This window comes from Carcharhinus amblyrhynchos, chromosome 10, assembly GCF_965287045.1.
Source record: "Carcharhinus amblyrhynchos chromosome 10, sCarAmb.v2.hapA, whole genome shotgun sequence".
Taxonomy (NCBI): domain Eukaryota; kingdom Metazoa; phylum Chordata; class Chondrichthyes; order Carcharhiniformes; family Carcharhinidae; genus Carcharhinus; species Carcharhinus amblyrhynchos.
This window is the reverse complement of record NC_137333.1, coordinates 46,528,427-46,672,605: the sequence shown is the minus strand read 5'-3', so window position 1 is coordinate 46,672,605 and position 144,179 is coordinate 46,528,427. Positions and strand designations below refer to the sequence as shown.

Sequence of the window (144,179 nt, the reverse complement as noted above, 5' to 3'; positions counted from 1 at the left end):
CCATTTTTAACTGCATTGTTGGCTCAGTCTGACCCCCACAGATTCAATAATCTCTACTCCAGTTTGCCGATCGAGACCAACCGACCAACTCACCAGATGAGATCCTGCCTGACTACACCAATTTGTTGTGGGAAAATCACCATTCGGAGTCAGATCTAAGATTCAACACTTGGTTTTATCGGACAAAGCTTTGAAAGAAGTGCTGGGCTCTCCGCAGTGCACGCAGTCACCTTCTCAACTATACAATTGCAATTGAGCATCTTTTATACTTTTACAAATAGTAGACAAGTACAGACATCGACAGCACATCGTTATGCATAGAGTAGACGGACATTGGCAGTTATCACATCATTGTACATAGAGTAGATACATTTATGCATTTATGTCCCTCATCAATGGCTGATCTTGTAACCGAAACTCATTGTTTTGGCCCTGCTTTATCTCAAGCTAAGGTGCCTCAAGGTCTGATCAATTTCCTGCAGTAATTTAGACATTGACAGGCTTTAACTCTTTGTGCAATGTCTGTGCCCAAGTCAGCACATCTTAATGTCTTTTCCCAGAGTCCATTTTGTGCCAGGTACCCATCTTATATCCTTTATCAAGGGTAGGGCTCTTAGCAGTGTACAGGATCAGAAGGACCTTGGGGTCCGGGTCCATAGAACTCTTAAATCAGCCTCGCAGATGGAGAATGTGGTCAAGAAGGAGTATGGTGTACTAGCCTTCATTAATCGAAGGATTGAGTTTAGGAGTTGGGAGATAATGCTGCAACTTTATAAGACCCTTGTCAGACCCAACTTGGAGTACAGTGCACAGTTCTGGTCACCTCCCTTCAAGAAGGATGTGGAAGCTATTGAGAGAGTGCAGAGGAGATTTACAAGGATGTTGCCTGGAGTGGGTGGCATGCCTTATGAGGATAGGTTGAGGGAGGTAGGTCTTTTCTCCCTGGAGAGACGAAGGATGAGAAGCGACCTGATAGAGGTTTATAAGATGTTGAGAAGTATAGATAGGGTGGATTCTCAGATGCTATTTCCCAGGGCTGAAATGGTCGCTACGAGAGGACACAGGTTTAAGGTGCTGGGAAGTAGGTACAGAGGAGATGTCAGGGGTAAGTTTTTCACTCAGAGGGTGGTGAGTGAGTGGAATCGGCTGCCATTGGTGGTGGTGGAGGCGAACTCGTTGGGGTCTTCTAAGAGACTTCTGGATGAGTACATGGGATTTAATGGGATTGAGGGTTATAAATAGGCCTGGTAGGTAGGGATATGATCGGCGCAACTTGTGGGCCGAAGGGCCTGTTTGTGCTGTAGTGTTCTATGTTCTATGTTTAATTTTGATTTTACTCCAACAAGGACCCACCATAACAATGGTGACAGTTCTGATAGTTTCCATGGCAGCTTACAATGGCGTCAACTTGATTCCAGATCCACCATTTATAAGAACTTCCAGAGCATTAGATCACTGAAAAACATTTTTCCCACATTGAACTGACATGTTGAGGTTGAGCTCCCAGAGATTGGCAATGGCTTTTTGGGAGAGGACTCTTCTATGCTATCTCAAAATCACTTTGTGCCTGCTGTCCCAGCATCCACTTCAAAAGTATTATTGTATGTGCTACATAGACCTGACTATTGAATATTGACTATCTATAACTGAACCCTGAAGCCTCAGAGCTTCTCAAGGCTGCCAATTATCTGAAATGTCGTCGTGGAAGTTAAGTAGTCGTCAGTCTACTAACCTGTAGCCACTGGCATAAACCTTGCAAGATCACTAGGATAGGAAACAGGGACATTGTAATTATGGGCTTGTACAATAATGATTTGAAATTCAGTAGGTTAACTGTCATAAAAAAATTTCTTTCTGCATTTATGTTGGTGTTAATATTTGTAGTCAAGTAAAGGCAAGATCCTGAGACTTGGCTGGAAGAAAGTCATAAACAAGCTGACTGTGAGAGAGTAATATCTCTTCCTGCTGATGAAATTGCTATGCTGGTTATGGGTTTGTAAATGCATCTAAGACCCCTTTGACCCTGAGAAAACCTACAACACATGCAATAGTTAAATCATTTGATTCTTTCCTTTTGAAGTCTATTTTAGCAACATTGTTAAAGTGGAAAATGGTAGCATTTAGTGGCACCAGCTGAATGTATAAGTGGCTTCAATAAACTGAAGATATCTTATGCAATTACTCTCCTATCTGTAAATGTGTAATGCATTTTGTGGATAACCAATGTAGCACAGAAAATCAATACACACCCATTTCACTAAAGCAAGAAACTCATCCGTTATGGATCTATTTGGTTTAAATGCCCAACTTCTCCAGAAATTTAAGCCCACATCTTTGCTTTGGGATTTATTGGAGCTGAATTATTATTGTTGTTTTGCATATAAAGCCATGGGCCTGAATTCTTTCCTGAAGCACCTGTACAGCTTCAATACTGAATGTTCAAATTATTCAAGGACAGCTTCTAATTGTTTGGATAATAGAATCGAACTTCAAGAGAACAAAATGTCATTTACTGACTGACTTTATGACTCATTGGCACACTACATGGCAAGGCATATTATTTCATCGTGCTTTCTTACAGTCACCATAAAGATATTTGAGGAATTAATCATCTTCCTTCAGCAATTTTGGTTAATTGATTAAAATTGTGCCACTAAAACTAAATTATGTAATTACCCAAAATCACTTGCTGACCTTGAAAATTTTCATCAATATTCTAGAAAAGGAATTTGAACATTAAAAACCATGATATGCCCATATAATCCCTGTCTTCGGCCTGTAAAGATCCCATCGTTCGACATTTGCGCCTGCAGTGACCTTCACATCTGTCAGGAGTTTCCAAGTCAGTATGCAACTGATGACATCTATCAACGCTACACCTGTACTGAAGTGAGAACAATGCAGGCACTGCAGTTAAGTCAATAGGACTACACTATGTATTGGACAGGGAACTCTCTGAAAAGTATAATGTATTATCCTTTGGAGTTGTCTTCATTGATCTCCTCTCTTTAGCTATCTGTTACTGCCATGCCAATGCCAAATACCCCAATGAAATGCAGCTTTCAGTGCATTGTTAATTTAGTCTGGGGTTTAAACCTATTTGAACTGTGCATACATGAAGTACAGCTGTTTATTGAGGAAAATAACCAGATTAGTTGCTTTCAGCATGCAGCAATAATTTAACTAGTTCTTTAATTATTTGGATGTTACAATTGAGTTTAGTTCTCTATGAAAGTGACAGTGATACTAATTATGTTTGAAGTGGCACCGCTACTTCACATGTAGTAACAATGGGACATGAACAGCCAGAAAATTCTGGCCAAAATGCCCCATTCCGTCATCTTTTCATCATTGCCTGCAAATTTTCTCTCCTAAAATAATTATCCAATTCTCTTTTGAAATCATCAACTGAATATGTCTCCACCACCTTCTCAGGGAATGCATCCCAGATCCTGACCCATCACTGCATAAATAAGTTTTTCTTTCGATAGCTGTTTCATCTTTTGCTCATCACCTTAAATCAGTGTCCTCTGGTTCATGACGCTAGTCATAATGTGGGTATGCCGGCGTTGGACTGGCGTAAACACAGTAAAAAGCCTGACAACACCAGGTTTTAGTCCAACCGATTTATTTGATAATAGACTCACAAGCTTTCAGGTTAGTCCCTTCTTCAGGTGAATGGAGAGTTCTGGCCTCAGGCAGAGCATATAAAGCACAGACAGTTTAGAGATTACTGATTAGAATGCGAATCCTTACACCTAACCTGCTGTTCAAGACCTGAAGTGGCTGACAATGTGAGTGGAAGGAGCACTGATCACAGGTTACAGAGATGTGTATTGTCTCCAGACAGTACAGTAAGTGAGGTTTTGCAAACCCAGGCAAGTCACGGGGGTTACAGATAGTGCGACATGCATGTCGCACTATCTGTAACCCCCGTGACTTGCCTGGGTTTGCAAAACCTCACTTACTGTACTGTCTGGAGACAATACACATCTCTGTAACCTGTGATCAGTGCTCCTTCCACTCACATTGTCAGCCACTTCAGGTCTTGAACAGCAGGTTAGGTGTAAGGATTCGCATTCTAATCAGTAATCTCTAAACTGTCTGTGCTTTATATGCTCTGTCTGAGGCCAGAACTCTCCATTCACCTGACGAAGGGACTAACCTGAAAGCTTGTGAGTCTATTATCAAATAAATCAGTTGGACTAAAACCTGGTGTTGTCAGACTTTTTACTGTCATGACGCTAGCCCAGTGGAAGTAGTTTCTTCCTATCTATTCTGTTTAAATCCCTTCAACACCTTCCAGATGCCTCGTGATTTTGAATAGCTTGTGTAATTGCCTTAGGGAATGTAGCAGTGAGCTGCAGTCCCTGTGTTATACGTATACTGATTGTGCTGTGAGGTGGGATGTTAGGGACCAGATCAGAAACTCCAAGGTATATTGTGAAGTTAGCATGGACCAAAGCTTTTTGTGATTTTGACATTAGTGTGAGCATGAGGTATTTTGTTCCAGCTGTGATTCTATTGACCTGTTGGGAAGCTTTAATTAAAACAAAATTTATTTAAAACACAGATAAAATATAACATAAAAGTATAACTTTTGTCAATTGATATACTTAAACATGACAAGGTTAAATATTAGCTATCTCTATAGTGCCAATCTAAGTAAAATCCCCATAGACATAAATCCCTCTTCAAAATCAATTCATGCAAAACATATGGGCTTACATAAGTGCTAGACTTTCAAACTTTTAACACCTCAGGATAAAGGTACAGAAAAACACCTACCTCTCTGGCCCCCATACAGTAGCCATCAGAGAAAGACCTATCGCCAAACAGCAGAACATCAGAGGGAAAGACATATTTTCTGGTAGATTCCAGACTCCAATTTCCAAAGAGAGAAAAGGAGAAACAGAGAGCTGCTTCTGTCTAAAGATCCCAAGCAGCAACCGTGCTTGTTTCTCCCTGGCTCTCTAGCCCCACCCAGTCACATATTTTTTCCTGTCAATCAACCTAATCAAACCCCACTCCAAAAAAAACCCAGGGGAAAGCACTAAAATAGCTAAACTATATTCGCCTATATTAAAACAAACACTCCAATTGATCCATTAGGATCAATTATACATTTGTAATATCAATGTGCGGGCTGTCAGTTATAGACATAGATCCACCAGGGAAATAAAAATGACTTCTAAAAAAATCCAAATACATTTTTTAAAGACACAGTATCATCACAGGAGTTCCAATTATTGTTTTTGACCAAACAACAATGAAGGAATGATTTATTTTCTAATCAAGATGTTAAATTAGTATCTGAATCAGGGTGGCAAGTTGGCACGGTCATTAGGATTGCTGCCTTACAGTGCCAGGTTTGATTCCAGATTTGGGTGACAGTCTGTGTAGAATTTGCACTTTCTCCCCATGTCTGCGTGCGTTTCCAATAGATGTTCCAATTTTCTCCCATAGTTCAAAGATGTGCAGGGTAGGTGGATTGTTCATGGTAAATTGCCTGTTAATGTCCAAAAATGTGGTTTGGCCATGATCAATGCACAGGGTTACAGGGATAGGGTGGGAGGAATGGACTTAGGTAGAATGTTCTTTCAAAGAGGTTGGGGCAAACGATGGGCCAAATGTCCTCCTTCTGCAGTGTATGGATTCTATGAATCAAATGCTACCATGAGCAAGATGTTTAAGACCTATGTTTTCAGAACCTTTCTCAGGTTAAAAGTTAAATAATTAGTCAGGGAAGTAACAGTTCACACCATTTTAAAGAAAGTTTGCATTTTGGATTGCCATATTTTTGGGATATATAACATATATTTCAGCATTTATACCAAATGTTCCATGAACATCAGGGATGCAAAAGTCTTCAGTGTGCTCAATGCTAGAAGCCACTTCTGATATGGTCCACATAGCACACCATCTGAAGAAGAGCTCCTATATACAGATGCTTTACAGTCAATAGAACTGGTGCTGTCCTTAGGCCACAAAGCCTTTTTTAATAATATAATAGTGATGTTGATCATCCAACTTTGGTCACAAAGATCTATTATATGAACTTGCATGTCCCTCAATGGGGGTCAACCATAGGAGGGCCCACCATTTATGTTTCTTAAAGGATTCAGCATCCAACAAAACAGGTGATTTTTATGAACCTTTACCTATAGTGAAATGTTTTGGAGTACTCTGGAATGTTGGTGAAGGTGTTGTGAGGTATTCCCAGATTTGTCACAGCGTGTTGCTGCATTACCAAAGGGAGGCAGAGGATTTGATTTTGTGTCCATAAAAAGCCAGCAGCTGTTATGAAAGAAGTAATTGCAGTGACTCTGGGCTTGTACAATGACTAAGAGGATGGAGCAGAGGCTGCAGAGTGCTTGACAATGATGGAAGGTTGTCTGGGAAGCCAGTTGGTGCATCCAGCATCTCATTTTGCATGCCAATCACTTTTCTCTGTATGCCACCCTATTGATGTGGAGATGCCGGCATTGGACTAAGTTGGGCACAGTAAGAAGTCTCACAACACCTGATTAAAGTCCAATAGGTTTATTTTGTATCACAAGCTTTTGGAGCACTGCTCCTTCACTCATCTGATGAAAGAGCAGTACTCCAAAAGCTCATGATATCAAATAAACCTGTTGGACTTTAACCTGGTGTTGTGAGACTTCTTACTGCGCCACCCTATTCAGTTACCTTAGTAACCAGTAGCAAGATCTGCAACCTCATCCACCAATGAGCTGGGACAAACACCATCCTTAACCGCTGGCCTGACTGCTGATCACATATGCATGGTGACTCACCGTGCGCTGAATCCAACTCCATACCAATTTCCAAGAATTGTGCAATGCCAGTTTCTGAGTTTATGGCCACAAGTGTCAGATTAAGTGATAGATTTCATCAATGTTGCACTATTGTTTTCTGTCCACCTCTTGGGACTACTGTGGTTCTAAACAGTGACAGTTTATCATTGTCTGAAAGTAGAAAATCAGAAGACGAATGTTAAAGTGTGGGGAAGGAAGTGGTAGTTGTGAAGTGAAATATCAATGGTTATATCATTTGCAGCTTGCTGCTCCTGCTAGATATAAACCTCGGAACAGGAGTCGGCCATTTAGCCCCTAGCACCTGTGCCACTCAATGAGATCACGGTTAATCTGTGTCTTAACTCATGTCCATTAATACCTTTGGCTAAATAAAATCTATCAATCTCAGTTTTAAAAATAACACTTGATCTAACATCAAGTTGCCATTTGTGGTGAAGGGTTCCAAATTTCTACCTCACTATGGATGAAGAAGTGTTTCCTGATTTCACTCCTGAAAGCTCTGAATCTAATGTTTTTACTATACCCCCAGAACTTAACTTCCCAAACAGTAGAAATTGTTTCTTTCAATCTACTCCACCTGTTTAATATCCTTAAATTTTAGTCAAATTACTCCTCAATCTTCTAACTTCCAGGAGATATAATATTAGTTTGTGTAATTTCTCCTCATAATTTAAACTTAGAGCCACACACTGGAGCTCTACCACCTCACCTGCCTTGGCATTGGAGCGGGCAAGGGATGACAACAGAAATGTCTGTGGACCTCAGGCAGGAATTTCTGGTCTTGCTCGAGCAAGGCCATAAAATCCCATCCATGGTATCATTCCAGTAAACGATTGCTGCACTCACTTCAATTCAGTACATCCTTCTTAATGTGTGGTGCCCAGAAGTATTCATAGTAATCCAGGTGTGATGTGATTAGCCAGGGCTTTGCAAGCCTAAGCATGATTTTTATCATACTTGGACACCAGGTTCCTAAGTACCGCCACTGTTTCCAGCTGTTCACAAGTAAGAAAATACCCTCTTCTGTTTCTTTTTAGATCCAAAGGGGATGGCTTCACATTTACCAACATTGAAATGCAAGTGCCACAGTTTTGCCCTTTCACTTGATGTATCAAAATATTCTTGTGATTTAATACTTTCATCCATACAACTCACATCCTATCAATTGGAGTACCTGCCAATTATCTCTACCCTTTGCCTTCTACCACAGAGCCAATTTCCTAGCCATGTCAATAATTTGCTTTCCATTCTATAAGCTTCAACTTTCACAAACAACTTTTCGTAAGGGATTTTGTCTAATGTTGTCTTGAAGTCCAGATAAATAATATTCATAGACATTCCTCTCTAAAATCCTCAAAAGTATCCAAGCTGATTCACCCGGTATGACCTACCTTTGATAAATCTATGTTGGTTCTCACTGACAGGCAGGATGTGAATGAATTGGGAGTTCAGAGGGGAAATAAGACTGAAACATATATCACCCTTAATTTTCTCAGTAGCTGCAGATGCCACAGACTCTTTTGCTGCTGACCCGTGATGCAAAGAGCCTGTAGGGCTTAGAAGATGCAAGCATCTTTGTCACCCTTTGGTTTCACCCTGCTTCCGTCTACTGTGTGCCACTTTGTTCTGCATGGGAAAAATATCAGCAACTGGGTTGCACAAATTTTGGATGATATGTCTGCCATAACTGAGTAGCTGGGTGCAGAAAGAGGTGGATGTGAAGCTGGCAGCATTGGTAGGTGTGTGAGGGTGAGTGTGAGTATCAGGATGTTAAGGCAGGAACTGTTGCTAGGTCAGTGATGGAGGTGTACATGGAGCACCTGAAATGCTGATGAAGCAGTGGATATGCAATGTCTTGTGAAGATGTATTCACTGATCTTGACCATCTGCATGAGGTCATTAGACATTTTATGGGATTGCTGCTAGGTCCTTGGCTCCAAGGAATTTTGGGGAAAGCCATTCTACATTTAGTAATGACTAATGATCCAGATATTTAACAGCTTAAAAATGTGTGAATATTTATCAAATAGCAATCATAGTATGATGGAGGTCAATGTAGTTCTTGAAAGGAAGAAATTAAACAGCTATTCAGATTCTAAATTTAAAAAAACTAGTAAGGCAAATTCAACTTCAATGAGGCTATCTGCAGTAAACTTAGCAAATCTGCTAAACGGTAATGACAAATCAGTGAGGAGATGTTTTCCAGAAAGAAATTTAGTGTATACAGAACAAAGTTATATGCTTAAAGAGCAAATACTTGATACACAATAAAATTCAAAAAAGGAAAAAATAGTACAGATTCTATTAAATGGGAGAAATACAAAGAACAGCAAAATAGACAATAAGAGCTACAAAAAGGAGAGTATGAAAGTTGACAGAGTGGCAGGACACAGTAAGGATAATGGGCAGATACTCTAATTATCTAATGAGGTCCTGCAAAGATCTGTGTTCGGCCCTCAACTATTCGCTGTATTTATTAACTACTAGGGTGATGAGGTAAAAACCACATGTTTTCAATGATGCACAGATAGTCTTATAAGCAGTGTACATAGAAGAGTAAAATTGCAGAGTAATATTGATAGATCAAATTATTGGGCAATGCTATGATAAGTGGATTTCAATATTCAGTGTGAGGTCATCCACTTTGGATCTAAAGAAGGATAGAACAGCTCGCTTTTGTAAACTTTTTTATTCATTCAAGGAATGTGGGCATCACTAGCTAAGCCAGCATTTGTTGCTCATCCGTAATGGCCTTTGAAAAGATTGTGGTGAGTTGCTTTCTTGAACTGCTGTAGTCCATGTAGTGTCGGTAAACTCAGAACGCTGTTAGGAAGAGAGTTCCAGGATTTGACCCAGCAAAGGTGAAGGAATGATGATATACTTCCAAGTTGGGGTGGTGAATGGTTTGAAAGCAAACATCCGGCCCACATCCAGCTCCCTCTTGAACATATCTAATGAACTGGCCCCAATAGCTTTCTGTGGTAGGGAATGCCACAGGCACACAACTGTCGGAGTGAAGAAGTTCTTCCTCATCTCAGTCCCGAATGGCATCATTCCTTAGGCAGGATATTTGGCTTTGAAAAGAATGCAGTGTAAATTCGCCATTATGATATCTGGATTCCAAAGGGTACAATACAGCAAGGGATTATATAAACTGGCATTGTATTTCCTCAAATTTAAAAGGCTGAAAGGTAATTTGATTGAAGCTGTAAGATATTAAGGGAAATAGATAGGGTGGACAAAGGAAATCTATTTCGGGGTTGGGGAATAAGAGAATCTAGTCTAAAAATTAGAGATAGATCTTTCTGGAGTAAAGCTGGACATCACTTCTATATACAAAAATGGCAGTAGTTTAGAATGTTCCACATGTCCATTGATGTTAGATCAATTGTTAAATTTAATTCTGACATTGATATATTTTTGTTAACCAAAGGTATTAACGGGGTATATGGAGTTATGTTGCAGCTCAACCAGGATTTCATTGAATGGTAGAACAGACTTGAAGGGCTAAATCCTTATGTTCCTTCACATTATAACAGAAATTTGAGTCAATCAACAAAGCATGGTGTAGAATCAGTAGGATGCTATCCGATATTAGGAAATACAAACAAGAGACTAGAGAAACATCCCTTCATAATTTTAAACTTCAATTAAATCCTGGGATGGAATAGAATAAATAATAATGAACTGTTTCTAGTCTTGTAGGAATCTACAATCTGGAGCAATAACTGTAAGAGATTAAGAACAATAATAGAAGAAAAGTTTTGCACAGATGGTTGGGAGATTGTGGAATGTACCCTCCTAGTTGGTGTTTGAAGGAGCAACCACAGCAAATTTTTTGAATAAGTTTGCCATATTGTTAAAGAGAAAAGATTGAAAGGATAACATAACAATATAACAATGTTCAAAACGCATCTGAATAGATGCATGAATGGACAGGAAATGGAGAGATATGGACCACGTTGAGGCAGGAAAATATTAGATTGGAAAGAGATATCTGTGTTGGCACAGACATAGTGGGCCGAAAGGCCTGTTCCTGTGCTGTGATGTTCTTTGTTCCCTTTGTTCTTTGGATATGGGAACAGGTCTGGCATGTTGTATTAGTACTAGTTTACTCTTATTTTCTGTGGTTGTCTAAACATTCTGCTGTTAACTGGAATACTCTTTTGGAATTGCAAACTAGAGCATGCTTGATATACAGAATATATTTAACAACAACATCTTGCATTTACGTTGCATCTTAAACACAGTAAAACATTTCAAGGGGTTTGCAGGAGCATTAGCAAACAAAGTATCACACTGACCCACACAAGTGACAGCCTTCCTGCCTCACTGCCAATTAAGGTTATTAATGCATACTTAAGAGCCTCATCTCATTGCCTCTGATATTCACCCGGCAGCAGGTGAGGGACTCATAATGTGACTCCTATCCCCATCTCTCTCCTGCAACCTTCACCCCATGACACCACCCCCATTCCCCCCCACACCATCACTCACCTGTGTCTGGGTCCACGGTCATCCTAGGCCTCAGGTGAATGTAGGACTGGCAGCAGCCAGTAGTATTGCTAATCAATGAAGAGTTGCCAGCCTCTGATTGATCAGCATCCCTTGACTGTGGGACGCCTGTCCCTTGGGTCCCTGATCATGGGAAAGACCCATTTAAGTGCTTGCTTGATGTTTAATTCGGTGGGCTGTCCTGACAATAGGCAACGCAGAGCTTTCAGCCGCTCTCCAGCTAGCAGGCAAGAACCTGTTGCCTCTATTAAATACCGTCCAAGGAGATATTAAAGCAAATATGTTTTAAGAATATTCTTAAAGGTGAAGAGTTAAATGAAAAGGTTGAGAGGGTGGGAATTTCAGAGTTTACATCCTTCAGAGCTGCACACACATTAAATGATAGTGGAATAATTTACTTTATAAAATTATTCATTAATAGCATGTGGGTATCTCTGACAACACCAGTATTTATTACATACTCCTAATAGCCCTTGAGAAGGTGGCACGCTGTTGTATTTGAACCACTGCAGACTATGTGCTGTATTTGCAATGTGCTGATAGGTAGAAAGTTCCAGGAATTCGACCCAACAATGATGAAGAAATGGCAATATATTTCCAAGCCTGGATTGTATGTTTCCATACGCATAATGCCCTTGTCATTCTAAACAGTAGATGTGATGTGTTTGAGAAGTTCTGTTGAAGTGTATTTGGTAGATTGTACACACTGCAGGCAATGTGTTCTGGTAGATGGTACATACTTGCAGCCAAGATGCACTGGTTGATGGTGTGCCCTGGTAGATGGTACAAGCTGCAGTCAATGTGTTCTGGTAACTGGCACACACTTGCAGCCAATGTGCACTGGTAGATGATGTGCATTGATCGATGGTGTGCCCTGATAGATGGTATACACTGCAGCCAATATGCACTTGGTGGTAAAGGATGTGAATGTTTAAGATGCTGCATGGGGTGCAGTTCAAGTGGGTTGCTTTATCTTGACTGATGTCAAACTTTGAGTTTTACTGGAGCTGTTCATCCAGCAATTGGAGAGTATTCCATCACACTTCTGACTTGAGCAGAGTAAATGATGGAACGTCGGAAAGAAATTGGAGATGTGCAAGAGAATTAGAGAAATACAGATATTATGGACAGCTGGAAGGCTGGGGAAGGTTAAAGCAGTAGGGAGGGGCGAGGCCATGGAGGGATTTGAAAACAAGGAAGAGAATTTTAAAATTTAAATGTTCCTTAACTGGAAGCCAGTGTTGATGAATAAGCATAAGGATTTGCTGCAAGTTCAAACTCATATGGCATAGTCTTGTATTGACTTTAGGTGTATGGTGGCTGGAAGATTGGAAGCCAGCTGGGAGTGCATTGACATAGTCAAATCTAGAGATGACAAAGGCATTAATGAGGATTTTAGTAGCTGTTTCTACAGCCAAAGGTGTAGAGACCAAAAAAGGACCACTATTCAATATTACTTAAAAATAAATCAATATATAGTGATATTTATGTTCAATATTAACTTTAGCAGCTGGAAAATTAGAAACCTCTTAAACAGGAGACATTGTTTAATTTTTTTTATTATTTTGTAGTACTGAAAGAGGCATAGTGCAAAACAAGGAGAAAACCTAGACAATGAATTAATACATTAAAACTTGGGACAATGTTTTAAGCTATAGACAACAATTTTGAAGATTGTTCACATTGTCTAGGGGTACAGGCAATATCATATTAAGCAGCACATCTTCCAGACTGGCTGATAATTGGCCTTTGGACGTGTGCCCACTGTCATCAGCAGTGAATAAAAAACAACACCCCAGTAGTTAATTAATAGCTTTTACCCTTCTCCACTGCATGCGTGAGATCAGAACATATTTTTCAAAATGTGTAGGCAGAACAATAGACATTTAAAGTTTTATAAATTAATAAAATAGCTATGGAAAAAGATTCCACACAGAATTTTGCATTATACATTAATAATAAATTTTAAAACTGAGTAAGTCTCTTGGAGTTTGGTTTCAAGTACGAGACAAATATAATTGCTGAAGCTTCTGTGGGTGGATTCTACAAATTCGTAATTCCAGCATCAAACTTGGTGCACCAGAGTACAAATCAGGAATCCAAGCATGGAGGTGAATCAGCCTCATTGGATTTTCAAACCATTTAAATAAATCGATGGAAAATCCAGTGTGGCCGTTGACATCTGTGCCTGAATTCCTGATACATGCTCCTGACAGTTGAGAATTTACAATGAAAGCACAACTTTGTAACATCTATCCTATAATATTAAATGACCTATTCAAAACTTCAGTAAATTGTCTGCACAATCTCTTGCTTATCAGTAATAACAATTTAAATGCTTTACTATTACTACCTTTTACCCTTGCAAGGCTCTATTAGAAGCCAATATTAACTATGATCCCTTTTGGCTTCTTATTTTTAATCATTTATCATCCACATCTGTCAATTAATTGCTTAATTCTTCCTAATATTCATATACTGAATTTTTAAGATGCTGACTATTCCACAAGTTTTAACAACCTTACCATTCTTTACTAAATGAGCATGCTTCATGTGCGTCAGTAGCCTGTTCAGCCATTAAAGGCATCACAGCAATTTATGCCTTCACCTGGGATATACCATTTCCAATGAAAGTAACTGTCCTCACAGCAATGAAACCAATTAATTTTCATATTATTAATTATGAATGTTTGGAGTAATGTATTCAATTTGTCAAGTGTGTGGTGATCTTTGTAGAGTTTTAAAAATTCTGTACAATGGCACTGAGCTGAAACAGCTTTGTAGAACCAGAAGCAATGGCCCTGATTTTGTGGTCAATGGTATGCTGCATGGTTTTGGTGAACTCTTTTGCTGATGTTAATTTCACTCTGTCAGCTTCAGGGGAACTGGCGTTCAGTAGCAGTAATGTCACCAAGCAGGCTACACAGCCAATCACATTGAAGAATTTTCACTGACAGCAAACCAGGGAATAAGTAGGTTTCATCATTCACATTGTATAATTTTACAAAAAGCAACATAAAGAGGCATTTGCAAGGGACAAAGATAGAAACTAAATGTCATGAACTTTAAAAAATTGTAAAATTTTTACCATTGAATGGATAAACTTTATATTCTGCAAATATAAAAGTAGATTTCAGGGCTAGAGAAGCTATTCAACATAACAATGAGTGAGATTTACTGCACAACCCTCTGTGTGTTTCATAGCAGTGGGTGGTAGCCCACCTTTGGCCAGTTGTGGAGTCTTCTGGTACAGATGTTGTTAACATGGTTTCCCATTGAATGCATCACTCGGCGTCATGAAACCCACAGCAGGGGTGCACCGCTGGTGGGAATGGCTGGAAAGTTCTGGCCTATGAGTCATTGCGCTGTTAAAAACCTAGTTACATTTCATTCAATAAGGTGTAACTTTTTCAAGAGTTTTTACAGCGAGAACAAAAGTTTAAAAAGTGGAACTTCATGCCAATTTAGTGAATTCCAGCTGCCAAGACATCATGAGTGCATCCTGTGAAGGGGCAGAGAATCAGTAAAAGAAACAGCTGGACCTCCATGTTCAACTGCACACCAGAAATTGCCATCAGTTGCACAAAAGGATTATGTCAAATATTGACAGTTTTGCAGTTGTGATAACAGTAAAATCCAAAGCTTTACTATTTGCTGGTACATGATGTTAGAAAATGGCAGAACTTCAATTCTAGCTCACAGCAACAATTGGTTCAACTGATGAAATATCTGTCTTTCCTGACTGGATATTGCTGTTGGAGCGCAGACTTTGAGGATCTTGTCCCCTCTTGAATTTACCCTGTTCAGGCCAGGCCAGCCTGTAAGAAGGGGCCGTGGAGGGGAGGACATGTTCCTGCACTCCATGTTCTCTTCTGAATATATTTAAGAGAGATTTAAGTTCTAAACGAAAACTCTCATTCAACCAGCAGTAGATAAAGGGGTTATAGCAAGTACTGCTCATGGCAAACCAGTGGAAAGCAAAATAGAGAGCATTGTTGGTATGGATGATATGACTAGAAATAAGGACAACATAACAGTTTAGAGGAAACCAACAGACAGCAAATACTACCACAACTAGCATCAGCATTTTAATTGTCTTTTTCTTTTTCCGTCGGTGTGCAAAATACTGTTCTGTTGTCACATCCCCAATAGCATTGCGAAGCCACAACTTCTTGGCAACTGTGGTATATGTGACAGTGATGATTAAAAGGGGAAGTACATACAACATGATAAATGTGGCCAAGTCCAAATATTTCCAGAAGAGGTCTGCTGGCTCTGGGAAGTTTGGAACACACAAACTCCGAATCCTTTCTTTGCTGCAATATAAAATAAAAAAAATAATTTCATCAATGGGATCAATGGTTTATAATACCTAATATAAGTCAATATTACAGAACTTTTTGTGCTGTTTTGGATGTTCTGTTGCATGGTTCTTTCCATTTTTCATGCTAGCCAGAAATGAATGATTTTGTTATTAGCACTTAGTCTGATTTTGTGGACAAATTCTTGTGAGCAGAACTTATGGTGATGATAATTTTTACATTTAGTTCTAACAGTCTTTGGTGGACAAAGATCATTTAATTGACTGGATGAATTAATTTGACTGTAAGTATATATTCAAAAGAGAATAATTAACCATATTATCTAAATTACTAATGTTTCATGTTGTGTATGTTTAGTAATAATATTAAAAAGGACAGTTGTCATTGGATATTGTACATAAATTTTCTTGAAGACTTTAAAGTTAACCATTCATTGAATTAAATAAAAATGGAGAGGACTAGCATTTCATGTAACCATCTGGCAATTCTTCAAACCTTTATAACCAATGAAGTGTCATTGGGGAAACACAGCAATCAATTTGTGGCCAGCAGGATTTCACCAGTAACAGCACATGAACAGAAAATCCAAATTTATATTCTGCTGGTTGATGTGTAAGTATTGCTAGGACACTGGGTGAACTATTCCACTAGTACTGTGGGATATTTTATGATTATCAGAGAAAGGCCTTGGTTTAATGTCTTATTTAAAATGAGAACAATGAAAGTGCCAACTTTAATGCACTTAAATCTTTGATTCATAGGAACCTAATAATTGCTAGATGAAGGACAGCAATGTTATCAAGTTTTCCTTCTCTAGTCTAGACAGTGGCAAGATACAACAATAATGGCATTGTTGATTAATCATGACAATTCATCCCCAATACCAAAGCTAGGCTTGGGAACCTTTGCCACTTGAATGGGGAAGAGGGTGCTCGAGTTAGTGATCCATTTGGAGCCATCTAATCAACTGCCTAAGGCAGAGAAGCTGTCCATTCGGACATTGCAGGAGGCATGAGAACCTCTCCTGGAAGGGCTGGCATTATATTTGAAAGGTTTCTAATAGTTCATCTATTCGACCTGCTCACAAAGACATCCCTTGATCCTAGCAGCAGTGCTTGAGTGGATAAATGACCTTAGGCAATCTGCCAAGATGATGCCAAAATAGCCTTACATGCTATTTTTTCAAAAGCGCTTTCATGGGATGCGAATGTCATTGACATTTATTGGCCATTTCTAATTGCTGTTAAACTGAGTAGCTTGGTAGGCCATTTCAGACCCACAAAGGGGCATCAGTGAACTAGGTGGGTTCTTACAACAAGTGATGATAGTTTCATGGTCACCGTTACTGAGACTAGCTTTATATTCCAGATTTATTAATTCAATTTCCATTCCACCAGCTACCATGACAGATGACCACCAAGCTAGTTGAAAACCATAGGACACCAAAGTCAATAGCTTTCTCCACATCAACTGATTGCACATGTGGAGGATCACATAGGAACATGTAAAAGAGATTTAAGGAGGCTGCACTGGGAATAGAGGGGTTTATTTTTTGTTGATGAACACTAACTTACAAACTTTTCTTTCCCAATAAATGTAGAATATTGCAAGGCAAGAGGAAGCCTTCCATTTGTGGGCTGTTGAGCCTTTAAAAGTACTCTAGCTCCCTCGAGAGCTGGTATGTGAAGGACTAATCTGCATAAAGTCAATGCATTCCCCATGCTGCTATCTAATGTCCTAATGGACACAGAAAAGTGTTAAGGCTGTCGAGAAAACAAAAACAGGGCTCCAGAACTGTAGCTTTATTGGATTGCATGGACCTATCAGTAAGTATCATGTGAAAATGTTTGTATTATTGAATCGCAAGCCTCCCTTTATTCTCATTGTGCCCTGCGTGTAGTCTTAGGGGTCCTCCATCATTCAACACCCACATACTATCTTCCTCCCTATACTCACTCTTAGAAGAGGCATCAAACTCCAGGATATCCTTACTATCCCTTCTGTAGTGCCAGGTTTCACAGAGCACTGTACATCACTATGACACAAGAGACCCTTGCTGGACCATACTGAAAGACTCCACTAGATTGATCCAGGCATCTGAACCGTATCTTCAGAAGGCCAAAGTTCTGCTTAATGGTCATTTGAGCTGTCCCAAAGTTGTACCTCTTTTCCGCATCAGTGCTTGTGTGTCTACAGGCATCAGTAACCAATTGCTTCAGTGGGTAGCCCTTATCACTCAGTATCACTTTGGGTTATGAAAAGACCTGGTGCCTGGAACTGCTTGTGTCACTGCTTCCCGAGAACTATGCATACACTTGCAGGAAGTGTTTGCAGTGATTGAATATCAGTTGTACACTGTCTGGGTAGAAGTCCTTCCTGTTGTTGAAGTCTGTTGTCTGGTCAAAGGAACCTTGATGATCATGTGAATGCAGTCAATGAAACCCTGCAAGAAGAGGAATCCAGGTATGGCTCCAGACCCAATGGTCTCTCAGCTTGAATTTCCTGGGTCAGTATGAAAGCCTAGGTATTGGCTGGCCCTCTTGAAAATGACAATGATAACCATCTTGCTGCAAACTGAGAAATCAGAGACATTTCCCAGATGATCTCTAGAATGATCCAGAACCATAGAAATTTGGTGCCATGGACATCTTCAGTGTCTCAGGTATCGAGTGGCTACACTTTCCTTAGGGCTCAGCTCTCTCCATCATGGCCTCCCCTGAGGGATACTATCTTTGGGCACACTGCCATTCAGTTATTTGCAGGAAGCTGAGCCTCTGATAATAGACCCTCTCTAGTGGGTAAAACTGACCCTCTCTAGTGGTTAAAATTTTCTGAATATACCAATGATAAGGAAACACTGTAGAAAAGGGGATAATTAGCCATGGATACCGAAGGAAATAAAGAAAGGTATCAAACTGAAAGAAAATGCAAACAAAGTGGCAAAGATTAGTGGGAAACTAGAGGATTGGGAAATCCCTAAAGGTCAACAGAAAGCCAGAAAAAAGCTACAAAGAAAAGTAAGATAGATTATGAGAGTAAACTGGGTCAGAATATAAAAAGATAGCAAAAGATTCTACAAATACACAACAAGAAAAAGAGTGTCGTGGAAAACATTGGTATTTAAAGGATGAGAAGAGGAATTGCGTAACAGGAAATGAGAAATTCCTGGTTCAGGTATTGAACAGGTATTTTGTATCAGTCTTCACAGTGGAAGACACAAATAACATGCCAAAAATTGATGACAAGAAGGCAATGGCAGGTGAGGAATTAGAAACAATCATTATCACTAACGAAGCAGTGTTGGGCAAGCTAATGGGGCTAAAGGTAGACAAATCTCCTAGCCCTGATGAACTGCATCCCAGAGTACAAAAAGAGATGGCAAGGGAAATAGCAAATGCACTTGTGCTAATTTACCTGCTGGACTCTGGGGCAGTTCCAGCAGATTGAAAAACAGCAAATGTAACGCCACTGTTTAAAAAAGGCTGTAGACAAAAGGCAAGTAACTAACAACTGGTTAGCTTAACTTCTGTAGCAGGGAAAATGCTTGAATCTATCATCAAGAAAAAAATAACAGGGCATCTGGATAGAAATTGTTCCATTGGGAAGACACATTCATGAAAGGTAGATCATACTTAACTAATTATATAGTTAAATATAATTATATAGTTATATAGTTTAACTAGAAAGCAAAGATTTGGGATACATGGGTGTTTTCTGGTTGGCTATCAGTGACTAGTGGTGTGCTTCAGGGGTCAGTCTTGGGACTGCAATTGCTTACAATTTACATAGATGATTTGGAGTTGAGGACCAAGTGTAGTGTAACAAAGTTTGCAGATGACACTAAGGTGATTAGTAGAGCAACATGTGCAGGGACACTGAAAGTCTGCAAAGAGATGTAGGTAGTTTAAGTGAATGGCAAGGGTGTAGCAGATGGAATACAATGTTGGTAAAAGTGAGGTCATTCATTTGGTAGGAATAACAGCAAAATGGACAACTAATTAAATGGTAAAAAATTGCAGCATGCTGCTGTGCAGGGGATCTGGGTGTCCTTGTGAATAAATCACAAAAAGTTGGTTTGCATGTGCAGCAGGTAATTAAGAAGGCAAATGGAATTTCATCTTTCATTGCTAGAGAGATGGAGTTTAAAAACAGGGAGGTTATTTTGCAGCTATATAAAGTGCTGGTGAGGCCACACCTGGAGTACTGTGTACAATTTTGGTCTTCTTATTAGAGAAACAATATACTGGCACTGTAAGGGGTGCAGAGGAAATTCAGAAGGTTGATTTTGGAATTGAGAGGGTTAGCTTATGAGGAAAGACTAAGTAGACTGGGACTATACTCACTGAAATTTAGAAGAATGAGGGGAGATTTTGTAGAAACATATAAGATTATGAAGGAAATAGATAAGATAGAAGCAGAGAGGTTGTTTCCACTGGTGGGTGAAACTAGAACTAGGGGACATAGCTTCAAAATAAAGGGGAGCAGATTTAGGATTGAGTTGTGGAGGAACTTTTTCACCCGAAGTGTTGTGAATCTGTGGAATTCCCTGCCCAATGAAGCAGTTGAGGCTACCTCATTGAATGTTTTTAAGGCAAAGGTATATAGATTTTTGAACAGTGAAAGAATTAAGGGTTATGGTGAGTAGATGGGTAAGTGGAGTTGAGTCCACGAAAAGATCAGCCATGATCTTATTGAATGGCTGAGCAGACTCGAGAGGCCAAATGGCCCACTCCTGCTCCTAGCTCTTACGTTTTTATGACTGGTTGCGTGCTCCGCTGCGCCCTCTACCTCTATATCTCTGGAGCCTCATGCATGACCCCCTAGTTGCTGCTGCCCCATTGCCTGTAGATGTTGTACTCTTTAGCTCTCTGAATTTCCTCCACACCAGTGATCTTGACAACTGAGTTAAAGAGGCCCATGACAGATAATTGCACTCAGTTTTTTTGGTCTCTTACATTCCTCCCATTTTATTGCCTCCTTTTGCCTGGCAAGAATCTGAAACTCTCTTGTTCCTATGCACATGTTGTAAAATTTGAAATCTCTGATAAAATAGTAATTAATTGCCTATTAAATAGGCTGAATTAACCTGCCATCACATTTCAGCACAAGGTCCTCTAACCATTCTGGCTGTCCTTTTGAATATCCAACTTAAAGACATCAGGCTTCCTTCATGACAGCCCATTGCGAGACTTGGAATCCTTCCAACTTGCAGCCCATCTCCAGAGGCCTGGTAAAATTCAGTCCCACAAACCTAAAGTCAACTGTTCCTCCCCAGCATGCTATACTTGTCATCACTTATATATTCTAATAGAAGTGTGAAAGCTGCTATTGAGGCAAGGGTGATATCAAACAGAACAACCTATTCAAATTACACATTTATAGAAGGTAAAGCTTAAGACCATAAGAAATAGGAACAGGAGTAGGCCATTCAGCCCCTCAAGCCTGTTCCATCATTCAATGAGGAACTCTATCAACATAATCAATCTCTGAACATTTACCTGTATTCAAATTTGAAGAGTTTCTGATAGATAGCATGTGGGAGAGAGAAACAAGTGGCCATAATCCAGATGATGATGATGTAAAGCACACCCTTGGACGGTGGCACACGTGGCTTCAAAGGGTGCATGATAACCTACACAAGACAGAATCATTCATTTCTAGTATAAATATAAGATTTGTGCAATATATGATCACTTCCAAAAAAAACTCTTACAACCTGTTTTTAATCTCACATTGACAGCAAATGATGATTTACAAACGTTTAACATTTTTGCCTGTATTTTCTCTTTCCTGTATTTTTCTGGAGATTCCTGCACTGTTTAAATTAGTACCTCCACTGGAGTAGTGTAAGTGGGTTTTCCGGATGGATATTGTAAGCATTGGTGCATGTTGGAGTACCTACCATTTCCTTTTCAAAGTGAAATTATTTATAGGTTAAAGCCTGACTCGGAGACAGAGAGAGAAAAAAACACCCTGGAACTTCCAATGGATTTGTCATCATCTGGACTTTCTGATGTACTGAGTGGATTTAAATATCGAGTGTTATTGTGACTACGCGTGCGCAGGGCTCTGCAGAGGTCTACTTGAAGCTGTTGTGTCTGATATTACAGCGGTCTGAAATCATTCCTTGCTGTATCGCTATGTTTGCAGTCTTAAAACAAAACAAATCAAACATCTGCTGACTTCAATCAAAAGAACCCGCCACAAAAAGTCGCCTCTTACCGCTGAACTACTGTCAAATGATTTGTTGTGATATAGTATGTCTTTATTTAACATTAAATGGGTTAGGATCCAAAGTAATGTCCAAATTATATCGAGGGAAAAGAACAGAACGACCAAAAACAAAAGGGGAGCATGCGGAGAAATTGAATTCAGGACCGGATGAATGAATGGACAATTTAATACGATGAGCCTTACGGTAAATAATGTTGTCAATGAGTGTCGGTTTGTGTTGTAGAACAGATTACAGTTAATAACTACAACTGATCCAACTGAATCCAGAAATATCCCGAGCGTCTGCTTCTATTTAAAAAGAGAGACATTAATCAGTGCTAAATATTCAGCACCGAGGAGATGAACAGCGCCGGAAATGGATTGGTGGGCACTGGGTGCTGTTTGAGGTCTCGGTGCTGCAAGTATAAAATGTTGCAGATACTGACTGCTTCCCTTTGCCTTTAGCTTGACAATTAAGTGTAGACTGTTCAATGAATAGTTCACACACCGCACTTTGGTTCGTAAATATTAAAGAGGGGATTGAGCTGCAGTGGGAATAAGTGATTGTTGTACAGCTGCCGGGGGTTTAAATCACGATATAACCCTTTCCCAACAGTGTTGCACTATGCCTAAGAAATTCTACACAATTATCTGTTTTCTTTTAGGAGACTCCTTGGAATGTTAAAATGGAATCAAAATCTCTGGTTAGAGTTGTAGCGAGGCTACTCATCTCAGGTTATTATGATAAAGTGCGCCGGAGTTATACTGCAAGTGATGTCAACCGTAGGCGATGTGGAATGCCATTCCCAAAGGGAGTGGGCATCTTTTTGCTTTGTTTGGACCTGATTCCGGGTTTATGCAAATACCTTAAATTGGACATAAGTTTGCAATGACAGAAAGATTGTTCTACTATAATATCTACAGTTCTTGGGAATCGGCTGGAAGTATGGATTTTACAGGTTTATCCAATTGCGGGTTTACGTCATGCCATGGTCAATGCAAAACCAACTTCCCCGATTGCCGGAGTCAACTATTCCCAGTATATGTACAGATTCACTGTAAACTATCCAAAAAAAATGTTTGTTTTGCAACTTGATCAAGCTTTGTTACACTTTAATGACCTCAACAAACACGTAAATATTTCTCCCTTGGGTCGGGGCGGGTGGAGGTATGACTGACTTAAGGAATATTATTATAGGACAGCATTAATTCTATACCAAAAGATAATGTGTGAAAAGTCTTACTCGAGTTAACATTTGGCCCTTTTTGGTGTTTGTTAAGGAAAATAGGCTTTAAGATAGGCAAAATAGCCGTAAAAACTACACTATTTCTCAAAGATCAATTGACTTTACGCTTTTATTGGTGGCTAGGAACAACAAAACGCTTCCAAAGGAATTATAATTCATTGTAATTTGTCCTCGTGCACATTTGATGAGTTACCTGATGCCTGTCTAGGGCGATGGCTGTCAAGGTGAGAGTCGAGACGTGCAAGGAACAATACTGAGCAAAGCGGCTGATGTGACACATGACCTGCCCGAAAACCCAAGTGCTGTTAACAAAGCGAACCTGTCAATCAAAAATATAAGATTATTCATACAGTGATTGATGTATAATAGACAAATACATCCACCCAGCAATCCTGTTCATGTCTGTTCATTGTAATTGTGTTAAAACGTGCTAAGCTTGTGGGAGTAATGAAATATATAACCAGGAATAAAATATACAACTCCAACTGCGAGAGTTAAAAATCCTTTTTGTCTAAATTACTGTTAGTAAAAAATACGATTTACTAAGAAGCTATTTCATTATCACCCCATATTTGCATTAATTATGGTTTAATTGTACTCTTTATTTTGTCAATACAGTTGAAAAGTTGTAACAATGACAGTTGTACGATCGTTTAAAAAATATGCTGCCATGTCTCTGCAAAACTAACTTAGTCCAGTTTAGAAGTTACTTTGGGACAACGTTGTACTTTAGACTGAGTGCCACTTACTATTTGTCGCCCTATCCTATTTACACGTTATTTGTTTACGTGTCAACTTATCATACATTAAGTCGAAAACGTTTAAAAGCGGAAGAATAACCGTGTCAGCGCGTGCTTATACTGTACAAATGTTTTAAATAACATGTTCAAAAAGCAAAGATAAAGCTTTATGCAGGTCGTCCAGCCTCTAGTGATTGAGTGTTACACAAAACAATGACCCCAAAGGTTCCAATTAAACTTTTCAATGCTTTAAATGAGATTCGAATGCAACAAAGATTCGGATTGAGGTGGACAAAAACATTGTGATTAGCAATATGTGCATGTATATACCATCATAGACATTGTAAGAAGCATACATGGACATTTTAGGATCTTGCCAATACCTGGTTGTTATCAGAGGTATTTATATGTGGCTTCGACCCCATTCACCTTTGTGTTGAAGTAAACTGGTGAAGAACACACAACCGTACAGACTGGTATCTCCTAAATCTTAGTATAAGAAAATCCATGGCATATCGACATTTTGCACGTTAATTGACCTTAATTACCATTTTGACCGAGCTTTTGCTCACCTGTCCTAATAGCACTTGGCTGGAGACATTACACACCTCTTTAACTTGTGCTTGGCCCTCTCTCCACTCACACTGTACCTTTAAGACTTGATTATCTGTAAAGACTCGCATTCCAACCATTATCTTGTAAATTGAGTTTGTGTCTATATATGCTCTGTTTGCGAACGCAAGCCCTCACTCACCTGATGAAGGAACGAGACTCCGAAAGCTAGTGCTGTCAAATAAACCTGTTGGATTTTAACCTGGTGTTGTGAAACTTCTTACTGTGCTTACCCCGATCCAACGCTGGCATCGCAACATCCTCATAGTACCACTTGACAGAGCTGAGTATCTTTTTTTTGTCTGATAACACTCTATGTTGATGTTTTACTATGTTAAAGGCGCTATATAAATGCACGCCATTGTTTTCATTCCCAATTTGGTAGAACGTTTTCAGTATACATGAAGAATAGAAGGAATAAAGTTCTTAAAAAGTATGCCACCCCTAATAAATAAAGTCTTACCAGAGTAAAGGGTGTGTTAAGAAGAGTGATCATGATGTCCGCTACGGCCAGATTAACAATGAAGAGGCTGGTGGCAGAATGCATCCGTTTATTCTTTATTACGACCTGGCAGACCAGGATATTTCCAAACAGAGAAATCACTATAATAACCGAGTAGGCCACAATAAGCAAAGCTTTGACGGTTGCATTTTGGGATTCCGCCTCGTATTTTGCCGAGTCTACAAAGCTCTCCCAATCGTCCAGAGTAAAGTTACCCCAGGAAAAGAAAGTCGACCTGTTAGTTAGATTGGGTAACTCGGGAAGGCTGACGTTAAATAAGTTATATGATCTTTGGAAAGCCTTGGCTAAATAGGGAAGAGAGGGCCACATATAACGGGTCATTATTCAAAAATGTCCTTGTATCTCAAACAAGTTAGGATGTTAGCAAAATCCCGGTCTTGGATGCTTTCGGGAAAGTTGCTATGATGCAGGCATCTGTGCTACAAGAGGAACCCAAGGATTCAAATCAGTTGTTTCAGCGGCGCGGAACTTGCTGAAGATTTGCTCGATCTTTGGCTGTTGTTTTCGTCGCTCAGGATTCTGGCGGTTGGAGATCTTGCTGCTATCGGTGACTGTTGAGGGAGTTTGTTTTATATGAAGCAAGCTGAAACCCACGCACATGGTGACACGTACTTGCAGCCAATTGATGCTGCGATTTCTTGAAGCCAGTGACGTCTTTTCATCGTCAAGGAAGCTCCTATTTTTCTTTAGGAGCTGCATAAAACACTTTGTGCTTTCTTTTCTGTTCAGTATAGTGGTAACAATCATTCAAATGGGCGTGACACTCTTCCTCTTTCCCCCGTTATCCTATTTCATCCCTTCTTTAATTTTCATTTTCAATCACGAACCCCAAAAAATACAATTATTGCAAAAATGGAACAAGCAAGCAGTTTTCTCAGTCCTTCACTGGAAACAGGAGCAGTAACTTTATAAACGGCGGGACACTTTTATCAGGAATGTTTTGTTGTCTATCCCACAGTCATTCATCAATGACATTGGTCTCAGGTTGAATTCTCTGTTTTCAGTCGCTGTCGACCTACCCTGGATTTGGAGAAACTAATTATAAAATTCTGCTTTCCACACACAAGGGCTTCTTTTCGTTCACAAATGTATTTCGGTCTGCGTGGGTGTGAATGCAAGAGGGAATCCAGCTCCGACGCAAGACTTCCTTATACATTTTAAGATGCAGCAGAGTATTTTTAAAACCAATAGATGCAGCCAAACATTAGTAAATCTATCATTTGCTTTGGCTCCAAGTTTAGTGGGATGGACGGGGCATTAAGATTTTGAGGATTAGCTGTTAAAATTCTGAACACGGATTTTCTAGAATATTAGACCTCGTGTTGTTGCCCACCTTCCTCAAGATGACTCTGGTGTGATGATTGCAGCCCTGTACTATTTTGGCTTCTATCACTGCTGCAACACTTCATGAAAAGGCACGTCATTATTCTCACTCAACGCCCATTATCATCAGCCCTAAATCCAGCTTGTTTAGCTCTAAGTGTCGTTTTCACCTCCTCAAGGGCACCTAGGGGTGAGCAATAAACATGCACCATGCCAGCAATCTCTGTAATCATTCCAAAACTAAATCAAAAACAACTTTGGAACTACTGGGCGTCACAGTGGTTCACACTACTGCCTCACAGTGCCAGGGTCGTGGGTTTGATTCTGGTTTTGGGTGATTGTGTGGAGTTTACACATTCGCCTGGTGTTTGCTTCATTTCCTCCGGGTGCTCTGGTTTCCTCCCACAGTCCAAAGATGTGCAGGTTAGTTGGATTAGGGATGATAAATTATGAGGAGTGTGGGGAGGGACCTGGGCGAGATGATCTTTGAGAGAGCCTTATTTTACAATTTTGATTTTTAAGTGCTGGGTGGACTTGAAAATGGGAGTGCTTCAGATCCGACTTTTAGACCGGTTCTCAAGTACCCCCATACTCAGCCTGAAAAAATATCAGTAATTCTAAAGTGTGCTGCAGAAGCCTGTGGGCGGGGCTTAACACACCTGAAAACCTGCAGCTTTGATCAGCGCCTCCAACTGGGCCTGCACAAAAAAAGATAAAATGTGCTCCCAAAGAACAAAGAACAACACAGAACGGGAAACTGGCCCTTCGGCCCAACGAGCCCGCACCTCCATTTTAACATTATGAGTCCCCCCTCCACCCATGACCCTTGTCTATGCTTATGGCATTCCACATTGAGAGAAGACTAATTTAGGGACAATTTGTTACACCAGTCAGCCTAACAGCACATCTTTGGGGTGTGGGAGGAAACCGGAGCACCCGGAGAAAACCCACGCAAGCACAGGGAGAATGCGCAAACTCCCGCAGACACTGGCCCAAATCCATGTATCTGCACAGCAAACAGTGATAGTCACTGAGCTGTCGTGTTGCCCAGCATCTGGTTCAGTTTAAGCACACACTAACGACGTAAAGCATTAGGCTACTCTCGAAACAACCAAGAGCAGCCCTCGTCCAACCCATCGCATGTATGCCCCTTGTTGGACAACAAGGCTGACCAAAGCACCTGCGGATTAAAAGAGAAAAACATCAATACCATGCACATCCTTATACAAACATTTAAGGGAATCCCCAGAAGCTCAAAAGTAAAAGAAGTGAGCCAGAAAATATGTTGGAAGGTCCATAGGAATCAATTGATTCCCAGGGACATCCCAAGACTCCTGAACCTTATTTGAAACAGTCTCCTATATCCCTCCATCTTCAACCCGCTCATGTGCCTAAGTAACTCTTAAACAACTCCAGCGTGCCTGCCTCCACCACCTTGCTGGCAGAGCGTTCCATACCCCCACTACCCTCTGTGTGAAAAACCTCCCTCTAACATCCGAATTATACCTCGCCCCCCTCACCCTAAGCCCGTGGCCCCTCGTAATGTGCGTTTCCAATCTAGGAAAATGCTTACCACTGTTTACTCTATCTATACCCTTCATAATCTTACATACCTCTATTAGATCTCCCCTCAGTCGCACTCTTTCATAGACGACATCAACGGCTCATCCTTCGTCGACCGTTTTTGTGACCTCCTCAAAAAATTCTGTCAAAAAATCCCCTGCCACATCATTCCAGGGCTGGATAATAGCCTCCCCCCATGGCCCCCACAGATATTGCCCCATCCTCACAACATTACTGACGTCTTTATTCCCCATGCCCCCACTACCCAGACCAGTCACAGGCCCCTCCCTCCTTCCCCCTCACGGATGTCAAGTAGCGTGGCAGCCGACCACCTCCCCCCCCCCCCCTCTTTCCCCTCACTGATTTCAGGCAGAGTGGCAGCTGACACCCCCCCCTCCCCCCTCCCCCCTCCCCCCTCCCCATCAATCTCAAGCAGAGAGCCTTCAGATGCTTGGCACTTACCTCCTCACAAACTGGAGCATCCGAATTGGACCTTTGTAGAGCATGTCTGTTTCACATTAATTCTGAATGAGCAAATGCGGCGGTAAAGAGGGAAGTGCCGATAAAGATCGGCATGCAGCCCATTAAATCAATTTAAATGCATACAAATGTAGTTAAATGGCTGTCGCACCTGTTTTGGGCGTGGTCCCGATTGCATCCATTTTTGGGCCTTGGTAAAGGGGAACTGGTGTGGAGGTGGGCGTGGATCACTACTCACCTCATGCCTGACTTTACCAAGTTTTCATTCCTGAAAACGGGCACAACTTGACAATAAAATCGGGCCCAGAGAGTCAGTGCTGATTTGATGGGGTAATTTTGGATCAGGAATTGGCTAGCTGAAAGACAGAGGATGGTGGTTGATGGGAAATATTCATCCTGGAGTTCAGTTACTAGTGGTGTACCACAGGGATCTGTTTTGGGGCCACTACTGTTTGTCATTTTTGTAAATGATCTAGATGAGGGTGTAGAAGGATGGGTTAGTAAATTTGCGGATGACACTAAAGTTGGAGGAGTTGTAGACAGTGTAGATGGGTGTTATAGTTTGCAGAGGGACATAGACAAGTTGCAGAGCTGGGCTGAGAGGTGGCAAATGGAATTTAATGCGGAAAAGCGTGAGGTGATTGACTTTGGAAGGAGTAACAGGATTACAGAATATTGGGCTAATGGAAGGACTCTTGGTAGTGTGGATGAGCAGAGAGATCTCGGCGTACATGTGCATAGATCCCTGAAAGTTGGCACCCAGGTTGATAGGGTTGTTAAGAAGGCGTACGGTGTGTTAGCTTTTATTGGCAGAGGGATTGAGTTTCAGAGTTGTGCGATCATATTGCAGCTGTACAAAACTCTGGTGCGGCCACACTTGGAGTATTGCGTACAGTTCTGGTCGCCACATTATAGGAAAGATGTGGAAGCATTGGAAAGGGTGCAGAGGAGATTTACCAGGATGTTGCCTCGTATGGTGGGAAGGTCTGATGAGGAAAGGCTGAGGGACTTGAGGTTGTTTTCGTTAGAGAGAAGAAGGGTAAAAGGTGACTTAATTGAGGCATACAAGATGATCAGAGGATTAGATAGGGTGGACAGTGAGAGCCTTTTTCCTCGGATGGTGATGGCTAACACAAGGGGACATAGCTTTAAATTGAGAGGTGATAAATATAGGACAGATGTCAGAGGTAGGTTCTTTACTCAGAGGGTAGTAAGGGCATGGAATGCCCTGCCTGCAGCAGTAGTGGACTCGCCAAATTTAAGGGCATTCAAATGGTCATTGGATAGACATATGGATAATATTGGAATAGTTTAGGTTAGAGGGTCATTAGATTGGTTCCACTGGTCGGCACAACATCGAGGGCCGAAGGGCCTGTATTGCACTGTAATGTTCTATGTTCTAAATGGCCTCTTTCTGCACTGTAGGGATTCTATGGTTCTTTGGTTGGTCTACAGATGAGAATAGATCAAGATGAAAAATTTGAATCTTGGTTAGATATATTTTTCTCTGGACAGATGTGATTCACGCATAATCTAAACTTTAAATAGCATTGTTTATAATGGTTTTAAGGATACAGAGTCAATCTATATTTTAATCTGATTTTCTTCAGAAAAGTAACTAAATTAGGAATTTTCTATTCATATAGGGTGTTAAAAACCTTCATGTAGAAAATATTCTTTTAATTTTATTGTATATCATACCAGAGTCAAAGGGTTCTACAACATTTCATTTGCAAATTAAACAATAAAAGTACTGTTTTAAAATAGTTGAAGAAAGATTCCCTACAAGACCAAAATGCTTCCTCATTACATCAAATCAGTGATCAGTATGGCTATTGACACTTTGAATCAATTAATTACTGTATTCTGTAACCCCAGGCAATTGACTATACCATTTAAAATTGTGATTTATTTTGATACTTATCTGGAGTTACCCAAGTAACAGTAAATGCTCATACCAATTTCTGATTATGCTTTAACTTGAACATCCTGGACTTTCTCCCTTGATCTCAATGTTATTTACCATCACATATTGTTTGTTATAAGGTCCTAATCAGGTTGTAATGTTCTGGATAGGTACAGCTGAGCACCACTCAAGAAGGCCAGCACCATCCAGGTCAAATTTGTCTGCTGATCAGCCAATTTGTCACTGAAACCAATATCCAACCCCCATGCACTACTCATGCACTGTGATTACAATATTTCTGATCTACAGGATATACTGCGCCATTAACCAACTTGACGTAGACAGCACTTTGCAATATATGATCTCCACCATCAAAAAGAATAATAATAATAATATCATGAGAATATCATCATGTCTGTGTTCCTTTCAAGTCACAGGACATCCTGATTTGACTGTTTACCATTTCACTGTCATTAGAAAATTCTGGAACTTTGTGTTTATAGGAAATCATGAGCACAACAAGTACAATTGTTTAAGGAGAAAACTTAGCATTGACTTTTCAGAATAATGAGTGATGGGCAATAAAAGTAGCCTTGCCGATGTCACCCACAATCAGAAAGCTTTATTTCTTTCTGAAATAAAATCAGCGGTCATGCAGACAAAAAAAATCAGTTGAGACTAACATAATTCAAGCTGATTTAAATCTTGTGTAAATTATTGCAAACTACTGAATATCTAATCATGAAGCTTTCAAAAATAATCTCTCTGCGGCCAGATAGTGGTATTACTGGCAAAACCTTAATATGGAAAATATCAAACAGCAAAACATGAAATGAAAAATTCCTTAACACTCAAGAAAACACAATACATCACAACTGGGTTTTCGACTCTGTAATATGTGTATGCATATAGAACAATAACTGACTTTTCATTATCTGCACTTAACTGGACTCATGCTTGACAGAGGTACAGCACTTAATATGAATCATAGAAACACTACAGCGCCGAATGAGGCAATTTGGCCCATCAAATCTGCACTGACTCTCCAACAGAGTATCTTACCCAAGCCCCCTCTCCTGCTCTATCTATTTACACATTTACAATTGCAAATCCATTCAACCTACTCATCTTTGGACATTAAGGGGAAATTTAGCATGGATAATCCACATAACCTGCATGTCTTTGGACTGTGGGAAAAAAAAACCAGAGCACCCACAGGAAACCCACACAGGCAAAGAGAGAATATGCAAACTCCACACGGACAGTCACCTAAGGCTCAAATTGAACCAGGTGCCTAGCACTGTGAGGCAGCAGTGCTAACCACTCTGCCAGCATGTTGCCCGAAAGTATAGCTTTTGTATAGTTTGGTCAATATTCTGCTCACAAATCACTCCCCACATAATTGCTATTGTACACTACAAAGAATTAAAATATAACCAGTCAATGGAAAGAATTCAACTCTTTCACTTAATTATTTAACAACTCAATATATATGTGCCATTGTATCACCCACTTTCAAAAATAATTACAGGGTCTTAGATTAATTGCTAACTGGCTTCTATGCTTTATCAATTTGCTCTCCTAGTCCAACCAATCAAAACATTATACACTGACTTAACTTGAAATGTTTTAAAAATAACAAAATCAAGAATTAAAGTAACAGAGTCAAGGACTAACATATTTATTGTTTCAGTACGTAAGTGCATTTATATTGCATTCATATTTTACCTTGTTTGCTATTTCCCACCATTTTTCATGACGTTGTTGATAAAAGAAAGGTGGGCTTCCAGAAGCAGGCTGAGTTTCTTACAAATCAATATCTGAATCCTTCAAAGTTCCAAGAATGGTGCTCAATAATTATTCATTAATGGGTGTATAAAAATTAAGTAGAATGGCTACCATTTCCTCCTGACTCTGAAGGGGACTACCACCCTCCATAAAAATGTATACAGGGTAAAATCAAGTCAGACTTATTTACAGCTTGAGAAATAGAGAGGAGCAGGAAAACAAGCAAAGTACTGAGTACGAGACTTAATAAAAATAGTTCTACAAAGGGTTAAATATTCTTCGGAATATATTTCTTACATATCTTGACTGAAAGTGTTTTAGAAATTCAAAATACAGTGTTGTGTAACAGAAAAAAGACAAGGCATCAAAAGTTCTCATTACAATAAAATACCTCAAGAAGAAAGAAAAGAAAAATAAATAAAGATTGCACTGTTTGGGAGGTTCTTGCTCAATCCAATTCCTATCCTCTTTTCATGCCCCATTCATGCATGTTTTTCAGGATTGATTATTGGTTTTCAATCATAGAACCTCAGAAACAATACAATGAACTCAGGTCCTCAACTCTTGTTGCACTGACATAAGCTAACTGAGGAATCAAACTTTGTATTTTTTGTGATATAGATGGCTCAATTACACAGGAGGAGAGCATTCACTTGCTGAACCAATAGGAAACCACTTTGGTCTCTTTAATAAAGCTTGAATATTTATTGTTTGGACAACATGTGTATTTTCAGTTCTAAAGGTGCAGTTTCACACTAGTGAAAAATACAATAATATTGCTTGTTTGCCAGTCTGAACTTGGAAGGCTATCCACACTTGTTGAATGATACCTTAGAGACTGGATAGTAACCATTAATCTATACTTCAGATTGCTAGCGCATTCCTCAGTACATGTTGACACATACTCAGAGGCTGGCACTATTGACTCACACCCCTACCTACCCCAATCAACATGAGGCTTAAAATATAGAAATTATCTCACTGTAACCCACAGTACATGCAATCAATGAATTATCAGAGATTCTTAATGAATGTGAAGCAATCACAGATTTGCAGTTATTGTTATGACAGAACAATTTTATTAACTGATAGTGCTAAACTGGAAAAAAGGATTGAATCTGTTCTTGTAAACTGCTATTATCTGTCCATCTCTTAGATGTACAAATTCTTTTTAATTGAGCTTTCTCATTGGTTTGGATAAAAGATTTTTTGGGCTACCATCACTAAATATAAAATAATGATTTACTTATTCAAAAGGAAGTGTTGGTATCAAATAATTTGTCAGATAATCTGTACATGAATTAAACAAGAGACTGAATAAATTCAATCTTGATTATTTTGTACTATCTACTAATCCTTTAGAAGCAGAGATGTGAATGTGGGAATAGCTATGTTGCTATGAGCTCTGGCACTACTCAGTTTTAATTCTTTCATCCATTGTGTTTACACATCTCGTACTTAATTCAGGAGTGAGAACTCCACATTATGTTCCTAGAAAGATTTCTGGTTAAATGTTGTGACAAAGTTGGTGACAGAGCCAAGCTTCTGGCGCCACAAGCAGCCTGTCTGTGCAGAAGTGGAGGAAGAGAAGCAGGGCAATAGTAATAGGGGATTCTATAGTCAGGAGTACAGATAGGCACCACTGTGGCCATCAGTGTGACTCAATGACAGTATGTTGTCTGATGCTAGGGTCCAAGATGTCACTGAACAGCTGCAGGACATTCTGAAGAGGGAGGGTGAGAAGAGGTCATGGTACATGTTGGTACTAGTGACATAGATAGAAAGAGGGATGGGTTCTTGCATTAAGAATTCAGGGAATAAGGCTGTAGACTATAAAGCAAGAGCTCTCAGGTTGTAATCTCTGGATAACTCCCAGTGCCACGTGCTAGCGTGCACAGAAATAGAAGGATAGTGTAGATGAATGCGTGGCTTAAGAGCTGCTGCAAGCGGGAAGGTTTTAGACTCCTGAATCATTGGGACCATTTTTGGGGAAGGAGGAACGGTCTACATCTGAACCAGAACAGGACTAACATCCTTGCGGGACGTTTTACTTGTGCTGTTGGGAGGAGTTTAAATTAATTTGGCAGAGGGTGGGGACACAGATGGTTAGCAGAATAAGGGCACAGAATCATACAGCAAAATAGGCAGCTGTATTAAGCTTCAAGGGAGTAAGCCCAAGCTTGATGGCCTCTATTTTAATGCCAGAAGTTTTGCAGGTAAAACGGATGAGTTGAAGGTACATGGAAGTGTGACATAGTAGCCATCACAGAGATATGGTTGAAGGAAGGGCATGATTGGCAACTCAACATTCTTGGATATAGAATCTTCAGATGAGACAGAGGAGGACATAAGAAAAGGGGGCATTATATTATCAGTTAAGGAGTAAGTTACTGCAGTAAGGAGAGACGATACTTTGGACAGGACAGCAACTGAAGCTTTGTGGGTAGAGCTTAGGAATAAAAAAAGAGCAGCCACATGGTTAGGTGTTTATTATTGACCCCCAGATAGTCAGAGGGATATTGAAGAGCAAATACATGCTTAATTTGTGGAGGTGTAAAAACAATAACAATAGGGTTATTATATTAGTTGATTTCAATTTTCCCAACTGGAATATACACAGTGTTAAGGGCCTGGATGGAGTAGATTTCTTGAAATGTGTACAGGAGAACTTTTTAATCAATGTGTGGAGGGTCCAACAAGAGAATAACTTGTGCTGGACGTGGTTCTGGGAATGAAGCCGGACAGGTGATTGAGGTGGTGGTGGGGGAGCATTTTAGTGATAGTGATCACAATGTGGTACAATTTAAACTTTTTATGGGCAAGGAAATAGACAAGCTGGAAAGAAAAAAGTTTTGTATTTGGGGAGAGCGGATTTTAATAAAATAAGAGGCGTCTGGCCAAAGTAGATTGGGAGCAGCTATTAATGGGAAAATCTACAGAAGAGCAGTGGGGGCATTCAAAAAGGAAATGTGGAGGATGTAAGCCTAGCATGTTCCCTCAAAGATGATAGGTAGGAATAACAAGCCCAGAGAACCAGGGGTAACCAGAGATATTCAGGATACAATGAGAAGGAAAAGAAAGGCTTTTAAAAAGTACAAGGGAAACAAATCAGTGGAGGCATTAGTGAGGTATAGAAGGTGCAAGGTGGAGTTTAAGAAAGCAATTAGGAAAACAAAGAGGGGATAAGAGAAAGCTCTGGCTGGTAAAAGTAGGGAAAATCCCAAGATATTCTTTCTGTAAGTGTATCAATAGAAAGAGGATAACCAGGGAAAGAGTAGGACCCATTAGGGACCAAGGGGGCAATCAATGGGTGGAACCAGAGGGCATTGGTTAAGTGTTGAATGAATACTTCATACCCGTCTTCACCCAAGAAAATGAGGACAATAGAATTCAGGCAGAGAGACTGGGAGGTTCTTGAGCAAATTGACTTGGGGAAGAACAAGGTATTAGAAGTGTTAGCAGCCTTAAAAGTGGATACATTTCCAGGATTGTAGAGATAAACCAGGAAATTACAGACCAGTGAGTCTCACATCAATGGTGGGGAAACTATTGGAGAAACTTCTGAAGGATAGCATCTATCTCCATTTGGAAAGGCAAAACATGCTCAGGATAGTCAGCAGGGCTTCGTCAGAGGGAGGTCATTCCTAACAAATTTGATTGAATTTTTTGAGGCGGTGACAGAATGTGTAGACGAGGGTAGTGCAGTCAATGTAGTCTTTATGGATTTCAGCAAAGCCTTCCACATGGGAGATTTGTAAAGAAGGTAAATTCATATCAGATACAGGGTAATTTGATGAAGTGAATTCAAAATTGGCTCAGTTGTAAGAGACAGAGAGTGATGACAGAAGGCTGCTTTAGTAACTGGAAGCCAGTGTCCAATGGCATACCACAGAGATCTGTGTTGGGCCCCCTATTATTCATCAGTTATATAAATAACATAGATGACTATACAAGGGATTGGGGTTTGGGAGGTGTAGGATTAGTAAGTTTGTGGGTGACACAAAAATTGGACGGGTGGTTAACAGTGAGGTGAAGCATGTTGGACTACAAGAAGATATAGACGGAATGGTCAAATGGACAAATAAGTGACTGATGGAATTAAATCTTGAAAAGTGTGCACTGATACACTTTGGAAGGAGTGATTTGACAAGAAAATACTCAATAATTACACTAGGAAGTTCTGTGGAACAAAGGGACCTTGGCATTTTGTCCACAGATCTCTGAAGGCGGAAGGGCATGTTAGTAGGCTTTATCAAAAGAGGCATAGATTACAAAAGCAAGGAAGTCATGTTGGAGTTGCATAGAACTTTGCTGAGGCCAAAGCTAGAGTACTGTGTGTAGTTCCAGTTGCCACATTATCGGAAGGATGTGATTGCACTGGAGGAGGTGCAGAGGAGATTCACTAGGATGCTGCCTGGGATGGAACATTTAAGTTATGAAGAGAGGTTGAGTTAACTTGGGTTGTTATTGTTGGAGCAAAGAAGACTGAGGGTGATCTGATTGAGGTGTTCAAAATTTTGAGGGACATGGACAGAGTGGATAAGGAGCAACATTCCCCTGATTTGAAGGGTCATTCATGAGGTGACATAGTTTCAAGGTGAGGGGCAGGAGATTTAGGCGGGTATGAGGAAAATCTTTTTACCCAGAAGATGGTGACAGTCTGGAATGCGCTGCCTGGCAGGATGGTAGAGGCAGGATGCTTCATATCTTTTAAAAAATATCTGGATGAGCACTTGGCACATCATGACATTCAGGGCTATGGGCGAAGTGCTCGCAGATGAGTTAGGTGGGAATTCAGGTGTTTCTAGTGTGTCGGTGAAGACTCGATGGGCCAAAGGGCCTCCTCTGCATTCTATGCTTCTATGATTCAAAGTGCCAAAGAATATTAAGAAAATCATTGACAAAAGAGAGCAGTCAGAAGTAACTGGGGCAGATCCAACTCCTCAATGGCTTAGTGAACAAACAGGTTCTCGAGCCAACACTCTGAAAGGCAGTGTAGCTGACAACTGCTATTATTATTATGGTCATAATGAGAAACTCAAGTCTATTAGTGTAAAATATCAGTATTCATAGGATAGAATTGCAGGATACTGTCAAAAGGTTTGATACTGTTGAAAATGTTACTTCCTCACCTGAGGCCCACTTACAATCCTTGGAAAAGTAGCTGTGAGGTATGTCAGAATTCCTTGATGATCTGGAAAACCGAGGCCAAAGGAAAATTGTCCAGCTTGTCAGTTTGCCATAAGAGGCTGTGGATAAGCTCCCAGTTAAATTCTTTGAGAGCTGGTTACTGTATATCCTTAATTTAGAAATGAAAGCTGGATGCATTAACTTAAAAAGGGCACATTGTCCCTCAACCTCAGAGACAATACAATCAACAATTGTTACGCATTTTAACTTAAAGGATTACCAAAGAATATTGGAGGCAGGCAGCTAGACATAATGGGGCCTTGCTCTACTATGGAGCAAAGGTCTCCTTTCAAGATTTCTTAGCAGCAATACAAGAGGTGCAAAGTCTTCAATGAAGTTAGACTGAAAACCGCTGGAGTGCAATATGCCCTACTGTATCCTGCAAACTGAGAGTGGCATTCAACAACACTATGAAGACATTCGACCATGGCTTTTGTGAACCATGAGGAAGGCAATAATTGGAGTTGCAGACTGTAGTTCAGTGTAAAAACTGGATTTTATCCCTTCTCATTATAACTTCTTCCTGATTCTGTGTTGGCATTTATCATTCTGACAGGGGGATCTGGTAGTTGAGCAGTACAGTGAGTCCTTATCCTTAAGATTGGCAGGACTTCTATTTGCCCTTAATGTAAAACATTCCTCAGCATACTCCTTCTAGTTAAGGAGTACGCAGTATTAATGTTGTACAATCTGCACAGTGTAAAAATATCCTTCTTCCTTTCTTTTCATCTGTACACTTGTAGTGGTGGTATATGCTTTATGGTCTCCTTTGCTCTGAGAATGATATGTGAGTAGCACCACTGCTGGGAGATAGGCAAGTGGTTTAGATCTTAATAGGATAGATTAAAATGCAGAAAGGACATTCTGACATCACCGTTTTCATGGCATATCTTGTCTTCTCTTTTCTGATGACAAAGACTACTGGGGTTAATTATGAAATGTTTGTAGGCATAACCCTGCAAAGGGGGCGCAGTTTAGAACGGAGTTGAGGAAGAACTTCTTCACTCAAAGGGTGGTGAATCTCTGGAATTCTCTGCCCATTGAAGTGGTGGAGGCTGCCTCACTAAATATTTTTAAGACGCGGGTTGATGGGTTTTTGATAAGAGAGGGGATTAAGGGTTATGGGGAGAGGGCGGGAATGTGGAACTGAGCCACAACAGATCAGCCATGATCTTATTGAATGCCGGGCAGGCTCGAAGGGCTAGATGGCCTACTCCTGCTCCTATTTCTTATGTTCTTATGTTCTTAAATAAGCCTCTCTATTCTCTGGGAACCTGCAAGACTTTTACAAGGAGTTTGAACATTTTGTATATGGCCAACAAAAAGTGTATAATTAGCCAAAACAGAGAGGATGAATGGTAAGAATCCTAGCTAATCAATGCAGAAAGAAATTAATGGAATCCAAATGGCGCTGGGCTTCTTGCTGACTCAGTGTGCTGAAAGGATTATAAAGTTTGCCAAACAAAAACTGTGTGCGCTTGGAAATAAACCAAGAAAATATTTGGGTCACCTTACTAGAAAGAAAATAGACTTCAGGGTTATTTCCTCTGTGTGAGATTCGAAGGATAACAGGATGATTAAGACCGAGGATATTAATAAGGTATTTCAAAGCTTCTATACCAATTTATATAAAACAGATCAGTCTGGAGGTGTACTAGTACACTAGCATTTTTGTTTTCTTCCTTTAAAGTCACAAGAATTTCTGAGGGCAAAGTTCAACCTGAAACACTCCCATCTCTAAAGGGGAAGTGATTTTTTCCTTGAGGGATCTTCAGTCTGGTAATGCATCAGGGCCTAATGGCTTTGAGAATGAATTTTATAAGTAATTTAAAGACTTGCTAATAGATCCTCTGTTCACTATGTGTAACCATTCATTCGAAGCAGGTCTGTTCCTCAGTCACTTTGATTTATGAATATCTCCATAATTTTGAAGACAGGCAATAATCCTGAGGAATGTACATTCTATAAATATACATAAATATACACTCAGTTGTAGATGCACCTAGTTTGGGGGCGTTTAAGAGGTCCGTGGATAGATTTATGGATGGAAAGGGATTGGTTTAGGTTAGAGGGTCATTGCTTTTCTCTTAATTGGTCGGCACAACATCGTGGGCCGAAGGGCCTGTTCTGCGCTGTAATGTTCTATGTTCTATCTTATAGGCCAACTTCACTCTTGAATGTAGATTTGAAATTGTTGTCTAAAATACTGGTATTGCATGTCAAAAAAATCCTCTCCTTGATTGACCAGGGTGATCACACTGGGTTTGTAAAGGGTGGAATTCATGTAACAATGTTAGGACATTACTAAATATTATTCAGGTCTTTCAAAAGCAGGCAATAGATAGTTCAGTGATATCATTACATGTAGAGAAAGCTTTTGACTGTTGGAGTGGAATTGTCTTTTCTACATGATGTGGAAATTTGCAAGGAGTGGGGGAGAAGGTTAATGTTCGTTAAGTGGATACAAGTGCTTTATAAAAATCCATTGGCAGCAAATCTTATTAATGATTATAGATCAGATAATTTTAGTCTTCAGTGAAAGACTAGGCAGGGATGACCATTATACCTGTTACTGTTTGCAATTGCTATTGAGCCCCTACTGAAGGCAATTAGACATAATCATTAAGTATTTTGGTTGGCCAGTGGTGGAAAGCAACGTAAGATCATATTATACATGGATGATGTGTTGCCATTCGAGTCTAAGCTAGATGTCTATGTTCCTGCTATTATTGATACTATGGCTAGGTTTGGCTCCTTCTCAGTCTATAAATTAATTTTACAAATTAGAGGTTGTACTTCTGGGAAGGCTTAGAAGGAGAGTTTTATCCCTTCACTGCTTCCTTCCCTTTTAGATGGTCCCACACAGAGTTTACTTATTTGGGCATTTCCATTACCCCTCATTCCAACAGTTATATAAGGCAAATATTTCTTCTTACTTATATCTACTAAGTAGAACATACAAGGTTAGTCCTCCTCATCAATATCGTAGCTGGGCAGTGCAACACTGATTAAAATAAATGTGCTATCTAGGTTGTTGTATCCTTTACAGATGCTACCAATTTTCCTGTGGTCAAATGGACAAGTTCTGAGAAACAAGGCCCAACATAAAACTGGACAATTTTAAATTAATACAGCTAAAAACTGCTTCTACGAGGTTACCACAGGTCAAAACCCAACAGGGGTCCCTCACCTTAACAATAGGGATGTCATCATGACCTGAAACCAGAATCCACAGCTTTTACATATTGAATAGAGAGGCTCAAATTTTACAATAGAATAGTCATTATGTCCCGAAAGGACATAATAAGGTGATCGGCCAGAAGACATTATGATTGTGTAGTCAGCCAGATTCCGTGCTACTAAAGAGATATGTTATATATATATGGATGGCCTGGCCTAACCTCATTGGGTGCTATGACCCACCCCCCCAACCATCACCCCATTGGTCGAAAACCAGCGAACATTCGTAGAAGAAAGGAGAATGATAAAAACAGCCATTTTCAAGACAAACTCCAGTGAAGACTCCACCGAACCTACTGTGACCTGGGATGACGCAAGAGGGCATGAGAGGTTCACCATCGTGCTAAAAAGACCCTGAATTCATCTGTCACTGTGAGCTCAGTGAATTGAATCCAATAGCCCAACTGGTTTCACCAGACTGGGTAATATATATTTCTCAAGCGATAACCTAGTTTGGGGAAAGTTAACTTAATTTATTGTGTAAGAATTGCTTCTTTAATCTGTGTGTGTTTTAATAAAGCTAAGTTTGAAACAGTCCTTCCTCTCATAAAATAAAGGCACATGAGATAAATATAATAAGCTGGTCAAAGTGTCTGTATAAAATATTCCTTTCTCCTAAGATCCTAAAAAAAGTAATGGAATGCTTTGCTTCTTCATAGGGAACAAAAAATAGACCATGCTTAGAACTGGTCAAATTACAGCTTCCTAGTCTAATGGGGAGGGGATGGGGTGCCAAATAATAAAATGTATCAGTTAGCTTCTCATCCTAGGTTTACACAAGGGTGGATAAGAGAGGACTTCACCTCCATCTGACTTTATATTGAAGCTGGCCTGAATGAGTACTCCGTTGAAGCTCTGCTCTTAAGGATTTCAAGTTTGTGCTTGACAAATGTGAGAATCCAATAATCATCAACACTCAGAGAGCATGGAGGATGGTCTGTGAGTTGAAAGGAAGATTTACTTTGATTTCCACTCTCCCATTCAGGGTAATCCAGATTTCCCACTACGTACTATAGCCGATTGTCTTGATATTTGGAAAGTTAAGGGATTCATTTAGTTGGGTGATATGTTTAGTGCTGCCCCCTTGTTACCTTTTGAGCAACTGTGTCGACAATACAATATCTCAAAATACTTCCTTTTCAGATATTTACAACTTAGAGACTTTATTCTTAGTAAGACATCTCTGCATCTTGGTGCTAGTATCCCCCCAGTGGGAAAATCCTGATATCTATGGAACCAAAGCAATTAGTCGGCAATGTTTTATGACACATTATGTCCTATATCCTATGTAAATATGCTACAGTTTCTGTGATCATGGGAGAAATATCTTGCAGTGAATGTTGATGAGAAGCCTTGGGACAGTATCTGGGAAAATGCCAATAGAAACTCAGTCTGTAATAGAATGAAAGAGATCCAACTTAAAACATTACACCGTCTGCATATTACATCAAGTTTAAGACACAGGATAGACCCACTATACAATCACTCTACCAAAAATTGGTAAAAGATGACTACATACTCTGGGCAGGATTTTGCAGCCTCCTTCACCCCAAAACCGAAAAATCCCACCCAAGGTCAACAGATCTTTCCATGGTCTGCCCCTCGCCCACTCTGATATCTGTAGTGGGCAAGATGGCAAAATTCCAGCCATTGTGTCTGGCCCTGTGTCAAAACTAATTCCTATTGGTTTGGCAGAACTAAACAGCTTGAGAAGATTTTTGATCCAGCCTTAGAGTTTGATCCTTTGTACTTGATTCTGGGGTTCTCAGGCAGAATGAGAAAAGACTGTATGATATCCTAACATTTGCAGAGAGGAACAATATCCTTTGGTCCTGAATTACCAATGTCTCCTTTTGTTCAGGATTGGTATAAAATTATTATGGGATACATCCCAATGGAATTCCTATCCTGTATACTCTGATTCAAACTGAATGCTCCTCTCTCAAATATACAGGTTCCGTAATGTCTGACTTATTCCGACAAGATTTTTAGTAGGCTTGTAGCATTGCTTCTAGTGTACTAAGCGAGAATATGCACCACTTTTCCATATTTCTATGGCTTTCTCCTCTTTTACCCCCCGTCGTGTTACTTGTCCTTTTTTTTGTATATGTGGAACCACTGGCTTTACTGAATATACTGAACAAACTGTTGATTTTCTCCTGTCTTTTTTGATATTTATATATGGAGAAATGATCAAGCATGCACTATTCCAGTTGAGGGTGTGTTGCATTATTTGTAAGACTGGAAAATCTAATAAAAATATATTTTAAAAAACAGAATCAGAGTATTTGCAAATCCTGAGGAACAGTAATAAATATGAATGAGGATGATTTGTTTTTCAGTTGACTGCTATCATTCAAATGTTCATTAAGTTTGTTAAATAGTAGAAAGCAGAAGGATCTTCCATCTGATAATTGTGAAGTAAGACTGTCATAGAATCATAAAAGATCATCTGGCCCATCATGACTGTGCCAGCTATTAGCAAAGGAAGTTCAGCTAGTCCCACCTCCCATTCTCGTAGCCCTTGTGGCCAAACAGGCCACCTAAGATGGCAATTTGCAAGAGCATGCTGGGATACTTGGAAAAGCGCTGAAACTGACAGGCTGCAGCCTCAAAAGAAATCTGACAGAGATAAACAGGCTGCAGGATACACAGGATATAGGCCATCTCAAGGACAAAGGACTGGTCAAACTGGGTTGTTTACCAGACACAGGGTGCCTTAACCCTTTATTTGAGAGGGAGATATGTGACCTGCATGCCTCCAGCATCTACAGGAATGGCCGTTGGGTATACACCCAGAAATTGGTATGGCAGCACCTGACTGGACTTTATCAATCAGGGTGATCAAGCCCTGATCGACTGATTGGCAATAACTAAAAAGGGTGCAAAACCAACGAGGTATAAAGGGTGCTGCACAACAGAAGAATTTCTCTCTCTCTCCCCAACAAACAAACCACAATGACCATCACCAACAATGACCAGCACAAGGAGAGCCACCACACCAAAGAAGGAAGGAAGACCAGAGCCAGGGTGTCAGACCATATCAAAGGACCAGACTGCGCAAAAACTGTGGAGTCCAACACTCAGATAAAGGCCAATATCTGCCTAAGTACTTGCCAGTCACACAAAAGTTAAGTCAAGATCTACTATTGGACTTGGACTTTAGGATTCTATAAGATAACTTAGTTTTGATTGGCTGGGAGATTAATAATTGTTAGAATAAATATTGTTGTTATAACAAGGAGTTTACTTGCAATTCTTTGTGCACCATATAAGGGTTAAAACAGATTGTGCGGCAGTCACAGCAACACCCTGAAATTTGTTTAGTCTTCCAATTCTTTTTAAAAACCAGAATTGAATCTGCCTCCCCCACAATCTCATGTAGTGCATTCCAGATGCTAACCACTTGCTACATTGGTAAATTTTCCCTCATGTTGCCTTCAGCTCTTTCCCCGCTCACTTTAAATCAGTGCCTTCTGGTTTTCAACCTTTCCACCAATTGGAACAGCTCCATATGGTCACATATAGGATTAACAAGCATATTAGTAAATTCTCTAGACAGATATGTAGAAACAACTTGCAAAACTAATCAAATTAAATGTCTGATCAGAGTTAATTTAATCATACTTACAACAAATGGCTCTCAGCCAATTTCTAATATCTGCAATGTTTATGAAAGAAATCTATGTGAGCTTTATTTTGTTTGATTATTTTTTGTAATATGATGCACACACTGTAATAAACTAATACCTGTGTTAGGTCAGTGGCACCTTCCTGAAGTACTGTGCATTTTGCCTCTGTCTAACCTTTATTCAAAAGATGATACTGACTTTGAGTTTCCAGGAATGAAAAATAAGTCTCAGTTTTTGGAGAAATGCTTCATCTATGGATTTATTTAATACCAGTGTATTTCTAATCTGAGACTCCATCACTTGATTTTAGAGGAGCTTTAATTAAAAACACAATTTACTTTTCTTATTTTCTGAGTGACAGTCTCTTGTAGGGAATTACATGATTAGACAGCAAGGCAAAACATTTTTCTAATTTGCCTTTATGCTAGTTTCACGGCCACCGTTACTGACACTAGTTTTATAATTCCAGAGTTATGACAGAACTCAAAATTCTAGCTACTGCCATGGTGACATTTGAACTCATCTCCCCAGGGCAATAGTCTAGGCCTCAATTTCGAGATTTCAATTTATTACATAGAAATAAGTTCCTCATGTTGGTTACAGTTCCTTTGCCTATGAATGGAAGTCTAATTTCCCCTTGTAGGGGAACCTAGAACTTGGGGGCACAGTTTCAAAATAAGTGAGACTACCATTTAAGACAGTGATTTGGAAGGATTTCTTCTCCCAGAGGGTTGTCAGTATTTTGAATCCTCTTCCTCAGTTAGAAATGGAGGCTGGCTCATTGAATACATTCAAAACCGAGATAGACTGATGTTTGAATGACCAGGGTGTCAAGGGTTGTAGGATACAAGCAGGAAAGTGGAGTTAAAACCATACCAGATGAACCATAATCTCAGTGAGTGGAGGAGCAGGCTCAAAAGGTCAAATGGCCTACTCCTGCTCCTATTTCTTATGTTGGTTACTGAACTTACTGAAACTGGTAACAGTTCCTGTGTCAAAATCTTTCATGATTTTGAACACCTTATTAAATTTCCAGTTAACTTTCTCTGCTGTAAGGAGAACAATATCTGTTTCTCCAGCCTCTACATCTAAATTAAGTCCGTCATCTCTGGTACCATTTTAGCACAATTTCTAAAGTCATGGCATCATTCCTAAATTATGGTGGCAGGAAATGCACACAACAATCAGAGGCCTCATCAGCACTTTATAAAGGTTTAGCAGAACTTATTTGATTTTTCATTCCATTCTTCTGTTGGATGTGTCAGGGATTCCACATTTTTTTAAAACAGGCTTCTTAACATGTCCTGCCTCCTTCAAAAATTTATGTAGGTGCAGCCCCAGACCACTCTGCTTTTTCAACCTCTTTAAAATGAAATCAGTTAATGTAAGTTGTTCAGAAGAGCTTATAATCTGTCAGTACAAAAAACATTAGGGATAACATGTCAACTAGAAGCCAGGACACATTACTACTATACAGTCAGGAGGCAATCATCTGTGGAGGCTTTCAATAGTCCAATTCTCCTGTGCACATAGTGGTACTAAGGCAGAATTTCATCTGTTTCTATATCTAGTAATCCCCAGAACCAGTTGCTAGTCTTTTGCTAGAGACGTTTTGCTTGAATGTTGCCTTCCACATCAAGTTTGGCTGACCAGAAGTCTCTCACACTCTCACTGTTAGCTGTTATGCTGGAAGGATTTGCAGGTTGATGCTCAACCTGTTTGACTGTTATGGCTATCAAGTCTTGAGGTGGGACTCAAACCCAGAGTTTCTAGCTCAGAGGCACTACACCAGAAAGGCTCTTATTCAATAGTAACAGCATTGATTGAGCTGGTCAAATCCTAAGGAACATAGCTGCCAGAATGGACCTGTATCAGGTGTGGAAGACCCAACATGAGGAAGAAATTTCACTAATTTATCTGTCACTGATCCATCAGTCACACTGCCATAGGCACAGTCTTTTCTCCACATTGTCCTCCATCATGTAGTATAGTTGAACTACAATGTTAAAGAGAGAGGCTAAGGATAATTCTGGCTGCCAAAAACTTGCAATCGTAAGGCACTGTGCACCAAATTGTATACTATCACAATCTGCAGCCTCAAGGCTCAGCACATCCATCACTCCTTGATTACTGTAAAGCCAGAAGAATAACCTTGGTTGAATGTCTAGAGTAGTATCTATCATACATCAGAATGAGGTATGAACCTAATGAAACACTATGGCGTTACTCCCAAGTTACATAGCAGAGCAGCAAGCTAGACAGAGCTAGGTGTTTCCATAACCAACGCATCAGAACAAAGTGCTGAAGATTAATCAAATCCACTCAAGAATAATGAAGATAACCAGGCAACCACCAAGTGGAAAAGGCTCAATGAATAATCTTTCTGAATCATAGCAGAGCGCAGCAGATGAGTGCAAGAGACAAGTCTGAAGTGGTTGCCAGTAGCTTTAGCCTACTTCACAGGTTTCCATCATCACAGATGTCACTTTCCAACCAATACACACTTGATATTAGTAAATGCTGATTTCACTAGACACAGACAAGGTAATGGACCATGATAATATCGTGGATGTGGTGCTGAAGAATTGCTGCCCAGCGTGGCTACATAATAGGACTGTTATGACACTGGCATTTATCTGACAAGGTGAAAATGGCTCATATGTGCAATTCCTAAAAAATGAAATAAATCAAATTACAAGCCAATCACAATTCCGTCATCAGTAAAGTGATGGAAGAGACCAACAACAATTGCATTAAATGAAATTCATTCACCAATAAGCTATTGTTAATCACTTCAAATTTTGTGAGAACCACATATGACCAGACCTCATTAAAACTTGATTCCAGAAATGGACACAGGAGTTGACTATCAAGGGAAAGGTTAGAGAAGTGACCTTCAGTGATTGATTGGCCAATTGGATCTAAAAGGAAATGGCTTCAGTGACAGGAATCATACAAACATAAAGGAAGATAATAGTGGTTGTGGAAGCCAAAGGTTCTTGTCTCAGATTAAAGCTGGTCTTTGACTACCTCCTGATTTATCAATCTCAGTGTATTCCCTTTCAGGACAGTTTCAATCCCTTTACTGATACCTTTACAACTGCACTCAGCATTCACCACCAGCGTAATACACCAACCCATCATAATTAGCATGACAGCACTTCTGTCTCCTGTGACCTTTGCTCTAGAGAAGTACAGGAGCAATAATGTCATGAAACAACAACACTCTACATTGCCCTCCACATCATTTGCAATCTTGAGTTGGATGTGTATTGTTGTTTTTTCATCATGACTGGATCCACATCCTGAAACTGGTTTAGATTTGAAAGATAACCTTGAATGTAAGTAATTTATATCATGTAACTACAGGAATTAAAACCATTGCTGTGAATTGCAGCTGGCAAGCACAAAGCCGATGATGAAATGGCTTTTCAGCAATATGCTTTAAGATGTCTATTTCTTCACCAATTATATGTAATTACAATCAAAAGTAATTTCAATCATATCTATGAACATTCATGCTTTCTAACAGCACTTATAATCACCCTTTCACATTTAACTGAAAACACCATTGCTGCACTTACTACTACTCCTTCTATAAAAGGAAAACAGAAAAGTTAGGAGAGTGGATGTTAACTCTTGGGAGGCAGCAAGTGGAGTGCACTGGGCAGTCACCCAAACTGTCATTAGCAGATCCAACCTCATTACCACATCAATAGTGAATGGCATGTCCAAACAACTTGCTGCGTTTCGAGGCCAGTGCAATATTATGATGTGGAGATGCTGGTGTTGGACTTAGGTGGACACAATAAGAAGTTTCACAACAACAACACCAAGTTAAAGTCCCACAGATTTATTTGGAATCACGAGCTTTTGGAGTGATGCCCCTTCATCAGGTGAGTTCTGATGAAGGATCAGCACTCTGAAAGTTCATGATTCCAAATAAACCTGTTGGACTTTAACCTGGTGTTGTGAGACTTCTTATAGTGCAATGTCAAGCAGCCTATAGGTTGATGTTGTCAATAGGTTTGCGAGTTAGAGAGGCCAGAATGGTGGCAAGCTACATTTTCCTTGCAGAACTCCAGGGGGTACTTGTGCATAACTTAATTTGTAATTAGCTGTTTGTTGCCTTTGCCAATTCAGTGCCTAGTACAACTTGCAGATGTACACCAAATGCTTAGATGTTTGTTCTCAAAATTGCATTGAGGGTATATGGATATTGTAAGATCCAATTTAATAGAGCAACGTCTGATTCAGCTGGGCACCTGGACCAGCTATTGGAAGGTTCCAGAGTATATTACAGTGGAACAGGAACTCCAAGGCAGTGAGTTCACCACAACCATTTTAACTGTTACTTACCTCTCCTGGTGGTATTTTCTTCAACAAGTTAAATGTGTTTGAATGAAATAGTTATACCACAGATGATGAATTGAAACCTGCCATCATACTTTCAAGGGAGATGGTGGTGTAGTGGTAATACCACTTGTCATGTGAGTGTACCTTCAAGTTTTTTTTTAAATATCATGCAGCTTACAGCTTCAGCAATGTCACTGGAGCTGGAGATAAGCTGTGGCAGTCAGATGCTAGGGTTTTCAGTTTTGTTTGTGGCAGTTAGGTGATCACCTGACTGCCACAGCTTATCTCCAGCTCCAATGACATTGCTGAAGCTGTAAGCTGCATGATATTTAAAAAACAACTTGAAGGTACACTCACATGACAAGTGGTATTACCACTACACCACCATCTCCCTTGAAAGTATGATGGCAGGTTTCACTTCATCATCTGTAGTACAACTATTTCATTCAAACACATTTAACTTGTTGAAGAAAATACCACCGGGAGATGTTCTTTTCCTTTGGGCTTTCAGTTTTCATTTTGGGAAGCAGTTTAGCAGCAAGAAGCAGTCCCTTTCTCACCATGTTTTTTCTTTCTGTTTGGTTCTGCCTTAAATAAACTGTGTTTTGGGAAACAGATTTGACTACAACCTCTTCTGCATTTCTTCACAAGGGACTTTCAGCATTCAACCCAGAAGGCTAGATTCCTATAACAAGTGGGCATTGACCTTTGCTTTTTTGTTTATTTGGAGGGTTTTGTGTATTGGATGTTGGCTTTGGTTGGAACACATTACAGATATTTCCTTAAGAGTTATATATTATCAAGGTTGTTGTATTTCTTGTTTGTAATTATTAAAAGTTCTTGCTAATTGTCTTACTTTACATGCATATCAACAATATTCTTAATTAAACTTTATTTTTGATAAAAACTCCTCGTGGGTTAGTTGAATGACACCTGAAGTGAAGCCTCTCATGCTCATCCTAGCCAAATTCAATTCACTTGATGCTACAGGTCTAGACTAGTAATCTACAGTCCCAGCCTAGTACTCTAGGAACATTAATTCAAATCCCAATGCGGCAGCTGGTCAGATTTAAATTCAACTCAAAAACAATCTGGAATTGAAAAGTTGGTCTCAGTGACGACCAGGAAACTACAAACAACAGTAATAAAAACCCATCTGGTTCACTGATTTTGCTAAGGGAAGGAAATCTGCCAGCCTTATCTGTGACTCCAGACCCACAACAATGTGGTTGACTATTAACTGCCCTCTAAACAGCCTAGTTTGACACACAGTTAAGGGCAATAGGGGAGAGTCTTGCCAGAAATGCCCATATCCCAAAGAATAATATATTTTTAAAAAATCTGCACAATCCTGGATTTTTCACCAAATACTATCAAGTGATGGAAATCATGGATTTGTCTTATGATGCCTTTTTGTTTTGACTCAAAATGTTCTTGAGCTAAAAAGAAACAAAAGCTTGCACTTAAAATATGATTTTATTTTGTAACATATAACTTACGTACCTGTTCATCAAACCAAACTACATCTCAGTCACACTGCACCATCTCCTGGTCCACAAAGAAGACTGCATTCAAATAGTACCTGCAGAAGACTCTGGAGTAAATTGCAATTTTGGTGGAGGTTCACAATGGACAAAGGGAAATTGACTGCGTATTAAACATATTAGCTATTACAGAAAATACCTGATTTCCATTTCCACTAAGGGAGCAGTTAACAATAGAGCAGAAAGTTAATTGAATAATGTTTAGAAAGCAGCTTTTACAGGATTTGAAATAATTGTGGGATACTGGAGCATAAAAGTTTAATGCATTTGTGTGAAATTGAATCCTTTTCTCTGTGAACGATGGGATTATCCCATCTGAAATAAACCATAATGGGCATGATCTTACCGGCTCGTCAGTACTCTAGCAGTGCCCAATGGATGTGAGGCCTGAGTGGGGATGAGCTGGAGTAAGGGTGGGTATGAAGGAGAAGCTCTGCAAGGGGGAGGAAGGGGGTGGTCATGCAAGGGGGAGCTCTTTAAGGCAAGACCTTGCAGGGGAAGTCTCTGCTAGGGAAGGCTTAACAAGGGGGGGATGTGCAGAGGAGGGTGGTTGGCAGGGGATGGTATAGGGGGTCTGCCAGGCCACTCAAATGGAAGGTCATGATGCCCCGATGCTGCCAACCCATGTAGGTGCTGGGAAGAACATGCAGCTGATGATGAGGTGGGTGGTCTGATGCCTGTGGCGGGGGGAGGGGGCAGGGGGAGGGGAGGGTCTCCGTGTTTGCTGCCAGATCATGAACCCTGCGTAATGGCACCCGAGCACCCTGCAACCAGCTTCCCGGCATAGTCAGGCTCTGCCCCTCCCCTGCCTACATTTGTGTATATGTGTACATATGTGCATATACATGTATCTGGATTTGTGAAGGTGCTAAGATAGACAAAGGAACTGTTTTTAAAAAGTATGAAGTGTATAAATAAATCATTGTGTTCTCCTCTTATGCAATGTTACCTAAATACATTCTCACATGTGACGCCGAATCTTACCGCTTTTGAAGATTTTCTCAGGTCCAAACTAAAAGTGAGATCTGAGTCTGACTCTGTTGCTGTTCACTGGCCACTGGCCTGGATGATCTTATCCCAGGCAGCCAATGAGGAGGCTGCCTCCAGTCTGATTAAGGCCAGTAGGTGGTTGCAATACCCAGCTATCCCATTCAGTGTTATCCTCGTGGCAGGAGTTGGAAATTGCTAGAGAACTAGAGGGTACCTCAAGGTGGAGACACTCTCTGAAGATGTGTGAAGTTTTTCAAATTATTTGTGGCCACAACTTCCAGGCCACCATCATTGTGCAAGGAAGACACTACCACCCGCAACCATCCCCCATTACCCCTCTCACCCCCAAAATCACTTCTCACATGGTATCTTTGGCTTAAAGATGTCAAAAGACTGTATTGGACCAAGCTAGGGTCCCACAAGGACTCCCACTGACTATGGCAAGGTCTGCAAGACATAATAGGCTACAAGATAAAGGCATGTAGAATCATTGGCACCAGTGCACCCTTCCCCGATGAGCTGAACGCATCTTATGCCTGTTTTGAGCAAGAGGTCAGTGAGAACATACCTTCCATCCTGAAAGCCTTGGCCGAACCAGTATCTGAGGTCACTATCTGACATATGTCAGATCAGCCTTCTTGAAAGTCAAGCCACGGAATGAGACAGGTCTGGATGGGGTACCTCGACAAGCACTCAGATCTTGTGCAGACCAGCTGGAGGAGGTATTTGCAGACATCTTTAACCTCTCTTTACATTAATCTGAAGTTCCTATCTGTTTCAAGAAGACGACCATCACCCCTGTACCAAAGAAAAACCAGGCAGCATGTCTTAATGACTATTGTCGGGTGGCTCTGACATCCATCAGTGTGAAGTGGTTTGAAAGTTAGTCATGTAACGAATCAATTACAGCCTCCAGATTGGCTGAATCCACTAGAGTTCATCTATCACTGCAACAGATCTACAGCAGATGCCATCTCCCTGGCCCTATGCTCAACCCTGGAACACCCGGATAACAAAGACATCTATGTCAGACTCCCATTTATTGACTACAGCTCAGCCTTCAACACCATTATTCCTAAAAAACTCATCTCCAAACTCTGGGGCCTGGGACTTGGTTCCTGTCTCTGCGACTGGAACCTAGTCCACGGACCTCAATCGGTAAGGATAGACAACACCTTCTCGACAATCATCCTGAGCACTGGTGCCACAGTATCCTCAGCCCCTTAATATACTCATACATCTACGACTGTGTGGCCAAGTTCCCCTCCAACTCAATTTTTAAGTTTGCTAATGACACCATCATAGTGGGTCAGATCTCAAACAACGATAAGACAGAGAACAGGAAAAAGATAATTTGGTGAACTGATCCACGATCATCCTCAACACCAGTGCCCCACAAGGCTGTGTTCTCAGCCCCTTACTATATTCCTTATACACCTATGAATGTACGGCCAAATTCTTCTCCCATTCGATTTTCAACTTTGCTGACGACACCACGTAGTGGGTCGGATCTCAAACTATGACAAGACAGAGTACATGAATGAGATAGAGAATCTGGTCAACTGATGCAGCAACAATAATCTCTCCCTCAATATCAATAAAATGAAGGAGATTGTCATCAACTTCAGAAGCGTAAAGGAGAACATACCCCTGTCTACATCAATGGGAATGAAGTTAAAAGGATCGAGAACTTCAAGTTTTTCAAGATCACCAACAACCTGTCCTGGTCCCCCCCATGCTGACACTATAGTTAAGAAAGTCCATCAACGCCTCTACTTCCTTAGAAGACTAAAGAAATTTGGCATGTCAGCTACGACACAAACTTTTAGATGCACCATAGTAAGCATTCTTTCTGGTTGTATCACAGCTTGGTATGACTCCTGCTCTGCCCAAGACTACAAGGAACTATAAAAGGTTGTGAATGTCCATCGTGCAAACCAGTCTCCCATCCATTGACTCTGTCTACACTTCCCGCTGCCTCAACAAAGCAGCCAGCATAATTAAGGATCCCATCACCCCAGACATTCTCTCTTCCACCTTCTTCCTTTGGGAAAAAGATACAAAAATCTGAGGTCATGTACCAACCAACTCAAGAACAGCTTCTTCCCTGCTGCTGTCAGACTTTTGAATGGACTTACCTTGCATTAAGTTGATCTTTCTCTGTACCCTAGCTATGACTGTAACACTACATTCTGCACTCTCTCGTTTCCTTCTCTATGAACAGTATGTTTTATCTGTATAGTATGCAAGAAATAATATTTTTCACTGTTAACACATGTGACAACAATGAATCAAATCAAACGATGCAACAACAATAATCTCTCCATCAATGTCAACAAAACAAAGGAGACAGTCATCAACTTCAGGAAGTGTAGCAGAGAATGTGCCCCAGTCTACATCAACAGGGAAGAAGTGGAAATAGTCGAGAGCTTCAAGATTCTAGGTGTCCAGATCACCAACCACCTGTCCTGGTTCCTCTATGCCAATACTATAGTTAAGAAAGCCCACTAATGCCTCTACTTTCCCTTGGCTTAAAGCATTTCGGCACATTTTGAGATATGAAAGATGCAAGATGAAGGCAAAATGTTTTTTGTGAGGACTTCAACAAACGTGCTAATCATGATTTGGTGTGAGGAAGTCAGGATTGTTACAGTGGGGAGAGTGTACTTTTCAATGGCATTTATTTTATACCTGCGTTTTAGGGAATAGTAGTATTTTTCATTCAGTGCTGCAGCCTTTCATAATTTCCCAATGTTTTCTTCTCCGTGATTAAATCTGAACATTATTCCTTTCTAAGTTCCCATTCTCCCCATCCACAATGCTGAACAATGGAAGTTGGTTCCACTTGATGACATTAGAAATATCTGCTGGAGGGGATGAGTGTATGATCTCAGAGCTGTGTTCTCACCCTGATGAAGTTGTCTATTACCTCTGAGGATCTTACTTTGCTCCTGATTGGCTTCCTTGTGGTGCTTTATGGAATCTTTGTGAAGTCACAATATGCAAATCAATATGGAGTTAATTGCATGACTGTGCACTCATTGACTTAGTGTAGAAAGGAATGGTCTCATGAGATGGACAGCATTGAGGACAGTAATGCAATGAAAGCAATGCTCTGGTACATCAACATTTTCAGCAGGATCTATGAAGAAAAGAGGTTGTCATTGACTGGACTACAGATGCCAAGACAATGAAAGACAAAACTTGGCAGGTTTCGGATAAATGCAGGGCAATGGGTGTTTGTCAATAATCATATCATTGTCCTGCTGAACCGTTCTGTGTGAGGTCGATGCAAAACTAACGCCCAGTTTTGGTGTGTGTGGTCTAGTGACAGATCAGTGCATCCTGCCATCTTGGAGCTCAGTATCAAGATGAGGCCTCTTGATTTTTCATGCATTTCAGCCAGCACTTGGAGATATGGTATTGTTTGGATAGTGTTCCTTCTTGAGAACATCAAGCACTGACCATTGAAGAAATGTTTATATTAATGTGCCTTGTTAAGCTGCTGTCATACATGCATTGCATACATATCCCTCAGGCATAGAGGGCATGAGCTGAACTACAGAGCAGACATTACCCACCATGGAGTGCACATTCTGCACCAAGGTCTTCACTGTGGATACCACCTTTGCAGTATTGTTCTGGTTGCACTGGAGTGGTGGCAATCGGACTTTTCCTGTCAGTTTTGCAACCTGAGGAAGATATTTTCATCTCTTCTTGATGCTTGCCACTCTGTCTTTGTAGCTCCACAATCTCTGAGGCAACTGTACCTAGGTTATCGGCGTAGGGGTCAGCAGAGTCCTGTGCCCTGGTATCCCTCTGAGTGCCTGATCCCTGAGATGTCCCTGCCTCCACCTGCTGTGGATCTTCAGCTGTGAGGTGCTGACCAATAATTCAGAAGTCTGTCCACTGCTTGTTTTGACCAAAGTGTGAGTAACTCTTTTTGAGTTAAACCAAATAAACTAAATCAAATAAGCTGAGGGACAAAATAACAGGAAATCCCTTAAAGAGGAACCACCCGAAACAAAAACAAATCACAATGAAATTTAAAACATTAAACCAAAAGGTGATAAAGAGGGTTAATAATGCACTCCACTCCCCATGGAAGTCTTGATAGTGCCATGGACACCGCCTGTTCCATCTCCAAGAACACCTGGCCAGAAGTATAGACATGGAAGAGGGGCAGGCAGACCTGTTGATAGCAAGTTTAGTTTACCTCAGTCCAACACCAGCATCTCCACATGATAGCAAGTTTAGCCAGGTCCAGGAACAGGTTCACAAGGAGGTCTCCTTTTTCTTGCCTGCCCCATTCCTCACTGGGTGCCCATAGATCAGGAACATGGGGCTGAAATGCAAACAAGACTATAACTAAAGGTTTCCTAAGAAACTGAAAAGGGAGTGCAGCCTAAATACTTTATGTAAATATGATCTACAGACTCCACAAGGTCGCAAAAAGGACAGGTTTCTTGGGAGTCCGTGAACCAGTGCAAGCAGTTGTATGGGACTACTGCGTGCAATGCCCTCCCCCCAGGTCCCCAGTGCTAAGGGGAGGATCCTTCTATAGAAGGACCTCCAATGCTGGATGGCAACAAGACATATCCAGGCAACAAAAGAGGGTAAGGAAGTGAAAAGCGTACAGCAGCCCATACAGGAAACACCTCCATTCAATGGCAAAGGGGACAGAGTGCTTAGACTGTGGGGCTCCAGCCCCTGGGGAGTGGGTCTGGACTTGGGGCCAATATGAAATTCCTTCCCAACAGGGATATACTCAGATGGGAGCCTCCTCAAGACCACGAGTGATGTTGGGTCTGAGTATGACCATTTTTAGGTCATGGATGGCATCAGTCACCAGTTAAACGCTCACCACCGCACATCGAGCCAACTCATGGGGTAACAACCAGCCCACTCCTCCGCCACCCAGCCTGTCCCCAGCCCTGCTCACCCCAGCAGCCACAGCCTGCCTCTCTGCCAGCCACCGGAAATGGAGTTGGTGAAAGGAGCAGATTCTTGGGTAGTGGCTCCTCGATGACAGCCGCTACTGGGATTGTGTCCCAGATGTTGAATCGGTCCTAGTAAAACATGGGCAATGCCTACAGGAAGTTACAAAGATCCTTCAGATCTGTGCACACAATTCTGGCCATGCACCTGGCAGAAAGAATACATCATCAGGGCAGGAGGGAGCTCAACATGAAGGTATTGCTGCACAGTCTGAAGGTGGAAAGTTGCCATCTGGGTACAAAGGCACACAAGCACTTGACCGCCTTCTCTAAGCAGGAGATCCAGAACCTCAATGGCAACCCAGTGTAGTCTGTTGTCCCAGAAGATCTGCGCGAGTGTTCTCTGGATGTTTGTGACAAAGTCGGGGGGAGAGGTCAAAGCCAGTACCACAGCATAGAGGCACTCAGCTAATTTATGACGAGAACTCGTACCCTGTAAGATAGCACTGGGAGCAGTCCTGTCCAGCAGTTCAGGTAGAAGATGAATTGGCCTCCAGCTCTTGCCAATTTATAGGTCTGGATTCCTCAGCTGGTCAAAGATGGATTCCTAAGTAAAGGAAGCTGGTCCTGCTCCAGGTGAAAGGCCTGAGCTCCTTTGGGAGGTGGTCCCATCAGCCATGGACCGACCAGGAGTCCAGAACATCTTGCCCAGTTGATCCTGTCAGAGAACGCAGCAGAGTGCGCAGCAAAGTACACAGCCTAGCACTTGCACATCCTTCTCAGGTCAGCCGAGTCTGTGAACCTGAGGAGCACATCAGCGTAAGCCAACAGGCCATTCCGATGCCCAGCTTGTACAGAGTCAATCCTGACAATCTCCTCTGCAAGAGGCGTAGAAAAGACACCATACAGAGAGCATAAAGTTGGTCAAAGGGCAGCCCTGCCACACACCTCTTCCAAAACAAAGGGGCGCCGTCAGGAACTTGTTAACCATAATGAGATACTTTGCGGCAGCATACAGTAATCGGATTTGGGTGACAAAGTGCATTCTGGCCCTGAATGCCTACAGCTCCAAATACTTGTGATCCACCTTATTGAAAGCCTTCTCCAGGTCAAGAGGCAGGAAGGCGCTCGACAGATTAGCACTCTGAAATGGTGGATGAGGTCCCAGATCAGATGATGTTATCGTGGGTGGTCCAGTCCAACCGAGGTTTGAGTATTTGTGCTGGTGAAGGGTGCAGGTGACAGGTGTGGTGCCTCTTCGATGCTGGTCTCTGAGATATCTTCCTCGGAGTTGCTCAGGTCTGTGGTGTCCAGGGTGTAGGGAATGCTCTGGGCTGGACTGCTGATTGATGACATTAATGCAGTTCTGGGGAACACTGAAAGGTCAGTCACGTGAGGCTTGCACCATGGCTGGATGTGTTGAGGGTTCTCACTTTTGTCTTTTGCCCCCACCTTGCGCTCTGTATACGTGGTTCTGCTCCTTATCAGCCAGCTCAAGGGCTCTTCCTCAAATGGATGAGAATCTTGAGCTCAGCATCACTCCGGCTGGTTGTGCCCGCTCACATCTGTTGTGTTCCCCGAGACCATCTGGAGTTGTAAGTAATACCGTAAATTAGTTTAGCAACAGAAAATGAAATGCTATTTGCATTGCAGATACAGCTTGGGTCTTAAAGCACTGCAACATAAATCAGAATGGTCACACACGGAACCATTCCATTATATCTTTAGTTCTACTGGAATTAATTTTCCACTGGAAATTAATTAAGTTAAAATCAGCTGCTTATGTTCCAACTTCTTAAAGAAAAAGTGAGAAAATTACGTCTTGTAGTCAGTAGGCTAAAAGCACCAACGAGTAGATGGTCGTACCTTAATATTATAAATATGAGCTGCAGATATAGAAAATCTTTGGCCAGAAATAAATGCAATCCATGAAGTATAATTTATGACTTGAGTTATATTAATTCCTTCAGAAATAAAATCAGAAATGTTCCATCAAATTTGATTCTAGAAATACATGAGCAGCAGACCTTATAGGGAAGATATTTACACAGCCTCATCACATCATTTCAAATTTCTGTCCAGTGCCAAGGACTTATGATTAGCTTTAGAGGCACAAAAACAGCAAAATACAAGCCAGTTAAGAGACATGGCACAGTTCATGTGAGTTGTATTTTCCTTCCAGAGTCAGGCTCCAGTTTTCAGAGTCAAAGAGATTTACAGAGTGGAATCAGGCCCTTTGGCCTAACTTATCCAAGCCATCCCTTTTTTCAAAACCCCCAAGCTAGTCCCAATTGCCTGCGTTTGGCCCATATCCCTCTGTACCCATGTAATTGTTTAAATGCTTTTTAAAAGACAAAATTGTACCCATCTCTACTACTACCTCTGGCTTGTCCCAGTCACTCACCACCCTCTGTGTGAAACAATTGTCCCTCTGGATCATTTTGTATCTCTCCCCTCAAACCTATGTCCTCTAGTTTTAGATTTCCGTCTTACAGAAAAGATATTGATTATCTAGCTGATCTATGCCCCTCATTATTTTATAGACCTCTAAAATCACCGCTAAGCCTCCTACTCTCCAGGGAAAAAAGTCCCAATCTATCCAGCCTCTCCTCATAACTCAAATCATCAAGTCCTGGTAGCATCCTAGTAAATCCTTTCTGCACTCTTTCTAGTTTAATAACATCCTTTCTATGACAGGATGACCAGAACTGTACACGGTATTTCAAGTGTGGCCTTACCAATGTCTTGTACAACTTCAACAAGATGTCCCAACTCCTGTATTCAATATTCTGACGAAGAAACCAAGAATACCGAATGCCTTCTTCACCACTCCGTCCACCTGTGATTCCATTTTCAAGCAGCTATGCATTTATACCCCTAGATGTCTTTGTTCTATAACTCTCCCCAGTGCCCTATCATTAACTGATTAAGTCCTGCCCTGGTTCAAATCTACCAAAATGCATTACCTTACATTTATCTAAATTAAACTCCATCTGCCATTTGTTAGCCCACTGACCTAATTGATCAAGATCCCATTGCAATCCTAGATAACTTTCTTTACTGTCCACTATGCCACCAATCTTGGTGTATTCTACAAACTTGTCCATGCATACTAAATTCTCATCCAAATCATTAATATAAATGACAAATATTAGTAGACCCAGCACTGATCCTGAGACACACCGCTGGTCACAGGCCTCCAGTTTGAAAAACAACTCTCTACAACCACCTTCTGACTTCTGTCATCAAGACAATTTTGTATCCATTTGGCTACCTCACCCTGGATCCTGAGAGTTAACCTTATGCAACAATCTACCATGTGATACCTTGTCAAACGCCTTGCTAAAGTCCATGTAGACAACATCAACTGCACTGCCCTCATCTACCTTCTTGGTTACCCCTTCAAAAAACTCAATCAAATTTGTGAGACATGATTTTCCACCCACAAAGCTAATCAGTCTCTAATCAGACTTGTGGCTCTAAATGCCTGTAGATCCTGTCTCTCAAACTACCTTCCAACAACTTAACCACTATAAATGAGAGGCTCACTGACCTATAATTCCCAGGCTTTTCCCTGCAGCCCTTCTTAGGCAAAGGCACAACAGTTGCCACCCTCCAATCTTCAGGCACCTCATCTGTGACTATCGATGATTCAAATATCTCTGCTAGGGGACCGCAATTTCCACCGAAGCCCCCACAACGTTCTAGGATACACTTCATCAGGTCCCAGGGATTTATCTGCCTTGATGCGCTTTAAGACTTCCAGCGCCTCTATCTCTATTTTAGGTACAATCCTCAAGACATCACTATTTATTTCCGCAAGTTCCCTAACATCCATGCTTTTCTCAAAAATGAATACGGATGAGAAATATTCATTTAAGATCTCACCCAATTCTTGTGGATCCACACGTAGATGACCTTGTTGATCCTTAAGAGATCCTACTTTCTCCCTAGTTACTGTTTTGGCCTTTATGTATTTGTAGAAGCTCTTTGGATTCTCCTTTGCCTTATCTGCCAAAACAATCTTGAGTCCCCTTTTTGTCCTCCGATCTCTCTCTTAACTCTAGTCCTACACCCTCTACACTCAAGGATCCACTTGATCTCAGTTGCCTATACACATCATGTGCCTCCTTCTTCTTGACCAGAGCCTCAATATCCCGACTCATCCAGGGATCCCTTCTTCTACCAGCCTTGCCCTTCACTCTAAGAGGAATGTGTTTACCCTGAACCCTGGTTAACACTTTTGAAAGCCTCCACTTACTAGTCCTTTTGCCTTCCCACAGACTCCCCCAATTAACTGTTGAAAGCTCCTGTCTGATAACATCAAAATTGGTGTTGCCCCAAATTAGAATTTTAATTTTTGGGCCAGACCTATCATTCTCCTTAGCTATCTTAAAACTAGTGGAATTATGGTCACTGGTCCCAAAGTGATCCCTCACTAACATTTCTGTCACCTACCCTTCCTTATATCCCAAGAGGAGGCCAAGTTTTGCTCCCTCTCTAGTCAGGCCATCCACATACTGAATGAGAAATTCCTCCTGAATGCACTCAACAAATTTCTCTCCATCCAATCCTCCAATACTATGGCTGTCCCTGTTAAAATCCTCTACTATTATCACCCTGGGCAGCATGGTGGCACAGTGGTTAGCACTACTGCTTCACAGCTCAAGGGTCCTGGGTTTGATACTTGGGTCACTACCTCTGTGGAGTTTGCACGTTCTCCTCGTGTCTGCGTGGGTTTCCTCTGGGTGCTCTGGTTTCCTCCCACAGTCCAAAGATGTGCGGGTTAGGTTGAATGGACATGTTAAGAAATTGCCCCTTAGTGTCCAGGGATGTGTAGGTCAGTGGGATTAGTGGGTATGATATGGGGGTAGGGCCTGGGCGGGATTGTGTTTGGTGCAGACTCAATGGGCCGAAGGGCCTCTTTCTGCACTGTAGGGTTCTATGATTTTATCTTTCTTGGAGCTTTCCATAATCTCCTTACATATTTGCTCAATTTCCTGCTGAGTATTTCAGGGCCTGTACTACAATCCTTTCAAAGTGATTTCCTCCTTCTTATTTCTCAGTTCTACCCATATAGACTCAGTGGGCGAACCCTCAGATATATTCCCTCTTGGTACTGCAGTGATGTTTTCCTTAATCAAAACTGCAACTCCCCCTCCTATCTCCTGTAGACAAATGGGCCATCTAAAATGGCATTTTGTAAAGCACTCTGGGACAATTGGGCAAGAAACTAAACCGACAGGCTGCAGTTTAAAGACAGAGACAAACAGGCTGCAACCCTGACGAGTGAATAAACAGGATATGGGTCATCTCCAGGGTGAAGGGACTTTACAGTCACACTGGATTGTTTCATCTACAGGATGAAAGAGACTTTCTGGTCACACTGGGTTGTGTACCAGACATAAGGGCACTGTGAATCCTTATTTAGGAGGAAGGTATGTGACCTATGTGCCTCCAACACCTACAGACATGGCCACTGGGGACACACCCAGAGATCGGTGTGGTAGCACCTGACTGGACTCTTATTGATCAGGGTGATCAAGTCCTGATTGATTGCCAAAGCAAATGGGGTATAAAGGGTGCTAAGCCACCAGGAATCTCTCTCTCTGACCCCACAAATGAGCTACAACAATGGTGAACATCGCCAGCATGAGGAGAGCCACCACACCTGAGAAGGAAGAAAGACCAGAGCCAGAATGCCAGACCAGACCAAAGGACCAGACTACGCAGACGACTACCGAGACCAGCACACAGATAAAGGCCAATATCTGCTTGGGTACTTGCCAGTCACACAAAGTCAAGGTCTTGTATTGGACCTGAATTCTATTATTTTCTGTAAGATAACTTATTGTTGGTCAGGTGGGTGATTATTGATTGTGTGGGTTTAAATAAATATTGTTTGTACTAATAAGATGTCTACTTGTAGTTATTTGTCCACTGTATAAGGGTTAAAACAGACTGTGCAGCAGGCAACACTCCTGTTCTATCTTTCCTATAGCATCTGTACTCTGGAACATTGAGCTGCCAGTCCTGTCCTTTACTTAGCCATGTTTCAGTAATTGCCATAATATACCAGTCCCATGAACCCATCCATGCTGAGTTAATCTGCCATGCCTGTCAGCCCTCTTGCATTGAAATAAATGCAGCTTAATCTGGATTTCCCTTGCGTTCTATGTTGCTTTTGCATGATCTGTCTAGTACTAGGATTATTGACACTGCCTTTACTATTTAATGAGCTCTCATAAACTTCTGTGTTGTCCTCAACCTTCTCTTCTGTCTCCCTACTCCTTTGGGTCCCACACATTGAATCAGATTTTCAAATCAAAAAGAAAATCAGATTTTCAAAAAGAAAATCAGATTTTCTTTTTAAACTGCATGTATAATTTGACAGCATTTGGTGCTACCACCTCCTATAATTAACAAGATTTGTAGTTCACTGCCAAGAAATGGAATAAATGCGGCAAAATGATGTGTATTTCATGCAGTCAGGCTGTAGATTGACAGCACTGCTTGTAGTTCTCTCCCTGGCTAAGTGCAGAACAAAACATGTATCACTTCAATATAGCAATAACACTTGGGCTAGGCTCAAGCAACATCATATGCACTGACCAAGTAGTGGTGTAAATATTCACTCTGTTCACTAACCTGCAATAATTCTTTCAGAAAATATATTTATAAAATTATAATTTTCATTTGAAGTATGAAGCTGGTTGAAAATTTTTACATCAAGGCAATTACTAATGGAATTATGGTCACTGGTCCCAAGTGATCCCTCACTAACACTTCTGTCACCTGCCCTTCCTTATATCCCAAGAGGAGGTCAAGTTTTGCCCCCTCTCTAGTCGGGCCATCCACTTACTGAATGAGAAATTCCTCCCGAATGCACTCAACAAATTTCTCTCCATCCAAGCCTCTAATACTATGGCTGTCCCAGTCAATAAAAATGCAATCATAAGCATCAAGTCTTATACAGAAGCATTTCTAATGTATATTCAGACTGATGGTCAACAGATTAACAGTTAAACACAAATATTCTGCTCTATTTTAACATTGAGTATTTTCTTCAATATTCCATGACTGAGTTTTATCAAGCTTTAGGGCAAGTAACTACAAAGTATTAAACTAAACTGATACTTGTATGAATACTGCATATGCTTAAAACAATGGATCTAGATTTATGCATGCATTCAATATATGCCACTGAGAAAGAAAGGTCTAAAATACATGACTAAATCCCAAGTCAGTTTTTTATTGTAGCAATGTTTTACACACGGGGAAATCTTTCTTTGACACCTTGCAGACTCAAGGAGTCCTTATATGTAAAGGCTATTTATGATTAAAAAGATTTCAAGATTGTTGGAGCAACAGTTTTGGAAGTGTCATGGAGCACTTCTTAAAAATATGATTCACATTGATTATAGATCATTGAAACAGGGAATTAGTATTGTACATATACTACAAACAAAATATTCATATCTGCCACTTAGTTTCCACACATTATGGACCGATGTTTCAGCTGGGAATTATTTTTTATCTCAATAGTTGGATAACTTTTCATAACAAATTTGAAACTGATAATCTGTTGAATTTAAAACATCAGCGCATTCTGAGAGTTGGACAAGTTATCTTCTGTTTCCTCTGAAGGTTGTTGAACTTTTAAAGGGGTCAAATTCATCCTGAGAACAAACAAATAGCATTGATATAATTAGAACAAATCTCTCAAAATTAATTATCAGATTTTTTGATCAGTCTCACTACATTATTAGGGCATGATATCCGAAGATTAAAACCTAATTAGGTTGTATCACATTTATTGAACACCTGCATTTAAACAGGCAATTAATCATTAAAACTATGCATTATACATGATCAAAATGACAAAGCTACATTAACGCATAACATTAATGCTTGCATTATTTTGGAAGCACAATATGTTATTCCCTTGTGGTAAATGACGTAAAGTTATATACATTGAGAGAACAAAAGTACTTTTTTGCAGTATTGGTTAACTTTATCACTTGTGAATTAACTGCAGGTGCAATTATCCAAAAAGTCAAAACTTATACTGCAGATGCTGGAAATCTGAAATAGAAACAGAAAATGCTGGATAAACTCAGCAGATCTGGCAGCATCAACGGAGAGAATCAGTTGTTTCAAGTCTAAATTACCTTTCTACTTTAGACTCAAAACATTAAATCTGTTTCTCTCCACAGATGCTGCCAGATCTGCTAAATATAAAATATATAAATAATTTCAAAAATCTGTTGGTTAGTTTCTATAACTTCTAATTATAATGGATAAATTCAACAAATGGGACTGAAATTAATTGAATCAATTAATGACAAGTGTTTTTGCTTTGTGTGGTTTCAAGTTGTTCATTTTATTGCTACTTGCCATAACTCTAAAATTCACAACCATTTGAGGAGGGGGGGCTCTTTCTCAGAGCCACTGGGAAGGATGTACAGACGAAAGTCACTTTTTTAAAAAGTCATTCATAAAAGTCCCTTCCCATCCTCTCCCAGTTACAATAACCCTCCTATTTCAATATAAAATAAATAGAAGAGGATTGGGATCTTGGCACCACCACTGGCAGATGCAGGGGAGACAGGGAGATCAAGATGGCAGTGGATCCAGTGCAGGTATAGCAGCTCAGCTGTGTCTGAAACAGGAAATGTGTGAGTTATGTGAGAGACAGGAAGATACACAGGCAGAGAGAGAGAGAGAGATAGATAGGTAGACGGACAGGCAAAGATATAGAGAAAAGAGAGTCGTTGTGGGACCAAGGAGGAGTCTTTCCTGCTGGAACTTCAACAACCAAACAAAATAGAAAAGCGTTATATGCTTTCCAATGGCTTTCTTCCACTTTTAAATTTGTTCAATAAATTATTTTGAGAGTAAAATTTAAAGTAACAAGATCTAGGGTAAGAACAAAATATTGCGGGGGAAACAGTTTTTTTTGTTCCCCTTAAGCTTATTCCCTTAAATACTTTGACTGTGTAAGTGTCTGTCTGTACACAAACTTTTACTATGTTGCTGTGCATGTCCTTTCTTGTTTTAAATAAAATGTTTTGATACGTAGAAAAAGGTGAGAGTCCAGTTGATCCAGAAAAGCCCCTGAAATTGACTGAAAGAGAACAGTTTTATTGTTGCTGTATTTTTGGTTGCCTGCCCAGCACCAAGTCTCTTGTATCATTAACTATCCTTTAATGGAGGTATAGAACAAGTTTGCATTTCTTGCTGAGAAAGCAATTTGCTTTCTAACTTAATTCTTTAAATCTACTTTACCGTCAAAAAGCTCCTGAAAGCCAAAAAGTAGTTTTCCAGAAAATATCAGAAAGAGTCCTTGAAAAAAATATTTTGACAGATGTTAGAATCGACAAGTTGTCCAATTTGGAAGGCCTGCATCCCAGGCTGCCAAGGGAAGTGGAGGTGGAGATAGAAGAGCTTGCCATAATCTTGCAAAGCACGTCAGAGATGCCAGGAAATTGGAGAGTGACAAATTGACAGCTTTATTCAAGGACGAGTGTAAGGACATGGTTCGTAATTACAGATCAGTCAACTTATCAGCGTAAGACAGGGTTTTAGAAATTATGAGGGCAATTCTCCCAATAGTGCTGAATTTGCAAGGAAACTCGTCTAGATCATGACTGTTTTTACAGTGTAACTTCAGACCCGAATCTCCCCACTCAATGCAATTCCTAGGTCACAATTGTGAATATCATTAAAAGCTCAGTATGTGGAACTCTGCACATGTGCAGATTTGTCAGTTTCCCCGTTTGCTGGCCAGCCCAGGATCCTCACATTGCTGCCTCTCCAGCCTTCCCTACAGCCCAATCATAGCCCCCACAAGCATTCTTGGGCAAACCCCGTTCCGCCCTCCCACCACACAGAGCACCACGATTCTGGCTCCCCCCCATCCAGCAGCGGTAATTTCACAGCCCACCCACCACCCCCCCACCCACACCACACAGGAGCCAGACCTCACCCAGCCCACCCCAATTGCTGGCCTCACTCTAGCCAAGGCTGATTCCAATGCAAAGCAGCAGCGGGACCCCTCCAGCCCCACCGATCGCCCCGAGGCCCCGCACACAATAGGCCCCACCTGCTTGGCACTGCCTGATATCCAGTAGGCAGTGCCAAGGTGTCCCCTAGACATGGGCACTTTGTCCCTTGGCAGTGCCAGGAGACAAATTGGCATTGCCAGGGTTCCCATGCCAAAGGGACACCAACCCCCCACCATCTGATCTGTCAGTGGGGTGGGGGGTGGGGCGCTGCTTGCCCCCCTTCACTCCAGCAGGGTCTCCCGCTAGTTCCCTGAACATGGGGAGCCACTCTAAACCCTGCTGGGGTGGAGTGAAGTTGATGGAGATGCTATCGGGCCCGGCACAGAACTTGCCAGGCCTGATAATCACATTTAAAATAAATTTTTAAAAGATTTAAATCATTAACCTTCCCTTCCCGCCGGTTTCCAGCACGGTCCCGACTGCGTCTGTTCTTCGGCCGTGTAAGACGCACATGGATTGCGAACGCATGCGCAAATCCCACGAAATGGCCGACAATGCAATTCTTCCATCCTGACATGCCAAATAAACTTACACATAGGGATGGAAGAATCGCCCCCTATATTCTGTGGGCAAAGAGACTTGCACATATATGACTGCTCCTCTACTGTCAGCTACCAGCTTTCCAGCGACCTTAGGCCCAACCCCTCCAGTGAGAAACAGATCTGGCATTATGTTTTGAACAGAATGGCATAAGATTGGACTTGTGGTCTTGCTGAAAAAACAGATCTGAAACTCTTCATGCTCATTTGGGACTTGGTTTTTTTTTTGGTAAGGTTAAAACCAAAGACTTCCAATACTTAATTGGATGGAATTTCTGCACATTTCAAGCTGTCACAAGCAGGATGACATTCAGAGACAATGGAGGGTTTGAGTATGGCAGTGTTAAGAAAAAACTGAGTTTTGTACTGGTGCATGTGAAACAAGCATTGTGCTTTCAGATGAGGGGCAGCATACAGATAAGATGTAAGATGAATGAAGGCCATGGAAAGATCTGGGGAATTCTTGACATAATAGTGCAGGAAATGGAAGAGAAACCACTGGAAATGATTCCCTGGTTATAACTGGATAGATAAGAGTTGGGTGAGGGCCATCCCATCCAGTGGGAGGATGAAGGAGGAGCAAGCAGTGCTCAACCATGTCACGGGCTGCAGCCTGTTGCAAAGGAATTGTTTAGCAAGACATTCAAGGATTTTGGTGAAAGAGGCTGGAGATGGGTTGGTAGTTCACAAATACAGAGGAGTCATTGCATTTTTGAAGAGGCAGTTGAAAACTGCAGATTTGAAGGGGATGGGGAAATACCAAAGGAGAAGGAACCATTAACAATTCAGTTACAAAAGCAAAATACTGCAGATGCTAGGAATCTAGAATTAAAAAAAAATGCTAGCTATACTCAACAGGTCAGGCAGCATCTGTTGAGGGAAACAAAATTAACGTTCCAGGTTGATAACCTTTCATCAGTTCTGATTAATCCTGAAATGTTAATTCTATTTCTCTCCACAGATACTGCCTGACCAGCTGAACAACGTAAAAAGTCTGACAACACCAAGTTTTAGTCCAACCGATTTATTTGATAATAGACTCACAAGCTTTCGGGGTTAGTCCCTTCGTCAGGTGAATGGAGAGTTCTGGCCTCAGACAGAGCATATCAAGCACAGACAGTTTAGAGATTACTGATTAGATTCTACTCAGTAATCTCTAAACTGTCTGTGCTGTATATGCTCTGTCTGAGGCCAGAACTCTCCATTCACCTGACGAAGGGACTAACCCCGAAAGCTTGTGAGTCTATTATCAAATAAATCTGTTGGACTAAAACCTGGTGTTGTCAGACTTTTTACTGTGTTTACGCCAGTCCAACGCCGGCATACCCACATCACAGCTGAACAATATCAGTGAATATGGTTAGTTCGGTAAACAATCGAAAGCAGGAAAACAAAAAAAGTTACCTCATCATCGTCATCATCATAAAAATTTACTCCTTTGGATTGGCTTTGCGAACCTCTTTTACTGAAAGATTCTGATCTGCTTGGCTTCCTTTTCAAATTAAATAAAACAACAGATGAACAACTGGAATAATTTTCCATTTGCTTGAAATTCAAAAGGTCAAAAAGGACTGTTCACAAAACACACCCACATATATTTATAAGCTGGCCTAAGTAAAATAATCATTGTCATGAAAAACCACCTTGTTCACTAACGTCCTTTAAGGAAGGAAATCTGCCATCCTTATCTGGTTTGGCCTGCACCTGACTCCAGGCCCACAGCGATGTGGTTGACTTTTAACTGCCCTCTGAAATAGCCTAACAAGCCACTGAGTTTGAGGGAGATTCGGAGTGGGAAACTATGCTGGCCTTGCCAGTGTCTCCTACATTCAGTGAAAAAATGAAAAAAAAGTAAGGACCATCAAGGCAGCCTGGCTCATGTTATCTGATGAGTGCTTTGGATCAGCAGCAGAGAACATATATCCAGTTCCGTAAACACTTCAGGTGATCTTCTGTGTTATGGCAGGGTGAGTGGAATGCTCTAATTATGAGTGTAGCCTGGCCTTGTGAGCAGCATGGCTGGCTTTGGGTGGACGCAGGGCACATAATGGTCAGTACAACAGCAGTACATGTCCTGCAAGGGACATCAAATAATGTACATGTAAATGGAGGACGCTAAAGAGGAGACATGGAGACACCTTAGAGATGTCTCCAAGAACTATGCCTCGATGAATGCACACATCACCCTTTCCATATTTTCTTTCAGAAGGGGGCCAATAACACCAATGAGCAGGCCAAGATCAGGGATGGGACCCAAATCTGAGAGATGTCAGGCTGTGGAGGAGAGGACTATGAGCAAAGCATGGATGATCCTAGTTGCATATGGCCATTGGTTTGTTGCATTTACGCAGGTAGTGACCAGGGCTGACTGGAGAAAGAATGGACTTTGAGGATGGCATTTCAGGGGCTAATGGTGATGACTGATTCCCAGGTTACGGAGCTGTTTATTCTGGGAGGTATCAACTGGCGGCAAACTCAGTTTAGGCATGGTTTTGGAAGAAGGTCAATGGCAATGTGATGCTGTGTATAACTTCATCTCGTAGCTGTTTTGATTCTCTCACAATTCATGGAGCTGTGGTCTGACTACCCAGGGCAGAGTCCAACCTAGAACACAAGGAAGTGGCACACGTATCCAAGGATGCATCATTATCACCACCTTCAGAAACAGCAGGCACCATCCCAAAGACACACAAACTCTGGTTGGTTTAAATGTAGAACAGCCTGAAGACCACTGAGTGATTAGCACAGCACAAAGGTGCATGTGGAACTATCAGAGGCAGAAGTGTCTGGGAATAGTTCATTCCTGGGGGGCTGGGGGCATCGTAGCTATGGTCTGCTTGGCAGTGAGGCAGAGCCACAGCAGTCTCTCTCTGGGACAGAGTGTCTGCGTCTGCAGTGGCAGACAAATGGCCAACTGGCTGTTTCCTAAAGGAATGCAAGCTCATGCTCTCCATTTGAATCATGACCTTGGCCCTGTCTCAGGTTGGGCAGTGCCTGATGAGCATCCAAGAGAGACCAGTCAACCTTGTGGTCAGCCCCAAGCAGCAGCAGCAGTGCATGCATGGGATGCAAGATTTCCTGCACAATGGCTTGGAGGGAAATTTCCAAGTGGGGCTGTTACCACACATCACAGTGGCATAGTGGTTAACAAAATCCGATCCCAGAATACATTCATAATTTGTTATTCCACTGGCCTTCTGGACAGTGCTCACTAGAGTAACATGTTCACAGAGATTTGCAGTTTTGACAAAAGGTCAGCAATCTGAAATGTTGAACCCATTTTTAGCTCATTCAGAACCCATCCACTCCTATAGAGTTAAAATCTGTCCATACTCTGTTTCTCTCACCCAAGATGCCACCAGTTCTATTGAATAATTTCCAATATTTTCTGATTTTACCATGGACTAGTGGCTTTTGATATAAAAATTTCCTAGCAGAATGTAAATATCAAAAGGACTGAATAACACATTTAATGGACAAAACATCAAGTGCTTTCCTGTAAGTGTGAAAATCCTCTTCTAAGTAATGTGTTTGCAGTTCTTAAAGCTATTTTATCAATATTCAGTTTAATTATCCATACCCTTGATCTTGTTTTGAGGAACTGGATAAAAACATTTCTTCCAAATCAGAATCATCACTTATTATAACCTGCAAAAACAAAATGTAGTAAATATCCAAGTTTAAATACCTTGAAAATACTCAAATAGAAACAGGAAGTGCTGGAAATACACAGCAGATCTAACAGCAACTGGCTGTGAAATGAGAAGGGGGATGTTTAATCAGGTATGAAGGTGGGTGGGGCTGAAGAGATTATTTGACCAAAGCAGTTGAAATGGCAACTGCCCTTTGTCCTCATGAAGAGTATTTTAGGGCTCTGGCATAAATAATTAGCACAGTACTTCTTATTTTGCTGTGTCAGTTGGAATTTTATAACCTTGGCACATACTTTGTGCTGGTGATATTTCTAAGCAAACCTTATCCAAAATTGTTTTCTGTTCTTACTGAACCCCTTTCACTTTGCTTGTTACATTACTCATCTCATTTGATTCTTCTCTCCTCCCTTGTCACCCACATTGGACCAATTAACCTACATCCACTAATTCTATATGACTAGAATACTACATTGGGTCTTGATTCTATGCGCCATGCCAGGAGAGATAGACTTGTAAATGCAAAACTAACCGCGTGGGAGTTAGATCAAGGTAGGTAGTTTCATTTTTCCATTATAAGAACATAAGAACATAAGAAATAGGAGCAGGAGTAGGCCATCTGGCCCTTCGAGCCTGCCCCGCCATTCAATAAGATCATGGCTGATCTGTCGTGGCTCAGTTCCACTTTCCCGCCCTCTCCCCATAACCCTTAATCCCCTCTCTTATCAAAAACCCATCAACCCGCTTCTTAAAAATATTTAGCGAGGCAGCCTCCACCACTTCAACGGGCAGAGAATTCCAGAGATTCACCACCCTTTGAGTGAAGAAGTTCCTCCTCAACTCCGTTCTGAACTGCCCCCCCTTTATCTTGAGGCTGTGCCCCCTAGTCCTACTGTCTTTTTTGAGCGGGAAGAGTCTTTCCACCTCTATCCTATCCATCCCATTCATCATCTTATACGTCTCAATGAGATCTCCCCTCATTCTTCTAAACTCTAACGAGTACAAGCCTAGTTTATTCAGCCTCTCCTCATAGCTCAACCCCCTCAACTCCGGTATCAGCCTAGTAAACCTCCTCTGCACTCCCTCCAAGGCCAAAATATCCTTGCGCAGGTGCGGCGCCCAAAACTGCACACAGTACTCCAGCTGCGGCCTCACCAATGCCCTATACAGCTATGCAGCTCAGCTTCTTGTTCTTCTAGAAAGGTCACTCCCTGGACTGAATGAAATGTGTCTCTCAATGAGGAACAAGGAAGTGTATTGTAAAATGGTCCTGACTCCACCCCTACCCTCACCTCCAGATATCAATATGAAAATGCAATAAAGTGCACAGGCTTTTGTTAATTGTAAATAGCTTACCAGAATCGTTTTCCCATTTGAGCAATCTCCAGCCTCCCCCACCCAACAAAATAGTGACTCCCTAACTTGCTTTCCATTCTTCTCTCCTCCATCCCTCCTTTCTCTATCCTCCTCTCCACTCCACTTCCTTCCCTGGCTGGATCCAATTATTCCCATTTGGATCAAGTTGTTCTCCTACCCTTTAGCACTCCTCAATCTGAATGTTAGCTGCATAGTCATGTTAGGTTGGCTAGCATATGGTTTATTGACGATAAACATTTTTACCTCCTCAGAAGGATTTTGATGCCAGGTCCGTGCTGGGTGCTGGCTAGATGCTTTAAAGGCTGAAAGAAAGAAAGTTTGGTTACTGGTAATGCAATAGACAACCAGCAATAAACACACTCAGCAGTATATCAAGCTACAAATAAAATGGCAGTTTCAAAATCCACAACATCGCCTACAATTGTTTAATCTTTACACACAAGATCTTATTCCATTACATTGATTTAAATTATCTAGTAATTTAATGTAACTCACTTCAAATTAAGAGCAAGTGATAAAAAAAAATATTGACCAGTTAGAAAAAGTTCTTTAAACGCAAACAACTTCGAATAGTAAGTAGACGATATTAAAGCTGTTTTCTTAGTATAATATTTTAGTTTGTGTGAATTTTATATATTACCTCAATAAATTTGCCGTGGCATTCAGTCTTATCAAACCTGGTTAAGCCACCAGAATGCATGCTGCATTTCTAGGGCACCATGGGCAATGCCATGAGAAGTCTCATGGCATTGAGACATTGGGCTAGAGTTAGGATAGGCTTATGTGAGGTAAATTTTTAAAAAATATTTTAACCTAGAATGGCTGATTTCATCAGTAAATTTAGGATCTACTTTTAAAAATAAAGTGATTTATCTGCAATACATTGTGGAATTAAAGTTCAGAATTAAACCCGGATCTCTGGCACTGTAAGGCAAGTGTGCTAACTACTGTTCTACCGTGCTGCCTTTATGTGTAGCAAGGTCCTATAAACAGCAGAGGAAAATGTCCAAACAATCAGATCTTAGTATTAGATCATATAAATCGGCCAACACATTCAGAAAACTCCCTGCTCTACCAATCATGTTTCATAGAAAAATTCATAGAAACCCTACAGTGCAGAAAGAAGCCCATTGAGTCTGCACCGAACACAATCCCACCCAGACCCTATCCCCATATCCCTACATATTTTACCCACTAATCTACACATCTCAGGACACTAAGGGGCAATTTAGCATGGCCAATCATCCTAACCTACACATCTTTGGACTGTGGGAGGAAACTGGAGCACCGGAGGAAACCCACGCAGACACGAGGAGAATATGCAAACTCCACAGAGACAGTGACCCGAGTCGGGAATCAAACCCAGGTCCCTGGAGCTGTGAAGCAGCAGTGCTAACTACTGTGCCACCGTGCCACCCATTCCTAGATGTCATGGGATCTTGTTCACCAGACAGCACAAATGGGGTTTAGCATCTAATCTGATAAATGACGTTATAAATCAAAAACTCCAATTAATCAAAGATTGTGGACACAATTTTACCATTTTTTTCCCTAAGTGCTGGGAGGACTTGAAACTGGGAGTTTCAGATCAGTCTTTTGGGTGTGTTTTCAGGACACCACCACCACCACCAAACACACACACACACACACACACACACAAACCTGCAAAATTCTGAGCACGCCTATTGCACACATCTAACATCTAACATCTCCCCTCCCCCTTTACAAACACAATGGTCATTCAGGCCAGTTAATCATAGGTTAACTTAGACGAAATGGTTATTTAGTGATGCCAGATACAGAGTCATTGCCCTATTGATATGTATTAACCAAAAAAAAAACTTTAATTCTATTGACAAATGGGAAGTATGCAGTATAAAACCATAGTGTATTAATGACATCCTGTGAATAACTTTGGTCTTTACTCAAGTAGAGAGGTGAGCCATAAATACGACTGGAACCCCAGAGAACTGGAAATGTGCAAAAAGTAAGTCTATTTTGATTCACTCAACTACTGTATTTAGTAGCGTACCCATATATAAAGTAACAAATATAGTTAATGTTCAGCAGAACACTAACAATTCTGCTTTCTTAAATATTATTTTAATGCCTCACTCTCCCATGATAACTGCAGTAAGAAACAAAAGGAATGTTGGAAGCAATCTTACCGGCCCCGTTTTACCAGCGAGAGCGGCTTCATGCCCAGTAAGGGCACAAAGCTCATTACCATTAAACTGCCTGCATCTGCATACAATTAGGGGGGGAAAGTAGCACAGATAACCCCCACCCCCCTCCTTCCTGGATGCTTCCAACCTTGCCAGTGAGATAGCACACTGGTGAGAATCAGTGCAAACTGTGCTGCAGTAGACCAGATACCATGGCCACGCCCCAGAAATGGGGGAGGGGGGAAGGAGAGAGAGAGATCAGAGGCCATTAAAGCCCTCGGATGGCCTGGCAGTACAACGTGTGCTCTGAAGTCAGCTTCACTAGCACAGTTAGGCTCTGCCCTTACTGGTGTAACATTCACAGCTGTCAAGAAATTGACAGAGTGCCACAAAATTGCAGTGCCAAGTTTGCCAAAAAATACCAGTGTGGAGTACTCCCATTTCTTGCACTATTGACACTTAGAAAATTTGGGGGAAAATTCCATCTGTTGAGTTTTGCAAGGAATCTCACTGTGGTACAAAAAATAAGTTATTGTGTTCTGAATAAGAGACTATTATTCAACATATCTGCAGTGGTTTGCTGTTATTGGCTTACCATCCATGATCGACATATTCTTCACAGGAGTAACTACCGGAGCTTTGTATGTCTTGCTGGAGGTCTTCAATTCTTTGCTAGTTTCTCTTCCGCTGCTCCCTAGTGAACCAGAGAATTGTTTAACCTCTCTGCATTTTACTGCACTCAATAGGTTAATAAAACAAGATAATTTTTTCAGTTATTTTCCATGAGCTTACGAAAAAGCCTGTGACATAATTTTAGGTCAGAAGAGAAGTTGTTAAACAATAAAATCAATGGTCAGAAGTATAAAGAATCTTTAAGTTTGGATAAAAGTTGATTGTTCAATTCAAACTATTAAATCGTTGTATGTTTGCAATAAAAAGGTTTACTGACTTCCAGGGGACTGCTTTCTGAATGTGAACATTTCAGATACTTATAAAATTAACTTGAGAAAGTGTGTGATTTGGAAAGAAAAAGCTGATGAATTAGCTCCTTCAATAAACTTCAGTTAAACAGATATGAAACTAATATTAAATATCCTGTAGGTTGTGGCATATAAAATGTAAACCACTGGTGGTTGGCATTTGAAAAAACATTGTAATTCAAATTAAATCAATTTGACATGCTTCACTAAATGAATTAATTCTACAAACATACCTTTAATCACAATCAAAAGATTTGAAAAAACGGTCAAATTCATCGTCATCAGCAACTGATACAAAGAGTTAATCAAATTTATCCTGAGTCACAATGGCTGTGGCATCATCGTAAGGATCTCATTATGAATTAGATTTGGCTCTTTTAGTTTCACAGAATCATCCCTTCACATAAAAAAAATCAACTTCCTCTCAACTCGTTGAACTGTAAATGTGCATTTTTTGAATGATGTAATGCGAGTTTGTGCATTAACATCATCCTACAATTTGATGACAGCCACACAAAACACCAAAACACAATTTTCCACTCTTCCTGAGTTTCTTCTTCCAGCCATCCACCTATTCCATTTGACTGAAGCTGATTCTGGGATGTTTTGTTAAGGCTCACCTTCAAAGGTTGAACTATGGACATTAGATCTCTAGGTATAACTACAACTTTTTAAAATTTATTCTTTCACAGGATGTGAGAAGGCCTGCATTTTTTGCCCATCCCTAATTGCCTTGAGAAGGTCATGGTGAACCACCTTCTTAAAACGCTGCAGTCTATGCGGTGTAGGTACACCACAGTACTGTTAGGAAGAGTTCTGGGATTTTGACCCAGTAGGTATGGATAGAGTTCCAAGTCAGGATGGAGTGTGACTTGGAGGGGAACTTTCAGCTGATAGTGTCCCCATGTACCTCGTGCCCTTGTCCTTCTAGGTGGTACACACCATAGGTTTGAAATGTGTTGTCAAAGTAGCCACGATTAATTGCCTTAGCGCATTTTTTAGATGGTACATGCTGCTGCATCGTTGGTGGAGGGAGTAAAATTTAAGATGGTGGTTGGGATGTCAACCAAATGAGCTGTTCTATCAATCCATATCTTCACTCCATCCTCATTCATCTAAATACTGTTATGGTTATGCATGCAAAGCCTTGCATGGAACTTGACTGGTTTTACTTCGTATATTACCATAGTCTTTTAATTTCATTTGTTGGCCCTGTGGATTAGTACCACCATGAATCTGAATCTCTCACATGATGAATGGTTTTACTAAAACTATTTTCAATCCCATCCATTTCACAATTTGGCCACTAGACAGAGATTCATGAGTGTTTCATCAAAGTTGCTGATGTGATGTAGTGGGTACTTGTGCCACTGTCTGACGAGGAATCACTGGAAACTTATGATCTTGGCATTGAGATTATTTGGTAGTCTCAGAACGATCCTGGTCTTCTGCTGCAACACTAGCCATTCTTGTTCTATAAAGAATTACGTAAACTAGATATTACTCTTAAATCTTTACTGGACTCAGGGTTTGATTCGGCTCGCTTTAGCCTCATTGCGCTTCTAATGATATTAAGTTCTGATCATTTTCAAGGATCCACTCTAATACATGCTTCTGAAGGCAAGGCCAGTAGCTGGTCCTGTTTATTTTGCCTTGGACATCTTAAGAGTGGATGTCTACTTTTTCAAATCGTGTACCAGTTTTTCATTAAGACAGAATTTCCACGCTGCAGAAGTTGATGAGTTAGCAAATGTTACAACTTTTTGCTTGAAACCAGCTTCTTATTTCATTCTTTCTGATGGAGGACCCATTTCTGTTCATCATTCGCCGCATGTTGTTAATTCTGTCTGGGTGCGCCTTAAATTCTTCCACATCTTCTCGGCCACATGGCCCATACCACCTGCTTGATCCTGTGTGCAAACTTAAAGTAGAACATGGAGTTCCGAGATGAAAAACTGAGGAAGACTCTGGGTTGCCTCGTATGCTGGATTGATTTATATGCTGCAATCTATATTACTGACAGCAAGATGCAAAGTTTTGTGGTGGGGACAGGGAATGTGGTTTTCTGCCTGCATTAACTTTACTATCTGGGAATTTTGAAACGTTTTTGTCAAAATTACAATGGATAAACAGGAGAGACTTTATGGAAATTCACCCACATTAAGAAAGAAACAGGGTAGAATTCTGCCAAAAAATTTCGAAGTGTCATAATGACAAGAACGACGGGAGTGAATCACACCGGTCTTATCGACATGCTCCACACTGTGAACAACTGACACTTCAGAGGCATCACATGAATGTGGAGTTTCTATGGGCATGACTCACTTGAGGTGGCCACAGCTGTGCACTATTAACAAGGGGAAGCTGCTTTTAAATGCTCCCGCTGTACTCACAGCCAGTCACGTCAGGAACACGACACCTAGGAGACCAGCTCCACAGTTCATGGAGGGAGAGCTGTGACGACTGCTAAACACCAGGGCGGAGAGGCAAGCCATTCTGTATCCCGGACAGCAGACATCTCAGGAGCAAGGACTCCAACTCAGCCTAGGTGGCGGTGGCCACAGCAATCAGTGCCCACAGCTTGACATGCAAGATCAAGGCCCAATGCGGGAGGATGACTGACCTCATTCCAGCTGCAAGGGCGAGTGTCCACCTGCCCCATCATCTTGCAGCAGTCCCATCTGCTGCACCTGGAATGTTGACCCTGACCCGCTCACTGATGGCCCATGGCAGTCTAGCACCCAATCCCTCAGCATCGTCCTCAAATCCCTCTGGCACCCCCAGTCAGAACCCTGCCTGGCAAGACATGGAAATTCTCAACCATTCCCTTCTGTCTCCACAGGAGAAGATGGCCCACAAGCAAAGGGAACAAGAGAAGACTAGCAGCAGAACTCCCAAACTGCGGCTTCTGATTTCCTTTGATGAATGAGCAATGGAGCTTATAGAAGTGTCACCCCGGAAGGCAGTGAGCAACTGTGATGTCGAGGTGCGCCACAGAAGTAAGAATCCAAAAGACTTTGATCCATTTAGACCTTTCTCAAGTAACTGTTGAATTGCCTAGATACTTATCCCTCCCTAACACTTACCCACGTGTACCCCCTACACCAACCAGGCGTCATAGACATCACCCATACAAAGATGCACAGCTTGGTGGGTACAATTAGCAGACAGGCTTCGAGGTCACTTTCTGGTGGGCACCACACAGCTACTGATGCATATTGTGTAAAGGCAGGAATGTCCAAGGGATCAGGCAAGCCTCCTGCTGCCCAATCCAAGGACACAACTGTGCCTCTGCCAGATGCCGGGCCCCTGGAAGATTCCCAGAGAGCTGCTGGGAATGCAGCAGAGCCAGAGACTGCATGAGGGGGTGTTAAAGAGACATCCCAGAGGCTGTCTGGAGTCCAACAGCCTTCAGATGTAGAGGATGGTGCCAGCATTGCACGGCACCCAGGTCAACACTGCAAGCATGGATCACAGCAAGAGTTCATCATCCTCCTGCCTGGACAAGCCACTCGCTTGTCAGTCCAGACCCATCACCCTTGGGTGATGTAAATGCAACCCTCGTGATGTGTGCATGTGGGGGAGGTCTCCGTCCTGTCGGGGAATTTAAGCAAGGGTTGGGGGTTTGGAACTGCTGGAAACCATGCCTCCTAATGGCCGAATCTTGGGGCGATAGCCGGGCACAAAACAGGTTTTTAGGCTTGCACACTAATCTCCAGGATCGGTGCAATGAGATTGGAAAAATTCCGCGCCCCCCCCCAACAATTATCCATTTATACAATCAAAGCTATTGCCATTCATTATGCAGCATAATAACGTAGTAATTACTTCAACAGTGCAGTCTAAATATTCTCCAAAATCAAACCCACCCAATGGGGAGAAACATTTTGGGTGACCGGCAGTTACACAGGCTAAGGAATCTGCCACAGGTGGAAACAATCACTCACAACGTAATACAACTGTTTTAAATCTAATATTTTAAGGACTGTGGTCTTCGTAGTTTTAGAAGAGACATAGGGTGGAACTGTTCTGTCCTGCCCAGCTCAGGAATTGTAGCAGATCGGACAGAAAAATTGCAGACCCTGGAAAGGTAAGTGACCTCGAGTGGGAATTTCTAGTCTTGGGTTGCACACAGCTGGAAAATCCCACCCACAAAAGCAGTTATATAAGAAAACTCTGGAACAGAAGATAGTAGTTAATTGGGGCAGGAATAACAAAAGCTTTTCCAGCTATGTCAGAAGTCCATTAATGAACTGTATAGGTTCATTAAAGGACGAATTCAAACTAATTCTTCAGCTTAGGCAGAGCTGCTAGATGACAATTTTGGATCAGTTTACACTCCTGTAGATGATATTTAAATCAGCAGTATTCTCTACAGTCTTTAATATGCTTTATGGTGTTGAGAATACAGTGAGTGATCTTTCGATAACACCAAAATCTCTGCAAGAATTAAAACAGTAAAATTGAAGTGCAATCAAATGCAAAAAGATTTAGATGTGCTGGGAAGTAGGCCACACAATGGCAAACAAAATAATTGTAATTTCACGTATGTCTGTTCTTCAGATAAGCTCAAGGATCTTGATCTATTTATCTTAAAGCAACAAAGTCTTAGAGGTGCCCTGTTACAAGGTCTAGAATTTAGTTAAAGAGCTGGATAATGTTGCTCCTGATTATAGCATTTTAACAGATCGTACGTATGAGTAGGATAGACTGGATAACAGGCAGTTCTTCTTTTCCCCAGAGAATTGTGTGCCAGTGGAATACATTGTCAGCTGGTGTATTTAGTGCTAAATCTCAGTGTGTCTTGAAGATGGAGCTTGACTGTTTGCTGATGCAGAGGTCAGATAATTTTGAAGGCAAAGGCCCAAGTGATCTCATGGCCTAATTTTAATGATCTGAAGAAGTCAGGGAGAAATTTTTCAGAATAGTTTTTCTTTTATTGGCCTGAATTTTATTTTTGTTCCTCAGAAGATTACATGCTGAAAGGGTGGATGCAAGGAGGTGTCTGGAGAAAGAAATATATTTAGCCATAAATGGTCCACCTGTCTTGGACTGGGGCTGCCTTGATGGACCAGTTGATCTCTTCCTGCCCGTTAGTTTTATACATTTGTATAAATTTAAACAATTCTTACTGCTTCCTCTTCTGGATCCTCCTCTTCCTGTGGAAGAGCTCTGGCCTCTACTGCTGCCCCTTCCACGACTTCTGCCTCGCCCTCTGATAGTTACAGAGGCACTGCTTTCATCAGAATCTGCAGCTTTTTCTTCAGAAATAACCAGGTCGTCATCACTAATCAATGAGGAAACGTCTTTTCCTTCAGTTCTATGTGCTCTGGCTCTACTCATCGCCTTTTGTTTAATGGAGATAAAAACTGCCCATTAGAGAAATGCTCACAATAACATTAAGCAAATATTATCCATATTAATTTGACAAATCTCCACTGCAAATTTACAGACACACACTCTATGTATAAGGAGCGGCGGTACCTTACCTCACAAGTATACTTCCGCCACATTAAAGTATTATGGAAATTTTAAAAATCTGAGAAATATTGGCCAATATATCACTTGTGAAGCCAGATTGGGTCATTAAGGTCAGGAGCACACATGAAAATTCAGAGGCTAATATTACAATTCCTTGTGGTTTTAATCTTTTTGCTACTTATCAAGGTTCCTTTGATAGCAACATTCGAACACCTAGAGGAGCAAGGGCAACAGATGCACAAGAACACCACCACCAAGAAGGTTCCCCAAAAGTCACACACCATCCTGAGCTGGTAATATATTATAATTCCTTCAGTAGCACTCAATTCAAATCCTGGGAATCTCTCTTTAACAGCACTGTGGGTGTACCAACACCACAGGGACTGCAGTGGTTCAAGAAGGCAGCTCTTCACCACCTTCTTATGGGCAATTAGGGATGAGCAACAAATGCTGGCCTTGTCAGTGACACCCACATTCCATGGTCAATACAAAAAATGTGTAAAACAAGATATTTTGAGTGGAAGATGTGGCCCTTTTATATGGCAGCAAGTCTCACGACACCAGGTTAAAGTCCAACAGGTTTATTTGGTGGCACAAGCTTTCAGAGTTGCTCCTTTTTCACCTGAAGAAGATGCAACACTCCAAAAGCTTGTGCTACTAAATAAACCTGTTGGACTTTAACCCCGGTGTTGTGAGACTTCTTACTGTGCTTACTCCAGTCCAACACCGGCATCTCCATACCATGCCCCTTTATATTATAGGCCAATTTAGCATGTTCAACCTCAGTAGTTAAAGTCCAATATCTTGTTCCCAATAAAACAATAGCCTAAGAATCTGTTACAAATTAAATTGAAATCCATTGCTAGCACTAATGATGTGGTTATTTTACATTCTCAACCTTTAGAACCCTTTGTCTTAGTAGACTGGATAACAAATTCTCCAGGACTAAAAAAAGAGAGGATCTGCAACAGTTAACCAACCCCTTCAGCTAGCAATTTACAGAACCAAACTGCAGTAGAGAGGGTTGGACCTACTGCAAGAGGTTGGGGCTTAGTACTAATTCATGTAGATAAGCAGATTTCAGGTTTTGATTCCAGGTTTGTGACCAGTTAACTGATCAGCTGGTGCAGCAACTGGACCATTGAAATTGGCCTCAGTATTCTTTGCGCTAAGAATACAAATGAACCTATTTCTAATCCTGATCATCATCCTGTGACTAATTCTGGTTCGTTTGCAATTCAAGTGAAGAAGGATGACAGCCAGCTATAATACTGTTGCGTGAATAGTTCACTGTCCCAAGTTCACATATGAAGGATGGTCTTTTGGATAAAGTACCAGAGTGTTGCTGTTTCCTGCGGCACCATAACCAACATGAGTTAACACCTTTAGGAGGGTAAGGGCAAGAGAGAAGTACTGAATCAAGTTACAAAAAACATAGGCATCATCACACCAATTTCATTAAAATCTGGAATGACATTACATACACAAGCACATGTGTATGGAAAACACTATGAATGCCAGTCTGAAAATATTCAAGGAATATGGAACACTCAGTATGGGATTACTTAGACGCATATTTACATTTAATTACTGGAGGAGATTTTGGGTTTGTAGAGGTCAAATTTGCACCAAAAAGACAGGGCAGTGTTAGAGCACCACTCTTAAAATCTGGTACCTTAGTGCAGCTTGCAAAGATCAAAAACAATCCTGTGAATGGTATTACATTGCGGGTCCAGTGTGGAAAAGGCTGAGGCACAGCTATGTTATTTAGTTAAGGTTAATAAAGAATTATTAGACAGGAAGCAGCTTACCTCTTGAACTTCTTCATCTTCTTCAGCTATGTTTTTTTTCCGGGTTTCACGAAAATGGCGAACCTGAAAAAGATCAGAGATGACTAGTATTTGTAAATTATCCCAAAAATGAACTAAGACCACATCCTAGGCATAAAAAGACAGCATGATGATTCTCTTGTCCACAGAAGACGAGTCGTAATCAGAGTCAATTTTTAAATATGAGTTTTTTGAAGTTTCTTTTATTTCAAATGATCATCTCAATTATCATGCTGCAAACAATTAACTTTACCGCAGAATCCTACAGATTTGTCAAAATTTCTGATCCGAAATTCAATGAATATGAAGGAAAGATGTGTTCTTGTGCAACAAGGAACAGGTGCACAAACTACACCTACTCCTCTGGGGCAAAAAAGCATTGCAGGCCACACAGGTTTCCTCAATGATATCAATGGGAAACACCATGTGGTTCCTTACCAGTGCAACATGTGGCGCACTCTGTCATCCAGGAATCTGTGTAGCGCCACTTGAAGTGACGACACACAAATGATTTTTTGACCCTACGTGATTTACACGTGCTGTTCATTTAAAAAAACAATTTTGTTTGTGCATAACAAATCAACCTTCTCAGAATTGCTTCTAACTCTAGTATATTCATCCTTAAATAAGGAGACGAAAACTGCACACAGTACTCCAGTTGTGGTCTCACCAACATCCAGTAGGGTTGTAGCAAAATTTCCTACCTTTAAACTTCATCCATCTTGCAATAAAGACCAACAAGACATTTGCTTTCCTAACTATTTGCTGCATCTGCATGCCAATCATGTGTGACTCATGAATGATGAACTTGTACCCTTTCGTGCCTCAACAATCTATAGTCTCTTTCATTTCAAGTAGATTGCTTTTTACTCTTCCAACAAAGTGTTCTGGCTCACATTTTCCTTTTGTTCACTGTAACACCTGTACATTTTTCCAGGTTTCACTTAAATGTTGAAAACAGCTAAGCTTTCACTCTCTGCCATCTCTTGACTCCTCTACTACCTGTGTTATTGGACTATTTGTCCACATCCTGTCTTGAATGTATGTGGCCACGTATTTTGAGAAAAACCTGCATTTTCCTTTTGGATGATGCCCCCTTTAAGACCACAATAAAATTGGGGGGTATTTAGAGAGGGAGATAAATGGTTTCCTGGTTTGGACATAATTAGGTTTCAAGAAATGCCTCTATGACTATGGGTTGCTATGGGGATGAAAGTTGAAGCAAAAAGTAAATAGAAAGCTAATTGCAGTGGTGCCAGGTTCTAGCCTATCTTGTGATAGGCAGTTTAGAACACAGAATTTATGTGAAGAAAGCATGCAGAGCTCTCTGCAAGTAGATTAGTTTCCAGTTTGGCAGGAGGAAGAAAATACAACTCCAGATGTTTTAGTGAGGCAACATGTGAGTGAGCTGAGCATAAAAGAGAGAAAAAGATTGTGAGCCATGTACATTGGTTGGTTGGTTGGTTAAAAATGAACCCTAGACAGTATGCAATCAGGTCTTGTTGGTGTTAACTGCACCCAGGTTCTTGGGATGGAATTCAGCTGCTGGTGAATATAAAATCTGAAACGACTGCTTGTGAAGCAAGAGTCCCACAAACTGGAAGATGAGTTGAAAAGAGTGAGATTGCACATGGTCCCACATTGGCACTGGTAGTAAAAGTTTTACAATGTGAAATCTTATCCATCAGTTTTCCTTCCATTGACACTGCAGGAATTCCTTTCAAAGGGTTAATAGCCACTATGGGTATCGTAATATAAGATAAGGCACAATTTTCTCCATTTAGAGATGGAAGGCATCAGAAACTACAATTCTTGTGTTATTGCCACCAATTCCAAATCCTTTCAAGCCACCATCCAATGCAGATACAAACTTCCTCTAACCATGACATTCTATTTGACCCCAGGCTGAATTTCTGATTCTATAAGTCCAACATTCAGATCACGCAGTCCCACTTCTGTAACTCGGTCACCTCCACTCCTACCCATGTCTATTTGCAACAGAAATGCTCATATGGAAACACCTATTCCAATTTTCTCTTGGCCAGTCCTGTGTTCCTCACCCTCCACAAATTTTAGCTCATTCATAACTGTTCTATTTCTACCTGCACAAAGTAGATACAGAGGTAGATACAGCAAAATAATTAAACCAAAGTTCCGGAACTGAGCAGCGACAGATCAGCCATGATCTTATTGAATGGCGGGGCAGGTTCGAAGGGCTGGATGGCCTACTCCTGCTCCTATTTCTTATGTTCTTATGCATTCCTGCCTTGTTCAATTGTAAGTGGAGTGAAAAACAACTAGCCAGAGAATAAGACTCCACAGATATCCCCATCTTTAATGATGGGGAGCCTGGCACATCAGTGCAAAAGGCAAGGCATTTGCTACCAGCCAAGACTGCCAAAAAAGGATGATCCCACTCAGCCTTTTCCTGAGATTACAGCATCACAGATGCCAATCTGCAAACAATTCAATTCACTCCACAAGATATTAAGAAATGGCAGAAGGCACTGGGTGCATCAAAAGATACAGGCTGTGACAACACTCTGGTTGTGATAGTGAAGACTTGTGTTTCAGAACCAGCCGCACACACAGCCAAGTTTCCCAATACAATTCCAATATGTCACCTACCCAAAATCTAGAAAATTGCCCAGGGTATATCCTGTCCACAAAATGCTGGATAAATCCTATCCAGCCCATTTCCAACTCCAGCAATCTATTCTCAGTCATCAACAAAATGACAGAAAGTGTTGCGAACGGTGTGAGAAAGTGATACTTACTCAGCAATAACCAATCACTAACACTCAGTCTGGGTTCCACCAGGCAGACTCAGCTCCAGATCTCATTACAGCCTTGGACCAAACATAGGCAAGAGCTGAGCTCAAGAATAACTGACTTCCTGTGACAGCTGGGCAGCATTTGACTGAATATGGCATCAAGGAGGCCTAGCAAAATTTTAGTCAATGGGAATCAGGGAGAAACCCTTTCACTGTTTGGAATGTTACCTTGCACAAAGGAAGGTAGTTGTTGTTCTTGAGGTGTTCAAAGCTCCAGGACGCTGCTGCAGGAGTTCCTCAGGGTAGTGTCTTTGGCTTAGCCACCTTACGTAAAGCTTCATCAACAAATATCCCTCTGTAAGTATGAATGCAATTCCTCAGACGCTACGGCGTCCATGTCCAAACACAGCAAGATCTGAACAACATTCAGGCTTGGGGGCTGATAACTTACATTTAATATTCACAACACACAAGTGCTAGGCAAAGACCTTCTCCAACAAGTGAAAATCTAATCATCTCACTTTGCAATTCAATGTTATTACCAAATGCCAAACCCCCTTTCAGTATTCTGGGGGTTACAATTGACCAACATCAAAATGAACCAGCCATATAAATACTATTGTTGCAAGAGTATATTGGAAGCTAAGAATACTGTGGCAAATAACTCATCACTGACACCCCAAAGCTTGTCTATAGGGCACAAGTCAGGTTTGTGATGGAATACTTTCCACTTGCCTTGATGAGTGCTGCTCCAACAACACTAAACTGACACCATCAAGGACAAAGATGCTGCTTGAATGGTACCCCATTCACCACTCTAAACATTCATTCCATCACCACATACTGGCAGCAGTATGTACAACCTACAACTACAGCAACTTACTGTGGCTTCTTACACAGCAACTCCCAAACTCACGACCGCCTCACCTAGAAGGATAAGAGCAGCAGCAGAAGCATAGGAACACCGCCACCTGCAAGTTCCCTTCCAAGCAACACATCATCCTGACTTGGAACTATATCATAGCTCTTCTGCTGTCACTGGGTCAAAAAAACCTGGAAGTCCCTTAATAACATCATGCTTACGGCATGGACTGCAGTGGTTCAAGAAGACAACTCACGATCAGCTCTGATAGCAATAGATTCTGGACTTGTCAGTGACATTTACTTTATGAATTTTTTTAAAAAACAAGGTAACCACTTACTTACTAAGCTACATTGGCTTTTGGTCTCCAATGTCTTAAAATGATCATTCTCACATTTAAAATAATTTCATACTTCACCATTTTAAGCTTTGTAACGACCTCCAGTCCTACTAAAATCTGCTTTAAAGATCTTCTTTCCTCGTGTGCACCTGTACCTACCATCCCTGTTTATCCCCTTCTAACAATACAGCTTTCCGTTGCACAAGTTCCACATTCTGAAATTCTCTCCCGAAATCCTTCAGGCCTCCTCATGACCCTTACCTTGTTTAAGGTCCTCTTTAAAACTGATTTCTTTGACCAAGTTTCTGCTTACACCTGCTATTATTGTCAAGAATTGGGGAAAAAATTAAGATTAAAAAAATGGAGTTGATAAGAGCAGCTAGCTGAAGGGATTTTGTTGTGCAAATTAACACACTGGTGGGAAAAGCAAATGTTCACCTATGTGACTAGGGGAAAACAAATGGGCTATAGAAGAGGTAAATGCAAAGAGGAGAAATGATACTTATATGCTAAAAGCCAGGTCCACAAGATAGGTAATATCAAAGGAAAAGAATGATTTTTCCATAACACAATAGCCGTAGAAAGGCACAGAGTAGCACTGGCATACATCACTGCCATACCCAGCTGCAGAAACACAGTCTCCCCAAAACTAGTTATTGCAAAAAGAATAGCCAGTTAAAATCCTAAACACAAACAGAGAAGATTTTACCTTCACAAAAACTGAAGACGGTTTTCCCAAATGTGGGCAAATAACCACATGGTGCATGGTAATTATTGGCTGGATTTATTTCATTGAATTATATAATATTGGATGCTGTTTGAAAACAAGGGCCTCTCAAGAGTTCAGGAAACAACAGGCAGTTGGAAACAAAGGGGTAACATCATATAAAACTGCATGTGTACAGCTATCAGTGTAAAGTAGTGATGTAGTGTATTATATTCCTTGTCGTGTGTTTTTATTTTAAATTAATAATATTATAGAGGTTTACAGCATGGAAACACGCCCTTCGGCCCAACTTGCCTGTGCCACCCCGTTTTTACCATTGAGCTAAACCCAATTGCTTGCATTTGGCCATATCCCTCTATATCCATCGTACCCACGTAACTGTCTGAATGCTTTTTAGAAGATAAAATTGTACCCGCCTCTAATACTATCTCTGGCAGCTTGTTCCAGACAGTCACCACCCTCTGTGTGAAAAAACTGCCCCTCTGGACACTCTTGTATCTCTCCCCTCTCACCGTAAACCTGTGCCCCTAGTTTTAGGCTCCCCTACCTTTGAGAAAAGATATTGATTATCTAGCCGATCTATACCTCCCATTATTTTATAGACCTCTATAAGGTCACCCCTCAGCCTCCCATGCTCCAGAGTAAAAAGTCACAGTCTATCCAGCCTCTCCTCATAACTCAATCCATCAAGTCCCAGTAGCATCCTAGTAAATCTCCCCTGCACTCTTTCTAGTTTAATAATATCCTTTCTATAATAGGGTGACTAGAATTCTTTATTAATTGATTACAATTAATCTGGATTAATGCTGCCTAGTTTCCATACCTTTTCTCACAATATTGAAAATTAAAAATACACACCACTAAAAACTGGTGTTCCACGTTACTCTTCATGGCTTTTGGGATACCCTTGCGTTTAACATCAGTGTGGTCCTTAACACTATCTCCTATGGTTCAGTATTGATTTATTTTGATTGTGGGGGTTGGTTAGTTCAGTTGGTGGGATGGCTGGTTACTGATACGGAGCAATGCCAACAGTGCAGGCATGACTCTTGTACTGAGTGAACACCGGCATTCTCAACTTTGCCAAATGCCTGAGGTGTGGTGACCCTCAGGTTAAATCACCACCAGTCTACTCTCTCTCAAAGGGGAGAGCAGCATATGGTCCTCTGGGACTGAGGCAATATTTTATTCCATTTTGATTGTTTATTTTTGAAGTCCCTTGGAATATTCAGTTAAAATTGTTGCTACTAAGTAACAAAAGCTAGTATTTCACATTGCAGATATTTGTTGTAAAGCTTTAAGATTACTTACTTCTTCATCAATTTTGTCTTCAGTGACATCAATTTGCCGCTCTTTCAAAAACCGCTGTGTTTTTTCCAGTTGAAATTTTACCAGCTCATCAATAGCATCTTTTTCTTCCTTGTCAACAAACTCTTGAACAGCTTCCCCCATCCCTCTTTCAGTCAACAGTGATAACCGGACACTCTACAGAGGAAAAGCAACATCTGAGTAGCTCCAATCTATAAACATAAAAATCTATAAATTTATAAAGAAACCTTGGGTTGGATTTCCAGTAACCTACTGAAAATGTCACAGAATGGACTACCATCCACCTGCTCCTGCAGGAAGGCTGCTGCTTTTTCTTGGTGGAAATGAAACATTTACACAGGACAGGTATGGAGCAGCATTGCTACTGATAGGATCAGAGTTAGGACAAAGGGAAATACTGTTGTACACATGACAACCAAATGCCGTATGCTTTGTGAAATGCTGGAAACGCTCCTATAGGAGGTGAAATCCTCGACAGCGATTGAAAGGGTTCAGCAGCAAACACTTTGATGCATTAGTAGTCTTACTATTCTCAGAAATAAGAAAGGACGGTCCATCTCCTGGAAGCTAGAGAGAAGTACTGAGGATGGTACTCTGGCTGAGGCACAGCTAGTCAGTGCTAACTTCACCTTGATAAACTGTCACACAATGCCCAATGGTGGCCAATGTAGGTGAAGCCACAGGTTCCTTGGAAGTTCTATAATACTGATAGATTTGACTCACTTTTCATAGCCACCATAACCTCACAGTATGGATACTGGAACTAAAACATGACGGGAGCTAAAGTGTCAAAGGAGAGGACACTGCAGTTAATATGCACCTGAAAACAGTAGAACCATGCACACATCTTGGAAAAGCATACTTGTTTGCAAACTAGATTCCCATCAGGGATGTTTCTCCGTGTAAATGGAAAGGTTACCTAAACCAGCAGTAATGAAAAATAGAGGACAAGCATAATCACCATCAAAGCAATGAGAGTACTCAAGGAGGTAGCTCGGTGTAGACACAACAGTTGGGGAAACAGCTTCCAAAACAAGTTGGTTTGATGCAGACTGTTGTTGTAAAACTCCATTATTTAGTTGCAACATTATCAAACTGGTAGGCATGAATCAATCCATCTGAAAGTAATTTCCTTTCTTTACCAAATAAAGGGGAATCTCATAAGAGGTGCATTCAGAACAGAAGTTATGTTCAAGCCTCAAACTCTGTTGTGATGTGTCACATATTCAAACAACAGCTCAAAAATATCCATCTACGAGGATCTAGTTAATTAGTTAAGTGAAATAGCAACAAGCATTAGGGAGCAGGAACATCAAACTGAAGCATCAAGAAATCTCTTCCTGAGGTCATACAGCCTAGGTCTCCAATGCCAGGGCTCCAGTTTTCAAAAAAAATCTATAAGAGAGCACTTAAAGCGCAGACACTGGCAACAGCTGTATCATGTAGTGAGGATGGATCACCATCTTGATGGGGTGAAAATGCTTGTGCATTCTGATAATCGCTTGAGCGATGTTGCCAGGAGCACTTTGCTCTTGATGAAGCTACCCAGGGTGGCAAGATAGAAGGTGGTGCTAGACAAAGTGCAGTCCAAAATGTCCTCAATTACAGAACAGGTGAAGGAAGATTTACCATTCTCTGCCTGCAAAGAACTGTAAGGTGGTTTCAATCATCATCTTAAAAACTCTCCAATTTGTTAAGATTAATTGGTCAAAAACTGCACCCCAAGCTAAACAAAACCAGGTGGAGGCTTCCACAAGAGCCTATCTGCCAAATCTCGTAGTGATGGAGGAATGGCAATGGGGCAGAGCTGAGAACATCAGTGTCCCTGGGTACCCCAGGTACATAAAGGTTGCTGAACATCACACGGGGAACAGGACGTTCGAAAAGATGACCTAAAAATAGTCTGTCCCACTTTCTCCTGAGAACTGCACCCAGCAGGATCACTGCGTGGCCAAAGAAAGAAAACTCTGAATTTTTCAACCTGGGATGTTAAAATACTCATGGGTGAAGTAAAAGAACAATCATCTAGAAAGAACTGCAATCTTTTCATGTGAACCATTAAGGCTCCAAAATAAAATTGCTGCCCTCACGGAGATCCACCTCTGGGGAGGGATAGCTAAAGGAACAAGCAAGGGATAAATCTTTTACTAGAAAGGAAAGTGATTCTGGAGTCCACAGAATTAAGTTTTGCTCTCCAAATAAGGATCTTTGATGCACTGCCAGAACTCCCCAATTGTAGAACTGAAAGACTTAATGACACTTCACCTACAGCTCAGCCATAAACAATACAGCAACATTACCAGTACTTTATAAACTGATCCATGACTCAGAAGATGATGTTAAAAAAAAAGTTCTATTATGACCTGGATAAAGTCTTCATTGCAATAGCAAAAAAAGAAAATCATCCTTCTGTGAGACTTTGATGCTATGGTTGGCAGGGACTCCAAAGGTTGGAGCAGCATCATTGGAAAACATGGGATGGGAAAAGCCATTGCAAATGGCTTCTTCCATATAGACCCATTATAATAAACTCCTCTTCAACCAGAATGAAAAATACGAAACCACTTGCAGGCATCCTAGATCTTAGCATTGGCACTTCTCAGATTATGTCATTATTCGAATTAAAGATCTAAGTGAAATCTACATCACTTAATCCATGATTGATTCCTGCTAGATGTGTCATCAACTTCTTTGATTGGTGATGAATATTCACTAGCACCAAGATATTGCAAGGTCCAAAAGTCCAAGAAGAATGTCTCACCTCTAAAACAGGCCAATCGAAGAAAGGAATTCAAAATGCAGCTCATTAACAATCTGGAAAATCTCTACACCTTCAACTCAATCCCAGCACAGTGGGATGAGATAATGTCAGCTGTACTATATTCCTATGCCCAGACTTTAGTGTCTGAACAATGTCCTCACAAGATTGGCTTAACAAAAATAATGCACAAATATATGAGCATCTGGAACAAAAATGAGCAGCCTGCATTGCCTGGCAATGGGGCATTGCCTGCCCATGGGGGCAGCTCAAGAAGGCAGCATATCAATCACTCAAGGCTGACATCCAAAGAAAAAAAAAGATGTGGTAGAAAGAGAAAGCCCAGGAATCCGACAGTATGTTAATGACATGCAAAACTTTTTTCAACGTGCCATGGCCAACTACAGTCAGAAGTCAAATAAACAGATCTCTTACATTCACAAGGTGTTGTTTTCCTTCTCAAAGAGGACAATGCCATTTGTAAATGCTGGAAAGAACATTTTGAACAACTCCTCAACTGTGAATCCACGATGGCAACTGATTGTCCCCTAGTGCCCTGCAATGGAATCCAATATGGATGGGAGATCTGCAACAAGAAATCCAGAAAAAAAACAACAAACAACAAAGTTGGAACCACAAAGGGCTTTTCAAGCTGAGTTCTTCAAAGCTGGAGGACTTTTTACTCAGACAGGCACTCATCCTGCTAAGTTGGGAGGAAACTTCTCCCATCCCCCTGCCTTCCCAGCCGGGAAAATCTTGGCACATATTCTCCTGAACCACCTACTTCCTGTGGCTATGGAAATCCTCCCAGACACGGTATGACTTTAGGCCTTTCAGAGGAGCCTCCGACGTGATGGCCATTGCCAAACAAAGCCAAGAAAAGTAGAAGACACCACAAGGAATTAGTCATTGCATTTATCAATTTGATCAAACCATCTGACTCAGTAAATGCGAAACTCCGTGGATTGTGCTCCTACAATCTGAATGCCCAAGAAACATCAACATAATTCTGCAACTGCCTCATCATGACATGACTGCAGCTGCCTTGACTGGAATCCAGCATCTTCAAAATCCAGTCTGGGGTCAAGCAGGGCTGTGTGATAGATGCTATACTAGTAACAATCTTCTTGAGTGACTATTCACTTCAAAGATAAATCACCCTCTGGTGGCAGTATTTAATCCCCTTTAGACCAATAGCATTTTGGTCACCTCTGTGCCAAAACTAATCTGACCACGATAGATATACATAGCTGTGGGTCACTGCAATGTCTTGCTGCTCTGCACCAGATCTGCAAAACGCTCTCGAATTTTTCAATTCTGAAAAGAAGAAATTCGACCCATCCTTGAACGTGGCCAAAACAAAGCTCATACAACTCACAACTGGTCAGCCAAATATTCCACCTCCAATAAATAAGTTATAGTGTCACAAGTAGGCTTACATTAACACTACAGTGAAGTTACTGTGAAAATCCCTAATCACCACACTCCGGCACCTGTTAGTGTATGATAAGGGAGAATTTGGTGTGGCAAATACATGCCTTTCAGACTGTGGGAGGAAACTGGAGCATCCAGAGGAAACCCACACAAACACGGGAAGAATATGCAGACTCCACACAATCACCCAAGATGGGAATTGAACTGGGGTCTCTGGCACTGTGAGGCAGCAGTACTCACCACTGTGCCACCATCCTGCCCATATCTGTTGAAGGAGGTGCTCTGGGATATGTTGGACATTTTCCCCACTGCACTCTCAAAAGACTACTATTGACAAAGAAATCCAACACCAGATTTGCAACAGCTGTTCAGCCTTCAGCAAATTACAGTAGTGATTGTTTGATTAAAAAAACTCTGTAAAACAACAGAGCAGCCAATGCACCAGATTCCTATACTGCAGTGAGAGCTGGACTATATATCAGTGATACAATCCCAGTAATGCCTCTGCCACATCATCTTGATTCAATTGGAAGACTGTTGATCAAACACTAATGCCCCTTTCTTGAAGCCCAGTCCATAGCAATCATGCAAAATTCCTGCAAAATCAACTGTGATGGACAGGCCACTAGTTTGCTTGGCTGAAAATCATCTTCCCCACCAGATCACTCAAAAAGCCAAAGGGAGGGTAAAGGAAATGCTTCAAAGACAATCTGAACTCTCTGTGAAATGGTTCACTTCATATAATTTCTTTTTTCAAACTTCTTTTTACAGAGACCTGATGCACATTGTCAAACTTACTTTTTCTGCCGTCTCAAAAAATTGTTTGACTAGATCCTCCACTCTTAATGTCATTCCTTCCGAAGATCTATTTGCAACTTTTTCAAAATTAATCTGTGCATCATCTGTCGCAAAATCAAACAAGAAAAAGACTCATCAATCACCAGCACAATTCAGCACAATCTTCTCCAGTGTTTGATTGCAGTGCACAGTTAGATGGATAGTACAGTACATTTAAAAAAGAAAAATGATGTTTTTTGCAAATACTGCAAAAACTTAGGCCTGCAAAATACCTGGACTGCCACTGACCATTGAAACTGTTGCAGCAGCTTCAGGGAAGGAAGATATGTGATTAAATGTCAATAAATTGATGTCATTGCCCAAGTTGTGCCACTCCACTGTTAGCTTTGCAAATATAATATCTTATCCTTTGCTTCCCCATTTTGTTGGAATTTGCTGTAGTTTCCTCATTAATTGCACAGTAGATATGCAACAGAAATCTAATTCTTATCATTTAAGTGCAAGTACCCTTTCAACAATATCACTAACCGATCTAGCACCAAAAATTAACATATATAAGCGTGCAGTTTTATTCCTTCAGGTTTTGAATTTTTTGGAATGCAGTCAAAAGAAAAGTAGCTATTTCTAACAAGCTGAAGTTTCTAAATAATTTTTTTATTAAATGCACAAACACAGCTCCAGGACTTTAAATTACTACTGGTTTGCTTGATAGAAACTAGTAGGTTTCACTTAAGAACGAGCCACATGACAGTTACTGAAATGTTAATGTTTGTACAGAAGTAAATTGTTCCTCCTCAGACTTTATAATAACTCAAATAGTGCCATGCGGAATCTGTAACTATATTTGCTAATTTCTGACTTGGAGCAAATGCCTAAAAACGCAAGTGATTATTGGAAGCAGGAAAATATTACATAAGTCAATGTTAAAATAAACTATTGGAGTTTGGAAGGGGTGGAGGACATGCAGTCTTGTTTATAAAACTAATGGTCGATGGAAACTGATCCTACTATTGGTAAGGTAGCAGAGTGGTTCTGTTGCAGGATTATTCAGCTGTTTGTGAATTAAAATGCCAGCAATGCAATTTAAGAACTTGAATTCATTCTTTTAAAATAAAGATTCAACAAAAGGGTCTGGTGTCAATAAAAGTAATCAAGCTGTCCACTTGGTTGGGACTCCAAATTAAGCATTTATTCCTTAGAGCACCCTGCTCCCACTTCCCGGTTTAAACTCAGAAGGATCTTCAATCCTATAGGTGAAGCAAATACACAGTTGCTTGCCCTGTTCAAACAGATCCCAGATCCCCTGTAGTATCAGCGTGCTGTTCTGCCTAGAGTCAGTGCAGAAGTCCATAGAAAGTTTGTAGACAGTGCAAATCTAACAACTATTAACTGCTGACCACAAAATCCAGGCCTACCTTTTTTGTTTTTTTGTTCTCTATGTCGGAAGAAATGAATGACATCTTTGGGGTTGGCCACTCGCTCTACAAACTTCTGGCTAAATCGCAGGGTGTTGAAAGGTTCAAATCCCCCACTGTAATCCACCTAAAGCAAACCAAGAATTGCAAACCTCAGTACAACTCATACTTAAGTTCGTGATAAATTGATTAAACAAATTTTAAACAGAATTGATACTTGACATCTTCACTCACTGGATATTTTTAGATTCACCAATAATTGTCAGGGCTTATAGCCTTTGCAGCAACCAGTATCTTCAGCCATTTCTTGATATCATATGGAATAAATTGAATTGGTTGAAGACTGACATCTCTGATACTGGGGACCTCTGGGGAAGGCCAAGGTGGATCACCCTGCTCAGCACATCTGGCTGAAGTTTGTTGCAAATGCTTCAGCCTTATCTTTTGTACAGATATGCTGGGCTCCTTCGTCATTGAAGATGGTGATATTTGTAGATGGTGGACAGGCTTTTGGGGGGGGGGGGGGGTCAGGAAGTGAGTTACTCGCTGCAGGATTCCTAGTCTTTGATCTGTTCTAGCAGCCACAGTATTTATATGATTAGTCCAATTCAGTTTCTAGTCAATGTACCCCCAGGATTTTAATAGTGGGGATTCAGCGATGGGAATGCCACTGAATTTCAAGGGGTGATGATTCGATCAGCTCTTGTTGGAGATGGCCACTGCCTAGCACTTGTATGGCGTGAATGTTACTTGTCATCTCAGCCCAAGACCGGATATTGTCCAGGTCTTGCTGCATTTAGACATGGACTGCTTCAGTATCCGAAGAGTCACGGACAGTGCTGAACAATGCCCATCAGCGAACATCCCCACTCTTAGCCTTATGATGGCAAGAAGGTTATAGGTGAAGCAGTTGATAATGGCTGTTCCTGGGATATTATTCTCAGGTGAGGTTTGAGAATACACCTCAGGAGAGTATATGGTGAGGGAGGTCTTTAATTGTTGAATATATTAAATTCAGGTTCATGCCCACAAGGGTTAAGTTGCCGACGAGGGGCAGTGGAAATCGGAGATCGCAATCTCATTGACGGGATTCACGACTTCCGGGTTTTGCCAGATCTTGAGCCACTACCATCATTCCTATGGATGGAGAGTGTGGGCTCAAGATTGCCCCCATTAAGTTTTGGGCAGAATAATGAACATATTTGTGACATCAGTCAAAAGGTTATATACTCCTGACATTTTACCCATGATAGCATTTTCTTTTACCATGATCTTTTAGCATTTTCTTCAAAATTAGCTTTAATTTCAGCCAACTCTAATGTGCATTTTATGAAGTGCAAAGTCATTAAAAAAAATACTGACTCTCAATCTTATTAGGGGCTTTTCTGGTTGACGTGGATTTCCCAAACGTTCTCTTTCAGCAACATCCAACATTCCTTCCACCTATAGGATGAATAAAGAAAAAAATAAAATGAACTATTAGTCAATTAATAAGAATTATTAATTCTGGGGGGAGGGGGGTTTAATATGGCTCTCTGGTGGTGGAGGTGGCAGGGGGAAGGCATGTCAGATGGCTGTCCAGTTTTTGGGGGGGGGGGGGGGAAGTAGCTCAGATGGCTCTCTGGTGGGGATAGGGGGAGGAGGGGGGTTCAGGTGGCTCTCTGGTGGGGAAAGGATGAGGGAGGCAGATCAGATGGCTCTCTGATGGGGGGAGTGGGAGGGAGGCAGCTCAGATAGCCTTCTGGTAGGGGGCAGGTGTGATCTGCTGCCACTCTGCACGCAATCGGTCTGGGTAATGGGAACGATAAGGGGGTCAGTTATGTTGTGAGGATGGCGGCCAGGGGAAAGCATAAGCCAGCCCAGGACGGATGTGAAGGGGAGCATTTTTCTACTTTTTTTTACTGCACATGTGCAGCTGAAGGTTCCAATCGGAGCAGCAGGCTTTATGCGCGCTAAGTCCTGTCCACTGGCTTCTGCAGTGTGATTCAAAATTGCTGATTTTTTTTTTCAGGCAGAGTGTGTATGGGGCATCAGAAAACGGGTCTAAAAGTTGAATATGAAACACTCCCAGTTTTAAGTCCAGAATTAAAATGGTAAAATAGGGCCCCCTGTTTCTTCTATCATAAATGAATTCATTCTTTGCAAGGACTGGGGTAGGTGCACACCTGCACCTTCCACTGCAAGTGAACTCATTCTGCGTGGAAAATCTGTTGTCATTTTCAGTGTTGGTGCAGACCAAATCTGGCTGCTATTGTGCTGTTACAGCACATACCACCACCCTACCCTACCACCCCACCTCCAGCAATCACACTGCTCCTAGTAGCTCAACAGTTGTGACCCAAATGGGTGTTTTCATGCATTCCTGTTATATATGCTTTAATATATTTGCTGTCAGTAATGAAAATGAACATATTTATATCCTGTTGCCCTTTATCTGCTATCTCAAAGGAACCTACAATGCAGAAAAAGACTACTTGGTCCATCAAGCCTGCACCGACTCCAAAAAAGCATCCCACCCAGGCCCTCCCCTCTTCCCTATCCCCCCATCCCGCACATTTACCATGGCTAATCCATCTAACCTGCACACCAGAGGGATCTTTACATCACAAGAGATAACTGAATGCATAAATGAACTATTATGCTCATCTATTTGTATATTATTACCAGAGCACCTTAAACAGAGAAACTTGCTAGTCCTCCAAGTGGACTCATGGGGTGGGAAATTGAACTCGCACTCTTGATCTGCAGGATTGCTGGCAGGGGCTCAATATCTGGAAATCGCAAATTTCGTCAGCAAGATCATGATTTCCAATTTTCACCATCCCTCAGTGGGACGCAATCAGGTTTACAGAATAGGTGAGAATCTGATTTGCATTCATTTCAATAAATTTAAATATAAAGACAACCTCACCAGGTCTCGTCTCCCCCCCCCACCCCGCCACCCCCACCCCCACCACATTTTCGTACCTCGATGATGTGACGTCACATCAGTGAGGTTTACAACAGATTCACCCAGGCATGAATCTGTTTTGGGGATCTCCCCAGGGTGCGCACAAAAGCCTGTACAGCCCCTGGGGGAGAGGGACGTAGCCAGGCACTACCCTGGCAATGCCTGCTGGCACCAGTTGGCACTGTCTAGGGACAGCCTCACATGCGGGGACTCATCTATTTGTGGTGGTGATGGTGGCGGGGAGAACAGACACTGCAAATGATGGTAATGCCGGGGCTCATCGGGGTCTAAGAGTCCCTGCCTCACCAGACTGACAGCGCAAACCTCACCAACTCTATTTTTTAGGAGTTAAAGGGACAAGAAAAACTAGCCAGTAGAACTGGAGAATTCCATATCAATTTTCTAACCAGAACTGCCAAATTCTCGTAAGATTCCATCCATATTGTTGAAATGAAACTGTCCTAAGGTTTGCTGTATCCCTAAAACATCCATTGCTCATTCTCTTGTATCTTTCTTTTAAAGATTAATAGGACCTGTTGGATGTGTTTCTTTCCTCCCCTTACAAAATCAGTTTAGAGACTTTGACAGATCAACCAATTTTGTCTCTTGATAGAGCAATCATTAAAATGGAATGGCTACTAATCAATGAAAGTAAGGAATCCACTTTCATTATGGGCAAATACTTTGGGCTCCATAGATCACTTAGACAAGTCACTGAAGCACAATTATTTTATTGAAAGATGAGAGAATGATCTGAGAGAAAATAAGAATTATTAATTACAGTATCCTTAGCCAGACAGAAGCTATTGCTGACAGGATATTTTTGGCAGAGAAAAATTCAAAAGCATTAAGAACTGAATCACCTTTATGGAGTATTGCAAATAGAAAAATTAAACCGATCAACACTAAATCCTTCAGCTGCTATAATCTGGGCTGGAAAACTCATGTATTTGGTGATTTTCTGATGGCAGGCATCATATTCTACCAAGTTAGGCAGGAAACTAGACCAGTTTAGAAATCAGGAGTATGCAGCAGCAGTCCAAAGCATTAACTGGATCCACTCCAGTAAGTACAGCCACTTTAATGTAAGTCTAAGACACAGCCACTTTATTTGCTGGACCAATTTATTGACTTAATTCACAGTCAACACTACTCATTGTATAAATACCCATTACCTGTTTAAAAATGTCATTAGACCGTAACAATGTAATTAATAAGGCATTAACACTACTCAGGCCAAGGTAGGAGGTGGTAAGAGTATACTCAAAGAGTTTACAATTGAGAAGGAGGAGGTGTTAGAAATGCTATCTTTACTTGAAATAGGTACCAGGGCAGGATGGGATGCATCCAAGGGTATTGAGATGAGTGCTTGTAAATTGCAGAGGCACTAGTGATAATCTTCCAGTTTTCACTTGACAAAGGGATTGTGCCAGAGAACTGGAAAATTGTGAATGTTACACCCTCGTTCAAAAAGGGGTCCAAGAATAAAACCAGCAGCTACAAACCAATCTGTTTGACTTTATGGTAGGAAAACTTCTGGAAAATGGAGTTTGGGACAAAATCAATAGTCATATAAGACTGTTGGATAATTAAGGAAAGTCAGCATGGATTCATTAAAGGAAAATTATGTTTAACTAACTTGGAGTTTTTTGAAGAGGTATGAGAGAAGGTTGATAAGGACAATGCTATTGATTTGACTCATATGAATTTACAAAAGGTATTTGATAATAGGCTTGAGTGTAAAATTCCAGCTCATGGAATAAAAGGGAAAATAGGTTTTTAAATAAGAAATTGGATGAAAGACAGAAAACAGAGAGTAGCGATAAATAGCTGTTAGGGAGCAGTGTTGGGACCCTTGCACCTGCTGATATATATTAAATTATCTGGACTGTTATGTTCAGGACATGATTTTAAAACCTGCAGATGATACAAAGTTTGGAAAAGTTTCAACTGTGATGAGGAACAAACTTCCTGAGAGGGCTAGAAGTTAGAATTGATCAAGGTATTCAAAAGGGAATTGGATTGTTATCCAAAAAGAATATGTAGGGATAGGGCAGGGGAGTGAGGTTAGTTGAATGCTCTTTCAGAGAGGTAGTGCAAGCTCAATGGGCCAAATGATCTCCTTCTTCATTGTAAAGGTTCTGTGACACAAAGGGCACTCACTGCAATTTGTGCTCTCAGTGGAGAAGTTTTTAGAATAAGCTCAGCATTGTCTTCTGCAGTATAACTTAGATCAGGAAATGACTTATTGCATTCTACTGGCTTACCTTCTCGACACAAAAAGCCTCTATTTTCTGCATTACTTTGGGATGATCTGGATTAAATATATCGGAGTGATCTGCAAGAACAACATCCTCAATAAAAAACTGGCGAATTGTTTTCAAAGGAATCTTCCGCATGTTCATTTTCTTCCCTTTGATTCGCAACAACCCAACGTGCCTATAATCAAGGGCAATAAAACTTCATAAATATCAGTATTAAACTGTTCAGAAAGATTGATGAGTGCCATGGATCATTCCATGTCAATATCAAGTGATTCTGACTCAATGCTTTGAAGAACTTTGCTGTAGATATTGAAGTGAATTTTACAAATCTATGTTGCTTGAAAGCATAGCAGCAATTCAGTTAAGAAGTCAATGCATCGGACAGGATTAGCACATTGACCTTTGCATCCAAATGGCAGATATATACTCCTAGTGTGTGAAACTCTATACTAGGAGTTAATTCTACTTTTCTTTTTAGTTCTAGATAATCAGGTGCTCAAAGAGGAATATGCTCAAAATTGAATAATTTTCAGTGACCAGACAAATACTGCAAACAATGGACAGATCCAAGAATATAACAGGATCAATGGAACAGTGACAAGGAATAAAAACCATGGGTAGTTCTTTTTTACTTAGTGACACTAAGGTTAGGTGTCACATCAGCAGTATGCTAGATGTGACTTTGCTTTTGGAGTCCTATTTTTTCATCTACCAATGAATAAATGGCAATCAATAAATCAACGTGCATCTGCCATACCTCTCGCAAACAGATTTTCAAAATGTAAGTTGAAAAACAAACTGGTCCAGTATGTAAAGTGGCCCATTACGTAGGGCAGCATTGCAGCACAGTAGTTAGCACTGCTGCCTCACAGCGTCAGGGATCCGGGTTCAATTTCTGACTTGGGTGGAGTCTGCGTGGGTTTCTTCCGGGTGCCTCCCACAATCCAAAGATGTGGGGGTTAGGTGGATTGGCCATGCTAAATTGTCCCATATTGTTAGGGGCACTACCTAGGGTAAATGCATGGGGTTATAGGGATAGAGCCTGGGTGAGATTTTAGTCAGTGCAGACTTGAAAGGCTGAATGGCCTCCCTCTGCACTGTTGGATTCTATGATTACATATATGTGCAGATAGGCAATTTATTGGCTCTGCTACATATAAATGTGTCAAGAAACTTCTATGTTAGACTAAGTTAACACTGTGAAATCTTAACTCAAAACATTAAGTTAGCAGCGCAAGAGTTAATCAGATCTTAAGGACATTATCACCTCCAAGGTCCCAAGCCACATCATAGCAATCTCATTCAGATGTACGTCATCATTCCTTCATTATTGCTGGATTAACATCCTGGAATTCGTCATGTAACAACACCATGGGAACACCCTGGGGTTGTATGATTCAGTAAAGCCATCAACAACTCATCCTCAGGCAATTAGTTATGGAACATAAATGCTGCTTTTCAAAATCATTTTTTTAATGTATTGCTAACAATAGGAAATGTCTTTCAACTAACTCTTCATCTGTGTCAGAAAAGGTAGAGCAGAGTAAGGTTTTTTTTAAAAAAAGGCACATACTTTTTGACAGCTTCACCTGGAGAAAGAGAAGTGACGACACTGCTTCCAGGCTGTGAAACATAGAAGAGCTGCTGTTCATTTCTCGTGGGAGCTATTTTACACTCATGTTCATGTCCCCAAATGACAAGGTCAAGGAAGTCATCCAAAAACTGTTCAGGAATGTAATTGGTAGCTCCATGTTTGCTCCTGTTTGAGAAACGACAAATTGTATAAATGCTTAACTAGGTGATATTCATTTGTAATTTGTGATTTCAGGCACAACTCCATCTCAAAGATCAAAAATGTTATTTTACTTCTTTTGAACCGTAACTGACACAAAAATTAAACACTTCTGCAGCTTTCTATTTTCTTCCGATAAAGGAAGAGATGGCTGTCTCATTGACTGGGATTTTCCAGCCCCAACACCAGCAGGTATCATCACACGCAGGGCAGGAAAACGGCTCTCCACACCATCCCATCTCACCTGTGACAATATCCACCGGTGTCAGGGCCAGAAAATCCTACCCATTCTTTCTTTCAGTTGTTTGATTTCAAAAAGAAGTCACGGCAGGACAACTGTCAGTTTCACAATTAATTTAATTTTGAAGACAGTTTCCTTATATTATTTTTAACAATTCAGGAACCTTCACATTCCAAATCCCATCAAAACAGAGAAGTAACAAGGGCAGGACATGCAAATTAATTGTTCTTGCTTTCTCTTTGAGAACATTTGGCATACTTTTTCTTTCCCTTCACCCATGAGAAATCACCTGAACAACTTCTACCCGAAGGAACAGAATGATCCAAAAATATTTGAAATATTGTGCTATGCTTTGTAACTTAGTACAGGGATCAAATAATCCAAGGAGTGAAATTAATTTTGTTAATTTTTTTTCCTCCCCCGGTTAAAATTGCTTGACAATATTATTATCCACCAGATCATTAATTAATTAATTGGTTTCTTACCTGTTTTGATGAATGACAAATATATTAAACCAGCTATCTTCTTCTTCCTTTGGCCTGAGCATAGTAACTTGTTTATTTACAAACATTCGGTAGAGACGCTCATCTGGGATGGCTCCTATGGATTAATAGAACACACACAACATTTTACCAAAGTTCCAAAAGGAATTCAAGTTGAATAAGACAAGTTTCCTTCAGAAAGGACAATTCTTAAAACCCTGAACTATACTGCAAGACTTACATTACTTGTACTTAACTCAAAATGTTGCACTAAATAAGTCTTAGAAGCAAGTCTAAACCAATATCTTGTAGTTTTTGTCCTTTTTTTCCTAAATTTCAGTATGTTAAATTTTGATATTATAGACAATTCATAACTCATGCTTATGCATATGAATATTACTAATTATATATTGCTGAAGCTTTTTATCTTGCATACATTGAAACCAATGTCTGTATATGTCTGGCTGTAAAGATATGTTAAACTATCGACCCTACTCAACTACAACAATGTGTTAAATGGCTAATGTTCCAACTATCCATTGTCTGAAAGGTATAACAATAAACCGCTCCGACTGTATTGTTGACAGAAAGTAGTTGCCCAGTACTGCGGAGTGCCAGCGCCTTTTCTCCATGAATCTTCGTTAAATAAAATTGTATTGTTGCACCCCCCAGTCTGACTCCGAAGTGGTAATTTCCCGCAACAAAAGGCTGACATTTGTCTGGCTAATCTCTTCTTGTTCATATATCTAAAGAAGCTTTTGCAGTCTGCCTTTTACGTTTCTCGCTAGTTTTCTTTTGTATTCTCTTTTTCCCTTTCTCAACCAGTTTCTTGGTCCTCCTTTGCTGGGTTCTAAATTGCTTCCAATCCTCAGGCTGAACACTTTTTCTGGCATCCTTGTAAGTCATTTCCTTGAATCTAATGCAATCTTTAACTTATTTTGTTAGTCACAATTGATTTACCTTTCCCTTTGGGTGTCTGTGTCTTAAAGGAATGTATATGTTGTAGACAATATAATATTTCTTTAAATGTTAACCATTGCCTATCTAACATCAAATCCCAATCTGCCATAGCCAATTTTCCTCATACCCTCACAATTTATTTTCTTCAGATTTAAGATCTAGGTTCAGAATAAACTGTACCTTGTTCAAACTTAATGCATAATTCTATCATATTAGGGTCACGATTTCCTAAAGGCTCCTTTATAGCAAGGTCATTAATTAGTCTTTTCTAGCCTGATTCCTGGTTGGCTCCTCAATGAAATGTTCCAGCAATCTATCTCATACACGCTCCAGGAATTCCTCTTCAACAGCATTAAGTGCTAATTCAGTTAATCTGTTCTGAGTGTAAATTGAAGTTGCCCATTATTACTCTTACATGCATCTCTAATGACCTAATTTATACCATGCCTCACATTAGCATTAGTTTGGTGACCTATAAACAACTCGCAACAATGTTTTCTGCCCCTTGCAATGAGTCACTCAAACTGGGGGGAATAAAAGCTAGCAACCGCATTTTTCAAGCCAAAATGTTGATCTAAAGTTGTCAGTTAAAATAATTTTTAATAATAGCACAGAATATTTCAAGAGATTAGCCACCACATTGAGCAGAGTGTTTTCATTACTTACACCACTGAGTTTCCAATCTCAGGCATGCTGGTAAAGTGAAGTGGGTCACAAAAGGTAGTCAGTGAAGAGGGAGGGAAATCTGGAGTCACAGTCTGGAAAAAGTGGCATTGGCAAAGCTAGCACACTATTACCTCTCAATCAAAAGTGGTTTACAGATAAAGGAGTAAAATTAAAAGTTTAATGACCATGGTGGCAAAAAGTAGTACAGCTTCATTTCTTGCCTCCAACTCTAATAGAAGCAAATCAGCTCCAGGTTTACTGAACAAAATTATTCCTCAGGATGACGGTCATCCTTAAATGCCCAAATAAGTTGGTAGCAGTCTTTTACTTCAAATCATTGAAGCGATTGTGTTCCAACAAATTTGTGAGGAAAATAGGGAGCCCTCACTTAAAGTTGTGGTTGTGTTCCTGAAAATCCCAACTTAAGTGCAATGATTTAAAGTGAATCTTAGGAATCAATGCTAAAGCCAGGGTTAGATTCCTTGGGCCATTTCTCACTCAAAAAAAAATACAAGTTGAAAATATGTACACCATTGTGCACCAAGCTGAAATAACTTGCAAACTGAAATAGATACCGGGATATAATAGAACTCATCCATGGTACTTTTAGAATTGATGAAGCTCCATCTTGTGGCAAAAGTTGGTCAGCGTAATTTGCAGCTGAAGTCTCAGGACTACCCACACTGTCCAATCTCTGCCACTAGATGGCATTCAATGTGAGCTCAGAACAGGAGCCCTAAGTAGAGCAACTGAAGGACAGACTCCAGACCCTAAAGTAAGAACAGAGTGTGGGAGGCAAGGGTAGACTCCAGATGTTCCAGTTTCCTCCCATAGTCCAAAAGACATGAAGGTTAGGTGCACTGGCCATGCTAAGTTGTCCCTCAGCATATTTGAACTGGGGTGTGGCAACTAGGGAATTTCCACCGTAACTTCATTGCAGTGTTAATGTAAACTTACTTGTGACAATAATCAATAAAAACAAACAGATAATCTTTCTATTCTGAAAAATGACTCATTTACTCGTTTTCTCTCTGACAGCCAGTTTCCAATTTATGCTAACACACTTCCTCCAATTCCATGGGCCTTTACTTTTATGCACCAGCCTCTTACGCATCACCTTGTCAAATGCCATTTGCAAATCTAAATACAATATACGTACAGGTTCTCCTTTACCTACTCTCCCTGTTACATCCTCAAAGATTTTGAGAAAAATTGTCAAACATGATTTACCTTTCATAAACCATGTTGACCAGGTTTGATTATATTCAGCTTTCCTAAATGATTAGCTATTTCCTCTTTGATTATTGACTCCAGCAACTTGGCAATAGTACGAGAGTCGGTGTGCAGGGAACAGAAAAATTGACTGCACCAGAGGCACCTGACACGGACTTTCTAACATCTGAGCCATTGTTCATCTCAATAAGCACATCACAACAGCTTTACCGGTCAATTTCTGCAGTGAATACATTTTTAACTCAGAGAGCATCTTGGGATTTCAGACAATGCAAAAAAAATGCAGCTCTTTCTTTCTTAATTAGACACGAGAAAACTTGTGGCTCATAATAAACTGCAGTAATGCCAATATACTTCAAGTCAAACAGGTTTTTGTTTTTACCAAGCTCGAGAATCTCACCTAACCCATAGAGTGCCAGCTTAGTATTTCCTTTCTGCATCAACACAGGGCTAATGTCAATCTTCTCAACAGACATTGACCGGCCAAAATGGTTTACTAATCCAGCACAGCTCAAAAGATCCAAGGCACACAGTGCATCTGCCTAAAACAGTATTGAAATGGAAAAAAAGTTTCAGTAAAATTAAAATGTAATACAGACACAGAATCAAATCCCTAAAAACAAAAAATCCGAGGGCTCAACAACCCCTTTCACGAATTTATGTGGTTCTTTTATGTATCAGGTAAAGCTAGTCAGGCTAAAATTTCATTGTGTCATAATGGCATTTATTATGGGATTATTTGACACCGTTAAAGAGATGGGAAAAATGGATAAGGCCTGAAAATATGTGCAAGAAACATGACATACAATTAACACCAGTCCTCATTCAGTGAGTTTTGCACACAAGCAGTGGGAGAGAGCATGTTCTGAGTGAGACACAGTCAGAATGAGTGAGAGTATTGGGAATTTGGAATACCAGTGGAAATTCAGTACAGTTTAAAGTTATTGTCACAAATAGGCTTACATTAACACTTCAATGAACTCACTGTAAAATTCCCCTAGTCGCCACATTCCGGCACCAAGGGAGAATTTAGCATGGTCAATGCACCTAACCAGCATGCCTTTCAAACTGTGGGAGGAAACCAGAGCACCTGGAGGAAACCCACACAGAACGAGTAAGGAAATGCAGAATCCACACAGAGTGACCCAAGCCAGGAATCGAACCCGGGTCCCAGGCGCTGTGAGGCAGCAGTGCTAACCCACTATGCTGTCGCTTTGTTTTTCCCTCTTTGCTTTCAAATTTCTTAAATCTTTAGAGTGGTCTTACCCTACTGCAACAGTAGAGGCTACAAGGGAGAGAGTTGACTGGTGAGTACTGGGTAAAGTAGGGTAAGTATTTACTACTTTTATCGCTTATAGCTTGTAAGGTCTTTTTGTGTTTTATAGTTTGTAAGGGCAACATTCTGTAATAAAAGGGAACCAAGGAAGAAGGGTTCTAGAGTAATTGATCTTATTTGATACTAAGCCTCTTCCAAAGGTTTAATATAAAGGGGATAAGTGATGGCGGGAGAGTGCAAAGCTGTGGTGTGCTCCTCTTGTTCTATATGGGAAGCCAGGAACATTTTCAGTTCCCGGGACCAAAACGTATGTAGGAAGTGTCTCCAATTGCAGCTACTGGAAGCCTAGGTTTCAGGTCTGAAGAGCGCCTGGGGACACTGTGGAGCATCTGTAAGGCAGAGGGTATCATGGATGCTTTGTATAGCGAGGTGGTTACATCGCAGGCTAAGACTCCACAGGCAGAGAGAGAAAATGGGTGACAACAGACAGGGCAAGGGGTCTAGGCAGGCAGTGCAGGAATCTCCTATGGCTATTCCCCTGCAAGAACAGATATACAGCTTTGGATATTGTTCAGGGGAATGGCCTCTCAGGGAAAATCAGCAACAGCCAAATTAGCTGCACCATGATTGGCTCTGCTGCACAGGGGAGAAATAAGAAGTGTGGGAATGCAACAATTACAGGGGATTTAACTGCAAGATAGGAATAGATAGGTGTTTCTGTGGCTGCGAACGAGACCCAGGTTGATATGTTGCCTCCCTCGTGCTGGGTCAAGGATGTCCAAGAAAGGTTGCAGGACATGCTGGCCAGAGAGGGCTAACAGCCAGTCGTCTTGATACACATTGGTACAGATGACGTAAGTTAAAAAAAGGATGAGATCCTAAAAGCAGAATATAGGGAGTTAGGAAGTAAGTTGAAAAGTAGGACTTCAAAAAGATAATGATCTCAAGAATACTAATTGGTGCTCTGTGCTAGACAGAATACAAAAAGCAGGAGATACATGGATACGAAAGCAAGCTGCCTGCAGCTTGCATCATCAACACATCAGTGGCTCTATGAATGAAGTGATACATTTCGTGAACATGTCTCATAACCAAATTCAAGCTAGCAAGTCAGTGCTAAGCCTTTCACCTGGCCTCTTTCCAGATATAGCATTCCCACCCTACCATTTCCAGACTAAGGATATCCTGGAGGACCAGAGACAGATATTCTTCCTATCCTTATACGAATGTGTGTGGAGACTTTGCTCTTTGACCAGGATTACAAGAACATGTGCAAGAAGTCTCGTGCAGACACTTTTCTGTTTGCCTCCTTTACTCTCAAAACTCGAGACAGACCACTTTGTCTGCTGATTAGAAAACTTGCTGCATGGAGCCTCGTCAGCCATGAGCATTCAACCATCAGGATGGAGTTTGGGAGTCACGAGTTGGTTACTGTAGTAATTCAGCCAAACCTCAATTTCCTGTCAGCAATACCTATTATTGCGCTCCCACAGCTTACAGCAGGTAGTCTCCACCTACAACTCCATTCCGGGTAAAATAACAGGCTTAAGAATCCCCACTGGCTCTTTCCCATTGAGTGAACCTCCACTTGCTCAATAGTGCAAGTCGTACTCCATGAAGCCCAGGGGTAGATCCATTAATGATCTCTTGTGGATTTTATGGTCATCACAACATCCCTCCCCTTTTAAAACCGTGTCTCACCCAGCACCTCCATCCACAAGGATATCAGTTCTGTCATTTGGATGGAGGTCCGTTGTAGGTGGTGCTAGGTTAGGTGGTGTAAACCAAACAGATGACCTTCTTTCTCAGAGGGAGCATCACAGGATTCTCCTCAGGTCCTGCTTCAGCCCAGAGGCCAATTCTTCAGCTTCCATCTCTGAGTCCATATCTTTGCAATCTGGAGGAGCCAACACAGAATCAATGTCAAGCTGAGGACTGGCACTGACAGCAGCTTTTTCCATGGCCAGTGGCAGGGATAGCTCAGGCAAGGACTCCCTGGTCCTAAGGTGGTCTAACTGTTTCTTTAGAGTTTTGCCTTTGTAAGATACCAATCTTGCCCTCTCCATTATGATCCCACAGACCCATCTGGGACCATCCCCAAGTTCCTGACATGAACCAGATTACCTGTTGCAAAAGATCTTTCTATCCAAGGCAAATCAAAAGTTTCTTCTTTGATATTTCTGTTGGGACTCCACCTTCCCTGGCCAGTTTGGGAATAATAGACTCAATCTGATATGAAGTCATCATCCTATCAACAGCTCTATGGGAGCAACACCTGTTGTGGTGTACAGTAATTGAACATTGTGGTGTAATTGAACAAAAAGCATGAGTTTAGTCTCCATGGATGTGCCGATTGTTTCTTCAGAACATTTTTAAATGTTTGAACTGTCCATGTCACCAGTCTGGACTGGCAGAAAAGTGCAGTTCAGGTGTGTTAGATACCATTAAAGAAAACAAGGTTCTAGAGATCACTGCTAGTAAAGGCTGTACCATTATAGGAAACCAGGACCTCCAGTATTCAATGTCTGCTGAAGCTTTGCTGCAATTTCTTGATCATAGCCCGAGTAGTCATGGAGCCAATGCAGTGCACTAAAGGGACCTGCAAAGTCGATATAGCCTGTCAGGACACTCCCATATATGTAGGAAGCTGAGAGTGGGAGTTCTTGACTTTCCCACCAGGTCACATTGTTTTAACAACTCTGTGATGCTGGAATCAAAACCAAGCCACCAGACATAACTTTTGGCCAGAATCTTCATTTTTGATACTCCCAGGTGGACATTATATAGTTCCATTAATATTGTATGTCATCCAGGCTCCCAAAGAATTATCCTGTCCTCAATACTAAGTTCAGTTTTTTAATGAGGCAGGCTTTTATTTCTTCGGAGCACTGTCCTTGGAGTCCACTGTGTAAAATCATCGCCCTAATTTTGATTAAAGTTGGGTCTAGGATTTAATCTGCCTTGTTGATACTGGCAAGGTCTCCAAAAGGTTCAGGATCATCGCAACGTCTTCAACTGCTGGTAAAGGAGCCAGGCTTGTGGGCAGCAGGATGCAGCTCATGTGTCTGCATTGGCTATCTGGGTCCCAGTACAGTATTCAGTGCTGTATCCAAGCAGAGGCAATGAGGGGAGTTGCTTTGTCCTCTTTGAAAAGACCCAGTTAACTATAAAAAAACCATAGACCATAGATATATTGATGGAACTTCTCCACACCGAATACGACCACCAGCCTTCCTTCTCAATTTGAGAATATCTTCGCTCTACATCTGAAAGGGTTCTGGAGGCACACACAATGAGCTTCTCCAACCCTTCTTTCCAGCAATGTGATAACACTGCAAAAACAAGTATTTTGTTAAGTTGAAAAGTAAGTTGAGCAACAGTAACTAACGTCTGACCCTAGAAAAAGTCTCTGCCTGCATTGCTTCCCACACTGGAGAATCACCTCAAAACTTCTTTCGGTTGGCCAGGTGTACCTGTTCTAAAGCCCCCGTGATCAAGAAGTCATCCAACTATACTGCTATCCTGGGTTGGCCCTAAAGACCACAAGACATAGAAGCAGAATTAGGCCACTCGGCCCATCGACTCTGCTCCGCCATTCTATCATGGCCAATATTTCTCTCATCCCTATTTTCCTGCCTTTTCCCCATAACCCATGATCCCCTTATTAATCAAGAACCTATCTATCTTTGTCTTAAAGACACTCAATGACCTGGCCTCCACAGCTTTCTGTGGCAAAGAATTCCACAGATTCACCACTCTCTGGCTGAAGAAATTCCTCCTCCTCTCTTTTAAAGGATCATTCCTTTAGCCTGAGGTTGTGTCCTCTGGTTCTAGTTTTTCCTACTAGTGGAAACATCCTCTCCATGTCCACACTATCCAGGCCTTGCTGTACCCTATAAGTTTTAGTAAGATCCCCCTTCATCCTTCTAAACTTCAATGAATACAGGGTCCTCAACCGTTCGTACGACAAGCTCTTCATTCCAGGGATGACTCTTGTGAACCTCCTCTGATCCCTTTCCAAGGCCAGCACATCCTTCCTTAGATATGGGGCCCAAAGCTGCTTACAATACTCCAAATGGGGTCTAACTAGAGCCTTCCACAGCCTCAGAAGTACATCCCTCTTGTATTATAGCCCTCTCGATATGAATGCTAACAATGCATTTGCCTTCTTAACTGTTGAACTTGCACGTTAACTTTAAGAGAATCTTGAACAAGTACTCCCAATTCCCTTCATGTTTCTGATTTTCTAAGCATTTCCCCATTTAGAAAATAGTCTATGCCTCCATTCCTCCTTCCAAAGTGCATAACCTCTCACTTTGCCATATTGTATTCCATCTGCCACATTTTTGCCACTCTCCTTACCTGTCAAAGTCCTTCTGCAGCCCCCTGCTTCCTCAATATTAGCTGTCCCTCTACATAAATTTGCATCACCTGCAAACATAGCAACATTGCCTTCAGCTCCTTCCTCCAATTTGTTAATGTACATTGTGAGAATCGTGGTCCCAGCACTGATCCCTGAGGCACACCATTAGTCACCAGCTGCCATCCTGAAAAAGACCCCTACATCCTCACTCTCTGCCTTCTGCCAGTCAGCCAATCCTCTATCTGTGCAGGATCTCCCCCTTAACACCATGAGCTCTTAACTTATTTAACCATCTCCTATGCAGCAACTTGTCAAAGGCCTTCTGGAAATCTAAATAAATCATGTCCACTGGTTCTCCTTTATCAAACTTCCTTATTACCTCCTCAAAGAACTCTAACAGATTTGTCAGACATGATCTCCCCTTAACGAAGCCATACTGACTCAGTCCTTTGTCAATTCCAAGTACTCCACAATTTCATCTTTAATAATGGACTCTAAAATCTTGCCAATGACCGAAGTCAGGCTAACCAGCCTATAAATTTCCCTGCTTAAACAGCGGTGTTACATTAGTTACTTTCCAGTCCTCTGGGACCATCCCTGCCTCCAGTGATTCCTGAAAGATCACCAGTGTCTCCACAAAGGATGATTGTCATAACACTTTGGCACACGCTGATGAGACCCTGAAGGCAAACAGGTAAACTCATCCTTATGACTGTCACATATTTCCAGGAGGACTCGTCCAATTCAAGCTGGAGATAGGCATGGTTTGAGTCCAATCTGACACCTGTTAACATGGCATACAGATCTTCATTCCGGGATATTGGGCACTTTTCCAGTTTGGAGACTCGAATAGCTGTCAGTTTATAGTTCCTACAAAGATGAGCTGATTTGTTAGGCTTAAGAACAGGAACTACAGGCGCAGCCCATTCTGCAAATTGCTAATACCCAAGCTTTCAAGTTCAATTCAGTTTCCACCTCCTCCAGCATGGAGTAAGGAACTGGTCTGGCTCTGAAATACAAAGGTATAGCATTGGGGTCAGCATTGATCTTGGCCTTGGCTCCTTTTATTTTCCCTAGGCCTCCCCTGAAAAACTCCAGTGTATCTACAGCTACCCCATGCCTAGCCTAAAGATCTCCAACCAGTTGAGCTTAATTGCTGGAGCCAGTCTCACCCCATAAGGCTTGGACCATGTTCCCGTACAACAAAGAGCAGGGAGATGGGCAGATTGCTGTCTTCGTAAGTCACTGGGGTGCCATTTATTTGTAACGGTTCCCACGTGTAAGTGGCTAGCCTGGACTTCTTGGATGCCTGATTGGAGATACTTGTAGATCTGTTTTCTGATAATGGAGACTGTGGCTCCCATGTCCATCTTCAAGGAATGGCATTTATTCATAATTCTACAATTATTGGGACTTTCTTTGTTACAATATGATTCAGTTGTAACGCCCATGTCTGGAAGAGGGGTATCTCCACGGTATGCTCAGGTATCGCCCTCGGCTTTCTTCCCAGGCAGCAAACATTTTGCCTGTCCTGAAATTTTGCCACGGCTCTGTCCTTTGACAGTGCTTGCAGTGATCAGTCAACTAGCAACTACATCTCTCTGGAGTATGTTTTTCAGTATTCTTGGAGTCAGCACTGCCATTCCTTGACGTCTGATGACATTATGGTTCCTACATCCTTTAATACCGGATTGACACAAGCACTGTTCATTAAAGGCTGGTTGCATGAGGTACCTCCCCCTAGTTGGAAGACAATCACTGTCTGATTCCCCTTGCAGATCTTGAGCCTGGAGGTCTTTGTGTTATCAAGTGACAAAGCTATCTTAGTGGCTTTTTTAAAGTCTAAATTGCGTTCTGAAGCAGCTTCTTTTGGAATGATTAGGTCATTTATGTCACATACCAATCTGTCCCACAACATTTCTTTAAGAGATGGTCCAAATTTCCGGAGTTCAGCTAGCTTCCACAACCTAGCCAAGAATTCACTGACAGATTCCCCAAGGTTCTCCCAACCACGTTGAAGTGATATCTCTAGAGAATTAACTAGGCTTTGGGTTGTAGTCGTTTTTTACCAGGTCTACTAGCTCATTAAAAGTTTTTGAGTCAGGGTCATCTGGATACGTCAGACTTTTATCACACTGAAAGCTGAGGCCCTGCATGATGTTAACAATATCACCTTCTTGTCTCCTTCAATGTTATTAGTACAGAAGATGTATTGCATGCTCTCAATGCATTGGGCCCAGTCTTCCCCACTGGTGTCACAGGGCATGAGTTTCTCAAAAAGAGGCATTATAGCTTTTTTTTAAACTGGAGAAATTCTTGACTTTCAGAGGTTGTCCAGAAGGAAAAATAGAAAAAAAATTGTATTTTTTCCTCCTTGCTGCCAACATACTAATTCAGCAAAACACCAGTTTCCTTTCACCAACATCCTTTATTGTGCACCAAAGGAAAAGGCCACTTCCACAGCTCGCAGTCAGCCAGTTTTCACCTTGGGACCTACAACTTCAGTGCAAGTAAAGTTACAGGCTTATAAACCCCTGCTGGCAAACATTTTGCCTGTCCTGAAATTTTGCCACAGCTGTGTCCTTTGACAGTGCTTGCAGTAATTAGTCAACTCTCATTGGGAGAGCCTCTGCTCACTCAACAAGGCAGCTCGTACTCCATAAATGCTCATGGGTAGATCTAATGATGATCCCCATGACCTTCATAGTCATAGCATCTGCCCTCAATCAGCTACGCCCCTGGAAGGCATCTAACCCCTTCCATTACTGCGTCTGGCTACAGCAGATGCCATACGCCATAGAATGGATAGCAGTTGCAGTTGCACACCTGGCTGGGACCGCCATGTTATGAAAGCCATGAGTCAGAAACAGATCTGCTGCACTGCGGCCTTCAGCAGAGGGAAGGACACAAGTCAGCATTTTTGACATCCAGCTGCCTCATAATTATTAGAGTATCCATTTAATAAGCCAGTCTGTGTTGACCTTGAATTCCATGCATCCAAAAAGATTCTCCTTCGATTTTGAGAATTCACACAGCACAGCTGTGAGAAAATGGTGTGGGTAACTTTTCAGACCGGCTCCACCAGTTTTCCCCTCCTGCCGTAACCCACCAATTTAGACCTACTATTCCTCTTCCTTCTAGCACTCGTGAATCTCTCTCCATACACGGGACTCTCTAACCATCCACCTGTACATGCTCCCCTCAGAGTTGAAACCCATTTCCATCCCCAGATCCACTATGACCCTGCCTGTTATCTGAGCCACCTATCCTGTCCCCCTCTATGAACCACACCCAATGATACCTTCAGCTACCAGATTCACACCCTGGACCGGCCACCCTATCACACTCACTTTCCCCTCTGACTGTGGCTGTTCTCTCCTATCATGTACCTCTATCCCACTGTTGACATCATCAATCCCACCTATAACACTTTCCCACTTCCCCACCGACCTTATCCCATAAGCTTGCCTCCCCTATCCAGCCATATAAGAACATAAAAACATAAGAAATAGGAGCAGGAGTAGGCCATCTAGCCCTTCGAGCCTGCCCCGCCATTCAATAAGATCATGGCTGATCTGTCGTGGCTCAGTTCCACTTTCCCGCCCTCTCCCCATAACCCTTAATCCCCTCTCTTATCAAAAACCCATCAACCCGCGTCTTAAAAATATTTAGCGAGGCAGCCTCCACCACTTCAACGGGCAGAGAATTCCAGAGATTCACCACCCTTTGAGTGAAGAAGTTCCTCCTCAACTCCGTTCTAAACCGCTCCCCCCTTTATCTTGAGGCTGTGCCCCCTAGTCCTACTGTCTTTTTTGAGCGGGAAGAGTCTCTCCACCTCTATCCTATCCATCCCATTCATCATCTTATACGTCTCAATGAGATCTCCCCTCATTCTTCTAAACTCTAACGAGTACAAGCCTAGTTTATTCAGCCTCTCCTCATAGCTCAACCCCCTCAACTCCGGCATCAGCCTAGTAAACCTCCTCTGCACTCCCTCCAAGGCCAAAATATCTTTGCGCAGGTGCGGCGCCCAAAACTGCACACAGTACTCCAGCTGCGGCCTCACCAATGCCCTATACAGCTGCAGCAAGACCTCCCTACTTTTATATTCAATCCCCCTCGCTATGAAGGCCAGCATCCCATTCGCCTTCCTGACCACCTGCTGCACCTGCAAGCTGGGTTTTTGCGACTCATGCACAAGGACCCCGAGGTCCCTCTGCACCGTCGCCTGCTGCAGTTTTTCGCCACGTAAGTAACAGTCCTTTCTACCATTCTTCCTACCAAAGTGGACCACCTCACACTTGCCAACATTAAATTCCATTTGCCATTTCCTGGCCCATTCGCCCAGCCTATCTAGATCCTTCTGCAGACTCTCCACACCCTTCGCACAATTTGCCGTTCCCCCAATCTTGGTGTCATCAGCAAATTTCGACACCCTACACTCGGTTCCCTCCTCCAGATCATCTATATAAATGGTAAAAAGCTGAGGCCCCAGCACCGACCCCTGGGGCACTCCACTAGTCACCATCCGCCAATCCGAATAGCACCCGTTGACCCCACTCTCTGCCTCCTATTTGACAACCAATCCTCTATCCACACTAACACCCTACCCTCAACTCCATGTCCCCCGACCTTCTGCAATAACCTCTTGAGGTACTTTGTCAAACGCCTTCTGAAAATCCAGAAAGACCACATCCACCGGCTCTCCTCTATCCACTGCCCTAGACACATCCTCATAGAACTCCAGTAAATTTGTCAGACACGACTTCCCTTTAATGAAACCGTGCTGCGTCTGCTCTATCAAGCAATTCCCTTCAAGATGCCTCGCAATTTCCTCCTATATAGCTGCCTGTAAAAACAAGCACCCAAAAAAGCAAATGCCGATCTTTTTACACAAACTGATTTTGAACCAGAATGCACTAACTACGCAGATTAAATGATGGCTTTCAAAGGGAATTGGATAAGCACCAAAAAGTAAGCAAAAATTGTAGAGTTATGCAGAGAAGGTCAAGAAATGAGTTCATTTGCTCTCGCAGAGAGCCAGCATGGATTTAGTGGGCTGAATGATCTCCTGTTTTGTAACCATAGTAGGATTCACTGAAATGCTTCCTAACTGTTGTTCACAGCTGGTGGAAGTGGACTAGTTCATCGCCCTTTTTTTTTACTAGAACAATGGGGTTCTGCAAATAATAAAGGGCATGTCCATACCAAATTTAATACCATAGGTAAACTGACCAATATGTAATCAAACATTATATCATCGCTCAACAAATGGTGGGGATGGGGTTGATAGACCTTGCCTCCTGTGCAATTATATTCTATAGTAATTGGAAACAATCTTACCCCTGTAGGGTCATCATGATTACCATGAATACTGAAAACAGGAATCGAAACATTTAGATTTCCATCTTGATAATTCACCCAGGGAAATCTGAAAAAAAGATGACTAATAGTTACATGTAAAAGAAATTTCAGTCTTTGGTGAAAAAGCCAACCCGTGAGCTCTGACACCTGGAAGGCCAAGGGCACCAAATACTTATGAACACCACTTGCAGGTTCCCCTCTAAGTCACAAACTATTCTAACTGATCACTGCATTATGAAGATGCATCATATAGAATATAAAATTCATTATATAGAATTAATCTATAATTCATCAGCTGGACACATACATATTCAAACAGAACACTTTTGCAAAGCAAAGGACATTGGCCTACAGTAGCTACTATTTTACATCTGCAAAGGACACAAGCTGCTTTATGGAGACAAGATAAATCTACGATTGTACACAACTCTCAGACAGTGGCTTAGATCCTCTCTTGTTGGATATGGTCATTACCTGGCACTTGTGTGGTGTGTTACTTGTCACCTCAAGCCTGGATATTGTCCAGGTCTTGCTGTGTTTGGACATAAACTGCTTCAGCATCTGAAGAGTCAAGAATGGTGCTGGATATTGTGCAGTCATCAGCAAACACCCCACCCTGACCTTATGTTGCGAGGAAGTTCATTGATGAGGTAGTTAAAGATGGTTGGGCCTAGGGCACTATGCTGAGGAACTCCTCAGGAAATCCTACAGTTCATCCAATATCGATACCTATATATCAATCAGGAATTTGGGATGTTGAGCCCAAAAGCTAATCATCAGTATTTGACACCACATACTTTATTATCTCAAATAAACTGACAAAGAAACCAGCGTAAGTTGTTCAATTATCTTAGTAGAAAGTTAAAAAAATGAATTAAATAACAGAAAAAGCTATAATGACAGGGACTGTCCAAAAGGTAACTGACACCCTTTGGTACCAATCATGAGGTAACATCGAGTAATATCTGTAAATAGCCAATACCCTTAAGAAACCAATCAGAAGCTGATCATGCACCATCTAAACCAGAGACTGATCAAGCACTGCCCGCACCAGAGTTCAGGAACACCACTGATCAGCAGGATGGGCTGTGTGTCAGAAAGGATTAGTAAGCGCCAGCTTCCAGCAGCAAGAACGGGAAGATGAAGAATTTGCAAACAGAGACTGCATGCTGGCTGTGAATAGAAGAACAAAGACAGACTGGAACAAGCCCACGTTACTGATGTGTCCAAGACCAAACAGTGAGGCAAATTATGCATGACGTCAGTAAAGTAACTGTGTAACTTTTGTTAAGTATTGCTTTTGTAAAATGTGAATGAGTTGTTTGTTCAGCAGGTGGAAGACAAATTACCGACAACAGAGATGAACAAAAATAATACAAAGTAGAGCAAGACCTAATATATATCAAATGGAAAACTAAGTATTCAACAGGGCAAAGTTTCAACACCAATGTTCAACCATCCAAATGCTATGTCCTGTATACTCACCTCTGACAGACAAAACCTAATATACAGGGAGTATTATTCAACAAAGCAAAACCGCTTCTGTATATCAAACTTTTTCATGCCAAAATCAATTTAGCTGTTTGTATGAATTTGCTACGTGAACAAAATCATTGCTGAGATAGTTTTCATTGCTCCAGGATCTGTATTGAATTTAACATTACCTAAATGATCCACTACAATTTGTAACTAAATTATGTATCAAAATAACAATGCAGAAGTCAAAAAGCTTAATAAACGGCAAAAACGCTCAGATTTTTTAAATCTTTTTGACTGCTAAAAGGATTCGCTGAAATCAATCAGCTATAATTGCATTGAAATTCTCCTAAACATCAGGAAAACATAAGTAAATAAATAATATAGAAAAGTACTTACTTGCTAAAACCAAAATTTACTGACTGGTCACTTAAGATTTCAAACTGTATTGGATTATCACCCATGCAGTATTTTCTCAATAATTCCATACAGGTATGCAATGTTTTACGGGAGGGTTTGTTGTCATGAAAGAGATCACCTCCCAGCAGCATAAAATCAACCTAAGAGGTGAACAGAGATGGAGCAAAATAGATTTATTTCTGAATTTTGGCTGATGCGAAGTAAAACAAAAATAAAAAGTAAATTTTACTTTAGAATCATTGGCCTACTGCATTGTAGGGATTCTTTCAGCCCATCAAGTTTGCACTGACCCACTGACGGAGCATCCCAGCCAGGCCCTATCCCCATTATCCCACATATTTACCCCACCAATCTTTCTAACCTACACATCTTTGCACTGTGGGAGGAAACTGTAGCACGTGGAGGAAACCCAAACAGACATGGAAAAACATGCAGGCTCTGCACAGACGGTGACCTAAGGCCAGAAATGAACCCAGGTCCCTGGCCCTGTGAGGCAGCAGTGCTAAATGCTGTGCCATCATGCCATCTTCTGATTAAGGATACGTAGAAAAAAAACTTTAGGCTAATTAAACAATAAAATGGAACAACTGACTCAAGCAGTTAGTGCACATGCTCCCAAGAGTGTGATATGATCATGAGAATTCTCATTTCAGCAGCCAAGCAAAACTCTGCAGCTTCCCAGAGAAAGGGATCTTCAGATCAAATGACCTACATACACTGCTTTTAAGCAGTCAAATGTAGAGCAGCACTGGCAAAGCCAAGTTATCTATTCTTTCAAACGGTGAACAAAGAAAACAAAATAGCTTTTAGTTACAATAATTCAACTCTAACACATCTTACCCACAATATTATATTTGAACAATCGGTTGTTTAAAAAAAATTACTTGCATTGTTTCAAAGCCAACCTAAACCAATGCCATAGGATTCACATGGGTATAATACAATCAGGAGCAGCAGGGCCAACAGAGGATCACGTCAATAATTCAATCATTCAAATTGTAAACAAATTCACGTGTGAATCATCTACCTTAGATGCAGCATGATACACTTAAAAAAATGCAATAAATGCAACACAGTTTTTATTTACAGATCAGCAGTGGTTATTTATACATATATTTATGTAGCATCTCCAATCAGAAAAAAGATCTCAAAGTGCTTTACAAAATGCACTGCAAGCCAAAAGGCAAATGGTCAAGAGGGTTAATCATATTGTTGGTCAAAGATCAAATTGCTATATAAGATTTATGTCTCCATATTGAAGAGAAACATTAAATAAAAGGTCATTTACATTTAACTCTGACGTGCAGCTCTGGGCTATATTAAAATGAGCCATCTGAAATCTGGATATACATCCTATCAATATTTCCAAGTCTGCATTTATAATAGAAACTGCAAATGTATATGTTACATCACTGGAGCACTCTTAATCCTCTGTAAAATTGTACACCTCTATGTCAGCCTTTCCATAGCTAAAACTGGTACACACATCTTTCCTCCATTGCTCCTTGATTTGATTTATTATTCTCACACATATTGGGATACAGTGAAAAGTATTGTTTCTTATGCACTATACAGACAAGACATACCATTCATAGAGTACATGCCACAGAGAAAAAAAAGGAGGGAACTGAGTATAGTGTTACAACCACAGATAGGGTGCACAGAAACATCCACTTAACATATGGTAGATCCATTCAAAAGTCTGATGGCAGTAAGGAAGAAACTGTTGAGTCGGTTGGTGCGTGACCTCAGACTTTTGTAATCTTTTTCCCCGATGGAGGAAGTTAAAAGAGAGTATATCTGGGGTGTGTAGGGTCGTTGATTATGCTCGCTGTTTATCCAATGCAGCAGCAGGTGTAGACAATGTTAATGAGGCTGATTTGCATGATGGACTGGACTATGTTCATAACCCTTTGTAGCTTCTAGTGGTCTTGGTCAGAGGACAGCCATATTGAGGAATCCTGTGGATGCTTAACCCAAGTTGCTTTAGTCTATGCAAAGACTTCATTTTAAGATATTTCTATAATTGTGCCTATGCACAATTATATATTTAAATGCTAGATTGTAGGAGTTAACTAACTCTAAGCTGAACAATTGTAGCTAACTTAACTACATGTAGAATCAGAAGGCATGACGGGTTAGCTAAAAATTGACTGCATTCCTGAAGGATAAACAGTGCAGGCAAACAAGTTTCCCATAACAGCAGCTGCAAGGATTATTTTTCTAGGCTGAGGCAACATGCAAAAAACACTTCCAACAATGAGATAAAGGTTGAAATATATTTTGATTTTAGAGCATGTGTTGTTTAGTTCAGTTCTTACATTCCACTCACTTCAGTACTTTTTTTTTGTAGAGGGCCTGGCCAAGAAGCCAGTCTCCAAGTTCGCTTTTTGCTTTTGTCACGTTAATTCTTTAAGTTCTCTTCAAAAAAAAAATTTTAAAACTTGTACCAGTACTGTCCTCTCACCTCTTCAAAGGAATGAATGGACCAAACACGTACCAAGCTGTTACCATAGAAAGCACCCTTTCTGGATGTGTACGCTGATAAAAACCGGCGAGAGTCATAGCAAACATGCTGAATTTCCTGAGCCTCTTGAGAAAGTAGAGGTATTAGTGGGCTTTCTTAACTAGAGCATCAATGTGGAGGAACTAGTACAGGTTGTTGGTGATCTGGACACCTAGAAACTTGATGCTCTTGGCCATTTCCACTTTATCCTCATTGATGTAGACAGGGGCATGCCCTCCTCTACGCTTCCTGAAGTCAATGACAATCTCCTTCGCTTTACTGATGGAGGGAAAGATTACTGTCGTCACGTCATTTTACCAGATTTTCTCTTTCCTGTACTTCATCTCGTCATTGTTTGAGATCTGACCCACTACAGTGGTGTCATCAGCAAACCTGAAAGTGGAATTGGGGCAAAATTTGATCACACTGATGTTTAAGGAGTATAGTAAGGGGTTGAGGACATAGCCTTGCGGGACATTGGATTTGAGGATAATCATGAAGGAGGTGTCGTTGCCTAGCCTTACTGATTGCGGTTTGTGGGTTAGGAAGTCTAGGCTACAATCAGACAGAGAGGAGCCGAGCCCTAGGCCATGGAGTTTGTAGAAGAGTTTTGTTGGATAATGGTGTTGAAGGCTGAGCTGTTATCAACAAACAGGAGTCTGACATGTGTCCTTTTTATCCAGGTGTTTCAGAGTTGAGTGTAGGGCCAGGGAGATGGCATCTACTATGGACCTTTGGCAGCGATAAGCAAACTGTAGTAGATCCAGGCAATTTGGGAGACCAGACTCCCAGATTGTGCCATGACTAACCTTTCGGAGCACCTTTTAATCACGGATGTCAGAGCCACCAGATGATAGTCATTTTAGGCATACTGCATGGATTTCCTTTGGTACATAGATGATAGTCATCTTTTTGAAGCAGGTAGGTGTAAGGAGAGGTTAAAGATGTCTGCAAATACCCACGCCTGCTGGTCTGCGCAGCATGTGGGAGCCTGTCTGCGTATCCCATCTGGTCTAATCGCTCTCTGTGGATTAACTTTCAAGAAGGCTGATCTAATATCTGCAATGGTGACCTCGGATGCCGGTTCAGCGAGGCTTTCGGGGCAAGGGACATACTTTTGCTGACCTCATGCTCAAAATGGATACAAAATGCATTCTCATCAGGGAGGAGTGCACTGTGCCAGCAATTCTACATGCCTTCATCTTATAGCCTGTTCCGCTATGCAGACATTGCCATAATCAATGGGTGTTTGTGCGGCTAGCCTGGGTTTCTAGTTTGGTTCGGTATGGTCCCTTGGGATCTTTGATGGTTCTCAGTAGATCATATCTGATTTTCTTGCATAGTACAGGGTCTCCCGACTTGAACACCTCAGACCTGGATTTCAGTTAGCACTGGATATCCTGTTCATCCATAGCTTCCAGTTGGAAACATACAGATTTGCTTCTTTGACATACAATCTTCTATGCACTTATGAATTTTTTTTTATTGGTGTCACATGTAAGCTTATATTCACACTGCAATGAAGTTACAGTGAAAAATCCCCTAGTCACCAGACTCTGGCATCCATTTGGATACACTCAAGGAGAACTTAGCCAATTAATTAAGCAGCATGTCTTTCAGACTTGTGGGAGGAAACCAGAGCACCCGGAGGAAACCCACACAGACACAGGGAGAGTGAATGGAATCTGCACAATCACCAACGATGAGAATTGAACCCAGGTACATAGCACTGAGGCAGCAGCGCTAACCACTGTGCCACCAAAGTCTGTTACTGTAGTAGCATATTCATTCAGGTTGGTTGCTGAGTTGTTAAATATGGACCAGTCCACTAACTCAAAGCAGTCCTGTAGGAGATAATCCGATGCCTGACCCTTCACTAACTCTAACTCATCCAAAAACTCTGCCGCTATCTCAAACATGGCTATTTCTGCCAAGCACCTCAGATTTATCTACCTATACTGGCTCCAAGTTACTTGGTGACTCACCTTCTCTTTAAATCTTCCAATTTTTCAATGCACCCAATTTTTATAGCGTCTAGCAGCCTGCTTGAACTCATGGCACTTGTACCCTCCAAAATCGCTTCTTCCAGGATTCCACATCCATTCTGTCACAGCTCTATGAGCCATGGGATATTTTCCCCCTACATGCTACATAAATGCAATTTGCTGTTTAATTCTCTTAACTAAAATATTCACCCAGTTCCTTAAAATTATAGTATAGTTTTCAATTTGATTTCAAATTATTACAAAGAAATTACAGTCATACATAATCATATTTATCTCTAATTCAGAGTTTTAAGTGCAATTGTGTTTGGCTAGTAAAAACAACCTAATATTATGAAACACTGTCACCTTTATAAGTGACTTACCTCATTATCCTGCGCACATCTTAAAATCTCATCAAAGGTAACAAGGGTATCATTTCCCCTTATGGCATCTTTTTCCAAATAGCCAAGATGAATGTCAGTTGCAATCAAAATTTTAAAAGTATCCTCATCTTCACTGCAAAAATTACAAGATTCTGAATTAATTCACATTACAAGAAATCCAAGGAATGTATTAGTAACATGCCTTAGTTACTGTCAACAATTAGATATATAGTACCTATCTAATTGTTAACAGTAGAATTAATCTAAGTCCATGATTTATTTCTCTTCCCAACCCTCCGTAGAATCCTGAAAGCCATAGGTACGAGAAGAGCAGACCATAAGCAGAAATAAAAACAGCAAATGGTGGATAAATTCAGGAGGACTGACAGCATCTTTAGTGAGAGGAGCAGAGTTAATATTAACTTTGTTTCTCTCTCCAGACATGCTGCCAGATCTGCTCAGTTTCTACAGCATTTTCTGTTTTAAATTTCAATACCATAGAATCCCTACAGTAGAGAAGTAGGCCATTCGGCCCATCGAGTCTGTACTGATCACAATTCCACTGAGGCCCTATTCCCGCAACCCTTGTTTACCTTACGTATCCCCCTGATACTAGGGTCAATTTAGCATGGTTAATCAACCTGACCCGCACATCTTTGGACTGTGGGAGGAAACCGGAGCACCCAGAGGAAACCCACGCAAAGAGGGAGAAATTGTAAACTTTACACAGTGACCCAAGACTGGAATTGAAGCAGGGTCCCTGGTTCTGTGAGGCAACAGTGCTAACCACTGTGCCACCTTGCCAACCTAAAGAGCATCTTCCCCAGGCATACACCCTATCTCCATAACACTGCACATTGACCATGACTAATCCACCTAATTTCTACATCTTTGGAATGTGGGAGAAAAGCAGAGCACCCAAAGGAAAGCCAAGTAGACAAGGGGAGAATATGCAAACTCCATATAGACAGTCACCCAAGGCTGGAATCAAACCCAGGTCCCTGGCGTTATGAGACAGCAGCGCTAACCACTGTGCCACGTATCACCAAAATTTCCAACAGCTGTAAATTGTTGCTTTTATTTGAGAATATAAATGTGTTAATTGTTTAACGTTCCTTGGGCCCATGACATCTGATCAGTAGCTTGCAGGTCAACAAGATCAGCAAGATGATACAATTCAAATCACAAGATTCATAGGTACCCCTGAAACTTGCTCTAGCAATGCCAACCACAAGTTTATACGGTAAAAAAATTGCAGCATGCTGCTCCGCAGAGGGACCTGGGTGCCCTTGTGCATGAATCACAAAAAGTTGGTTTGCAGGTGCAGCAAGTAATTAAGAAAGCAAATGGAATTTTGTCCTTCATTGCTAGAGGGATGGAGTTTAAAAACAGTGAGGTTATGTTGCAGCTATATGAGGTGCTGGTGAGGCCACACCTGGAGTACTAAGGAGTTTAGTCTCCTTACTTGAGAAAGGATATACTGGCCATGGAGGGGGTGCAGAGAAGATTCACTCGATTGATTCAGAGTTGAGAGGGTCAGTTTATGATGAGAGACTGAGTAGACTGGGGCTATACTTATTGGAATTCAGAAGAATGAAGAGAGATCTTTTAAAAATATATGATTATGAAGGAGATAGATAAGACAGAAGCAAGGAGATTGTTTCCACTGCTGGGTGAAACTAGAACTAGGGGCAATGCCTCAAAATAAGGGGAAGCAGATTTAGAACTGAGTTGAGGAGGAATTTCTTCACCCAAAGGGTTGTGAATCTGTGGAATTCCCTGCCCAGTGAAGCAACTGAGACTACCTCATTGAATGTTTTTAAGGCAAGGATAGATACATTTTTAAACAGTAAAGGAATTAAGGGTTATAGTGAGTTCGTGGGTAAGTACAGCCGAGTCCATGAAAAGATCAGCCATGATCTTACTGAATGGCAGAGCAGGCCCGAGGGGCCAGATGGCCTACTCCAGCTCCTAGTTACGTTCTTAAGTCTGTAAAGTCTCAAGCCAAAGCCTCAAATGTGACAAATACTCTGTCCAGAAAAGGGACATAAAAATCCAGGCATATCTGCATCTTCTTCTGAGAACCACTTGATTTAATGACTTACAGAATTGGAATGATCTCACAGTACCGAGTACTTTCCTTGTGATGCTCGAGGAGCTATCAAGCCCGGCGAACCCCTTTATTCACTCTCACAATTGAAGTGAAAGACTTTCTAAAATTTCTAATGAACACAAAACTAGAATGTGAAAGGTAGACTGAGCTACAACAGTCTGCTCTCCATCACTTACAGGGTATTTCCTGCACTCATCCTGCCAGGCTACTGAAGTAAACTCGATTTACAAAGTTGTCATTGAATACCAGGATAGATTTCTGAAAGGAATAAAGAAAGCGAAGTTATCAATGAAACTGATAAAGAAACAACGGCAGATTCAACAATAACCATGTTTGTGATCAGTACATTGACGTTAGTTACCTCCCTCTCAATCCCAGAGGCTTCTAGGGCCGCAAAACGAGACGAGCACGCTGATTGGGCGGCCCAAGCTGGCGGGCTTCTCATCAGCCTGAGCGGTCCAATCAATGCCATAGCCGTCGAGCTGACCAATCATAACCGGCGCTGAGCAATCGCCACCAGAGCAGGCCAATCACAGCCCAACCCCCACCAGAACCGACCATAGGCCCATCCCCGCCAAAACTGACCAATCAGCCCAACCCCCACCAGAACCGACCAATCACAGTCCAAACCCCGCCAGCACTAACCAATCACAGCCCAATTCCCGCCAGAACCGACCAATCACAGGCCAATTCCAGCCCCAATTTAACCAATCGCCGCCAGATTTCGGAGCCGCCCAATCACAGCCGCCCGTCCCTTCCCACGGACTGACCTCAGCTCGGCGTCATCTGGAGAGGGAGTTTGACCTTTCGGTTTAACCCGGAAGCAGTTGTTGAGCTGCGGAGACAGGAAGTGTGAGTATTGGGTGGAGGGATGATTTCAGTCAGTTTGTTTACTCGCGGTTTTCTAGCTGTTATTATGGCCGTAATTATTCTACGTTCCTCGAGTGCTTTACTGGGTCCACTGCAGATAAAGGTCAAATAAATAAAAGCAAAATACTGCAAATGCTGGAATCTGAAACAAAAACAGAAAACGCTGGAAAATCTCAACCGATCTGATAGAATCTGTGGAGAGAACAGAATGACATTTCGAGTCTGAATGGCTTTTTGACAGGAATGGCAGGTTTCCTTCCTTCCAAGATTTAAGTGAATCAGTTGAAGTTTTTACAAAGTTATGACAACTATGTGTCCATTGATAATCACTACTTATTTCCATATTTTTAAAAATCGTTTAAAGATACCATTGTTAAATTATCAGCCTATCACCGTAATCCCTATGCTACTGTACCACTGTCATGCTCTTTGCCCTACTCAAAATGGGAGTTACGATCCAAAGTGACACCCAGTCCAAGACCTTTAGAAACAGATGGAATTGTGCACCTTATGTTGGTGTTCACTGGATCAATAAACAGACCATTTGTGCCTTCATTAGAGGATTGGTTGCTATTTAGCTTGGTCGTTCCTAGCATCTGACTTGAATCATGGCCTCAACAATCTACACAAGGGAGAGCAATGAAAACCTTTGGTGGAGGCAGCCACACACACTTAAGGGATTAGGAGAGAGTACCATGAGGCTGGTTAAAGACACTGGTTTTAACATTTTTAAATGTGCAGTGGAATAAAGCAATTGGAGTTTAAGAGAATAAGGCTGAAGTGATTGGAGGTCCTGCTACTAACAATGGAGGTGGAGGGAAGAAATAAGCTGCAAGGAGAGCACAATGTACGTACGGGGATATATGTTTGAAACAGGTTGCAGAAATCGGAGAGAGGCATCATTAAACCTAAAATGTGATCCCCTTGGAGAACAGGAAATAGATTGTAATGGTATGGATGATTGGATTTTATGGAGGGATTTTAAAGAAAGCAGTGGAGTTAGTAGAACAGTTTTGTTCTGAGTCAAATGTTTGTTGTGATGTACCAATTTTTACAATAGCCAAAAACTTTGATCAATTGGAGGATATTCTGCTTTAGCCATGGGAAGTGTGAAGGGACAGTTTAATGGGTATAGGAATCTTAAAGTTAGCGCTTTGGAAATCTTTTAAAACCGGTATATTCAACAACTTTTTGGTTGTCTCATAACCCTTCCACAGAGATTTGAAATTACATTTCTCCACTGTTAAGCACGTTGATATATTTTTCCACATTAAAATTGTGCTACATGAATACAAGATATTTCTGCTATTGTAGCTGATGCAAGGATTGAAGTTGGAAACTGTTAAATCCAGGTAGGTTTACAATGTCTAAATCTAGAATAGAAACAGGTGAGGGAAAGATGAATCAACTGTCTCTATTGTGTTTGTAAAGTTGCTTACTGCAAAGTCACTTATCTTTCTGCATTTCTGAGATTGTTACATCAATCTCCAAATGGGCAATACGTCAACATTGAAGGTTTTGTTCAAGACGACTGAGTGCTGGAAGTGATAACATGATACAAAAGGATAGAATATAAAGAAAGGAAACACATTATAAGGAAGAGGATAATGAGCTAACGTTTTATACCAATATTGAAAGAGAAGTTGCATTGATGGAAAAAGTGAATCAATTGCTTTTATGTTACACTGATGGGAAGGGAAGCAGTTCAACAATCCATATTAATGTCTTGCCTCAGCAATTCTTGCTTTCAAAGATGGAACAAATACACTTGCTGAAGACATGAATAACTGGTCCGTGTGATAGGGGAAGGCAATTGTTACCTCCTTAGGTTATGCTATTGCATAAGTAGATATGGGGCAGTACACATCATCACATCCACAAAAGTAAGATGCTCAGACCACCGAGTGACTGACATCACTGACTGTGAGAAGGTATCTATGGCAGACCTGAATTCATAATTAGCATTATAAAGGGAACTCAAAAGAGAGATTAGAGTTGTGGTAATTGCTGAGAACAGCCAAGTCAAGGGTATAATTTTTTTTTGGTTGAGACACTGATTGTGGTTTTGAAAAAATAGTGACAGTGCTCAAACAAATTTACAATAACAGCAAGCCCCCAGGCCAATTGAGTGGTTAGGAGTAAGAGGGGAAGGAATCAAATGAGTCAGTGCTTGTGCACGAGGTGAACTTGAGAGGGAAGAAAAGTTGCAAAGTAGCATGAGTTAGATGGAGAGAGCTTGGAATCTGTTGACCAGAAGCTGAGGCAATTGTGCAGAAGTTCTCAATTTTTGAATAAAAGAAATCCCTAATAATTTTTCAATCCCTGTTTTATTTGCTTAGTTCCTACAACTCCATCAAATCAAAGATGTGCAGGTTTGGTAGATAGGCCATGGTAAATTAGATACAAACTTTGTCTCTATATATTTCCTGTTTGTGAACAGAACTCCCACTCATATGATGAAGGGGCAGTGCTCCGAAAGCTTGTGGCTTGTGTTACCAAATAAACCTGTTGGACTTTAACCTGGTGTTGTGAGATTTCCTATTATGCTTACCCCAGTCCAACATCGGCATCTCCACATCTAAGATACTGTTGTCAGAGAGTCGGTGCAGTCTCAATGGGCCAAAAGGCATCCTTCTGCACTGTAGGGATGCTGTGAAACATGAGGATTTGATGTTGCCCACATGCAGTTGACCTAATTACTCTCTGGCAAATCTGTGCAGGTAAAACCCTGCTTACCTCTCTACAACCAAATGCTCTGCTCAACAACAGCCACCTTGCTTCAACTTCATACTACCTCAGTCACTTCCTCCTTACCTCCGATGCTATGTCACCTGCTATTCATTACCTAACCTACATTTCCCTTTGAAACACACCCAACTCCATCTAACTCATGCTACTTTGCAACTTTTCTTCCCTCTCAAGTTCACCTCGTGCACGAGCACTGACTCATTCGATTCCTTCCCCTCTTACTCTTAACCACTCAATTGGCCTGGGGGCTTGCTGTTATTGTAAATTTGTTTGAGCACTGTCTCATTATTTTTTCAAAACCACAATCAGTGTCTCAGACAAAAAAAATTATACCCTTGACTTGTCTGTTCTCAGCAATTACCACAACTCTAATCCCTCTTTTGAGTTCCCTTTATAATGCTAATTATGAATTCAGGTCTGCCATAGATACCTTCTCACAGTCAGTGATGTCAGTCACTCAGTGGTCTGAGCGTCTTACTTTTGTGGATGTGATGATGTGTACTGCCCCATAGTATCTGAAATCTTTGCATGGCTTATGGCTCTATACACGATATTGTGATTAGCCTGGTCAAAATTACCGAACCAAATCTTTGATTGTGGTTGTTACTTGACTTTTCTTTGGGATCTGACATGCTCACTCAGTCCAAACACCACTCCATGTTTGCTCCTTTATTCCCTCTCCAGAACCACTTCAGTTAATCCTAACAAAGGAAGCAAATCTTTCACAATGGGTTCTCATTTAGCACGGACATCTCAAGGTTCCCATCCTTTTCTTCCTCGTCTGCATGTTGCTTTATGGACTGTATTGGTTGTCATATGAACTGTGAGCAGATTTCTTACTGGTTATTATCACAACAAAAGTCCAGTGACAGCTCCATTCATTATTTATGCACAAGAGCTTGTTATAAAACAAGTTTTATTGCATTGTTTGAGTATTTTTTGCTTTTTTGTTTTAGCTTAAATGACATACAAATAATACAGCTTGGCTTCTATGTTCTGATTATCTCTGAGAACCGAAAGAGCTACGCGAGTCCTGGTGCAACCAGCTCCAGCCCACTAGACCCACCATGTCACTGTAGCTCTGAACTATAACACTTCCCCTTAAAAGAGATGTGGTTTTATTCTTGTACTATAATACAACTTTCGCCTTGTAAAACCTAGGTGTGATCATATTGTTTGTACGTCATTTAGTTGAAGCCACAGTTTTAGGACTTTACCCAATTTGGTGGCACAGTGGTTAGCACTGCTGTCTCATAGCGCCAAGGATCTGGTTCCACTCGCATCTTGGGTCTCTGTTTGTGTGGAGTCTATACGTTCTCGCCATGTCTGTGTGGGTTTCCTCTGGGTGCTCCGGTTTCCTCCCATAGTCCAAAAGACCTGCTGGTTGGGTGCATTGGCCGTGCTAAATTCTCCCTCAGGGTACCCGAACAGGTGCTGGAGTGTAACAACTAGGGAATTTTCACAGTAACTTCATTAGTGTTAATGTAAATCTACTTGTGATAGTAATAAATTTATAATCTTTTCAACTTTTGCCTTTTTGCTACAAATGTGTTTATCCCGTTCCCAAAAACTTGATGCTTTCATTCCCTGTTCAATGTTTGCCGAATTGTCAGTTGTTCATATATAAAGACAAGATTAAAATTTCTGCTTTTTGCACACTGAAAATGGTAAAATAAAATAATTTTGAGATAGAATGGCTTTTTAAATTGTATTAAAATTTAAAGGTGATGCATTTTGGAAGAAATAATGTGGGAGGGGAGTTATACAAGAAATGGTAGGACCATTAAGAGTATAGAAACACAGAGGGACCTAGGTGTGCAACTGAGGTATTAAAGAGGGCGTTAGATGATTATTTAAATTGAAGCAATGTGCAGGATGAAGGGGACAAAGCAGAAGAATGGCATTGTCATAATGCTCATTTGGAGAGCTGGGCAGTCACGACGGGGCAAATGGCTGCCTTCTATAACAATTCTGTGATTCTGTCCATTGCTTTTGTTGCATGTTTACGTTTTTAAATTTTGTTAAAACAACAATGTGCTTCAGTGCACACTGATAATAGTGACGGTAACAGGTGAAGGATTGTGAAATTAATAAGACTGAAGTGTAAATTAGAATGGGTGAATTCAACATCAAATCAGGTACAGAAAGAAAGACAGAAATATTGGATTACTATAAGAGGTAGGGAGAAACAGAAAGGAAGCTTTTAAAAATCTTACATTATTTTAAAAATCCTCGACAAAGCCTAGACTGGAAAAGACTCCATGCTTATAGTAGTTAATTTTCAGTGCCAAAGAAGTTGATTGTTAAATCGCTACCAATCATCACATCATTAAAAGGGTACTTCGACTGAAGAGGACAATACTTTGTGGCAGCATTAATTCATATATCTAGGTACTAGTATAGCAACTTCCTCCCTTTCAATTCATTTAAATAGAACACAGAGAGCAGGTGCATTTTTTACAAAGCTAATAGACCAAAGCAGGAGCTTTTGGATATTCCCCCATTCCCTGATGTTTCTGTAGTAATCATATAATTAACCTCACGATTATTTGAAAAGCAAACCATTTCAATCATGAGCCATCCTTCCAAATTGACCTGTCCCATTTATTTTTGATTATTTGTGTCCTTTATTGACTAATTACACAGCTCTTGTTTTTATGTAATTCTAAATATTTCTGTACTTTGTGCATTGTTCCCCTCTAACCTCTTGCACCTGAATTTTGAATCTGATTTGTCATTTTTAATGCTTTAATTCTAATGAGTTTGTCTTCATTGCCTCTAACCTAAAATCTCCACTTCTGAATTAATGTTATTCTAGGGCTTTAGGGAAGGTGTGTTAGCACAGCTTTTTTAGTTATGGAAAGGTTGGTCCATTGCTTGCCCTGGTAACAGCAGGATGATAATGATGAGATTATAATCAATCTCTTCATTATCATGGGATAGGAAACCTTGCATATTTTGATTTGATATTCCACATCTCCAAAACTTTATTATTTAGATCAGAATGAAAGGAAAGAGACTAACTTAGGTCAGTAATAGGTCTTGGTTATTCAAGTTGCCACACTTCTGGTCTTTCATTCAGGACCCACAAAGAACACTTCTATTTGCCTGCTTTTGCATGTTACACTAAAATAAATATTCTTCAAACTGTCTGGACTGCACTAGTGTGTTGTAACTACTGTTGTTTCATTCTATCAGGTGGAATAGGGTTGACGCCAGCATGTTATTTTTATTGGCCAATAATAGCTTGCATTTATGAATATCCTTTTAAAAGTGAAGAAATGGTATGAGACAATTCACAAATAATTATAAGGAAATGGGTTTGGAGATTGTATTGACTACGGATTTTAATGCATAATAGATCTTGGTCATATTGCTGAAAATAACCACGTAGAACAATCTTTACTGATCCTGGAACAGAGTTCAGGAGAAGAGAATGGGGTGAATTTCTATCCTGCACACTCTCTGTTGGATTTGTTAATGAGAAATCATCTTTTAAGCTAATAATATTGTCAAGCCAATTGACCATCATTTAATTAGGATAATGATGCTGTATTTCAGAGATGATGATGAATGGACAAGAGAAAAATAATGCCAAAGCAAAACAGCTATTTATTGAAAAGCCTTCAGGAGAAAATCAACCACCTGGAGAAAACAAGAATCTGGGATTCAACACTGAGGGGATGGAAAGTTTTCCAGACGACTTCAATCAACTGGATTTGTTAGAGACACATGGGCATCTGATACCCATGGGAACACATAGCATGTGGCCAGGAGAGTCAGATGAGGAAGATGAGGAAATTGAAAGTGATTCTGATTTTAAAAAGAAAGAAATGGAGTTGGAAGGTGACCCGGCTAGTCTATTACTCTGGGCATCTGAGAAAAACCAGGTAGGTCTGATATATGACTATGGGAGGTTTTTTTTAACCACAAAAACAGGTGGGCTTTGGTCTATTGGCAATTAAAGTCTTCTCAGATTTCCAACCCACCTATTCCTGGCTTTAATCAAGGCAGGAAGGTCCAAGATAGAGGTTTACAGCATGGAAACAGGCCCTTCAGCCCAACTTGTCCATGCTACTCAGTTTTTACCACTAAGCTAGTCCCAATTGCTCACCTTTGGCAAGGTAAGGAGATTAGGAATGGGAACCAAAAGGTGAAGTATACGGGTTAATTTTGTTTGGAACGGGAGATGGGTGGGCACTTTAAATAGTTAACTAGCTGCAAGCTTCATTTTACTGATGTATAAATGCAGTAAGAAGTCTCACAACAGCAGGTTAAAGTCCAACAGATTTATTTGGTACTAAACGCTACTAACTTTTGGGGTTTGCCCCTTCATCAGGTGAATGGGAGTTCTGATCACAAACAGAGCATATAAAGGCACACACAGTTTACAGAATACTGATCAGAATGCGAGTCTTTACAGCTAATCAAGTCTTAAAGGTGCAGACAATGTGAGTGGAGATAGCATTAAGCATAGGTTAAAGAGATGTGTATTGTCTCCAGACAGGACAGTAAGTGAGATGTTGCAAGCCCAGGCAAGTCATGGGGGTTACAGATAGTGTGACATGAACCCAAGATCCCGGTTGAGGCGCTTACTAATAAACCTGTTGGACTTTAACCTGATGTTGTGAGACTTCTTACTGTGTTTACCCCAATCCAACATCTCCACATCATGATGTATAAATGGCCAGACTTCCAGAGCCTAAGTGAGAGCCTTTACACCTCTAACTACTGGATATAGCATGTGTGCTTAGGGAACAGCTGCATTTGCCCCATTTCCAGCCCTCAGCATGGAATTACAAAATACACTATTTTCGACCAGAAGTGTTCAGTGGATGGTTTAACTCTGCCTCCTCCTGAATCCCCAACATCACAGGAGTTAATGTGCAGCCGATTCCATATGACTTGAGCACACAATCTTCCCTTGACATTCCACGGCATTGTCATCACTGAATCTGCCACCATCAATGGCCTGGGAGTGCTATTAACCAGATATTTAACAGGACTAAACATATTAAATACTGAGGTTGCAAGAACAGGTAAAAGGTTAGATGTTCTCTGGTGAGTGGTACACTGCCTACTCCTCTAAACTTTTACTCATCCACAAGGCTAGAATGTGATGGAATATTCTCCACTTTTCTAGATGAGTGCATCTCTAATAACGCTCAAGAAGCTCAACATCATTTAGAACAAAGTAGCCCACTTGGATCAGCAACCCATTCACCACCTTAAACATTTACTCCCTTTGCCACCAGGGCACCATTACTGTCCTTTTTTATCCATCCACAAGATGGGTTTTATTTTTCTCATTGAACAGCACTGCTACTGTTTTCTCACTGAACAGCACTGCTACTTAAAATGACATCTTTAAGCAGTTTTACAGGTCCTTAATTGGTCACTGGTAAATACACCATGTAGAATAATGGTCATTTGCCGTGTACGGAGTAGGAATGTTCGAAGTTCTAACTAATCAAGGCTGATTTACTTAAGGCCAGACGTTGCTGCAGCAAAGCATCTAACTGTGTCTGCCATTAGTTGACTTGCCCCTTTACCCTTCAACTCAAAAAGAATTTGCCACTTGATTTCTGAAAATGAGAGAGCTCAAAATGGCTGTGAGGGAAAGGGGGGCATCTGAGTGAATAGGATAACCAATGAAGTATCTCCTTAACAATGATCAAGGATGACTACAAGGGAGGGCAAATTCCATATTTAAATGGAGGCGGCACGGTAGCACAGTGGTTATCACTGCTGCTTCACAGTTCCAGGGACCTGGGTTCGATTCCCAGGTTGGGTCACTGTCTGTGTGGAGTTTGTACATTCTCCTCGTGTCTGTGTAGGTTTCCTCCAGGTGCTCCGGTTTCCTCCCACAGTCCAGTGATGTGTGGGTTAGGTTAATTGGCTATGCTAAAATAGCCCCTTAGTGTACTAGGATGCTTAGGTTAGAGGGATTAGCAGGTAAAATATGTACGGACAAGGGGGTACAGCCTGGGTGGAATTGTGGTCGGTGTAGTCTTGATGGGCCAAAGGGCCTCTTTCTGCACTGTAGGGTTCTATGATTTCTAAACATATAAATAGAAAGAAAGATTGAATTCAATGAAAAAAAAGGGAAGTAAAGGATTTTTTAAACAGTTTAACATTTGATATTTAAATTTCAAAAATACTTCACAACCTCACAAAATGATAGTTAATTTTAGTGCAAGGGCAATTGATTGGAATCATTGACACTTAGAACCTTTTTGAAACAACAGCAGAAGAGTGCAGTGCGGACAGCAAGTTGTAGTTATGAGCATCTGCGCCTCATCTGAAATGATTGTGCCATTTATGCTTAAACAACAGAGAGCAACATTAGCCTCATTGTTATTTAGACAAAAAAAGTTGGGACATAAGCTCCAACTGGGACACCAGAAAAGTTTAAGAATTTAGGTCAAGAGGGTGGGCCAACATATACTTCGGTTTCCAGTTTTGTTTTTGTTATCTAGTAACCCTTTCCAGGAGACTGTATATGGTGTTATTAAGGATCAGGTTTAGCCACAGAGAATTGCCCTCCCAACATTCATTGCAGAAGAATTTATATGCCCGTTCTCCCAATTTCCCACTGTAACTTTTGATAGGGTCAGTAGCAACTCTGGTAAAATTCCTACTGAAACTTCAGACAAATACCTTGTCTCAGAAGGTATCACTGTGCTGTGAGCATCTATGGAATTATATCCCAACATGTCACAAAATGTTAAATCTGTTTCTCTTTCCAGATGCTGCTGGGTTTTTCCAGCATTGCCTGAATGCAATGACATAAAATTAGAACAATGAGCAGAGAAGAGAAAAGAAAGGAAAATAAGTTGTAATGGGAGACATTTCAAGGATATAATGAAACAATAGTTTACGGACTGTACATACAATTGATCTAGATAGGCTGGGTGAATGGGCCAGGAACTGGCAAATGGAATTTAATGTTAGCAAGTGTGAAGTTGTCCACTTTGGTAGGAATAATGGTAGGAAGGACTGTTACTTACATGGCGAAAAACTGCAGCATGCAACAGTGCAGAGGGACCTCGGGGTCCTTGTGCATGAGTCGCAAAAACCCAGCCTGCAGGTGCAGCAGGTGGTCAGGGAGGCAAATGGGATGCTGGCCTTTATAGCGAGGGGGATTGAATATAAAAGTAGGGAGGTCTTGCTGCAACTGTACAGGGCACTGGTGAGGCCGCAGCTGGAGTACTGTGTGCAGTTTTGGTCGCCGCACTTACACAAGGATATTTTGGCCTTGGAGAGAGTACAGAGGAGGTTCACTAGGCTGATACTGGAGTTGAACATAGAACATTACAGCGTAGAACAGGCCCTTCGGCCCACGATGTTGCGCCGACCAGTTAAAAAACAATGACCCTCTAACCTAAACCAATCCCTTTTCATCCATAAACCTATCCACGGATCTCTTAAACGCCCCCAAACTAGGCGCATTTACAACTGCAGCAGGCAGGGCATTCGAATCCCTCACCCCCCTCTGGGTAAAGAACCTACCCCTGACATCCGTCCTATAACTACCACCCCTTAATTTAAAGCCATGCCCCCTCGTGCTAGCTTTCTCCATCCGAGGAAAAAGGCTATCACTATCCACTCTATCTAAACCTCTAATCATCTTATATGTTTCAATAAGATCCCCTCTTAGCTGCCTTCTTTCTAGCGAAAACAACCCCAAATCCCTCAGTCTCTCCTCATAGGACCTCCCCTCCATACCAGGCAACATCCTGGTAAACCTCCTCTGCACCCTCTCCAAAGCCTCCACATCCTTCCTATAATGTGGGGACCAGAACTGCACACAATACTCCAAGTGCGGCCGCACCAGAGTTGTGTACAGTTGCAACATGACGCTGCGACTCCTAAATTCAATCCCCCTACCAATAAACGCCAAGACACCGTATGCCTTCTTAACAACCTTATCTACTTGATTCCCAACTTTCAGGGATCTATGTACACATACACCTAGATCCCTCTGTTCATCCACACTATTCAGAGTCCTCCCGTTAGCCCTATATTCAACACATCTGTTATTCCTACCAAAGTGAATTACCTCACACTTCTCCGCATTAAACTCCATCCGCCACCTCTCGGCCCAGCTCTGCAATCTGTCTAAGTCTCCCTGCAAACTATGACACCCTTCCTCACAATCTACCACACCTCCGACTTTGGTGTCATCAGCAAATTTACTAATCCACCCAACTATACCCTCATCCAGATCATTAATAAAAATTACAAACAGCAGTGGCCCCAAAACAGATCCCTGAGGCACGCCACTCGTAACTGAACTCCATGACGAATATTTACCATCAACCACCACACACTGTCTCCTATCTGCTAGCCGATTCCCGATCCAATTTCCTAGATTACCCTCAATCCCATACATCTGCATTTTCTGCAGAAGCCTACCATGGTGAACCTTATTAAATGCCTTACTAAAATCCATATATACCACGTCAACTGCCTTACCCCCATCCACCTCTTTGGTCACTTTCTCAAAAAACTCAAGGTTAGTACGGCACAACCTACCCGCTACAAAACCATGCTGACTATCTCCAATCAATTCATTACTCTCCAAATAACTATAAATCCTATCCCTAATAATTTTTTCTAAAACCTTGCCCACAACAGAAATAAGACTCACCGGTCTATAATTCCCGGGGAAGTCTCTGTTCCCCTTCTTAAACAATGGGACAACATTTGCTATCTTCCAATCCTCCGGTACTATACCTGAGACCAATGACGACCTGAAGATCAGAGCCAGAGGCTCTGCAATCACCTCTCTTGCCTCCCAGAGAATCCTAGGGTAAATCCCGTCCGGACCAGGGGACTTATCTATTTTCAAACCCTCAAGAATATCCAGCACGTCCCCCTTATCAACTGCAATACTGTCTAGTTTACACCCCTGCAACCCAGTGTTCTCCTCAGCTACATTCATGTCCCCGTGCGTGAACACAGGGGGTTTTTTGAGGGGGTTGAACTATGAGGAGAGGCTGAATAAACTAGGCTTGTACTCGTTAGAGTTTAGAAGAATGAGGGGAGATCTTATTGAGACATATAAGATGATGAATGGGATGGATAGGATAGAGGTGGAGAGGCTCTTCCCGCTCAGAAAGGACAGTAGGACTAGAGGGCACAGCCTCAAGATAAGGGGGGGGGGGGCAGTTTAGAACAGAGTTGAGGAGGAACTTCTTCACTCAAAGGGTGGTGAATCTCTGGAATTCTCTGCCCGTTGAAGTGGTGGAGGCTGCCTCGCTAAATATATTTAAGACGTGGGTTGATAGGTTTTTGATAGGCAAGGGGATTAAGGGTTATGGGGAGAGGGCAGGAAAGTGGAACTGAGCCACGACAGATCAGCCATGATCTTATTGAATGGCGGGGCAGGCTCGAAGGGCTAGATGGCCTACTCCTGCTCCTATATCTTATGTTCTTATTGATGTGCAAAGGAAATGGTAAACATAGAAAATTTCTGGGTCATAGGATACTCCTATGATAGTTAATTGAATTGAATTTTTCAATTTCTGAGCAATTCACAGTTGAGTCTCATTTGATAAATTAAGGACAGAAACAACTTTCAATTCTTTAGACAGCAGAATGTTTGTCTAGATCTTGAACAGTCGAATAAAATACTGGAGCAATTTGTCTTGAGGGCTGACATTTTCTGGCCTCCCCAGGGCAGCTTTTCTAGCAGCAGAGGTGTTCCAGTTCTGTTGATGGCCATTATGTTGCTTGCCAGCCATGCTGCTAGGGAACTCACCAAGATGGGGAGAGGGGGGGAAACCTGAGGATCCTGCTGGTGGTGACAGCTGGAAAATCCTTCACACAGTCTTTACTGAGGTGCTTGGTACAGTACAGTATTCTATTGGGAGAAGTGAAATTAACCACTGGTGGTGGAAATGTTTTTTCAGACGTTCAATCCACTTTCCCATCTGCAGGGTGGAGATATTCAATTCAACAGCTACGAAAAATGAGAAATAACAAGTGAAGAATGTGATTTTAGCGTAGCTTTAAAAACTTTTTTGTAAATCATATTCTGTGCAGTTAAGCAGCTTTTTTTTATTGTTGCCGAGCTGTCTGTTAGGATTCCTTTTACTGCTGCTTCAATGGTTTAAATGGGGTTGTGTTTATTTTTACTCTAGATCTCAGATATTTTGTGGGATTTTTTAATGACCTTGCGTTGTTAGAGCGAAGGATTCATGACAAGTCAGGTGACAGGAGTGTTTTCAGTTTGGAGCTGCTTTGTTAGTTTAGAAGATGTTTGGACTTCAGACTGAAAACCAGTGTTTTTCTCTTTCTCCTTCGTGTTGTAAATTCTGCTGGCCAGCAGGAAGCAGGTCTCCTGGAGTGAAGATTCTGCTGTTGTGTGTATATTAAGAGAACCACAGCATCCAACCAGAGGACTAATTTTTAGCATCACGTGCGCATTCATATTTTCTGTGCTAAACCCGTGACAAGGGTTTCGTCTGTGGGATTTGTTTGGTTGGAACGGTATTTAGCTATTAAGCATCATACATTATCATTTTTTTTGCTTGTAATTAGTAAAAATTAATACTAATTTTCTTTCTATGCATGTTAACTGTATTCTTAAAATTTGTTTGATCAAGGCTCCCTGTGGGTCATTTGAATCATACCTGAATTTAAACATCTTGTGCTTACCCTAGCCAAATTCAAATTGCAAAACTTATGATCCAAGTGGACTTTATAAAATTCTTTGGAGTTTCTGACCTAAATTATAACAGGAGGTAATTTGAATAGCGCAAAACAGGCTAGCTGCAGGATGGAGATAATTGATTGAGCAGCTACAAAAGATAGGAAATAACAAGTGAGGCGGTAATTTGAATAATGCAAAGTAAGAGTTTTTTTAAAAAGTACAAGCACAGGAGACTGTCAGTGACGTTGTATGTAAATGAGCTAGCATTTCAACTGAAACCACCTACTCTTGTCCTGGTTCCCACGCATATTCTTTCTTTAAAAATATTTTCCAATTATTTTGATGTGATGCTATTGTCTGCTTCAATAGCCACTTGTGGCAATTTCCAATAAGTTTTTTAAAAAAATGTTTCTCCTCTCTTGTAATGACTATCTTCAATCTCTATCTCCTTGCTACAGTTTTAGTATCCATTATTAACACACTCTCAAAATTTCCTATCATTTTGAAAACATTATTAATTTATCCCTATAACGTCACTTAGTTGATTGCAAACCACCTTAGGAATTACTAAGGATATGGTAAGGTGGTAGATCAAAGTTCTTTTTGTTTTTCTTTGATTTCCTTCCTTAACCTTCTCTGTTCTTCCAGTTTCAAAGAAAAAGCCCAATTTCCAAACTTTTCTTTACAGCTATAATCTCCCATCTGTGTAAAGCATCACTCTACTCTTTCCATGATATGAATCTTAGCATTTCTTAAAGTTTAATATCACTTTATGCCCAAAATAACCTGCGATGCTTCATTTGTGGCCAAACCAATGTTATATTCTTCAGTATACAAATGTAACATCACTTCCTTATTTTTGTATTTGATGTCCCTTTGAATAAAATACATAATTCTGTTTGTACTTGATGGCTTTTTCTAACAATACTCCCACCTTTTAGGTTATAAATCTACACCTCTAGATCTATTTCTCTATTCTTGATCTTACCATTTAGAGTATAAACACTTCTTTATTCAAGTGTAACACTACATTCCACACTCTCTCACAGTATGCTTTGTCTTCCAGCACACAAGAAGCAATACTTTTCACAGTATACTAATACATATAACAATAAATCAAATCAAAATGTGCTCAGATTCATTCTTTTCCACACATCAATCCCCTGCACTAACTATGCTCTCTAGTTTACCATCTCCTATAGTTTGCAACATATAGCAAATTTCAAAATTGTTCCTCTTGGTGTTATATCCATATAATTTATACAAATAGAACATGAGATCTTCATGCAAATTCTTGGGACACACTGTCATAGACAACTGTCACTCTGAAATCTGAAAAGTATTGAAGGCCTAACTCTCGATTTATTTTTCTGCTGTATTTTGTTGCTTTCACACGTTTGTTTTTGATTGCAACAAGGGTTTTTAGTAATAACTTATAAAGTGTTTCTATAAGAACTAGGAGCAGGAGTAAGTCATCTGGCCCCTTGAGCCTGCTCCACCATTCGATAAGATCATGGCTGATCTTTTTGTGGACTCAGTTCCACTTACCAGCCAACTCACCATAACCCTTTATTCCTTTACTGTTCAAAAATTTATCGATCCTTGCCTTAAAAATATTCAATGAGATAGCCTCAGCTGCTTCACTGGGCAGGGAATTCCACAATTCACAACCCTTTGTGTGAAGAAGTTCCTCTTCAACTCAGTCCGAAATCTGCTTCCCCTTAATTTGAGACTATGCCCCCTAGTTCTAGTTTCACCTGCCAGTGGAAACAACCTCCCTGCTTCTATCTTAAATATTCCCTTCATAATCATATATGTTTCTATAAGATCTTCCTTCATTGTTCTGAATTCCAATGAGTATAGCCCCAGTCTACTCAGTCTCTCATAAACCAATCCTCTCAACTCCAGAATCAACAGTGAATTTCCTCTGCAACCCCTCCAATGCCAGTATATCCTTTCTCAAGTAGGGAAACCAAAATTGAATCATAGAACCCTACAGTGCAGAGAGAGGCCCTTCGGCCCATCGAGTCTGTACCAAACACAATCCCACCCAGACCCTATCCCCCATGTCCGTACATATTATGCCCACTAATCCGTCTAACCTACGCATCCCTGGACACCAAGGGGCAATTTCTTATCATGGCCAATCAACCTAACCCGCACATCTTTGGACTGTGGGAGGAAACCGGAGCACCCAGAGGAAACCCATGCAGCCACAGAGGAGGAAGTACAAACTCCACACAGATAATGACCCAAGCCGGGAATCAAACCCAGGTCCCTGGAGTTGTGAAGCAGCAGTGCTAACCACTGTGCTACCGTGGCGCCCAATTGTACATAGTGTTCCAGGTGTGGCCTCACCAGTACTTTGTACAGTTGCAACATAACCTCGCTGTTTTTAAACTCCATCCCTCTAGCAATTAAGGACAAAATTCCATTTGCCTTCTTAATTACCTACTAAACCTGCAAACCACCTCCTTGTGGTTCTTGCACAAGGACACCTAGGTCCCTCTGCACAGCAGCAAGCTGCAATTTTTTACCATTTAAATAATAGTCCATTTTGCTGTTATTGCTACCAAAATGGATGACATTGCACTCCAGACCCTTGTCCACTCACTTAGACTATCTATATTCCTTTGTAGACTTTCAGCAACCTCTGCACACTTTGCTCTGCCACTCATCTTCATGTCATCTGCGAAGTTTGACATATTACACTTGGTCCCTAACTCCAAATCATCTACGTAAATCGTAAACAATTTCAAGAAGCAAGTTTAAAAGACTAAGGGTAGCACAGTGGTTAGCACTGTTGCCTCACAGCACCAGGGACCGGGCTTAATTCCCAGCTTGGGTCACTGTCTGTGTGGAGTTTGCACTTTCTCCCCATCTCTGCATGGGGTTTCCTCCAGGTGGTCCGGTTTCTTCCCACAGTCCAAAGATGTGCAGGTTGGGTGAATTGGCCATGCTAAATTCTCCCTCAGTGTAAACAAACAGATGCCGGAGTGTGGCGACTATGGGATTTTCACAGTAACTTTATTGCAGTGTGAATGTAAGCTTAGTTGTGATTGATAAATAAACTTAACTTGTCAATAGCTGTGAATGTTCCTATCTTCCATGATATACAAGTGGAAAGAATAGGCAAGAAATAAGCCATCGCTCAAGTGCAACAGCAAATATTAAAATGATTTTGTTTTCTTGTAGGTTTCAATAGTAAGCAGACTTCTCTCTGAAAATCCAAATCTGGTTAATGTTAAAGACGATGACAACTACACACCGCTTCATAGGGCTGCCTACAGTGATCATATGGAGGTTGTTCGTGAGTTGATAGCTCATGGAGCAGATGTGCATGCTCGTACTATAGATGGTTGGACACCTTTGCACAGTGCTTGTAAATGGAACAATGCAGCAATAGCTTCATTTCTTCTGCAGCATGAAGCAGATATCAATGCCCAGACCAATGGTTTGCAGACAGCATTGCATCTTGCTTCAGGAAGTAAAGGCACAAAGGAAACCATTGAATTGTTGTTAACGAATCGCTACATTAATTCAGATCTAAAAAACAACTTGGGTGAGACAGCCTATGATGTTGCTCGGAGGACAAATATTTATTACTATCTCTTTGAAATTACAGAAAAGTGCACAAATTCTGTACCTGAGCCATGATGATATAGTTGGTGTTGCCCTATCGTTCACTGTACAGTCATGGAACCATTCACCTAAACATCAAAACTTATAGCTGTTTATTAATTTAAAAATCTAAAAACATCTTGAAGCTTAAAGAAGCAGAATATTTGCATTGATGTTTATTAGTACTAAAACAGACAATTCTTCAATTTACACAAATGTTAGGTTAAAACCTTTTCTTAATTATCTGTGGGAGAATACAAATATCCGTTGTTTTCAGTTTTTATGATGGGTTGCAGAAATTTCAACTAATTGTTTTCTAATAAGACATTAAACCGAGGCCCTATTTGGCCCCTTGGGTGGACGGTAAAGATCCCAAAGCATTATTCTGAAGGTGAGCAGTCAGCGTCCTGGCCAGTATTTATCTCTGAATCAACAACTCAAAACCAGGTTATCTAGTTATTATTATGACAATGTATACAGCAAGGTCCTATAAATGGCAAAGTGGAAGTTGCATAGCCTTCATTACAAAAGTGACTATATTTAAAGTACTTTATTAGCTGTAAAGCATTTTGAGACATTGTGGTCACATATGGTTACGTTATAAATGCAGGGTTTGTTTTTAATTTCCAATCCTATTCCAATTCCCAGGGCTCGAGAGAGAGAGACTGTCCAAGTTGCTGGTTTGGGAACCAGGACACACACACACAGATGCTCTTTAGAAGTTGAGTTTGACATGCATTATCAATCACAATCTCCGGCCCAATGGAATATTTTTGAATATAGCCATGCGTATTGCAGGGAATTATTTTGAATGCTAACAGATGCCATAATTCAGATAGTTGTAAATCTCTCTCATCTTTGATCAGGAAAGCTGTTTCAAAAATAGGCCAAATTCATTTACCCAAGTTTGTTAAAAAAAATTAACATGAATATAATGTATATTTTATGAAAAACTGTAAAGTAACATTGTCACAAGGTTTCGTGAATAAAATGTTAACGCGTTTTCCCTTGTCAACATTCTGTTTATTAAAAAATGCAGCTGAAGACTCAAGTGTTTCTGAAAAATAAAACTAAGTTAGTTCCTGGGTCTTGATTTGAGGATTTTTTTGTGTTGAAGTATTTACAGCAGCAGTGCCAGACCCAAAGTAGCATACCATTTCCCAGCTAGCATATGTGGAATTCTTTCCCAACAATCAGCTTCTCATCAAGCCTTCTTCACTGCAACCAGTGAATTTCCATTCTGTTAAAAACACCTCTATGTTCAGAGCATATATTTGTGTGAATAATCTATTTAAGTTTCCCACTTGTTCCCATTTCACCATTCATTCTCTCTACTTAAATT

At 41.1% G+C, this 144,179-nt stretch overlaps 3 protein-coding genes across 5 annotated transcripts; 1 reads left to right on the top strand and 2 right to left on the bottom strand.

The window, feature by feature from the left end:
- Positions 1 to 14,991: 14,991 nt before the first annotated feature.
- On the bottom strand, positions 14,992 to 25,323 carry LOC145349366 (G-protein coupled receptor 83-like). Its single transcript, XM_080197882.1, has 4 exons — positions 24,931 to 25,323; positions 23,309 to 23,434; positions 21,154 to 21,287; positions 14,992 to 15,649 (listed from the first exon to the last, which is right to left on the bottom strand). Exons 1-4 carry the CDS (start codon positions 25,309 to 25,311, stop codon positions 15,025 to 15,027), a joined length of 1,266 nt encoding a protein of 421 aa, XP_080054008.1. The 5' UTR covers positions 25,312 to 25,323; the 3' UTR covers positions 14,992 to 15,024.
- Positions 25,324 to 63,157: 37,834 nt separating this feature from the next.
- Positions 63,158 to 125,339, bottom strand: mre11a (MRE11 homolog A, double strand break repair nuclease). 2 transcript variants are annotated; one of them, XM_080197880.1, is made up of 20 exons: positions 125,300 to 125,339; positions 125,115 to 125,196; positions 122,826 to 122,958; positions 117,931 to 118,091; positions 116,035 to 116,122; positions 105,453 to 105,594; positions 102,197 to 102,311; positions 101,252 to 101,437; positions 99,682 to 99,853; positions 95,827 to 95,907; positions 94,465 to 94,591; positions 93,050 to 93,153; positions 88,042 to 88,215; positions 82,010 to 82,072; positions 79,850 to 80,063; positions 74,333 to 74,431; positions 71,816 to 71,874; positions 70,126 to 70,193; positions 67,950 to 68,037; positions 63,158 to 63,618 (listed from the first exon to the last, which is right to left on the bottom strand). In XM_080197880.1, the coding sequence occupies exons 2-20, from the start codon at positions 125,132 to 125,134 to the stop codon at positions 63,565 to 63,567; spliced, it is 2,148 nt and encodes a 715-aa protein (XP_080054006.1). In that variant the 5' UTR covers positions 125,135 to 125,196; positions 125,300 to 125,339; the 3' UTR covers positions 63,158 to 63,564. The 2 variants fall into 2 exon arrangements, with proteins under 2 accessions (XP_080054006.1, XP_080054007.1); XM_080197881.1 differs by lacking the exon at positions 125,300 to 125,339 and having other exon boundaries at positions 125,115 to 125,265.
- A 409-nt stretch (positions 125,340 to 125,748) lies between these two features.
- ankrd49 (ankyrin repeat domain 49) lies at positions 125,749 to 143,920 on the top strand. Of its 2 annotated transcripts, none has more exons than XM_080196989.1 (3): positions 125,749 to 125,790; positions 132,118 to 132,446; positions 142,412 to 143,920. In XM_080196989.1, the coding sequence occupies exons 2-3, from the start codon at positions 132,120 to 132,122 to the stop codon at positions 142,871 to 142,873; spliced, it is 789 nt and encodes a 262-aa protein (XP_080053115.1). In that variant the 5' UTR covers positions 125,749 to 125,790; positions 132,118 to 132,119; the 3' UTR covers positions 142,874 to 143,920. The 2 variants fall into 2 exon arrangements, with proteins under 2 accessions (XP_080053115.1, XP_080053116.1); XM_080196990.1 differs by lacking the exon at positions 125,749 to 125,790 and adding an exon at positions 125,806 to 127,160.
- The last annotated feature ends 259 nt before the right edge of the window (positions 143,921 to 144,179 follow it).

What these genes read in the sequence shown, in the direction of transcription:
- LOC145349366 (XM_080197882.1), bottom strand. Translation starts at nt 25,311, where the DNA reads ATGACCCGTTATATGTGGCCCTCTCTTCCCTATTTAGCCAAGGCTTTC. An exon ending in TTAACACACCCTTTACTCTG is followed by an intron (nt 23,435 to 24,930) that starts GTAAGACTTTAT and finishes TTTGATTGACAG; the next exon opens with GTTCGCTTTGTTAACAGCAC. An exon ending in CTCTTCAAATTTGAATACAG is followed by an intron (nt 15,650 to 21,153) that starts GTAAATGTTCAG and finishes TTTATATTGCAG; the next exon opens with CAAAGAAAGGATTCGGAGTT.
- mre11a (XM_080197880.1), bottom strand. Translation starts at nt 125,134, where the DNA reads ATGAGTGCAGGAAATACCCT. An exon ending in GCTGGCACTCTATGGGTTAG is followed by an intron (nt 102,312 to 105,452) that starts GTGAGATTCTCG and finishes ATTAATCCATAG; the next exon opens with GAGCCATCCCAGATGAGCGT. An exon ending in ATCAAAATCCTTCTGAGGAG is followed by an intron (nt 70,194 to 71,815) that starts GTAAAAATGTTT and finishes TTGTTTTTGCAG; the next exon opens with GTTATAATAAGTGATGATTC.
- ankrd49 (XM_080196989.1), top strand. Translation starts at nt 132,120, where the DNA reads ATGATGATGAATGGACAAGAGAAAAATAATGCCAAAGCAAAACAGCTA. An exon ending in GGGCATCTGAGAAAAACCAG is followed by an intron (nt 132,447 to 142,411) that starts GTAGGTCTGATA and finishes GTTTTCTTGTAG; the next exon opens with GTTTCAATAGTAAGCAGACT.